Source organism: Muscardinus avellanarius (assembly GCF_963383645.1).
Source record: "Muscardinus avellanarius genome assembly, chromosome: 12".
In the NCBI taxonomy this organism is placed as follows: domain Eukaryota; kingdom Metazoa; phylum Chordata; class Mammalia; order Rodentia; family Gliridae; genus Muscardinus; species Muscardinus avellanarius.
Genome location: NC_137798.1, coordinates 10,274,578 through 10,418,756, shown reverse-complemented (window position 1 = coordinate 10,418,756; position 144,179 = coordinate 10,274,578).

Genomic DNA, 144,179 nt, shown 5'->3' with positions numbered 1-144,179 from the left:
ACACACACACACACACCATATTGAGGAAAAATATGGAAAATCTAATTCCCTAAGTGTCCATAAATAGGATGTAAAGAAAAAGAAGGTATTTTAAGCAAATGTTGAAGGAAAACATTTCTATATGCTGCCGTGGAGGAATGGCTTCATTTTGCATATTTATTTTAAAACTTTCTCCACATAATTTCCAAACACATTGACAATTGTAGAAAGATGGATGACAGTTCCTTTAAATAGCAGTTGCTGTCCCTAGTCCTCAGTTTGACTGAATGCTATCTTTCAAGAGTTCCAAGAGTAAACAGTTTCCACTGTGCCCTAAAGGTCTGCCAGAGAAAGTGGAATGAACTCCCCCAGGGTGAGATCTGAGGACCAGAGGGGATGAAGGTCACTGCCTATGGCTCACTTTTGTCAGATGCCAAGTGCTATTTGACACTATTGTAGAGACTCCAGCATGAGCAGATAGATGCCAGTGTTTCCACCTTAGAAATGTTCCGGTTACATTTTCAAAGAGGTGGAGGGATTGCATGGAGAGAATTCTTTCTATGGTCTATAATGCGGAAACATTTGAAGTTAAATAATTAATGTCGGGAAAGATGTAGGCACTTTGTTTCACATTTACTTATAATTTCCATCTCGTACCTTCAGATCAAAGCTACCTGAGATCTCTCTTTGAGCAAGCACCTCCCAGAGGTAATAGATGAAAAGGGATATAGATCAGAAGGTGCCAGAAACTCCCAGTAGAAGATAAATTGCAATTGAAAGCAGGCAGAAGGTCCCCCTTTATGAAAATCAGAATTCAATTTAGATAGACCTCAGCGTTCCATAGTTCTAGGTTTCCTCTGAATTGTAGACATCCTTTCCTCAGCAGTCCTGCTTAAAGCTTATCCTGCCTGTGTTTGCACTCATCTGTGCTCTGTGCGACAGATTCCTTATTGGAAAATCTATAGTCATGTAATTCCTACTCAGAGCTCTCATTTCTGTAACAATATACTCCCTTTTATATGACAGCCTTCACATAGTTTGAAGATATGTATGAACTTTCCCTCCAAATACTTACGTTTAGCTTTCCTCAAACATGTCAGACTTAGTCTTTTCTGGATAGATTACCATTTCCAGTTCCCTTTCTAAATTGTGTCTCAGGGATTCAAGATATAACCTGACTAGATTAGTATAGTAAAATTGCTGCTTGTTTTGCACTCTATTTTCTCTTCAAATTAATAACAATGACCATTACACAATGTGTTATAATGTTCAAATAATACAAATTAATTCAAAGAAAATAGCAACAACTTCACCTTTAAAATAGACCTCAATTGGTTTTCCTTATTTTTTTTCTCTGTTTTTTTTTTTAATTATAACTATTCTGACACGTATCTAGTTGTATCTTATTTTTGGTTTGGATTTGCATTTCTGGGATGGCAAAGGGCATTGAACCTCATTTCCTGTGCTGGTTTGCCATCTGTGTTTTGTTTTTAGTGAAGTGTCTGTTCATGTATTTTGTCCATTTTCTAATTAGATTTTCAAATAATTTACCCTTGGGTTTTGGTATCTCTTTGTATTTATTTTAGCTATTAGAACTTTATCATATGTATGGCTCCTAAATATATTCTCCCAATCTATACCTTGTCTTTTTATCCTCTTCACATGGATTTTTATAGGTAAGAAGTTTTAAATTTACTAATAAGATTTAATTTTCACCAATTTTTAGCAAATTATCCATAAGATGCCAAGTCTAAGAACTGTTTGCTAGCTTAATCTTGATAATTTCTGCCTGTGTTTATTTCTGAAAATTTTACATTCTACATTTAAATATATATTCTATTTTGAGATAGTTTTAGTATCGAGTTTGAGATTTTTGAAGTTCATTTTATTGCTTATGCGTGTCCAGTTGTTCCAACAACCATTTGTTCAAAATGTTTCTTTTCTTTTCTTGTACAGCATTTTTAAATTTTGCAAAATTTGGTTAAATAATTTTTTTATGATACTAGGGATGAAACTCAGGGGCTTCTACCTTCAAACTACACCCCAACCCTATTTCTTTATTTTGAAGCAGAGTCTCACTCAGTTGCAAAATACCTCACTAACTAGCTGAGGCTGTTTAAGAACTGTGATTATCCTGTCTCAGCCTCCCAAATGCTTGGTTTATAAGCATGCAGCACCACACCCGGCTGGTTAAAAAATTTTTGTATAGCTCTAATTCTGAGTTCTCTATTTTGTTTGATCTATATGTCTAGTCCTCCATGAATACCACAGTCTCTTGATTACTATAGTACATGATAATCCTTAACATCAGGTAAGTAATTCTTCCCACTTTATTCTTCTTTGCCAAGATTAGTTTATCCATCTTAAGGCTTCTATCCTACCATAAAGTTTTAAAGTAAACTGGTATCTTTCTATAATAATTTACTGAGATTTTTATTGAAATCACATTAAGCCTATAAATCAAATAGGAGAAATTAGGCACTCTTAAATATTCAGTCTTCAGTCTATGAACATGATATGTCTTCCAGTGTATTCATGTTACCTTTGATTTATCACAATGTTGGGCCATATCCCTACACCACAACTGGTCTCAGGCCTTTGGTGGACTCAAACTGAATTGCACCACCCAGCTTTCTTGGTTCTCCGGTTTACATACATCAGATGGTGGGACTTTCTGAGACTACACAATTATAAGAGCTAATTCCATGTGTGTGTGTGTGTGTGTGTGTGTGTGTGTGTGTGCACTTGTGTGCATGCACACATGTATTCTATCACCTCTGTTTCTCTGGGCAATTGTATCGTATCTATATATATAATTGGAGACATTTATTATGTATTTTATACTTATTTCTTCTCATTCTTCCTCTTTTCTTTTTTTTTTTTTTCAGTGATGAGTTTTGAACCATGAGGCATTCTACCTCTGACCTACATTCCCAGCCCTATCTTACTTCTGATTTTGAGACAGGTCTCACAAACTTGTGGAAGGCCTCACAAATTGCTGAGGCTGGCCAGGATTGGGATTATGAGAGTGCATCAGCATGTCTGCTCTTTCTTTTTCTTTTCTTGATAAGTTGTGGTTTCCCTAATATCCTTTTTTAAAAATTTCATCCTTATTTATTCAGCATTTTGGAGTATATATTTTGCCATAGGTTTTCTGGTGGTAGCTATCTGAGTATACATATGTAACTTATTTCACTCTATAGATATTGGCATGTTACCACTCTAAAGGAAGGACACAAACCTTGCTTTAATTTAGTCAATATACCTTTTCTACCTTTAAATATCCTTTTCTTGAGTGTCACATGGAGTTAACTTTCACAAAGGGATTTTTTTTAAATTTTGAAACAGGGTCTTCTCAATGAGACTTTAAAAAATGGCCTGTGGGTGTAGCTTGGAGGTAGAATGCCCTGGATTCCACCCCTAATATCACAATAAATAAATAAATAAATAAATAAATAAATAAATAATTTCCTTTTTATTTAAAGAATTTTTTTCCTAGCCTATCTTTAAAGATAAATCTACTCACAAATTTTTAAAAATTGTTAAAAACACCCGAGGTGTCTATTATCCTCTCATTTCTCAGGGATATTCTTTCCAGATATAAATATCCCTTTGTGAAAGTTCTTTCCTTTCTGCACTTGCAAATGTTCTTCTACCTCCTCCTGGTCTCTGTGGTTCCTGATGAGGAATCCAGCTGTCATTCAAATTGATTTTCTTCTATAGAAAATGTGTTGTTTCTCTCTAGATGCTTACAAAATTTATTTGTTGTCTTTAGTTTTTAGAAATTTAATGATCATATTTCTTTTTTTTAATTCATGTACTGTAGTCATACATCTTAATGGAGTACAAGATGGTAGAGGCATACATGCACACATCACTCATTCAGACCTTCCTCAATTCTTACTCCATTCCCTCCCCCATTTCTCCTTTTCATGTTTAGCTTAATGATTGACTTTGATATGTTTGTGAATGTACATCATGTGCATTAGGAAATTTCCTTATTATCACCTCTCATCCCCCTTTATAGGTGGCTTTAGAGTCTCACTAATTTGCTGAGACTGGTTTGTGATTCTCTGTGTGGTATTATTTAGTCCCTCTTGGTTTATCTGATGTATTTTCTCTTCCACTGATTCATACTGGTATTGTCTGAGTAGGCAGAAATTGTTACAAGGTATTCCAGTGTCTTCCAGTAGGGAAGAGAAGCCCCAGTTTCATAAAGTCAAATGGTCCTCTCAGACTGGGCACTTGATATGACTGACTGTATTGTCTAGTCATCTGTGCAAGATACAGAGACCCCACACCTTTGGGAGGCTGCTACTCAAAGCTGCGCGTTGCTTGTTCCAAGTAATTCCTCCTATTTGTGTTGACTGTCTATGCGAGTTAGCACTACTTAGAGTACAGTAGTGGAGTAGGGGATTTTAAACCTGGGAGAGGAAAAGAGAGTCCTTTCCCTGGCACTTGTTATCAGCAAAATTCCTGATTAATTTCTTTGGCTTATGGTCCTGGACTCATCTGGTGTTATAAGAGGGACTCCTGCTTGATCTATGGAAGGATGAGCCTTCTCATGGTGTGATGTCAGAAAATGCTGGGTTCATGTAAGTTCCTTCTATTAAAAGGGAAAATCTAAGGTGCCCTATTTCTTTAGTTCCTTCAATTCTGTTGTTCCAAACCAATTCTCTTTCACACCACTTTTTAGAGTTTTCCTTTAGTGATGTTTTGTAATATTTTTATGGTTTATAGTTATATATAGCAAAGAGGAACAGAGAGAAAAATAAACCTGTGCCAGGAGCCCACAATTCTGTTTTTAATCTTTTGCACTGCAACATAGAGGCACAGGCAGTAATTTTCTCAACAAGACCTTCAAAGCACAGGAAATTAAAGCAAGAATTAACAAGTGGGATGGCATCAAACTAAAAAGTTTCTTCTCATCAAAGGAAACCAATAAGAACCTAAAGAGAAAGCCTACAGAATGGGAGATCTTTACCAGCCACCATGCTGATAGGGGGCTAATATCCAGAAAATACAAAAAGCTCAAAAGACTCTACACTAGCAAATCAAATAACCCAATCAAGAAGTGGGCAACTGAATTGAATAGACATTTCACAAAAGAAGAGATACAAATGGCCAATAGATACATGAAAAGATGTTCTACATTATTAGCCATCAGGGAGATGCAAATCAAAACTATGCTGAGATACCATCTAACCCCAATCAGAGTGGCAAGCATAAGAACCCAGTAACAAATGCTGGTGAGGTTGTGGGGAAAGAAGAACTCTTTTACACTCTTGGTGGGGGTGCAAACTAGTTCAGCCACAATGGAGATCAGTGTGGAGATTCCATAGAAAACTAGGAGTGGATCTACCATATGATCCAGCTCTACCACTGCTGGCTATCTTTACAAAGGAGTTGAAATCAGAGAACTACAGTAACATACACATACCCATGTTCATAGCAGTGTAATTCGCAATAGCCAAAATATGGAACCAACCTAGGTCTCCATCAAAAGATGAATGGATTGCAAAATTATGGGAAATACATACAATGGAATTCTACTTAACTATAAAGAACAAAATCATGTCATTTGCAAGAAGAAGGAAAGACCTGGAGAACATTATGTTAAGTGAGATCAGCCAAGCACAGAAAGAGAAGGGGGATATGTTTTCTCTAACATGCCCAAACTAGGGAGTATTAGTAATACCAGAGGGACTCCAGATAATGGAGGGGAAACCTCAGCAAAGCAAGAAAGGAAGGGTAGGAAAGGAAGAAGGCTGAGGTTGATTAATGGAGGAGCTACATCTGAATATGTGTAAAAGTATGAATATAGCATGGTTAATCTGGACACCCATTGTTGGCAGGAGAGGGAGAGGAAGTGGGGGGGCAACAAGCACAGTCTGAATGTATACCATTCTCAATATGATCCACATAAAAATAAAAATAAATATTTTTGCATGACTTCTCTTACTGCCTATTTGGTCTCATTTGTTGATTCCTGCATTTGATTATTTTTTATCTAATGCTTCCTATTTTATTAAAAAACCTGTGTCAAAGGGAACAAGTCTGTATTCTTCATTGCTGAGTTGGTAGTCTCTATAACCCTACACGACAGAGAAGGAAAAAGTACTCAAAAAAATCCCTCCAAAGCTGCGTGTGGTGTAGGCTTGCAATCCCAGCATTGGAGAGGCTGAGACAGGAGGATCATGGTTTGAGGACAAACTCAGCTACGTAGTGAGGCCCTTTGCAACTCAGTGAGACCCTGTTTCAAAATAAAGAACAAAAAATTGGGTTGGGGTGTAGCTCAGAGGTAGAATGACCCTGGGTTCCATCCCCAGTACTGAAAAAAAAAAATTCCCTCTACTTGATTTTAATATAGTGAGAAGTCTTGTGAGAAGTTTTGTGTCATTTTCTTTTTTCTCTTCTTTTCTTCAGAAACCATACTTTATTATTTTGGATTCTTAAATATATTGGTCTCAGCTTCATTTTGTTTTTATTTTAACCACTTCAGATATACCGATTTAACGTGTAAAAGTCAGTAGTTATTGGTATACTAACAAATATATATAACCATCACTCCAGTCAATTTTAGGACTTCATCACTGCAAGAAAGAAATTCTAGAAACTTAAGCAATCATCTGTCCCCTAATCTCTCAGGGTCAGTCCTAAGAAGCTACTAAACTACTTTCTGTTTTTTTTTTATAGATTTATCTATTTTGGACATTTCATATAAGTAGAAACATATAATAGAATAGTGTTTTCTAACTGACTTCTTTTATTTACCCTAAAGTTTTTGTGGTTTATCTATATTGTACTATGCGTCAGTAGTTCATTTTTTATGGCAGAATAATATTTCTTTGTACCAGTAGACCACATGTTGTTTATTGTTAGCTCATTTGTCACTTGACATTTGAGATATTTTTTACCAGTTTACCATTGATAATAATGCGTCTATGAATATTCTTGTGCATACACATGCTTGTAATCATAACCACCTTAGTGGTTATAAATTAGTATCTTATTGCAATTTTGATTTGCATTTTCCTGATGACAAATGATGTTGAACATTATTTCATGAGCTTATTGCCCACATATGTGTATGTATGTAAATATATTTTGTTATGGTTCTTGAGAAATGTCTCCTCAAATCCTTTATCCTTTTTAAAATTGAGTGGTTGGTTTTTTATACATTTAGTTGCATGCATACAATTTAGAACATTTTCCCCCATTCTGTAGATTACCTTTCACTTTGTTGTCTTAATCCTTAAAGCATCGATGGTTTTAATTTTTGATAAGTCTAACTTATTTTGTTCTATGTTGTTTCTTCTTCTTTTTTTTTTTTTTTTTTTTTTTTGCCGTACTGGAGATGCCAGGGGCATTTTACCTCTGAGCTACACCCCCAGCCCCATTTTTTAAAACTCTTTATTTTGAAACAGGGTCTCACTGAGTTGCAAAGGGCCTCACTAAGTAGCTGAGGCTGGCCATGAACCCCAATCCTCCCGTCTCAGCCTTCCAAATGCTGGGATTACAAGCATGCACCACCACGACTGGCCAATACTATACTGGTCTTGATGACCATGACTTTATAGTAAGTTTTGAGATTCAGAAGCCTAAATCCATCCACTTTGTTCCAGCTTCTTTCAATGTATTTTGACTTTTCTATGCCCCTTGCAATTTTATTTGAATTTTAGAATCTCCTTGTCAATTTCTTAAAAAAAATATAGTTGAGGTCCTGTTAGTGATTTTGCTGAATTTGGAGGGAATAGTATCATCTTGACAAAATTTAGTAGTTCAATTCAGGGATGTAGGTGTTTTATTTTTTATTTATTTAGATCTCTAATTCCATTCAACAATAATTTGTATTTTCCAGAGCACATGTTTTGCATGTTTTTGTTAAATTTAAGTCTAGGCATTTTATTCCTTTTGAATAAAACTGGACTTATCAACTTAATCTTGTTTTCAGATTATCCATTGCAAGTGTATGGTGCATGATTGTAATCCCAGCATGTGGGAGGCTGAGCTGTTCTCCACAGCTAATGCTGGGCTGGTCTGACTTCTCCTCATTAACCATGATTCTGTGGTCTGTGGTGATCCTGGAGATTCTACTAGTTGGATCTAGTGCTAAGGCTAGGTTTCCCTCCACACTTTCTACTGATGCAGAACTTGAGTCTATCTGAGCCTCTGCTATCTCCAACAGCAGATTTGAACCCCACCTTCGTCAGGATGAACTGCAAAGTCTCAGACCCAGGGAGTTTATCGAGGGTGTGCAAATCCCTGGAAGTGCCATGATGGGCATTCTCCTGTGGGCACCGTGCCTCACTTAAGGTGTTGCTGAGCACTGCTCTGGATCTCTGAAGGGCGTGGTGAGCTCAGCTGCCACCACTACAAGTAGTAGCCGGTGTTTGCACTGGAGGAAGTGATGGCTTACAATTCTGATGATCTGCAGCTGCTTCCTTCAGGTCTTTGGTTGTTTACCTGTTAATACCTGGAGTTCGGTGCAGTGAGGCAAGATGGCACCACCGTGATGCCTGAGGCCGTGAGGCAGGCGTGTTTCTTTTCTAGTGCTGTTGAACGCTGCTCTGGATGTCTGCAGGGCCCGGTGAACTCGGCTACCAGTGCTGGAAGCTGTAGCCAGTGTTTGTGCAGGAGGAACTGATGGCTCACAACTCTGATGATCTGCAGCCATTTACTTCAGGTCCTTGGTTGTTTTCCTGTTCTTCTCTGGAGTCGCGTGCAGTGAGGTAAGATGGCACTGCTGTGGTATTTGCCTGTGGCCGCAAGGCAGAAGGGCTTGTTTTTTGCTCATTGATTGGTCTTCTAATTTTTTTTTCTGCCAACTTGTACTTACCATGTTATTTTTCTAGTTATGGTATTTTCTGGCTTTTGTAGAATGCTCTTTTTAACGTAATGGAGATCAGGTTTCAGCAAGACTGGTAGGTGCTGCCTCCCTTGGTTGCCATCTTCCTGGAAGTCTCGTTTGTTCTTATACCAGTTCAAATATACTGTGGAGCTCCTCTAATAAATTCGTCATTCAAGTTGTTGTACTTTAACAGCTCCAGAATGCTCATGTGATTTTTGAAAATAATTCTCATTCCTTTTTTTTTTTTTTACATTAGTCATGGTTTTCTCAAATATATTTATCATGGCCACTTTTAAGTTTTTCTTAAAATGGTTGACAATTACAGGAAGTTTCTGCTATTTTTTAATGTTTCCTTTTTCCTTTTGGTCTACGTACCCTACTTTTCTGTTTCTTTGCATCCCTCCTAATTCTTTATTGAAAAGTGGACATTTTAGATAATATGCTGTAGCCATGCTGGGTACTGATTACCCACTGTGGAGCATGTTATTTTAACTTTATGTTTATTTATTGAGTGGCTGGAATATTTTAGTGATGTCTGAATCCCACACACAGTGTTGAACCCCTACTGAGTCTTAGTCTGTGCAGATGGCTGGTAACCCCTCAACGGGGCTCACTGGACAATATAACTGCAGCCACTTTGGGGTGACCCTGATTTCAGCAACCTTATCTGTCACTATCTCCTTTCCTGAACATACCACCCAACCGTGAGGTTCTACTATTTGCTGGCTGATCCTTTTATTGTTTTCATCCATGGCCTAGGGCATAAATTCTCTACAAACTGAAATTTATTCTTCTTTAAGGGATAATTCCTGAAGTAAGTTTAGTTCTTTTTTTTTTTTTTTGTACTGAAGATTGAATTCAGAAATATTCTACCTCTGAGCTACACACCCACCCAACAATCCTTTGAAAAAACAAAACTAAAAAAAGTATAGGGTTTTCCTAAGTTACTGAGGGCCATGTTAAGTTTCTGTTCTGAGCCTGGCCTTGAACCTGAAATCCTCCTTTCTCAGCCTCCTCGGTACTGAGATTACAGGCACGCACCACTTCATAGTGAGTTTTTGAGATTGGATCTGACGTTAAAGGGGTCCATCCAAGCTGTCTTTCCAGTTTTCTCTAGAAAACAATCTGACCCCTATCTTTGTCTGTGTCTTTAATGAGTCTATTATTTTTCTCCCAATTACTTTTCATTTTGGTCCTGGGGATTGGTAACTAAGACCCTCGGCAACTTAGCAAGACCTCATTTCAAAAATAAATAAATAATAAAAAGGGTAGGGGGTAGGTAGCTTGGAGGTAAACTGATCTTGTGCATTTCTCTCCATGTGACAACATTGCCTTCAAAAGTTGATCATTTGTTGGGGTGGGGTGAGCAAAAGCTTTAAGTCTTTTAACTTTCATTGTCCATCATAGAATGACTGTTTCAAGAGCAGCTGGAATCTCAGGATTTTCAACAGCTGCATTCTTAAGATAGAGTTACCATTCTACAAGTTGAGGGTAGAGATAAGAAGGATGTTCTTACTTCTCATACACAGTTGTCCAGAACTCAGCCTCAGCAGCTGGTCCAGAATAAGAAATGTAGATGTCCTGCCTCTCCTACAAGCATATCTTTCCAACTAAGGCCCCCGAGGAAAGGGAGCCATGGTTTCTGGATTGAGTTTCTACCATGGTGAACTAGAAGGGCCAAGGGAAAGAGCAGGTTCTTTTTTAATGCCAGACTCTTCTTGTCCTTACCAAGTTTTAGTAAACTCTTGAAATAAATGTTTCATTTTTTTCTGTATGCACATAGGACAACTTCTGGAGACTTTCAATGTTTGTTTGTTTGTTTTTGCATACTGGGGATGAAACCTAGGGCATTCTACCTCTGAGCTACACCCCCAGCCCTATTTTTTTTTTTTTAATTTTGAAACAGGGTCTCACTGAGTTGCAAAGGGCCTCACTGAGTAGCTGAGGCTGGCCGTGAACCATGGTCCTCCTGTGTCAGCCTCCCAAATGCTGGGATTACAAGCGTGCGCCACCACACCTGGCTGAGACTTTCAATGTTTTAAGGTAATTGTCACCCATCTCACTAGGAAAAGGGTTCACAGGGCTTCTCTCTGTGTCCCGTCAGAAGCAGAAACAGCTCCGATAATGTTAACTTGGCTTCTGACGACTCCCTTGTGCTCTGTGCCTGGGTTGTCACTGAATCATGTTTTGCTTTCTTTTGTTTGTTTGTTTTTTCTTTTGAAGAGAAGTTTGAGAATGTTCTTAGTTCCTTCATGACCGGAAATATCTACCTTTTGTATTTGAACTTAAATAAGATTAGGCACTTAAAATATTCTTGGTTATACCTTTGTTTCCTCTAGAACTTTGCAGGCCTCATTCCATTGTCTTTGGCCATCAAAGGATGTGGAAACATCTGGGGCTTGTTTTCATTGTTTTGTTTGTTATTTTTTCTCTTTCTACTTGGAAGTAGTTTTTCCTTCTCTGTAGACTCATTTTCCCCTTCATTCTTGAAATTAAGTAATTTCAAGGATATATTTTAACTTTGACATCTGTGTCCTGATGTACGCTATATTGTCTCTTGATACATTAATTTTTATTTATTTTATAGTTTCCATATGTCTCAATATATCATTTATTTACTTTGTGGATTATTGGATCTGGAGAGATCAAGTTGAATTCTCTGTTTTCTTTATACCCATAGTTTTCTAACTATTGTTTTTAACTCTGATTATTTCAGACTTCCAATCTGTCTCTTACTTTTTCTAAATATTTAGGTAAATGATAGTGTTTTGATTCTCCACCTTTTCTCTTTATCTTGGTGATCTTCCTTTGCACCCTTTCATCTACTGTTTAATCATCTTTTTCTGAGCTAATGTTTTACTCCATTTAAAGTCTTTTAAGCCGGTGGCGCACGCTTGTAATCCCCACTTGGGAGGCGGAGACAGGAGGATCGCGCCGGTTTGAAGCCAGCCCCGCTGGTTTAAGAGACCCTGTTTCCAAATAAAAATATAAAAAGTAGGTCTGGGAGTGTAGCCCGGAGGTAGAAGGGCTTCCAGGACCCCAGTACCACCAAAAATAAATAAATAAATAAATAAATAAATAAATAAATAAAGTCTTATTAAACCTGGAGTGGTGGCACACGCTTGTAATCCCAGCATTTGGGAGGCTGAGACCAGAGGATCACGGTTCACAGACAGCCTCAGCTACTTAGTGAGGGCCTGTACAACTTAGACCCTGTTTCAAAATAAATAATTAAAAAAAATAGGGCAGGGGGTGGTGTAGCTCGTGGTTGAATGCTCCTGGGTTCCATCCCCTGTACTGCAAAAAAAAAAAAAAAAAAAAAAAAGTTTAATTAAATTCTGGAGCATAAACCCTTTTCTAGATTCTCCTTTGGTCTGTATTTTCTTTCCAGATGGATTATTTGGCTGCTTTAGACTTTATGACCCATATCTTCCTTTGTTTGCTTTTCTTTTTCAACAAATAGATTTGCATAATTTCCCTTGATTTTCTTCTTTGCTTTTTCTCAGTTCTACCTTATCAGTTCCGTCTAGGTGCCTTTCAGATCTCAGATTTTTAAGCTAAGAATGCTTAATATTGTAATATTTTTATTATTTGCTTTTTAATTTTTATTTGAAACGTTAGGTTAATCAAGCAACAGTGGCCCGTTTCTACATAAATATTACGTTTCAGTATAGGCCTTCTATTGCATATGTATAAGTAATCTGTCTTTCAAGTAGCATTACCTGGGCTATTCAAACAAAAAAACATTGGTATCACCTGAAAGTTTATTAGAACTATAGAATCCAACATCCTATGCAGGACCTACTGGAACAGAGACCTAAACTGTAGTTGAACAAGGTAGCCAGGTGACCCTTGTACACATTAAAGTTTGAGAGGCACTGCTCAAACTTCACTGAACACGGAAATAAGTTAGGGGAGATTAATGAATACTAATGCCCGGGATTCTGATTTAATTGGTATGGGATACGGCCCAGGTGCCAAAGCTATTCTAAAACGCAGCAGTTTGTGGGAACCACTGACCTAGACTTTCCATTTATTTCTGACATTACTGGATCACTTCATTTTGCTATTTTTCTCACTGAGTTTTATCATCTCTCCCTTCCACTCTCCCTCCTATCTCCAAAGCCAACAGAGTGGGGATTGCTTCCTGTCCACTGTGTAACCTGAGCGTGAGGGTTAGGAGCTTAGAACCGGTGGGGAAAAAAGGAGACATCGAGCTGTGGTCCTACTGGGTTCCGCTTCCTTTTCTGCAATTCTCTATACTCACCGCTCCATCCAGGGAAGCATCCCGTTCCTGGGAAAGCCATCTTTGAAAATGGAAAGTGCTTCAGGCCTCTGCATCAGAATGAGTTCTGGGAGCTTTCGCTCCTCAAGGTTGGTTTTTTGGTCATCCCAGATCACCTCTACAACTTCTGTGCCTACTTCTCTGTTGTACTCAGTAAACAATTCCTTTGATTCCTTGACTTACTTTCTTTTCTTAGTACTACTTGTGCGGGTTAACAATGAGTTTAGGAGTTACTTTAACATTCCATAACTGAATTTTCTGTTACATTTTTCCAACTACTATCTCAAAGTTGTGTACTCAATCTTCTGTTAGTGAATTTCTACTTTTTTTCTTTTCAGTACTGGGTATGAAAGCTAGGGGCATTCTACCTTTGAGCTACACCCCAGCCCTATTTTTTTTATTCTTTCTTTTGAAACAGAGTCTCACTGAGTTGCAAAGACCCTCACTAAGTAGCTAAGGCTGTCCTCAAACCACAATCCTCCTGTCTCAGCCTCCCAAATGCTGGGATTACAAATAAGTGTGCCCCACCATGGCCAGCTTGATTTTCACTTTTTTAACCTCCATTTAATTAGTGAAGAGGTTAGTGAGGATCTACTTAAATTTGCCATTAATCTACTTGCTACCTGACTATTTGCACAAACTAAAATTGCATTCGTGTTTTAGGTAAAAATCACTTGACATTTGAAGCATTCTTTGTGTTGTAAATAGTACGCTCCAATCAGAATTTCTTTAAATCTAGGTGAAGTTCAATATTATCAGTCTCATTTTTTGTTTAAAAAGAGTGCTATTTGTTCCTCGACAACTCAGAGATGATGATAAACATCCTGAGTGAGTCAAAGAGGGTCTAAGAAAAAGTGCCTCGCTGAGGCTGGCCACAAACCACCATCCTCCTTTCTCAGCCTCCTAAGTACTGGGATTACAAGCATGTACCACCATGCCTGGCTTTAAACTGTCTTTTGAGAGATGGTAGCAAAGCCGAGTGTTAGCATTCTAAGGCAAGGTATTTTAAAAGAGGAATTTCTGTGGTGAAAAAGATAAACTGTCAATGTGAAAGGTGCCATTCAAGTGGAGAATCAGGAGTGGGACTGCGAGGAGGCTTCCTACTCCAGCCGATTTCCAAAAGAGAACAACCTTTCTGCTCTGCAGCTGCTCCTGGTGTCTCTTGGGCCTCTAGAGCTGGGGTGTCGATGCTCTAGGTGAAGCTGTCCACGTTCTAATACAGGGGCATGTGTGGCCCAAGCCCTTCACTGGATTCTTTCTGGGAGGATTTGGCCAGTGCATGAACTTTTTTTCTTTTTTCCCCTGGGTCTGGGGATGGAACCCAGGGGCATTCTACCTTCAAGCTACATCCCCAGCCCTATATTTTATTCTTTATTTTGAAACAGGATCTCACTGAGTCCCAAAGGGCCTCACTAAGTAGTAGCTGAGGCTGTCTGAGAACTGTGGGTCTCCTGTCTCAGCCTCCCAAATGCTGGGATTACAAGTGTGCTCCACCAAACCCGGCTCATGAACTTCTGCCCTGGTGAGCCTTAAGGGGTGGGTGGAGTCACCAGGCAGCGGTTCAGAGGGCTTCTTCAGGTCTTAAGCAGAGCAGCCCAGAGCCAGTCAGGAATCTGGAAGGTTAGATTTTAGGTGATCATGATGCCCAATCAGACAAGAGAGAAAAATTGTAAAGTTAGTTTGAAGAACTGTAGCCCGATTTGGAAGACAACTGCAAGAATGAGAAAATTGGGAAGGATTATTCATTTGTGCAAGCAGTAGATTCTAAGCAATTTACAATGAAATATCAGAACTTGCTCCCCCCCCCACAGTATTGGAGCAAATCAATTAACTTCTTTACCAAACAAGACAGAGTTCACGTATCCATCCAGTACCTGTGATTTAAATTGCTACAGAAAGAGTTTGAGGACGTTGAACAGGGCGAGACTGATAAGCCAGACAAATAGCTCTAGATGAGTCATAGTTTTCCCCCTAAAACTCTAGAGTAACCCTCATTTTGATAAAAGAAAATCTTGAATAAAAATCATTTTTGATCACAAAATAAGACTCATTACACTAGATTTGGCCTAGTTATTTATATAGGCACAACAAGAATGGTGAATTACTGTGAGGGTCATCTTATATTTATTTTGCTAGAAATTTTCACAAGGAATCAGGTTGGACTTTTAAAAACCAGGATAGGAGGCCAAGCCTAGAACTCACCACCTGACTTCACTAATCCTACCTATAAATTTAGTAAGATTTCTCTCTTCTCAGTATTCTCACAGTATCCTAAGTTTTTTAACCCTGCCAGGACATAACTTTACTTATTTACTACTGTAGTTTGGATCTTAGATGTCACCTAAAGGCTTATCCATGGAAGATTTGGACTCAGCCTGTGGTGCTCTGGGAGGTGGTGAACTTTTAGAAAGTAGAGGGCCTAAAGGAGGGGCTTAGGTCATTGGCGGCATGCACTGGAAGGGGATATTAGGCCTTGGCCCTTATTCCTGTATCTCTTCACTTCCCAGCCAGCATGAGATGAGCAGCTTTGCCCTGGCCATAATAAATCACTGTGCTGCCATGGGCCCAAAAGGAATGTAGCCAACTGACCATAGATTAAAACTGTCACCAGTGTACCTGGACAGAAGGGTGGAGGCTTGGACTTCAGGGAACCACAGCAGGCTTGGCTACTCACCCCAAAAATCAAACGGAGGAAATAGGAAAGGAATTTATCCAGTATAGCTATATAAGGAAGCAGGGGGACTAGCATTCTCAGTCCTGTGTTTGGAGATACCCGCAAAGGATTCAGGTTTAAATAGTGAAGACAAAGTGGGGTTGGGAGGGGGGACAAGAATTAGGCATTATTAAGCAGTCTTGGTCCAGCTGTGGCCTGGTTGGTCCTTGTCTCAGGGCTGGTCCTGCAGGTCCTGCTGGCTCTGCCTGAAGTCATTACCACTTGAAGGGCAATTCAGGTCCTATGGTGAGATGATGATTGGTCCTGCTTCAGCCTCAATCCCTGTCATGGAGTTTTTTCTGCCCCCTTAGGGAGGGCAGGCTCATCATAGTGATCTGCCTGCCAGGCTCACTGTTCCTGGAATCTCATCTGACTGCAGGAGAGAATGACAGAGAAAAGAGTAAGTCAGAAAGGCAGGAGAGAATGAGTTGCTTCAGGCTAGGGCAATGACTGGAGACCTGTGGGTGCTACTTTGAGGATCTAGAACAGAACATTATGAAAGCTGGCATGATCATCTCTTGATGACCATATCCAGCGAATCTTGAAAGTACCTACATTCCTCTTATCTTGGTGCCCTCATCCTTGAAGGGGGAGGATTACCAATTACTTTTTTTTTTTTTTGAGGATCTGGGGATGGAACTCAGGGGCATTCGACCTCCGAGCTACACCCCCCAGCCCTATTTTTTATTCTTTATTTTGAAACAGGTTTCACTAAGTTGAGGAGGGCCTCACTAGGTAGCTGAGACTGTCCGCGAACCACAATCCTGTCTCAGCCTCCCAAATGCTGGGATTACAAGTGTGTACCACTACGCCCGGCTTGGCAAATACTTCTTAAACAATATGTCTATCTGCAGAGTTGAGTAGGAATCTGATCCTAAGTTTTAGGTACAAAGGAGATAGGCATAAAACGAAGGCCAAGATGCCAAGGTTTCATCCTGTTTTATTTTCTCATTGAGCATCCGTAGGTTTGAGTGAAGAGTCATTGCTCTTAGCAAAAGTAGTCTCTAAGTCCTTGTTACAAAATTTTTTGGTTCATGAGCCAACATATATCTTTTCTGCTTAAAAGCTGATTTATTTCTGGCCTTTGTTATAGTAATAGAAAGCTAACAAACACATTCACCTACAAGCTAGAAGACCTGCAGGTTTATTCTTATTTATACCATTATTTGCTCGCTGGTTTGTGGATGTGCCATTGATTTTGGATCTTCAAAGAAACTTTAAGGAAACATATTATTAGTTTCACCCTTGCATAGCCAATGTTCTCTTTTGTCCTGCATTAAAAATCAAGACTGCAGATATATTATACTCGTAGTTTCCAAGCCTATCATCCGGACAACATCTGTTCTTTTTCCCAACATTAATGCTAATAAATATGACCTGTTTAAGGTACTTATCACTTATGTTAAGAGGACCTGGAAAAGAATTTTAAAAAATCAATAGTCTGTGCTGCCCTGTTGAATGAAAACCTTTGAATGTGCTAAGAGTTGTACAGAAGGTAGAAATCCCTACTTAAATGAACAGCTAGTTTTGAGAATGAAGTTAAATCAACATACAACATTTCTATTTGTTCATTTTCTGCAGACTTGAGCCAGAATTAGGTCCTTAGCCAGCAAATATATTACTCTCCACATCAAAAAATAAGCCTGTTATACTTCCCAAGCACTTAGCCACCTTTTATATGTCATTCAGGTGTAAATTAATGAATGTTATTTTTTTTCTAATCACAGTTGCAATCAGAATGTATTAACTAGTAAAGCTAATTGAATAGCAAAAATCTTTAAGCAAAATAGCTCTTTCAGTCAGCTCTGGCTTAGCGCATCACGGCAGCATTTCATTAAACCCTCATAAAGTACAACTGTTATTTAAAATGTAATAATTGAATGTCAGAGGAAAGGAAATGCCATCTACATATGGGATGGGGGAGAAAGGGAAACTTCTATTGGTGTTATCCTACCTGCTGTTTTTCTCACACTCAGAGGATCTTTGGTATGGGAGGGAGACAGGCTGAAATGTACTGACCCCTTTGTAGAGCTGGGGGTAAGGACCTACAGGCTTTAGCGAAGCCCAGCGCATGCTGAGTAGCCCACAAAGCCCCCTTTATTGCTGTGTGGGCAGCTCCGCTTGAATCTCATTGAAAATGTTGTCTCGCACATCAACATAAGCAATTAAAAAATAAAAGAGGAAAAACATCCGCCTGCTTGTTTAAGATGGCCAGCAAAGGAAGGGAAGCTTGAGGTCTGAGAGAAAGGGGGAGCTCTGCAGTATCAAACTTTCATCCTCACCCCCCTAGTTGCTTGCTGCTAAAACTACTTTTTAAAGGCCTTTAAAAGCAGAGGAGGGGCGCCTCACTGAAAGGGGCTTTCATGTCTGCCAAAATGCAGGTTCATTAACCAGTGCATAAAGAAATGCAATTTGGGTTCACTTGCAGTAATATTAATTTCAAAATAAATTGAATACAATGTATTTAATTTCTCAGGAATGTTCCTCCAGGCCACCGGTTCTATTTATGAGCTCAATGAATCCATAATAGCAAGTCCGAGTTGATGGAGAAATGGAAAGATACAGCTATAAAACACTGGAAAGGCATCACAGAATTAGAAAGGGGAGAGAAGAGGAAACAGCTGAGAAATGAGGGGACCAGGCTGTGAGGAATGTTTCAGAAGCTGGATGGAAAGTTCTGGAGCAAGAATATGTACTGTAGATGCTACTTTCATTCTTTTTTACTTCTCTTTTCCTCCAGCTCTGAACAACCCAATCCCCGAGTGTTTCACCCCCACTGCCAGGGGTTTTACATCAGTCCCCCGGACCATTATGTCAACTGGAGAGTTGTTGGGTGCGCCCGTCTTCCAGCTGATACACTTGTCTGTGAAAATGAAGAGCCATTCATTAGTTGAACTTGTTCTAGCACAGAGAAGGCTCTGCACGTAGACCTGCGATGCAGGGTGGTGTTTGCAGAAAGTGAATGAGAATGAAGAAAGCTACATTTGGGGGAGGCAGTTGATTATAAGCAAAATAGGCAAAGGAGACATTAGTAGGATTAGTGGGGTCCATAGATCCGATCTTGGCAACTGTGGCAGGGGGCGAGAAGGAGCAACGTTAGCCAATCTCGGGGCGCAGAGTCAGGGTATCACATCTGGCTTCACAGTTGTATGCAGCCTCTCTAAACAAGAGGTGCACTGGCCCTGAGATCCATCAAAAACATGGACCAGATGTACACTGCCTCAGAAGGAATAAAACAGCATCAGTAACAGGCACTAGCAGTACTTAACCAGTTCCATTTCTTTAATTTATTTGTGCGTGTGGTACTAGGGATGGAACCCAGGACCATTCTACCTCCAAGTTACACCCCCAGCCCTATTTTTTATTCTTTATTTTGAAACGGGGTCTCATTAAGTTCTGAGGGCTTCACTAAGTAGTAGCTGAGGCTGTCCGCAAACCGCAATCTTCCCGTCTCAGCCTCCCATTTTTAAATTTTTAAGTATCATATTTTTCTTCCCATTTTATAAACAGTACAATTAAGGCACATGCGGGGTTGTACTAGTTACAGAACTAGTGAGCAGCCGAGTCATGGTCGAGTTCACCATTTTCTCCACACACCCTTCCCTTTCTCCATTATAACACATTATAACCACCTTCAGGAGAGAGCCGTTCTGTCCTTGTTACTAGACAGCATCTGATGACAATGTGCTTAGTTTAGTACCTTACTCTTTATTTTAAGTTTTTTATTGGTACATTGTAGTCATACATCTTAATGAGGTACAAGATGGTAGAGGCGTACATACACACATCACCCAATTAGCCCTTACCCAATTCTCACCCCATTCTCTCCCCCTCCCTCCTTCTCTTATCTGGCTTAGTGGTTCATTTCAATGTTTGTGAATGCACGTCATGTATATTAGGAAACTTCCCTCTTCCCCCCTCCAATCCTCTCAGGTCGCCTTATTTGCTCATCTATGATTTCTCCTTCTTCATCTAGAGTTCCTCCTATGACCCATTTTCTCCCTAGCTTCCAAATATTAGAAAAAGCATCTGATTTCTTTCTTTTTTTTTTTAAATGTGTCTTACTCTTTAAATACAAAGAGTTCATGCCTTCATATACATCTTGGAAGGGTGAGACAGAATAATCTTAGGTTCAAGGCCAGCCTCAGCAACTTAATGAGACCCTGTTTCAAAATGAAAAAAATAAAATAGGGCTAGAATGTAGCTCAGAAGCAGACTACCACTGTGGTCAATCCCAAGAAACACACACACACACACACACACACACACACACACACACACACACACCACACGCAGCATTAGCTAATTTTGGCATAACTTTTGTTCAGAATATTATGAACTCCTCTTTGGCACTGCCCCACCCCTGCCCATCCAGAATAACCACTATAAGGACTTGAGTCATACAGGTGGGTTTTTTTTTTTTACCTGTTTTTGAACTTTATAGGAATGAATTTACATACTCCTTGTGTTCAGCTTCATTTGTTCGACATTACCCTTGTGAGATTTATCCTATTTTCACATTAGCTTATTATGCAGCATAGATAAAGCTAGTCGCGATGTCCTATTACATCTTACTGAACTTTATCTGTTGTACTGTTGGTGAATATTTTGGTAATCTTTAGGTTCCAACTATCATTAGTGCTACCACTACAAACACTGTGTGCCTGTGTGTGTGTGCACCTGTGTGTGTGTTTGGTGTATGCCCGTGTATGTGTCTTTGCGTGTGTACTTGTGTATGCATGTGTTCGAGTGTGTGCATGCATATTTTCAGTCAAGCATATGTCCTGTCTGGAGTCACTAAACAATCTTGAAGGCTATGGCTCCATGGGTCTTTGTTGGTTGGTATTATGAATTGATTCATGGGTTGAATTGTTCTTTGACTTTCTATTGGAGGCTTTGGTGTTTCCTTATAGCTAACATCTGTCTCCTCTCCTCACTCAATTCCCGCCACTCTTCTTCCGTACTCTGGTTTCTTTCTTTGTCCCCAACTCTCTTACTTTGATGCCTTTTGTATCCTACCGGAAGTGGCCTGCGGAGATACTTGGATCCATTTGGCCCCAGGAAGAGAGCCAAGCCTCATCAGTAGTGGGTGGGCTGAAACTCCTGTCCTTGCCTCTGCTTTCTCACAATGCTAGGAGGAGTGCCCAGCTGGAGAGAATTTGGGGCCAGACCAGAAATACAGCAATTAAACCGGCATAACGCTCCCCGTATGTGCGAGCTCTCTCGCTCACTCCCGTATTTAATCATAGTCCCCACCTCCTCACCCTGTACAGCTGGCACTCGCAGACCATTCACCACCAACACCTGCTCCCCGCTGTCACCCCAGACAGGGTCCTCATTACATCTGCTACTGCTCTGGCACTTGTCTCCCTGAGCCAGGAAGTTCTGGATCCATAGCCCCTGTTTCTATCTGACCTCCTATTTTTAAGTCCCTTTTTTTTGAGTCACGTGGACTTTGGCATCCTTTTTCTATCACCATTTCCACCCATAGCTCTCACTTACATTGTCTTGTAGACTCTAGACCCCAAGAATCCCATAAGCTAAGAATTTCCGCCAAAGCTGTATCACCCATCGCCATAGCACTTCTAGTTCAGGAGTTTCACAAGAGTAGTCCTCTCTGAATAAAAAAGTGAATGGCATCCCGCATCCCAAACACAGCGTGTAGCATCACAGATGCCCAGGGGTTTGAGCGCTTTTCAAAGATGTATTGTTTCTACAGTGAAGTTTACATACTTTGTACTGCCACGATGTTACTTTCTAAAGGCAACTTTAAAAGCTTATGGGCGTAGTAGAGAGAGTGCTGGGTCACATTGCATCTATAATTTTGGTCTTATGTCTGCTACTGGGTCCCGTTTTCTTAGTCGTTCACCTAAGGTGATTATGATAGGTGATCTCCAAGGTCCTTTCTCAGTGTAGACGTCAGGTCAGCAGTAGAATGAGTCTATCAGCAAACAGAAGCCACATCGCTTCAACAAGAGTGATCTAGGTTCTATGGCAAATTCAAGATTCTGATATAAGATTTTCTGAATTGTCTTCTCGGGTGCTCTAGAATTAGAAAAGAAAACAATCAGTTTCTCAAGATAATTACAAGAACTGTGTCCTAGAGAATGTGCTACAGAGTTCTGAAAAGTTTGGAGGTGCTGCCTGCCATGACATCTATTGTCAGTGTTTGTATTATTTTCCATATCTTCTTTTTAACCCAATTTCTTGTATCTCCTAGCAGAAACAGGACGAGATTTCTCATTTCTTGTATTTTCTAGCAAAAATGGGACAAGGTTTCTTAAAAGCGTAGCAACAATGATTTCCTTTATCGCTCCGTGCTTTCGAACTTTGCTTCGGGTACTTTTAAATGAGCAGTCCTGAAATCTTGAAATTAAACTGCCAGTTATTAGAGATGATATTCCATGCCTCGCATGGGGCGCACCTCCTTTTCATATTGCATTTGTGATAGACAGTTCCCCGCATGAATAATAGAATGGGCCTGAATGAATTCACGGCGGCCCTGCCTTGGGGAGAAGCGCGAGGTGATCGAGGTGACTCTTGGTGTGATCCTTTGCCTGTTGACATTACTTTTAAACTTTTTTCTTTAGGCTGCAGCTAGGTGTATTAAATAAATGATAAACACCATTTCTCTCACAAGGCCGTCTCACTATTGGAGCTGCAAAGAATGCTTTGCAGGTAGTTGAGAGGTTAATATCACTGAATTATTTATTTATTCCATAGAGTTTAGACATTCATATATATATATATATATATATATATATATATATATATATATATATATAATTTTGCCATTCCACCACTGGTTTTTAAATCTGACTGACTCAGAGTAGAAGAAATATATAATCTCTAGGAAAAAAAAAACAGATTACAAAAATGGCCTCTGTCTGTGGTCCAAGAAAAAACAAAACAAAAACAAATAACAAATCTTGTACATTCGTTTATTGGAGAGGAGGTCACACATTTTTTTTCTTTCAACAAGAAAACATCTGAGAGGTTATAGATGTTTGCAAAATAAAAGGAAAAAGGAGGTAACAGGGTAGCAAACCATAATGGCACACCCCCAAACAGTGCAGACCTCCTGAAGCCTCTGTTATATATTATCTATATTCTCTCTTTCTACTGCATTTTTATGCAATTGTCATTCAGATGAAAGGCGGATGAACTGAACAAGGGCATTCTTGAAGGGCAAATAAAGGGAAAAGAAAATGCAAAATGCACTACTCCTTTTGAGGAATAAAATCGCTAGGTGACTGCTTGCTTAGGTATTGCCTTAACTCACCTTTAGGAATGCCTCGGGCATGCCTTAATTTGCAAATGAGAAAATCATTGCTCAGTTTCTTGTTTTTCCTTCCAGTCTCATTTTCTGCCTACGTTGTTATTCTCTTCCTGTTAACAGCCTCTTTCATTTCCACTAGTATCTTGTAGCATTTTGGATGGCCATTTCCATGAAAAAGCAAAGGCTTTATGATCAGTTTTAGAAATGATAGTAAATGAAGAACAACCAAACTCCATTTATTCACCAGCTAAATGGTTCCGTTCACACACAGACACGATGCCTCGCACCAAATGCAGGCCCTTAAGAGGACCTGCTTGACCTCTGGGTTGCACCAGTCTCACTGTCATGGTATGTCATCTCCTCCTCCTTAAATCCACCTCTCTGATCTGCAAAGCAGAAGAGGACAGTTGGACTCTTCTAGTCTACAGAGATTTTTGATCTCCACTACTTAGAATGAACTTGCCCAGTGTACAGAAACCCTTAGGACTCTATGACCCACATCAGAAAAGCATTCTCCCCCAATTTTTTTAAATCTCAGTACACTCTCATACTTTATAAACTAATTATATCATTAAAATAATTAGGCCGCGCGTGGTGGCACACGCTTGTAATTGCCATGCTTGAGAGGCAGAGACAGGAAGATCTCGCAGGTTCGAAGCCATCCACTCTGGCTTAAGAGACCCTGTTTCCAAATAAAAAAATACAAAATAGGTCTGAGAGTGTAGCCTGGAGGTAGAAGGGTTTCCAGGAACCCCAGTACCACCAAATAATAACAATAATAATAATAATAATAATAATAATAATAATATAGTAATAGTAATAATAAATAAATAAAAATAAAATAATTGCAAAAAAGAGATTTTTTTATCAATACTTAACTACATTAGACGCGAATGTTAAGGAAATAAAAATGTTTTTAGCTTATTGAAAAATAACAAGCCCCTTATGTAAACTTATTTTGTGCAAAATAACTATGTTTTTAAGATAAAAAAAATTGATAGAAGGAGTGGCATTGTTTTACCCTTATTTGGACATTTCTTCAATATCTGGCTTAGAATAATGTCTCTAACACTTGATTTAGTAGAAAATTGGTAGAGTCTTCTACCACTATAAGATGTTAGACGGAGAATATAAAATCCAATCTCCATTCTCCATTTGGAAAAGGGAAGATGTTGTAGATGACTTGAAATGGTCTTGGAGAGCCATAGAAACCCTGGGCCCAACCTTTGAAATCTAAAGTTCTCACAAAGAAAGGCCTCTGTCTTCTAAAAGCCTACCTGTCTTCTTGTTCCTTTCTTAAATAGTCTGTTTTAAATGCTAGGATGGCTGATGCCTTAGCTTCTGAATAAACCATTACAACCATAAAGAGGTTTAAGCCACATATACTAGAAATGAAAGGATTCAGCACATCAGGGTATCCGTGGGTACTTTGTGGCTGTCTCTGCTTACACTTGTGCAAACCCACGGAAGAGCGTAGTCCTCCGTGTAGTGGGCGGAACCCAGTGGGCTAGTTCTGATCAAGAGGCTCTGAGGAACTATTTCAGGCTTGCACAATTAAGGATTTAGCTGAAGTAGCTTTCTCTCCTGCTGTGGGAAGAATAAAAGATCACTGTTTTAGGTGAACCAGTTAAAAAATGTGGGAGTCTCTACAAGTTGGACCATGGAGTGCGTGTGTAGACCAGCGTTTCACAAACCGCACACCGGACAGGTAGTGAGAGCAAGAAATAAGCCTTTCTCAGAGTAAGGCATTTGTACATGATGGGTAATTTTTTAGTGCAGTAAATCTAGCCCATACTTAAAAATACATACATTCTTGGAAGAAAAAAAAAAATCTTTGAAAACAGTTTAAAAGGCCATTGTTAGCTGGGCATGGTGGCGCACGCTTGTAATCCCAGTACTTGGGAGGCTGAGACAGGAGGATTGCGCAGGCTTGAAACCAGCCTCAGCTACTTAGTGAGGCTCACAGCAACTTAGTGAGACCCTGGTTCCAAATAAAATATAAAATGAATCAGGGGTGTAGTATGGAAGTAGAAAGCCCCTGGGTTCCATTACCAGTACTACAAAAATAAATAACTAGCCAATGTTAAGTCCTAGAATAACAGCACTCTGACTCATACAGGCAGCCTAGGTCCTTGTAACCCAACTCACTATTCCTGTGTCTACACCTCTCCCTGCCGTCTCCATTGTTCTAACCAACTGGGGCTAGGAAAAGACACAAAGTCAAATGGAAGTCAAAGTGAAGACCTGCACTGTTATATACCAGGGCCAGCTCTGTTGACCTCGGTATGTAACAGTACCGTAAATAACAGGCCTTAAAACCATACTGTTCTGCACCCACAAATGGACTTCCTTTCCTTGATGGCTAATTCCTCATGAACATCTCCATTCTCCACATTACCAGGCTCAAAGCACCAGAGGCAGCTCGGATAGCTTCCACTGATTCATCCTTACCTTTCTGTTAATTTCTTTCATAAAACAAGTCTCACAAATGTCTCTTCCTCTCAGTTACTACCATCAAAATTCCATTCTTCTCTCACACACTTCATGCTTGAAATATAACTACAAAAATCCAAAACTAGGCAATGCAGAAGCTCCAGGTCCTTTCTACCACAGTGCCACCTGGTGGAAGGGGAAGAGGGTTAACTAAAGGATTAATGGAGCAGTCACTGTGGCAGACGTTTTCCAACTTTTCAAATGTTTCAAAAGTAGTTTTCCAACTTTTCAAATGTCGTTGAAAGCCATTTTCAAATGTCATCCTATGAGCTGGGCGTGGTGGCGCACACTTGTAATCCCAGTACTTGGGAGGCTGAGACAGGAGGATTCTGCATGTCTGAGGCCAATGGCTACTTAGTGAGACTCAGGAACTTAGTGAGACCCTGCTTCCAAACAAAATATAAAAATAGGTCTGGGAATGTAGTCCAGAGGTAGATGGCCCTGGGTTTCATCCCCAGTACCACAAAATAATAATAATAATGATAATAATAATAATAATAATAATAATAATAATATGGCATCATATGTTTTTAAGGTAGGGTCACTGATAACCTGATTCTGCCAATGTTGAAATTAAGACTTTGAAGCTGGACCTGGTGGTGCACGCTTGTAATCCTAGCATTTGGGAGGCAGAGACTGGAGGATTGAGGTTCGTGGCCAGCCCCAGCTACTTAGCAAGGCCCTTTGCAACTTATTGAGGCCTTATTTCAAAAATTAAAAAGATTAAAGAATAGGACTGGTAGTGTAGCTCGGAGGTAGAATGCACCTGAGTTCCATCCACAGTATCACACAAAAAAAAATTTTTTAAAGTGTCATCATGTATCTTGAAGGTAGATCCATTGATAACCTGATTTTGCCAATGTTGAAATTGAGAAGTTCAGTTCTGTATCACAGAGCTTGAAAGTAGTGGGGCTAAAATTGAAATCCAAGTCTGATTCGCCCCTGTGACTGTAGTCTTTCTATAAATGTCCAGTTGTCTTTCCATCAATACTTATTGAATGAATGAGAGTGTGAGCTTATGTGTGTGAATGGGCGCGTGTATACATGAGGGGGAAGGGTCGGTGGGCAGGAGGCTGCTGTCTCTGTGCCCTTTTGCAAGCACAGAGTGGTCACTGTTGGGGTGTGGCGGCTGTGGTCCCCACTGCTGTGCATCTACCGTTCTCAAGATGGCGACAGCTCTTCCACCTGTACACCCCACCATCCACACTCTCTCACTCAGGGCAGCAGAGAACAACTTAATCAGCTAGTATTGAGAGAATTCTGATTGGGGGCATACTCATGCTTCCTTCAATGAGTTTCCTCCAGAGTTAATCTCATTTATTTTTCCTGTTTGGGCGACCAGCTGTTTGAGGTTGCCCGGCAACCTGGAGTTGAAGGGAGAGAGGCTTAGAACATCCAACCAAGGTGAAGACAAAATGAGAATCAAATGTCAGAGGGGATTTACTTTAGGGCACCCCCAGATCACTCCAAAACGGTAAGCTCAGTTCAGTTCAGAACATGTGTTTTTTAGTGTTTATATTCTTAGCGTAATCTAATTTTTCTTCTGAAGTAATGTGACAACAAAGAGCTAAAGGGATTCGATTCTAAGTGAAAGGGAAAATATCTCCTCGGGGAAAGCAAAAGTGGCCGTGAAATGGCAGCTCTCCTCTGGGACGACTGTTGTTTCTACAGAAGACGATTAAACAAGAGAGTATGTTCAGTATTGCAGAGACTTCAGAAGCACAAATTAGAGGGAAGGATAGATCTTACAAGAAACACTAACATTATAGGTGGGGGAAAAAAAAAAAAAAAAACCTCAGGGGGGTAAAACTCAGGGAATTTTAGGCAGACACCAAAAAGGGAAAAATAGACTCTGAGAGTACTCGTGCCGTAGCCCCAGACTTCTAGCTACCCTCCCTCCCCTGTCAGTCACAGCAGTGATGGTGGAGGCCAGCTGGCTGAGGCTTAGAAGGGTACCACGGTGCTGTGGTCTCATCCTGGGAAGAATGAAGTCATTGCCTGGGAAACGCAGGCTCCTCTTGGATCCATTGGCTGAGATGCGCAATTCACTATTCTGAAAGTGAAGAAAAGGCCCCAGGTGATCTTGGGGGAAGAAAGGTCTTTCTCTTTAGAGCCTCTGCAATACTCTTGCAATGTACTGCCTATTTGACAGAGGAATTTCTCACGAAAGAAGAAACACGAGGGTGCATTCACATCTCTAGCAAAGCCCTATGCATAACAGAAATGGCAGGAATGGCTGCAGAGATTTCAACTAAAGGGGAAATTCCAGAGCCCACGGGCTTCGTTGTATCACCTATGACATGTCAAGTACTAGCCTAGATTTGGGAACACTTTAACGTTCTTCGTCCTGGGAATAAATGAGAACGTTTTATTAAACTTTTGGTCCCACATTCCCCAAGGCAATTACTTCCACCAGTTCCATGGGAACTAGAAAAAAAACTTGAAAGGAATGAAAGAGAAAGAGAGAATGAGAAACTGGGAGATTGAGGTTTATCGTATTGAACTTGTCACTGAGAGTCATGTTATTAAAAACAACACGAGGCCGGGCGTGGTAGCTCACGCTCATAATCCCAGTACTTGGGAGGCTGAGAAAGGAGGATCAGAGATTTGTGGCCAGCCTCAACTACTCAGTGAGGTCCTCTGCAACTTAGTGAGACCCTATTTTAAAATGAAGAATAGAAAATAAGGCTAGGGTGTACCTCAGAGTTAGAAGTCCCCTGGGTTCAAGCTCTACTACCACAAAAAGAAAAATATAGAAAGAAAGGAGAAAGAAGGAAAGAAAGAAAGAAAGAAAGAAAGAAAGAAAGAAAGAAAAAGAAAGAAGAAAGAAAAGAAAAAAACATGATTGAACTGTAAACAAAATATTTTAAGTAATAATGGAAACATTTTAAAATATATATTTTAAATAAGGATAACCCATATATACATATATATCATTGGATATAATTTTTATTTAGTTGATATAAATACATTTTACATCAGGCATGGTGGCACATGCTTGTAATTCCGGCATTTGGGAGGCTGAGACAGGAGGATCATGGTTCACAAATAATGTCAGCTACTTAGTGAGGTCCTTGCAACTCAGTGAGAACTTGTTTCAAAGTAAAGAATAAAAAATAGGGCAGGGGGTAAGAATAAAAAATAGGGCAGGGGGTATTAATTGAAGGTAGAATGCCTCTGGATTCCATCCCTGTATATATATATTTTTTTTTCTAAAACTTAACATCTATCTATCTATCTATCTATCTATGTATATATGTGTGTGTATATATAAAATATATATATACATAATATATAATTTAATATACATATAATATATATAATATATACAATAACATGTGTGTATATATGTATGTGTATGTATGTATATATACATACACACACACACACACACACACATACACACACACACACACATTCAAATTTAGAGTGAAAACCCTTTTTACCAGGCTAATGTCCTATCACTCGTTTGAAATGTACCTGAGACATCAAGATAAGGCAATAAAAATGACCATGCTTCATAAATTAACACTTACCATCGTACCTCTTCCTGTCCAGCACATTCAGTGAATAGTTGGGACCAGATAGAACAGCATTATTCACGATAGCCCGATTATGTTACCAACCTAGGTGTTCTCCAACAGATGAATGGGTTACAAAATTATGGGTTACCCACACAATGGAATTCTACTCAGCAGTCAATAGGAACAAATTTATGTCACTTGCAGGAAAATGGATGAACCTGGTAAAGATTATGTTGCGTGAGATTAGCCAGTCATAGAAAGTGAAGGGTCATATTTTTTCCCCATATATGAAAGCTAGAGAATAATCAGGATATTCAGGGGGACTTCAGATAATGGAGAAACTCCAGTGGAGGGAGGGAGGGAGGGAGGTGGTCTAGGAACGAGTGTCGGAGAGGGTAGAATTAATGAAGGAAACACTTTCTTTGACATTGTATACCTATGTGAGAATGACAATGCCAATCTCAATATCCTACATGAAGAAGGGGGAGTTAGGAGGGAGATGGGAGTGTGTGTGGGGAAATCCTACCAAGTGCTGTATGCATGTATGTTCCTATCACTGTGAACTACACTATGAGATGAGATTATAATGTACCAATAAAGCAAAAACAAAAAAAAAAGAAAGAAAAAGAAAAAAACCTCACAAAGTAAAACAGTTGTCCATCCTGTGATTTATTTTAAGGGTATTGTAGCCAGATAAACAGAGTCCTATCCAGGATCTTTTGTAAAGGTGTGGTAGTAGCTCTCTGATGAATTCACTTTTGTGATGCCAAGTCTTACAGTGAATTTATTTATTTATTTATTTATTTATTTATTTATTTAATTTTTTGGTGGTACTGGGGTTCCTGGAAACCCTTCTACCTCCGGGCTACACTCCCAGACCTATTTTATATTTTTATTTGGAAACAGGGTCTCTTAAGCCAGCGCGGCTGGCTTCCAACCTGCGTGATCCTCCTGTCTCCGCCTCCCAAGCGCATCCGGCCATACGATGAATTTCTCTTTTTGGGTAAATGAGATATTTCAGTGACGTACACCCAGGCTGTCCCAGGTGCCCTGCTATGGCTCAGGTCCTTACACAGAGCATTAGAAGGAAGGACCACTGTATAATAGTCTTCCTCTCCAACTTAGATACTTAATAGCTGGCAAATTAATAAGGGAAACTGCCTCCATTCTAAGATGGAAATTGAAGGGCGATGTTGGAGTTCCCGAGTCCCACCAGGACCAAAGGCTCTCCTTTTTATGATGACAGGTCCTCTATTGTCTTTGTGTGCATATGTGACAACCAGAGAGGAAACCTGAGCCGATGCGTAAGGTCGCAGGTCTGTTATCTGTACCCTCATTATTTTCCTGCCTCTTCAAATGACCCCCAAAACCATCTCAGTAAAACGGCAGCCTGAAAAAGCAGGCATATGACTCTAGCACTGAACTCTCACTCATAGGTAGCATCTCAGATAGAACTGGAAATCTATGATTGAAGCCTGTAAGAAGGTTTTGTCAAGCTGGACATGGTAGCGCATGCTTATAATCCTAGTACTTGGGAGGCTGAGGCAGGAGGATTGCAGGTTCAAGGTCAGCCTTAATAACTTGGCAAAACCCTTATTCAAAATTAAATATATATATACTGATATATTGATATATTGTTATATATTAAGAAATGAAGAAGAAGACTAACCGAGGATATAGCTTGGAGGGAGAATGTCCCTGGGATTGACCCCCAGTTCCAATGAAACCTAGCCACTATCATTTACTTTTTACTCCTCTCCCCTCCAAACCAAATGCCTTTATTTAAAGTATTTGTCCCAGTTTATCTCCTCTGAGTGTTTTAGAGGATAAAGACCACTTTCTTTTAAACCAGTAGCACTTGTATTCCCATATATTTCTCTAGCCTGCACTACCTCTATAATCTATGACAGGTTAATTGTGTGTCTCCCCCTCTATCCAGTACTCATATATTTGATATCATTACAGAGTTATTTTTATTATTTTTATAATATCTTAACACTCAGACCTCTTGCTGTGTTTGATTATATTGTTGTTCTAAGCTAGAACTGGCTATCGCTTTTTTCTGTCTCTGCCGATCTTTCTTTCTCAAGTCAAAATGAAATGTACAACAAAGTTTTGGCCTCTGGTCTCCTGTGAAGTCAACTTAGCGTGTTCCACCTACCTTCATGTTTGGAAAGGAAACCTTGTGGATTTTCATACATCATGCAGAATCTCGGCTTCTCGGGACATCTTTTTTCTCCAGTATGAGGACACGTTAAAATGGAGAAATGATTCGTGTCATTTTTAGAAAAGAGAAAACAAATGTACATGCTAATTGTTTTACTTTTTGAAATATGGATTAAGCATTGAACACTGATTGAAAGGCCACTGAGAACTGTGATAGAAACTTAAGGAGAATTTTTTTTAATGTGGTACTTTTGTTATGAAACGTTTACATGCGATGCAGGGCAGAATAAAAGCAACCCGTAACTGTGAATGGCAGTGTATTCGGTAAGTACCTGCTGGCTATATAAAATTGCTTTTGGACATGTTTCATGATTCCTCATAAAACAAAGACTTAATAAGTTTCCTTGGCAGCTGATGGGCAAAGTTCTTTAAAAAAATAAAATGAGTTTTCTTTTTTTTTGTTTTCCTTTAAGCAGTTCCTGGCAATGCTTCCCTTTTTATTTTAAGCAGATGAGTTTTTAAAACAATGATTGCATTTAGAATCTTCAAGAAAGCTTGTTACCCATGAGTTTGATGAGCTGGGTCCTGAGATCTGAGCAGAGAACTGACCTGGTGCACCACGGCGGGGCCTTTGAGACCTGGTATTTCCATACAGGGAAAACCAGACCAACAAGCATAAGGGCAAAGATGAGCCTTGCACCGTCTGAGTAGCAATGCACAGGGCATATTGTGCAGCTCCGCGAAGCCTGGCACATTTAGCCTTGGATCTGGCACCTATGAACAGGGTGAGCAATGACTGAGATGATGAAAATATTTATCATTAGTTTTGATAGCTGTTTCACTGAAACCCTGTTTCCTGAGTGAATGGGTACACTGTTCAAATATTTGGTATTCATTTCATGTTGCTCAGCACTCTTTGTTTCCTTTACACTCAGACTCATCCGTCTGGCCATGCAGTCTGTCTCCCAAGAGTGCTCTTGATGAGATTTTTTTCTCTTTATCAGGAAATTGATTTTCTTGCGTCACTTTCTGAGATTACTAGGTCCAATCTTTTCATAGAGTGACTCAATACTTGGGAAAATATCTCATTTGGGAGTGTGAGAGTTGATTATTTTTCCCCCCGGTTACAGGATCAAAGCTAAGTGCAAGCAGATTGGTAGCAGAGCCAGAGTGGATGCTGTGGCCCACCTGGTCCTCTCCTACCCCCCCCCCATGAAGCATCAGCCCTGCCCAGCAGTGGCCTCCTCACCTCAGCACATCTCCTGTCCAGCCTCGGGGTCATCCATGCTTTTCATTCCATTTTCTTAGCTCTGTATTTTGACTGAGCTTTCTTGTTCTTATTCCCAAAACATCCTGGCAGCTCCTTACTGGGTTATCTGCATTTTTGCATTTGAGATCAAATTGGCTTCTGTTCCCACTCTTCCCTGGTGAGGAGAGGTGACTTAGTGGCATAAGCTTTGGTTAAGAACAGCTGGGCTGATTGTCTTACCTTCAAAGCACTCCACTATGTCACTCTCTCTGACGCAGTGCTTTAATTTCTGTCCCTTCTTTCTACTTTTGTAATAATAAAAATTGCTTAAGCTCTCAAAAAAAAAAAAAAAAAAAAAACAGCTGGGCTACTAGGTCCATGTCTGGTACAGCTCACAGCACTCTGTTTTCATAATAGGTTCACCAAGTAGTTTTAGTATGTGGACGGACTTTTGAGAGAGCACTGTGTGTGTTTATTTATATTTCACTTTAATGTTTTATTAATCACCAATATTTATTTAGTCTATTATGGCAATATTGGAGAAGGATATCAGTCTGCGTGTCCTTTGTCTAGCTTGCTTGGGTCCTAAACACAAAACTAGTTTAACGCAGCACATGAATACAGTTACTAGTTGTGGAAAGATTGTCCCATTTTCGGTCATTAAAATGCCCAGTGTGGTTCAATTCTTTGGATTTTGCCCTCTGACTATTGTGTGGTTTCCGTCCGCGTGAAGAAATATATTCAATTAAATCTTGCATAACTTGCAATTTGTCAGGCCAAAAACATTTTTTTTAATTTTATTTTCCAAGTTGTCCGTGGTGTCACTAGGATTTAATCTGCAACGTCAGCAGTGTTTCCGGGCCAAGCGCAGAGTAGAGACTGTGGCTGAAACCACTTTTATTTATTTTTTTTTTGTTCACATTCTAACGTTCTTAAGAACTGCCTGAAAAGAAATGTCGGAACTGTGTTCTGAAAGTACTTTTCAGAGCCCTGTATTACTGGAGAAGTTAAGAGCCTTATAGTTCTGAAGAGAGAGGAAAAAAGACTGTGGGAATCTCTCTCTCCCTCCTCCTATTCGTGATAATACTTGTCCTTTTTAAATCTCTCTCAAAACTGAGAAGTACAATTAAAAATGTTAGAGTCTCCCCAGTGTTCCACATCTTCTGGCTTTCTCTGTAGGTAGAAAAAGGACTACTCATAAATAATGAGATGATTCTCACTTACTTAGAAAAATAAATAAATAAGAAACCTCAATGTTCTCTTGGCAAGGCGCCCCTGGGTCTTTTCCTGCAGGATTCCCCCCTCTGCACTTTGCAAAGACCTTCATTCTCCCTACCTCTAGCTGGAAGGCTGCATGGGAGATGGGATGTGTATATTACATACATTTTTATTCTTTTCTTCTCAGTTTTTTCCAGCCATTGACAGAGACAGGGATAGGAAGCAGCTATCTCAATATTTGAGAATGATGATGGCTCTTATTCTCTGCCCAGTGAGGAACAAAAGCCGTAGCATTTCATTCTCTTGTGCAATATTTCCTTTGTCTCTGTTGCCTCTAAAAGGAATCATTAAGACGCTTTCAGCCTTAGCTTAGCCCTGGGCTGCTGGGGGTGGGGAGCCAAGAGGAGCTACAAGCCAGCGGGCTGAAAGCAGGAGTCCTTGGCCTTGAAGTCCTGGCCATTCCCTCACCAGCCCAAGGGCCGGTATTCTCTGTAGCAGTGTTCTCAGCTATAAACTGAATGTAAACATGTGTATCCCTTTATCTTACAGAGAAGATGGTTTTATGTTCTTTTTATATTTTTGCATGTTTAGAATGAGCTTATGTATGCCAAATTGTTTGGTTTTGTTTTGCTGTGCTAGGGATCAAACTCTGGGCATTGTGCACACCATTAAGCTACACCTCCAGGCCAAGAAATTAGTTTTGAACACTGTTCTTTGTGTGTGTGTGTGTGTGTGTGTGTGTGTGTGTGTAGTACTGGAGTTCCTGGAAGCCCTTCTACCTCTGGGTTACACTCCCAGACCTATTTTTTTTTTTAAATTTTATTTGGAAACAGGGTCTCGTAAGCCAGCAAGGTTGGCTAGGGACCTGTGCGATCCTCCTGTCTCTGCCTCCCAAGTGCGGGGATTACAAGCGTGCGCCACCACGCCTGGCACGGGGGTTCATTTCTAGCATCACTGGGATCCAAGAATCCACAGTTAGTGGAGCAAGAAGGCCTCCCTTCCTTGGCTCTCCTCTTCCCTTCTCTCACTTGGCAGTGGGTCGAGACAGGCACTTTAGTCCTTTTCAAGGCTCAGCTTCACTAAATTACAGCACCAAGCTTCTGAAAGAACTACAGGTAGCTCTTCAGGAGAGTAAACAAGACCTACACAGAGGAATGCCAAAGGTAGGAAGGGCCCCTTTGGCAGAAAGATAGAGATGGCTAACGCAGTGTCTTGGTAATTACATTAAAATCAGATCCTGAATGCCTGTCAGGGGCCATGCAATCACGAGAAAAGTGCACTGTTAAAATTAAGCACCAAGCTAAAAATGAGGTGCAAATCTAATCACAGTTAAAATTAAAATTTTCAATGATGTATACTTGGCCCCACAGTTAAAGCCATTTAGTTGGTGACCAAGGAGAATGCCAGCAGATCTGATTTCTCCTGAATTCAACTAAGAGATTTTCTCGGGTCTTCAGACACCTGTCACCAATCCTTTCCATTTTTAGCTCTACCTCTGAAAGATTTTCCAGTCGAGGTGCACAGTCCTGCCTACGTGGCTGGCCCATTGCATTTCTGCTGCCCCCGCCCCAGAACTAGAATTTAGTGGTGCTTTCTCTTGGGTAGGTTTATTGAACTTCCCAGATGTCAATTTTCTGATTTAATCAAGTATTTGTGCTAATGTGTTAGAATCGGAAGTCATATATCAAGTTTCTAGTTTAATTAAGAACTTGCATTTCAAGTTCAACCCCTTCCCTGCACCTTTCTAACCAGCTCTGTCTTTCTTACCTGGTTGTTTCTGTGTGGGAAGATGTGTAATCCAATGCAGGAGGTCACTTTAGGTACAGACTAGAATAATATAATGACAGGTTTTGGAGAGATAAATGTAAGAACAGCAGCCATGTACCTACAACAATAAGGCCTACTTCACCAAGGTATAGCTCTTTAGAAGTAGCAGTCGCTAACGTATTTCCCCCTTCTCGATAGATATTTGCTTTATGACATTTTGAAAAATAGATACAACTTTAGCCTAGCGCACTGAAAATTAAAGTCACAAAAAACCTGTGGCCACGTATGGAACCGAGTCTGCCCAGAGAACCAGCTGACATTTATATATTTTCTTATTCATTGAAGCCTGTGTCGGCGAAATAGAAATAAACCATGAGGGAATGTTAACTGAAAAACAATTTATGTGTCTGAACATATTTTATAACAATGTAAAAGTAAAGAACCAGATATACTGTTTTAACAGGGGGATTCCTTTGGAAAAGTGGAATGTATTGGAGTGAGTGTTTTTATCAAATAGGAGTCTTATAATGGAAAAATACTCATTCCTTTAATGGATGAGCAAACTGTGCTGTTAATATTCACGCAATTGGTCACAAAATGTAATTTAGGACTGTGTTTGAGGAGCATTTTCCATATGAATATACTTCCAACACCTGCATCCCTTCAAAGCTCACTGTTCACGAAGGGGACTCGGTGGGCACGTGTCTGGGTGCGAAAAGGAGAGAGGCAGATGGAATTCCAAAAATCATCTTTACATTTTTGTCTGTAAAAAAGAAAAGATTCAAAAATCATCTGTACATTTCTGTCTGTAAAAAGAAAAGAAAATGGCTGCAATTATAACAGATTCCTTCCCTCCACCCCAACACACTTCCCAAGCCCATTTTAAGAATTTCTTTCTGGTTTCAAAATGAATCATCAGAGAGGGGGGATTTTGTTTTGTTCAAGGACACGCAGAACTCAGCCCAAGTTCCCGTTACAAACCATTTTGGCAAATAGATTGTCATTAGTGACCTACAGTATAATGTCAAAGTAGGTTCTTTGAAAATAAATAAATAACATATTTTAAAATAAATGTTTGCACTGGTCATATTTAGGTCCTAAAGGTTGGAGATATTTTGGTCACTTTTCAATTGATTTTTTCCTTTTTCTTTTCATCTAAAAATATCTGTTGCTGCTCTTTTTTTTTTTTTTTCTGGTACCTGGGATGGAACCCAGAGGCATTTTACCTCCAAGCTATACCCCCAGTACTATTTTTTATTCTTTATTTTGAAACCAGGTCTCACTGAGTTCCAAAAGGCCTCACTAAGTCGCTGAGGCTGTCCGTGAACCACGGTCCTCCTATCTCAGCCTCCGGAATGCGGGGATTATGAGTGTACACCACCACGCCCGGCTTTGTGCTCACTTTTGTGGCCTGGACATGGGTCCTGAAACCCTTTAAGCCACCCTCATCAGGTGATAATAGCTCTAGTCAATGATCCACTGGCCTTTTTATTCAATCCATTACCTTTGTTCCTCCCAGTGTTTCTGGTCCCAGTTCCTTTGCTCTCTGTGGTCCCATTTCTAGTCTCCGAAACATGTTTATAAATGGATTATAAGTACAATGATAAACTGTCACGGTGTTCTGCATAGAATGGAAAAGTCTTAAAAGAAGCATTCATTTATTCGCTCATTATACACTCCATCCAAGCCTGCCCTTACTCTATCCTGGGAACTGTGAATACCCTGGTGATTTATAGGTTCCTCCCCACAAACGACGGCAGTTATGGCTGAACAAGTCAACAAATAAATTCACAGGTTAAGTACTCATGGTCGTCGGTTTTCCAAAGATAACGCAAACGCCACTGCGGTCGAGAGTGACGGGGGATGTTTGGTAAGGGCGCTTTTATATAGTGATTATGGGTACAAAGATCCAGGGGAGACACCAAAGGGAAGACAGTTCCATGCAGGAAGGAAAGCCAGCACAACAGAGGAGGGAAGGAGGCTGTCATAACAGAAGGTAAACCATTGGCAGGTCTAGAAGGAGGATTCAAGGAGTCCAGGAAGAGTTTGGGAATGGAAAAGAAAGGTCAGGGTGTATGTGTCCCTGTAGTCTGTGACAGTAATTGGAGCTTTTATTCTCAAGTGTAATGGTTCTGCAATGTAAGGGAAGTGACATGACGTGAGTTATATTCTAATGTGATTGCTTTCAACACAAGCAGTTAATGAGTAAAAAAGTATGGGAGGAACAGGAAAGAGATGGTAAGAAGGCCTCATGGAGGAAACACACGTGGGAAAGAAGCCTGCCTTGACTGTTCTCTTGTCCCTTTGTGGAACCCTCAGGTGTGGCCATCAGTGACGGACTTGTAACATTCAAAGCTTAGCTTAATATAGGCAAACTTTTTTTTTATTATTTTTGGATGCTGTTGCTTTTTTTTCTCACTGGGCATACCTACCTTGATTCTAAAGAACAATAAAAAGAGAAGTTAAAAATACCAGAAGCATGTAGGACAGCTTTCAGCAGGAGTCCACCACCAGGAAGGAACTGTTTGATATGAAATCAGATAGGCCACGGAGTTCCCAGCGGCGTGACTAAAGAAACCAATGTCTCTGCAGGAGGAAACACCAGCCTAACGCTTTTCCTGGGAGTGACGGTGCTCTCATTTGCCCAGTGGAAAAAGGGCCCGTTGTGTGAGGCTAACGTTGTATCAACTCCTAAGCGCTGGTGCCTGAGGCTCGTAGTAATGTTTGAGTCTCAAGCTCATGTCCCTCTCCTTCCACAAGGGTTCCTTCAGTTTCTTCTTCTGTAGCACTTCTCCTGACCCAGCTCTGTGCCCCGATGCTTCACCATCTTGCCACTGCTTTGGCCAACTCATGAAGAGAATGATGATAAGAAGAATGTTCATAATCTTGACACAGATTGAGTGCTTTCTGGGTTTTAGACACTGTGATGCTTGGCCTACATCATCTCATTTGCCCCTTAGCCTATCTCCAAAGGCGTCATAAATTGTAAAAAAAAATTTCATTTTCAACATTGAAACTAGCAGTAAGATGGAAGCCATGTGGATTAGTAGAAGCGGCAAGGAAGGGAGGAAGTCCAGGGGTGTGTTGGAAGGTACAGAAAGAAGGCCGAGGCAGCAGGTGTTAAGGCTGCTCCTGTGTGGGAGGTGGGTATCAGGTGGACAGAAGCATTGCTTTATCCATGGGGACACTTGGCTCAGAAGTGAATCACGTGGTCCTTCTAGAATAAAACCAGCAGACACGCCACTGCTCTCCATCAAATCATTTCATTTTTCTGGAAAGGTTGTCTCAAAATAACTACTTTGAGGAAAAGAACCAGTCGGCTTCAGATAACTTTTGTTGTTTAGGAGCCTTCAGCCTACTTAATAAGTAAAATTTTTTCTCATAGCACATGACCTTTAAAGACTGTTTTTACCCAAATTAAAGCCTTAATGGTGCTCATCCAAATTTTCGTTCAGTATAATTTGGGATTCCTTTTAGGTATTTACCTTTGGCAGGGAAAGTGAAGTCAACCAACATGGCCAGTACACAGTAGTTGTGGTGATACTCCAGGAGGGCTTTGAGTTAAATAAAGATGAAATTTTATTTTCTCTTTTCTTTTTTCTTAATTCAGTATATCTGGAGCTTCTCCAAAATAGGGGATGGTAAGGAAATAATTAATGAGCCCAACATAAATCAAAATATTTTTTGATGACAAACTATCCTCCATGGAATTTGTTAAGTACACTTGAGTAACCTACATCCATCAAAAAGCTCTTTCTCCCTTAGAAGCGACTGTCTACCAGAAGCATCTTGCAAAATAATAAGACGCTGCAGATAATTGATGAAAAATTGCAGGCGCATACATGAGCACCAGAAACCATACAGGGTTAGCATGGAGGATTATTAAAGACATTTTCCCTACTTCTGTATTTCAGAAACCCTCAGCAATTGTGCAGAGGAGCCAAGCTGCTCAGCTAATGACTGTGGGGCGTACACATTTAGCAGATTAGCATAAATTTATCCTTGATGTTGCCATCAGTTGGGTGTTAGGGAGCCTCTGAAGATTGGGAGACTCTGATTAATCTGAACAAACACGGAGACTCATGGGCTCGTGGGATCAGTGAGAGCAGATGTGTCCCGTCTAGCTGGTGGCTTCTGAGGCTCCCAGGCAGCGCTTGCCTGCTCCGCATGCAGAGGTCTTTGTGCAGCCAGTGTTTCTAACATTTGCTTTTGCAGCCTTCAGGGTATTTCCTTCTTGGCCGATTGCTCTTGTATTGTCTGCAGTGCCAAGTGAACCTGGGCCACTGGCAAAAATCATGTAAAAAAAAGGAAATGGAGAGTGTTGCCTATTTTTCGGTTGGTGTGAAAAAATGTAGTCAAGTTAGAACACGTGTCTGGTGACGGTGGTATGTTCAGCGCAGTGTGGAGACCTGGAGATTGTATGTGAGGAGACTGTGAAGACAAGGAAACGAGTAAGGGCATGAAAGATAAAATGGTGCCTGCCACCAAAACGTGCCTAAGCTTGGGCTCACAGTCTTGCTTTGTCTGCTTCTGTAGCTAGGTGCTGCTTCATTAGAACAGCCAGAGAGGACATTTTCGATTTCCTATGAGGCTCCCCTTCTGGCACCTGTAGGGTTCACTTTAGTAGCAGTGATAGGCAGATGTTTGGGAACATAGACATTGTGGATCCATTCTTAGAGGGGTTCCTGGAACGCATTTCCTTGCCTTCCCCCTGTTTCCTCATAAACGTTTTCTTCTGCAATCCTTCAGCCTTCTGTGTGGTCATCAGACACCAACCTTAGGCCACCATGGCTGTGCATGCACTGCCGGAGCCAGCCGGCAAAAGTACGGGTTCCAAAGAGAGGCGTGAGGATGAAGAATTCAACTCTTAAGAATTTGATTCCAAGAATTTTTTTATTCTAATGTGTGTGTGGGGGTGCCAGCCTGCTATCTCTACTGGCCAACCCCTGCTCCTGGGTCAATATTTCCTACTGGCCAACAATGGGTTTATTTCTCTTGAGGTATTTATACAGTTAGAGGTCAATCAATATCCTTGTGCTATCACCACCAGAATACAACAAAAGACCAATCCAAAGCACGTACATTACAGGTAGGTCAATCAGTACCCTCGGGCCATCGCTACCTGATCTTCTCTCAGACCTTTTACTTTGAACTTTCCATAATCCTAAACCTGTTGACTCTGGGCGAAGGATAGTCAGCTGAGTCAGAAATATTCTTTTAGGGGAAAACCTTAATGGCTTCCCACAATGCACCATGGCCACAAGCTCAATCCATGCTGGTGCATCGTAAACCACCCTGCGCTAGAGTCAATTCAAGATGGATCAAAGCCTTGGAAATCAGACCAGGGACCTTGCAGTTCCTTGAAGAGGGCATAGGCCCAACACTGCAACACATAGGCCTAGGTAAAAACTTTCTCAACAAAACTCCAAAGGCACAAAAAATTAAAAGGAGGATCAATATGTGGGATTGCATTAAACTGAAGAGCCTCTGTGCACAAAGGAAACTAATTAAGAACCTCACATAGAACTGACAGAATGGAAAAAAAAAATTTGCCAACTATACCTCCAATAGAGGACTGATATCTAGAATATGCAGAGAATTCAAGAAACTCACCACTAAGAAAACAAATAACCCAATCAACAAATGGGCAAGTGAACTAAATAGACACTTCACAAAAGAAGAGATTCAAATGGCCGATAAATGTATGTAAAAAATGCTAAATGTCATTAGCAATCAGAGATGCAAATCAAAACTACACTGATTTCACCTAATTCCAATTAGAATGGCAATAATTCAAAACACAAACAACCACAAATGCTGGCAAGGATGTAGAGAAGTGGGAACCCTAAAACATTGTCGGTGGGATTGCGAATTAGTGCAACCACTTTGAATGACAGTATGGAGGATCCTCAGAAGAACTGGAATAAATCTACCATATGACCCAACAACACCACTTCTGGATATCTACCCAAATGAATGGAACCCAAACTACGAAACTAATGCATGCGTATCTATGTTCATAGCTGCACAATTCCCCATAGCCAAACTATGGAACCAGCCAAGATGTCCATCAACAGATGAATGGATTACAAAACTCTGATATATGTACACAATGGAATTTTACTCAATCATAAAGAAGAACACAATTATGTCATTTGCAGGAAAATGTATGGAACTGGAGGACATTATGCTAAGTGAGATTAGTCAGTCACAAAAAGTAAAAAAAAAACGTATGTTTTTCTTAACATATGGAAGCTAGGAAGAAAATGGGTCCTAGGAAGAACTCTAGACGAAGAAGGAAGAACCATAGATGAGCAAATAAGGAGACCTAATTGAGGGGATGGGAGGAGGGAAGAGGGACATTCCCTAATGTACATGATGTACATGCACAAACACATCAAAGTCAACCACTGAGCAAACATGAGAAGGAGGGAGGGGGAGGGAAGGGGAGGGAGGGGGAAAGGCTAAATGAACGATGTATGCATGTGTGCCTCCACCATCTTGTACCCCATTAAGATGTATGATGACAATGGACCAATAAAATTAAAAAATTAAAAAAAAATAGAAGCCACAATAGGTAGCGGGCTGCTCTCCTCTCCACCCCAACTTTCTATGAAGAGGCAGGCGGCCATGAAAGGCACCAGGCAGATGGCCAGCTACATCCCGGTCTCCAATGCTGCTGCTCAGCAGACCTGAGCTTGGAGCTGCCTTCACAGGAGGCAGGAACCAGGCCTGCTGGGCTGCAGTGTCTCTTCACGCACAGCTGCCGTGGCCACTCTCTGCCAGGTGACTATTGGTCTCTCAGCAACAGCTGGGAGAGAGAGGGTGAAAAAAAAGGGCAGTTGACCACAGGGCAGACCTCTTAAAAATAGCTCCAGGACTTGTACCACAGCATACTGATTTGTTTTTAGAGTGGACTTAATTTGCATAGTGATTTCCAGAGTCCCCGAGCTCTAAAGGAGAAAAAAAAAAAAAAAGCACCAATATTAGAAGCTAGCATGTAAAGGAAATAATTTAAAATTCATTTTTTTTCCATCGAGATGAGGGAAAATAGTCAAATAAAAGAAACACACATGCACACAAAAAAGTTGCTGACAATATCATAAGAACAGAAATAACAAGCCTGGTGTGGTGACACACGCTTGTAATCTAGTACTTAGGAGGCTGAGATAGGAGCATCCGAGTTCGCGGCCAGCCTCAGCTACTTAGTGAGGCCCTCCAAAACTTAGTGAGACCCTGTTTCAAAATAAAGAATATAAAAAAAAAAATCAAAGCTGCACACGATTGTAATCCCAGCATTTGGGAGGCTGAGACAGGAGGATCGCGATTCGCGCACAGCCTCAGCTCCTTAGTGAGGCCCTTTGCAACTTGGGGAGACCCTGTTTCAAAATAAAGAATGAAAAAAGGGCTAAGGGTGTGGCTAGGAGGTAGAATGCCCCTGGGTACTATCCCCAGTACTGCAAAAAGGAAAGAATGACAGAAAGACAGACAGAAAGACGACAGCAAGCAAGCAAGCAAGGAAGGAAGGAAGGAAGGAAAGAAGGAAAGAAAAGTCAGGCCAGGGGTATAGATCGGAGGTGGAATGTCCCTGGGTTCAATCCCCACACCACACACACACACACACACACACACAAAAAATAATAACAAAGTAAAGACAAAGTGCCCAGTGAGTCTGCTATCCTTCTTGTAACAACCTGGAAATCTGCTTTAAAGAAACTAAGGCTTGCTGGGCATGGTTGTATACTTTCGTAATCCCAGTACTTGGGAGGCTCAGACAGGATTGCCAGTTTAAGACCAGCCTCTGCAACTTAGTGAGACCATCTGCAATTTTGTGAGGCCTTGTTTCAAAATAAAAAAAAATACAGTAAGGTTGGTAGGTGTGGCTTAGAGGTAGTATACCCCTGGGTTCAATCCCCAGTACCAAAATAATAATAATAATAATAATAATAATAATAATAATGATGATGAAAAAGAGGAAGAGGAGGAAGAGAAGAAACTGAGGCTCAGAGTGAGCAATGAACCTGCTCTTACTTACACATTATGAGAATATGGTAAAGAAGCTATGGGTGGTTTGACTTCATTCTTTCTGTTTCTTTTGTGATCCACAGTCATATGTTGCCCTTTTCGGGTGATATTATTCCAGGAAGTAGTTTTTGTTCCATTATTGCCCAAATGTTAGAGACCTTTTCTGTCTCTTGCCAGTTTCTGTGACGGATGCAAACTTTTCTTATAAAATTTTGATCAGATCCTGAAAAATGAATATATATATATATATATATATATATATATAGAGAGAGAGAGAGAGAGAGAGAGAGAGAGAGAGAAGCATACTAACCATGTTAGACAGAATGACAGCCCCAACCATGTCTATATCTCAATTCCCAGAACCTATAAATCTATTTTCTTCATGGCCAAGGGGACTTTGCAGATGCGATTAAATTGGGACTTAGAGGCTATGGCTGGATTATTGATAAGGTCCAGAGTAATCAGAAAGGTCCTTAAGAGTGGGAAAGGGAGACAGAGGCGAGAGTTGGAAGTCAGAGAAGGCGATGCAACCACAGAAGCAAGGACAGGATGACAGTTGTTGAGGACTCATCTTTGCTAGCTCTGAGCATGGAGGTCAAGGGCTTTGAGGCAAATAGTGTTGTCTGGATTCTAGCATGAGAAAATCAAAGAAAGACATCCCTCCCAGAGCCTCCAGAAGGAATGCAGCCCTGGTGACAGCTTGAGTTGAACTTAGAGGGACCCAGGAACACATTGTGTTCCTTTAAGTTCCAAACAAAGCAGAGGATATGGAAGTAATGCCGTTTTAAGCCCCTGAGTACCTGCTAATTTATCGTAGCCATAAAAAACCATCACAGTAGGCAGGAATAGCAGTGTACACTTACCTGAAGTATCATGACACCCACCCTGAAAATGGAGCTGGTCCTGTGCTTATTCTGATTTTAGGGCTGACTAAAGATCCTGGTTTCATTTATCTCATTTCTTCAAATACCTAGGAGAGATTGCCCTTTCTTTCAGAAAAAGCAAATCCGTCTGAGAAGTTGTCCAAAGACACACACACAAAGAAGAGTTGACCACAGCCTTGATCGTCAGAAGTCTATAGCAGCTGGTGAGATCGTGGAATTATTGAAAGCGTAGTTCTCAACAAGACCGTCTAATTTGATGCAGAGATTTGATCTTCAAGATAGATGGAAGTGGCCTATGTGACCCTTGATTTGGGTGTCTACTGCCTTTAGTCTGAGGGTTTCCATGTGTCTTTGTTCCTGCTGTCCCCATTTTAAGAAGGCTCTATCAATTTTCATATTGTTTACTTTCTTGGTTCTTCAAGATTGTTTTCCTAAATGTAATCTTAGTGAGGGTCTTCCTGGCTGGGCATGGTGGGACATGCCTATAATCCCAGTACGTGCGAGGTTGAGATAGGAAGATTGCAGGTTTGATGCTAGCTTGCATTCAGGAGGCTGAGACGGGAGGACTGCGGTTCACAGACAGCTTCAGCTACTTAGTAAGGCCCTTTACAACTCAGTGAGACCCTGTTTCAAAATAATGAATAAAAAATAGGGCTGGGTGTGTAGCTTGGAGATAGAATGCCCCTGGGTTCTATCCCCAGTATTGAAATAATAATAATAATTATGACTGTGAGTGCAGCTCAGACATAGAATGCCCCTGAGTTCAACCTTAATACCAAAAAAAAAACAACTGAATAAATAAAATGAGCTTCTTCCTGACCAGTTTGTTTGAAATCATCTCCATCTGCTGTACTCACCTCTTTGTATTTTTTCCCCAATATCTCTTATTTCCACTGAATATATTATGTAGCTGACATTTCTTCTCTTGACTTTCTCGGTCTTTTCATTAAAAAATGTACATTGTAGGGGCAGGATTTTTATCTGTGGTTTACTTGCATATTGGTACCGGGTGGATATTCATTTAGTATTTGAATGAATAAACACTCTTTAGACTTTTAGGGAATGTTGGCTTAGTTTAAGCCTCCCTCGACCTGAATGGTGTGATTCAGTGCAGACATGTAGACCCAGCATTGATGAGTCTACTGTTTCTTCAGTTCCATGAAAGACCAATCAAAGGACAGCTCCCTGAACCGCTGGCACCTGAGAGCTCAGATGAGCTGAGGTCCACAATCACTCTCGGCCTGGTCAGAGCACAGAGACAGATACACGTAGGATTCAGGGTCGATTGAGTGTGGAGACTATTACGCTTAAATGCTCCGCCTGAGGGATTCAGCTAGCTCCAGTGTTTTAGCTCCAGTTTTATACCATTGCACATAAATCACATTCTTTCTCCAGAAAGAGGTTGTCATGTTATCTTAATCATACTCTAAGTTGCACCTCTGGGAATTTTGTGTATGAAAGTTTCAGTTAGAGTCTCTGGGGTGGCATCGTATTTATTCTCATTCTGATTTGACGTGAGTATAGCACATAGATTCTTCTGCTCAATGTAAAGCACATATTTCTCGGCGAAAAGAGGCCCAATACCAGACATAAATAAGCAAAGAAACAAAAAATGGCCAATAATACATTAATTTTGGCATAAACACCGTGGGTCTTGTTTACATTATTTCCTTTCTTGATGTAATCCCAGATGCCCTAGATCCCTAAATTTCATCTTAACCTACTGCTATACAACTTAATATATCTTATTTACCCGTGTGTGTGTGTGTGTGTGTGTGTGTGTGTGTGTGTGTGTGTACCTGAACCTGAAACTGCTAGGCATTCTCTTGTTCTGAGTATGGATGCATATTTTATATTTTCCTTCCTCGGCTGTGCTGAAGACAGGAGTGTGAACAGGACTTATCTCAATGATCTCCTGCCGTTCATCGCCCTTGAGTCAATGTGCATGCTTTTGTAGTGTCAGTGACTAGGGTTGGCTTGATGATGTGAAATATGGGAGGAAATTTGCCTACAAGACCTGCCAAGTTTGCAATCACTCAAAGATATTCAGCAACAATATTCTGTCTTGCTGAATTATTAATGAAGCACAACTGAAAGACTGACTCTGGCCACATCTATTCATACTCACATTTTATTAGGGGGACAAAAATACGTGCTGAATGTTACTACAGGGGCACTCTTCTTTTTCATGTATGTCTATCATAAAGACAAGAATCACCTGGATTTCTTATAACCGATGTCAATTCATGGGCCTCTCCCTAGACCAAATGAATCCAATTGTCCAAAAGAAGGGCACAGAGAATCTGTCCTTTAAAACAAGTTATTCTAAGTGTTTTTTAAATTTGGACAGCTGGCTTAGAATGTAGCATGGGCCTTGCACTCTGACCTCTCTCATTGGATTGGCAGCCAGGGAGTAGAGGAAATGGTGTGGAACTGTGAATTAACTTCCATGGATGGAACAACCTGAAAACCATAAAGGCATTAAAGTATCGATGGCACAGTGTGGCAAGGTGGCTTAGCGACAGCTCCTCCTGCTGTTCTAGTGCCATCTTGTGAAAGATGCCATGATGCTCCTCCACTGGACTTTGTTCCAAAAGTAGCATCATTTGGTAAAAGTGAGAAAGAAGAGCATTCTTTCCCCTGATTACCAGATTCCGTTAACTAAGAATCAAGCTGCTTTGTGCTTGAGAGGGGTATAATTCAGGGCTGCTTATTGTGTTCTATCTGCGTGTTTGCAATTTTATACTATAGCATAAAGTAAGTAAAATTAATTTAAGGTACCATTCTTTTCTTTATGGCAAATATGTTCATGAAGAGTCTTCCTATCTTTCCAATTTTTTTTGTCCTCATCAAAAAAAAAATGATTCTTATACTTTGAAAAAGCACTGCTTCCTCTGACTTTCTCTGACCACATGGCTGCTTCAGATTTGGGGTCAGAGGGAACAGATACTCTTCAAGAGCTGAATTGCCACCAAAGCAGCTACGAGGAGTTTCTCACCAGGAAGGGATCCTTCTCATAGTGACAGCTTGATCCTGTCCACACCGTGACACTTTTTTTCAGAATTTCTTTGCACTAGCAGGTGTTATTCACCTTCCACTCTTGTCTCTCCTTTCTGTGAAATAAATTAAAATGTGAGTTTTGATGAATTAAATGCTTAGATGTTATCTGTAAACCTTCTGAAAACTCTAATGAAGTTTTCAGAAGATTTACAGATGAAACTTCACAAATGGAGTAGGTAGGTAGAATTTCCAATTTGAGGAAAGTCAAGGTTTGGCAGTAGCTCATCTTCTAGCTGGCTCTGCTTTAAGGGGTTCTGCCAGGAATTTTTCCTCCTCCTCCTCCTCCTCCTCCTCCTCCTCCTCCTTCTCCTCCGCTTTAATTATATGAATGACACATACTCATTTTGAAAAGACAAAAAATATAGCTAAAATAACATGTAGATAAAATAAGAATATAAATTAATCATCTTATGTAGATACAATCAGTAACATTTTCTTTTCTGACAAATTACGGGCATATCCTTCTCTGCTATAATTTGTGGAACATATGTAACTCTTTGGCTGAATATAGATAGATATATGTGCAATTTCACAAATAGGTGTAAGTTTTACAAAATAATTTATACGCAACCATAGTCCACTTTGCTGGTGGCAATATAGGATAGTGTTTAATATATTGTAGACTTATGTTTGAATTCTGGTTTAACCTAAGGTATTAACTCAAATTCCCTATGCTTCCTTTTCCTTTTTCTTATCTGTTTAATGGAAATAATCATAGCACTTATCTTGTTGGAGCTGTTTTGAGGATTAATGCAATGGTTAGTTTTGAGTTAAGCACTTACAAAAATACCCTACCCATAAAGAATTGTCAGTAACTATTTTACTATTAACTAATTCTGTTTTCAGACATTTAAGATTAAAGGAATTTGTTAACCACAACTATATGATATTGTTTAGGCAAATCAAAAAATTTATAATTAGTCTCATGTTATTTTGTTTGTTTGTTGTTATTTTGTTTTGTCTTACTGGGAGTTAAAGACCACCAGGTGACAGGGAATCTAAAATAAATACACTTGAGAGATGGATGGTAATACAATTAGTGGAAACTTTGCCTGACAAGTCCTTCTGAGTCTGAAACCTACAGAAAAAATATTATGGAATTTCTCACTGTAATTACTAAAAGCTGTTTTGCTGCTTTCTGTAGGAAATACAAATGTACAAATATAAGAGAATAAGTGGCCAAACTTTAGAGTATGAAGCAAAAAAGGTATTGAGTACCTCTGTGAGTAACGTGTTCATTCAAAGCCAGCTATTTCATGTAAACTGAATATAGGTAAAGGGGTGGTAATGGAAAACAATGCTAGTTGTGTTTATCAGAATCTTCTTTTCATCTCCAAACTGTCTTCATTTTCTTCCAAGGAAAACACAGTGACTGACTGCTACTTGCAAAAGAGCAGTTGTGCTAATAATGCTTAGCCACTTAAAACATCTTCTCCGAGATCATTCACGAGATTTACACAGAAAAGATTTGCATGCAATAATATAATTGCTTGAACGAAGCATACTTTGTTCACCAATTTAATCAGAAATCTTATGGTGAGCAGAACAGTTCTGTTGATTTTTTTCTGTTTTCTTTTAACTATAATAATGTATCTGAATTTGACTTGGCTAGGTTTTAAGACAATTGAGAAGTTGGTCAATTGACTCTTAAGCGTGAACATTTCTGGACAGATTTATGAAAAACTAAGAAACCCAAACCAGGTGTTGTGGCACACACCTGTAATCCCCTGTCTCAGAAGGCAGAGGCAGGAGGATCATAGTTTGAGGACAGCCTCAGCTACTTAGTGAGGTCCTTTGCAACTCAGTGAGACCCTGTTTCAAAATAAAGAATAAAAAATTGGATTGGGTGTATAGCTCGGAGGTAGAAGTCCCTGGGTTCCATCTCCGGTACCACAAAAAGAAAACAAACCCCAAAACTGTCTTGAAATACAAATACAACATTATTAATATTAATAAGTCATATTAACTACTTACTGTAACCATGTTTTTCCCTGATGCATGTTTTTTACATAGATGAAAAAGCCCTGATCAAGATCAAGCTCTGCTATAGAGTCATGATAGGCTTTTGGAAAAGTTATTCTTCCCTGACCTCTGCTTAATTACTGGTCAGTTGGGAATATGCCATCGCCAGGTTTAAATACGAATAATGTTTAAGCTGGGCATGGTGGCGCACACTTGAAATCTCAGTTCTTGGGAAGCTGAGACAGAAAGATCATGCGGGTTTGAAGCCAGCCTCAGCTACTTAGTGAGGCGCTCAGCAACTTAGTGAGACCCTGTTTCCAAATAAAATATAAAATGGGTCTGTAAATGTAGCGTGGAGGTAGAAGGCCCGTGGTTTCCATCCCCAGTAACACACACACACACACACACACATACACACACACACACACAAATAAATAATGATAATTTTATTGCATCTGGGATTCTATTACCTACAATCTGTAAAATGAATGAAGACTTGAATAAGATCCTCTTTTTAAGCAATCTAAGAGAATCCCCTTAAAGTGTTTAGACTCAGCCTCCTGAGACACCAAGGTCCAAGGCTCATTAGCAGAGTAGTTCCATGATCATCTTTTAGAAAAATCTTTGGACCAATAGTTCAGGGCTGTTACATACCAAGACTGTCAAAGGCATGGAAATACTGCTTTGGGCTCTTCACGAATCTCTGTGAAATACGATAATGGTCACCAATAGAAAGCTGAAGTTGTTATTTGCTCTTTTACCCTTCCAATGGCAGAAAGAATATTCATTGAAGAAGTCATATGGATAACTCCTCTGTCTTAGATGGTATTGCTTGTAGAGAAGTTGAAATCAAACAACTGAATTTACTAAAATTACTTAAAAGTTTTACAACTCACACATTTGAACATTTTTATTTTCCTTTCTCTTATGTATTGGTCTAACAGCATATGGCTAAAAACCACAGCTGCTGAATCCATCAACATCTCTGAAGCATAACACTCAAATTTCCCCTCCAGCATTAACACAGGATTAACATGTATTTCATAAATGAACCTATAAAATTATAAAGTGCATCATTTTTGAATGAATAACAGGATTACGATTCTCAGAAGTACCCCTAACTGTCTCTGCAGTAAAAGGAAATGTAATTTGTCTTTATTCTTATTTTCAGTGCCCTCCACCCAAATCCTAAATTTCTGGTACATGTGATGTGAGACAGATCCTTGTGAACACATCTTTTCAGTTCTGCGTCAAGGAGAAAAGAGATGAAATACACCCTTTCCCCATTACATTTATTTTACTCAATCACAATAAAACCATATACTTGATACTGTCTTCGCTATGGAAGGGCTGCAGGCCCAGCTTGTTTAGAAACCACTCACCCCAGTGTAGTTAAGAACTATGTAGGAGAGAGAGAGGCAGTGGGTGGCAGTGGGGTGTAGGATGAGCCAGGAGATAAGAGGCTGATTTGGCAAAAATGTTGATTCCTGGTTTGAATTTTATTAAGTTGTTGTCTGTGTTTGAGAGAGTAGGTGTGACTTATTTCAACATAATCATTACTTATTTGATAAAGACCAACTGATCTTTTCATAATTCTTTCTGTGGTCTACTCAACTTGTAGTCTATATTAAAGAAGTTTGTGAAGTCATGAAGAAATTGTCTGGGAACAAAAGTAATGCTCTAAATACATGTAAATATAGTTTATGATTTTTTTTTCAAACCTAAGCATAAGATCTACTGTACACTAGAATTTTTTTCTCACTCCTCCTAATAGTTTTTTTTGGTTAAAAAGAAGCTTTTTTTCAAAAATTATCTCTGGAGAAACTAAAGCCTACCTACAGCTCTTTACAAACATCATAGTTTATGGGATGACTTGGGACAAAACAGAAAGGTAGATATATTTGAGTATAATCAGTAGAAGTTAAAAATAGACATAATGGCTTCTAGTTCCTTTGTTGTCCCTTTTCTTAAAAAAAAGTATTATTATCATAAATTTATGTCCATAGTTGAGCACAGATCTCTTGTTGATTAATATTCATTATATCACATACCACCTAATTTCTTGATGAAAATTCTGAACAGTTACAACACAATATAATCACAATATAATGTGATTTGGAATTTCAACCAATGCCCGGTAATTATAGACCTAATTGTTTTCTACTACTGCCTGAAAAGTTCTTCTTAAAAGCAGAACGTGGAAGGAACTGACTCCAAAAGCTAGACTCTGTTGCATTTTCGTAACACTTTACCTATCTTCCAGTGAATGCTCTCTTGATTTGGGGGGTTAGAAGAATGCAGAATGTGCTCTTTTCCGTTCAAAGAGTTGATATAGGTAAAGTGGATTTCATTGCTTTTGCACTCAATCTGACACCCTTTGTGAGAGCTAACATCATTTTTTAAGTATTCGAAGTTACTAATGTAATTGCTATCTCAGAGACACAGCAGTCATTTTAATGCCTGTATTCATCAAGTGTTTTCACCTCTTGGTTCTTGAATATAATCTACTTTGGAGCCAACAGGGGATCGTGGGAGGACATTGAATGTAAATCTGGAAGAAGGCGTTGAGTGGATTTTTTTTTTTTTGGCATACATTTTAATGTATTCAGTACTAGAATCAGGTCATTTTGCAGATCAGCAGAGTGATATTTACCCTGAAGTAAAATATGTATTTCCATTTCTTTTACAAATTAAAAGTTATTTTTTGGATTTGAAATTTTGGATCTTTCTACTTTGACTTTGGGTCTCATTAAAATTATATAACCAGGAATGAAAAAAAATTATATATAATTTATAATTTCTCTTTCACACAGCAGTTAGCAACAAAAGTCAAGAAGTACTCTAAGCTGTTCACATTTCTCCCTTGCCTTTGGGAAATCTCTTTCGGAGGGGTCTATCCTGTGTTTACATGAGGGATGCTAATGTCTGTAGCAGCTAAAAGGCATGGGAGACAGTTCCTGTTGAGATTTAATTATGGAGCTTATCTCCAGTGATTTGTCATTTCTTAGAGCTTTCAATGAGGAGACATCCTAGTTTGCCATCTAGATCAGCTTTTAGCCAACAGAGCACCTTACTAGTGTTTGCTTAAACAGGAGACAAGATACAGCCTCCATTCTCTTCTCTCGTATCTCAGCTATGAGTATGATGTCAGCCTGACCATCCATTGATGGGCTAAGGTTTACACCACAGTTACAGTGGAGAGCATGCACTCTTACTTAGGCATCCTTCTGGGGCTGTTCTTTTCTTCTTCCCAATACCCTCACCCTCCTAAAACCACATCATTTCAGAGCTAGATGAGAGCCACAGTTCTCTGTACCTTCTTGAAAATACCTTCTTCCCCTCTCTACTTCTTTTTATGAAACAACCACTTATGTTTCTTCCTAAAACCCTATTCTCACACTGACAAACTCCTTTCCTATAGCTCTCTATTTTCCACTGCCTAAACGATGGCAGCTCTCTGGGACAATCCCTGAGAAGCCTCTGGCTCAAAGATGTGTCTGTACTGCCCTTGATTCTCCTTTACATCCTACTTAAATACTGCCCCAATGTTAGGTTTGGAACATTTAGCCAGTATTATCTGGCAAAAATATGGGTAAGCTACATGTGAAATTACCTATGTGACTGAAACTTTTCTGATAACTATATTAAAATGTAAATAAAAACATAAGATGATTTAATAATATCTTATTTAAACCGGGTGTGGTGGGACATGCTTGTAATCCCAGTATTTGGGAGGCTGGGACAGGAGGATTGCAGATTCACGGCCAGCCTCAGCTACTTAGTGAGGCACTCTGCAACTCAGTGAGACCTGGTTTTAAAATAAAGAACAAAAAGAATACAGATAATGGAGGGGAAACCCCAGCAAAGCTAGAATGGAAGGATAGGAGAGAAGAAGGCTGAGGTTATTTAATGGAGGAGCTACATCTGAATATGTGTAAAAGTATGAATGTAGCATGGTTAACCTGGACATGCATTGTTGGGAGGGAGGGAAGGGGGAAGTGTGGGGGGAGAGGGCACCAAACATAGTCTGAATGTATGCCATTTTTAATAAGTTTCACATAAAAATAAAAATAAATTAAAAATAAATAAAGAAAAAAACCAGGGCTGGGATTGTAGCTCAGAGGTAGAATGCCCATGGGTTCAATCCCCAGTACCACACAAAAAAAGATTTAACTTAGTGTGTTCAGATGTTATTATTTTATCCCATAGTTAACATAAAATTATTAATGTTATACTTTACTTTTGTCATAATGGAGTCCTTGGGATCAGGTGTGTTTTTACACAACACATCTTAGTCTGGGCTAGTCAGCTTTCAGGGGCTCAGGTGCTGCAGGAGATTGGTGGCTGTCTCCTTTTAAGACTTTATTTTTTTATAGCAGTTTTGGTTTCAAGCAAAATTCTGAGCAAGGTGCAGAGATTTCTTCCCACCTCCCTGCCCTCACATATGTATAGCTTCCTCCATTCTTACAGAATGGTACATTTATTACCATGAATGAACCTACGCTGATGTATTGTAATCACTCAGAATGCAGAGTTTCCGTTAGACGTCACTATTGGAGTTCTGTGGTCACGTGTTTGAATGAATATATAATGAAGTACATACATCATTATAGTATTGTACAGAGCACGTTCACTGCCCCCAAACTCCTCAGCACTCTACCTGTTCATCGTTTTCTTTATCCCGACACCTGACAACCACCAATCATTCTATCATCTTTGCAATTTTGCCTTTTCCAGCATAACACTTTGTTGGAATTATACATAGCCTTTTCAGATTGTCTTTCATTGAATAAAATGCATTTAAATTTCTCCATATTTTTTCATGACTTGACAGCTCAGTTCTTTTCTAGCCTGAATAGTATTCCACTGGCTGGATGTACCACAGTTGATTTAGCCCTTCACGTGCCAAAGTACATCTCAGTTACTTCCAGGTTTGGATAATTATGGCTAGAACTGCTGCATACGTTCACGTGCAAGCCTGTGTGTGGACGGAAGTTTCCAACACCTTTGGGTAAACACCAAAGAGCACAATGGATGGATTTATGGTAGGAGCTTAGTTTTGTAAGAACTGTCAGACTGTTTTCAAAAGTGGCTGTACCACTTTGCATTCCCACCAGAGTGAATGGTTCCCATTGTATTCCCACCAGTAATGAATGACTGTTCCCGCTGCGTCACACCCTTGCCGGTGTTTGGTGTTGTTAGTCACTCAAATAGGTAGCTCACATTTCATTATTTAAATTTCCATTTCCCTGATGATAGATGAAGTGAAATTTTATTTATTTATTTTTTTTGTGATACTGGGGATGGAAAACAGGGGCTTTCTACTTTCGGGCTATCCTCCCAGACCTATTTTATATTTTATTTGGAAACAGGGTCTTGCTAAGTTGCTGAGAGCCTCACTAGGTAACTAAGGCTGGCTTTGAATCTGTGTGATACTTCTGTCTCAGCCTCCCAAGCGCTGGGATTACAAGCGTGCGCCACCACGCCCGGCTTTGATGTGTATTTTAAATAGATTTATTTGCCATGTATATACCTTCTTTAGTGCAGTGTCAGCTAGGATTATTGGGTCACCCTAAAACTGGATTGTTTGATTTATACTGAGTTTGAGCAGCTCTTAGTTTATTTTGTATAATAGCCCTTTATCACATATGTCTTTTGCAAATATATTTTTTTTTTTTAGTCTGTGGCTTTTCTTCAGTTTGTTGACATTGAGGAGCAGAAGTTTTTGGTTTTAATGAAGTCCAGATTATCAGTTATTTCTTTCATAGATTGTAACTTTGGTGTCCTATTTAAAAAGTCATTGCAGCCTGGCGTGGTGGCGCATGCTTGTAATCTCTGTGCTTGGGAGGTGGAGACAGGAGGATCGCACAGGTTCGAAGCCAGCCTTGCTGGCTTAAGAGCCCCTGTTTCCAAAAAATATATATAAAAAAATAGGTGTCTGGGAGTGTAGCCTGGAGGTAGAAGGGTTTCCAGGAACCCCAGTACCACCAAAAAAAAAAAAAGAAAGGAATTGCATTACTCAAAATCAGCTGTTTTTTCTTACGTTATTTTCTAGGTGTTTCATGATTTAATTTTTACATGTAGTTCTGTGGTCCCTTTTAAGTCAATTGTTGTACAAACTGTAAAGGTCTGTGTCTGGACTCCTTCACTCTGCTCATGAACGTCCAGCTGGTGAAGTGTCATTTGCTGTAAAGACAGATCTTTCTCGTTTATTTGTTGTTTTTTCCTTATTATATTTCTTTCATTCTTTCAAGATTGGTTGGTTCTTTTCAAGATTGGTTGGCTAGTTTTATGCAAGTTCTGAGCTTTTCTGTCTGTTCCATTGGTCTACTAGTCGATTATTTGACTGGCACCACATTACCTTCATTATTAAAGATGTATAGTAAATCTTAAACTTGGATAGTATAAATCCTCCAATTGTGTTCTTCTTTTCATATTGTGTTGGTTTATTCTAGATCTCTGTTCTGATATAAACTTTATAATCACTTTGTCAATATCCACAAAATAACTTGCTAGTATTTAGTTATTGTGATAGGAATTGTGTTCAATTTATGGATTAACTTGGTAAGAAATGACCTTCTGAAAATACTGAGTCTTCCTATCCATGGACATGAAATATCTTTCCATTTACTTAGTTCTTTTATTTCATTCATTGTAGCTTCATAGTTTTCCTTATGTAGGTCTTTAAATATTATTTTTACTAAGTATTTCATTTTAGGGTGGTACTAATGTAAGTGGTATTATGTTTTTGAGTTTTAATTTCCATTTATGTATTGCACATATATAGGACAGTGGTCTGCTATCATTGTTTATTAGTTTTAGGATTTGTGGAGGGTTTGTTAATCTTTCAGGTTTTTTACACAAGTGATCGTGTCATCAGTAAACAGTGATAGTTTTATTTTTTCCTTAACAATCGCTGAATCTATTATTTCCTTTTCTTTTCTTATTCTAGTAGTAAGTACATCCAGTACAAAATTTAAAGCAGGGGTGAGAGGGAATATCTTTGTCTTTTTCTGATCTTGGTGGAAAATCTTCAAGTTTCTCACTGTAAAGTGTAAAGCTATCTATAGATTTATGGTAGACATTTTTTATCAAGTTGAAAACGTTCTTCTCTATTCTCAGTTTACTGAGGATTTTCACCCTAAGTTGGTGTTGTACTTTGTTAAATGCATTTTCTGCATCTATTAATATAGTCCCGAGGTTTTCTTTTTTAACCTTTTGATAAGTAGGTTATATGAATTAATTTTTAAGTGTTAAGCTAGCCTTATATACTTAGGATATATTCTGCTTGGTTGTGTGTAATTATCGTGCATTGTTGGAGTTTATTTGCTAATATTTTGTTGACTTTTTCATTTATGATCCTGAGGGATATTGGTCTTTTTTGTTTCTCCATGGTGATGTCTTTTTCAGTTTTTGGTACTAGGATTATGCCAAATAAGGTTTTAGGAAATATGGCACGATTTGGCAGTGAACTCATCAGCGTCTGGTATTTTCTGTTTTAGAAGATTGTGATTTGTTGATTTAATTTCTGTTATAGTTATAGGCCTGTTCAGATTGTTTATTTCTTTCTGTACAGTTTTGGCAAATTGTATACCCCAAGATATTGATCAGTTTCATGTAGTTTATCAAATTTGTGAGTACAAGTTTGTTCACAGTATTATTTTATTATCCTTTTAATATCCATGAATCCATAGTGATGTTCCCTGCTGTTTTTATATTAGTAATTTATGTCTTTTCACTTTTTCTCGTAATTTGTCTGGCTAGCATCTTATCAATTTTATGGATCTTTTTAAAGAACTAAATTTTACTTTTGTTCTCTGTTCTATTAAGAGTAAGAACACTAAAAGTTTTTTATCTTGCTTTTATTTATTCTTCTTTTGATGGTCTTTCTTTCCTTATGTAAATCTGAGGGTTTTTTTTTTACTTTTATCATGTTGTCTCTCTAAAAAATTTATAATTTTTCTTTCAGGAAGGAGTACTGGCAACAAATTCACCCAATTAAATTATTCTGTCGGAAAAAGTTTTATTTCTCTTTACTCTTTTTTTTTTCAGTACTAGGGATTGAACTCAGGGCCATTCTACCTCCAAACTACACTGCCTGCCATATTTTATTCTTTGTTTTGAAACAGAGTCTCACTAAGTAGCTGAGTCTGGCCTCAAACCTGGGACCTTCCTGTCTCAGCCTTCCAAGTGCTGGGATTACAAGTGTGTATCACCATGCCCAGTTTAATTCTCTTTACTCTTGAAGGGTAATTTTTCATGGTGCAAAATTCTGAGTTTTTTTTCCCCTCAACATTTCAAATATTTTACTCTACTCTCTTCTTGCTTAAACAGCTTCTATGGGAAATTAGTCATAGTTCTCTATTATATATGTAAAGTGTTTTTCTCCTCTGGCTTCTTTCAAAAGTATTTTTTTTAATCTTTGATATTTTATATTTTAAAATTGATACACCCAAGTGTAGATTTTTGGCTTTCACCCTGCATGGCATTTTCTGAGTTTCTAGGATGTGTGAATTGTTGTTAACTAGTAATTTAGAAAAATTTATCAGTCATTATTTTTCAATATTACTTCTATTCCTTTTCCCTTTTCTTCTACTTCTAGCACCCCTATTTATTTATTTATTTATTTATTTATTTATTTATCTACTTACTTATTTTGTGGTACTGGGAATGGAACCTAGGGACATTCTACCTCTGAGCTCCACCCCCAGCCCTATTTTTTTTAATCTTTATTTTGAAACAGGGTCTCACTGAGTTGCAAAGGGCCTCACCAAATAGTAGCTGAGGCTGGCTGTGAACCACGATCCTCCCATCTCAGTCTCTGAATGCTGGGATCACAAGCGTGCCCACCACACCCAGCTAGTATTCCCATTTTATACACATGCTGTATCTTATGTTCTCCCAAAGTCCTTGAATATTCTGAGGTGTTTTTTTGTTTTTTTTTTTTTCCCCCAGTCTCTGTTCTTCTGGCTGTTCTGTTTGTGGAGTTTTCATTGACACAGACATAGCTTTCCTCAGCTCTGTCCAGGTTCACCTGGAGGGATCCAGCTTGACACACTGACAGCCATCTTGGTTCTAGCTGCTGAGGTGCCTGTGAGGTGACCCTAGCACACATTCCAAGCCCTATAGACAGACAAAGTCATTAAGGTAGTCAGCTGAGCATGTCCTGCAGCTTCTGAGGGTTCTCTTTTTTTTTTCTTTTTTTTTTTTTTCTGTCTTCGGATTTGGTAATGCCTTTTGAGAAAGGCTAGCTGCATTCCAGTTGGCCACAGCTCACCTTTGTCTCTTTGGCATATTAACTCCTTCTTCCTGCCTTAGGGTACAGAGATCCATGGGTCTTTCTGCTCCCCAAGCTTCTGTGTGAGTCTCCAGGAAATGTGCAATATTGTGTCTGTCTGCTTCTTTGTTTAGATTCTTGGCTCCTTCTAAGACTTTGATGGCTAGTTCTTACACACAGCGACTGAGTTGTTGATTTTTTTTAAATACCATCAAAGACATTTATTTGGTGTTATTCTTTAGAATTTTCATCTCTTTACTTGCATTGCCCAGAAACTCTTGCGTGCATCTTTTCATGCTATTCATGAAGCTCTTAGCATATCAGTTATAGTCGTGTTAAATTCTAACATCTTTGCTATAATTCATTCCAATGTTTACTCTATCTTTTCATATTGTAATAGCTGGACATTTATACTGGGTAAATGAAACCATTGTAAATAACCCACCAGTGATGTGGTGGTGACATATGAAGGGAAGAGAAGAATTCTGTATTCCAGTGATCAGGTCTCAGTCTTTTACTGAACCTAGGTCTCTGGACTGTGTCCTTCACAGGTATCTTCAGTTTCTTTTCCTTGCCTTAGATAAGACAGGTTGACTAGAGTGGGTCAGAGTTGGGCATTCCCCTTCTCCCACGTGGAATGCTGACTGGAGTTAAATATTTCCCTTCCTCTAATTCACTTAGGGTCTGATAATATACTAGCGATTTGGTTCTGGCTAACTAGTTTCTCCAGAGAGCATACATTAAGTTCTGATGTTTTTCAGAATGGTTTTATCTTTTCCTCTCTTTCTGTTGAAAGCATGAGAGGATTTTTCTTCAGTCTTCACTATGGGAAGCAGATTGAGCCCCTGGAGTTATATTGCGGAAGCCCCTTCCTTTGACTGGCTCCTGGAGTTTGGAACTTACAGAGTTGTACACACCCAGCTTTCAGCAATTCATCAATTATAGTTCAGTTTTCCTCTCGTCACAGGTTCCCAGTGGCTGCCTCCACTTCTGAGCCTACTTCAGTAAGTCAGGACTCCTAGATTCTCCTTTCTCTGTCTGTCTCCTGTCTTGAGAGCAGTGGTTTGCTCTGTGCTCTGCCTCTCCTCTCTAAGGACCCAAGAAGTCTCTTCAATTTTATTTTATTTTATTTTTTGGCTGTTGTTAAACTGAAGTTGCATCTCCCAAACTCTTTGCTTGTGTCAGAGACCCAATTCCTCTACCCAATTCCTCCTTCTGTCTTTGTGTTGCCTCTTGGTCCCTGGCTGCCCACTGGGCATCTCTGCAGGGTTGCTCTTCTGACTCCTCCACTTTATCACACCCAAGGAGACCTCAATGGCATCCCTCTGAATTCCTCACCCCAGGACCATCTATTCAGAACCTTACAGTTAGTGAACTCTTTCTTCATCCTCTAAAGTCTGTTGTTAATAACTATTTGCAATGTTCTCAGCTCTTTTTTTATTTGTTGTTGTTGTTGTTGTTGCCCTTTTTAATTTTATCTTTGCAGAAATAAAAATCATATCACCTAAATCCACTTAATATGCAAAGATTTCTCACTATTTAACTAACAACATTGGACCGCTCTCCTTCATGGGTTATAAGGTCCTCTTGCCCTGGGCCTATCTGCCTTCCCACTCATAGATTTTCCCCTTCTTCCTATGCGCCATATACTGTAGTTATCCGTACATTTAATAACTCTTTTGATACTCCACTGCTTTCATGCTTTTCTAACTTTATATCTGCTGTTCATGCCAACAGTGCCCTTTTCCTGACTGGGTTCTTTCCTAAAAGATTTCCTTTCATCCATGAAGTCTTAGTTCAAACTCTTCCTCCCTTCCAGCCCTCCTATTCCATGTAGAAAGCATTCATGTGCCTCCTTTTCCATTCTAACTCTTTACCACCTGTATTGCTCCCCACCCCGGGTTCCCACTTAGACTCATGAATTCCTTGACAATGAATCAAGTGTGCATTCATCTTTATAGGCCTAGCACCGAGCTCTGCCTGTTACACGCACACCAGTGATGTAGGACATGGATCTTCATTGTGTTGCCGAGCAGCGTATTCAACTCACTACGTGGCTCGACACTAACATCCTGATTCCCTCAGAAATATTCTTTCTGTTCTCTGTGGTGAATTGCAAGGTGCTCGACAATAGGGTTCTATCTTTTATTCTTCACACAGCATTAGCTGGATAAAAGTTAATTTGAAAAATCTATATAAACTGCTCATGTTTCACCAAGTTGCTTTAAACCAGGAATCACTTCTGCTTGGCAAGGAGTCTCTGTGCGCTCTGAGGGAGTCCCATTTGTGTGGATTCTGTCTCTCCTGAGTCAAAGGAGAAAGGACTGAGTGTTATCTAAATTGCGGACTTTGCATTTGCCCCAGGAAGAAACACAAAGTCTAATGTTAAGGTTTAGCATTAAATAATTGCTATAGTTTGGATATGGAATGTCCCCGTATGCCTAGAGGTTAGGTGGTTGGGTACCAGCCTGTTGGGAAATTGTGGAGTCTTTGAAAGTTAGGATCTAATAGAAGAAAGGCTACTGGGGAGAGGGCATGCCCTTGAAGGGGATATTGGAACCCCATCCCTCTGTCCCTCCATCCCTCCATCCTTCATTCCTCTTCCCTCCATTCCTCCATCCTTCATCCCTCCATCCTTCCATCCCTCCATCCTTCATCCCTCCTCCCTCCTCCCTCCATCCCCCCATCCTTCCATCCCTCCATCCCTCCATCCTTCATCCCTCCTCCCTCCTCCCTCCATCCTTCCTCCCTCCATCCCTCCATCCTTCCATCCCTCCATCCCTCCATCCCTCTACCCCTCCTTTCCCCCTTTCTCTCTTTCTCTCCATGTTGCACTGTGCCTCCTAAAGCCCAGCCCAGAGTGATGGAGCCCCATGGACATGGACTAAAACCTCTGAAACTATGAGAAAAAGTAGATTTTTCTTGTAAGTTGATTATTTTAGGTATTTTTGTTACAGCAATGGAAAACTAGCACAATAATGGGGTGCATTTATTTCATCAGTCATCTTGTAATAAGAGTTTTTTAATACCTACTGGGTAAAGAAGTATAGTCATTAACCATAATCTCAGAGTGAAAAATAAGAGGCTTGTGCCTTTTATAATTTATAATCCCTTTACAAAGAAACTTTTCCATAAGTTATATGTTTTTACCATCATTTTGTTTAGAAGAATGTATATATTCCTCATAGAAGATGATCCCATAGTACAAAGAATATACATTGGAAAAGTGTTAGCTCTTTATGAGAAAAATTATTTTTATAATTCAGTGTAAGAAGGCAGAGAACATAGTTCTTTCATGTTTCTTATAAGTTAACACATATTTATGTGTCTAAAATATTATTAAAGATTGGTAATTTATATTGTGATTAGTAGTTATAGAAGATGACTTAGATAAACCCTTTCAAACTTATTGTCCGGGACTATTTCTTTTCTTTTTTTGTGGTATTGGCGATTGAACCCAGGTTCATTCTACCTCTGAGATACATTCCCAGACCTGTTTTATTGTTTTATTTTGAAACAAGATCCCGCTACATTACTGAGACTCTTGCTAATTTGCTGAGACTAGTCATGAACCTGTGATCCTCCTGGCTCAGCTTTCCAAGTAAGGGGATTTCAGGCATGCACCACCACTCCTGGCTGGGACTGTTTCTTAAGTGCTTAATAAAATAATCTCCCTCTCCACCTTCTATTCCCCAAAGAGTAGAAAATCCCCTTCCTGATTGGATGACTTCACTAAAACAAAGGGAGATGCTATTGATTTATCAATAGAGCATTATTGATTGTGAAAAGTCCCTTTTGCCATATTGTTAAGGCTCGTGGTAAGCCTATGATTACATAAAGTAGAAAAGTGCATGTTCAGACTTAAAAGTTCCTTTGGCATTGATGGAATGAGAATAAAGCCAGAAAATAGACAAATGGCAATTTCTCCCCATTTTCAAAGCCTTTTTAAAATTTTTTAAACAATATTATACTTAACTGAAAAGCTGAAAAATAGTACAGAGTATTCACTAAGCACATTCTTCACCCATCTTCTCCTAATACCAGAAAACTAATGTTGGTAAAATACTACTAAGTGAACTACACATTTTATGAGAATTCACTGGTTTCTGTCTTTCCCTAATGTGATCTGTTCTGTGATCTAATCCGGGATTTCAGATGGTGTTTGGTCTTTATGTCTGCTTAGTTTGTTACCATCTGTGATGGTTCTTTATTCATTAATAATTTATTGCTTATCCTTTATAACCTTGGCATCCTTCAATGAGTTCTTGCCAGTAATTTTGTAAAATCCATTTCCATTTAAGTATTTCAGGTGTTTTCTCATGATTACGTTGATGAATATATACTTTGGGGGAGAATACCACAGAAATAACATGACCTTTTTCAGTGCAGCATATCAGGGGATATGTGATGTTTATCTGTATTATCACTGGAGATATTATCCCTTGACTCCTTTGTCAAGATAATGCTGCTAGGTTTAGTCTAAAGGGCCTATTACTCTTGGTAATTGATATATCTTGAGAGAGCTATTTTGACTTAATCTAACATCCCATTTCTCCTCAAACATTTGCACATTGATTTTAGTGTCCAAAGGTGAGGGTTGCCTGCAATTCAAGTGTTTGCCTAGTGGTGGTTTTGTATTTCCATTAGATGGAAAAATTTTCATGAGATGTTTTCCTTTGGAAAACACATTGCTACATATGTTTAGAAGACAAAGGAAAAGCCTAATTCAAAAGCTGACATATTTGCAGACTAAGCTAGTACACTGAATTTTCTGATCTGCTCATATTAATCTGTTTCAGTTTTATCCACATTTTATCTGAATAAAGTTATGATAATAGAATATCAAATTATTTAACCATATATTATTTACAAGGTCAAATAAGGCTGAAGGGGTGTCATATATTTATGCTTAAAGGCCAATTGAAATCTTGAGTGTCAATATAAAAAAACAAGAAAAGGAACCAATATATTCTCCTTTTTTCCTCCTAAAATCAATACTCCTTTATTTTATTTTCTGAAGAGTCTTTGACTTTTCACACTGAACTGTGCTTACCTAATTTAGAGCTAGATATGTATGAAGAAGCCACGATGAAAAAGTATATTGGTTTCAAATATAAACACCAAATAAAAGACTCAGAACTAGATCTTTAAAGATGTGGACTTCAAAACCTCATGATCAACTGTTTTTATCTGGAAAATGTTACCATCAAGCTCTGAGATGAGTAGGATCAAAGATTTATTTATTTAACAATGGTTAATGACCTAAGCAAACACAAAAGAGCTAGCCAGTATCTGATATATATACACACACACATTTATATAAAAGTTGTATTATATATGAATTGTGCTATTCATAATATATGCTTTATATATATGCATATGTGTGTACATCTATGTATTTATAATAGTAGGTATAGGATGTATATGTATGTGTGTATCTATAGAGAGAGATATAATAAGTATAGGATATATGCTTTTGAAATCTGAGCTTTTCACCTGGAAATGTGTTGTGAGCATCTGTTAATTTTAGTGTATATGGTTCAACCTCATTGTATTTGTGTGAGGAGGTGAGATTTACTGGAGGTTGAACCCAGGGGCTTTCTACCTACAAGCTACAAACCCCTCTTTTTATTTCTGAAACATGATCTCATTTGGGTCTCTGAGACTTGCTTTGTTTCTGAGGATGGTCTTGAACGCGAGATCTTCCTGTCTCACCCTTTCAAGTGCGGGAATTACAGCAGAGTGAACTATCATGCCCAGCTCTCAGCGTCATTTTTAAAGGTTGATCTTGTACCATTATAATGAGGTTCATTTACTTATTTAAAACCCAATATATATTGGCATTTGTTTTTGACTCTTGGATTTGTTATTGCAGTCTTTGTGTATCTTTCTGGATGGATCTTTGTGGAACTGTTGGGTCAAAGGATATTTCTATTTTAGTACAAATTTCTACAATCATGGCAGACAGTTGGTGCTAGCTTACTCTCCCTTCAGTAACACATGCTAGTTGTGTTATACCTTCTTTAAATACTAGTTATCATTGCTCTTTTTAATCTTTTTGCAAGGAAAAGAGAGTATCTCATTCTCTCATTCTGTCTCTCCTAGTGAGTTTGAATATTTTTCCTGTTTCTTAGCCATTTGTGTGTATACTTTCCTGAATATCTTTGCTCAATCAACATAATTAAAGTGCTTACTCTTTAATCCTCTGTTTTTATTTACTGTCATTCACTGTCCTTAATTAGTACATGCTCTTTTCAAAATAAAAGTGTAAAAGGAGAGATTTGGGATCCAGGATCTGTCAGTATTATTTCCTTTCACGTATTCTAATGAACTGTGACAGAATGCCTGCCCTTTAAAATACATCACCTACCCAGGCCTTTTCCCCAGTGGATAAAACATCCTTAAACCTTCTTTCCAATTTAAATCACCTTTATTCTGCTCCCCTGGCCACCAATCCATTTCTTATTGTCTCTGTCCCATTCCTTGGGGGTTGGGGCTAAGTGTTCAGCATCTCTATTCACCCTGTGCTCTTTCCCTCCCTGTATCTCATCTGTGCCTGGGGTTGCTAAGTCATTAGTGAAAGGATTGATTTACATATTGATATTTCATTTGCATTTATTATTGTTTCTTTAGGGATTCTTCCCCCAAAAAATCTAAATCTAAAAATTGCTCATAAGAGACGTGAATTTGCTGCCTCAAGCAGTTGCCCAAGTACTAAAAAAAAAAAAAAAAAAAAAAAAAAAAAGAAAAAAGAAAAATTCTCATGTAACTGGTTATTAGAGCCTGCACAGGTAATTGGATTTAGATTTGCAGGAAATTCAGAAGGTTTTCCAGAAAAGTGGCTGCTATTAAATTACTTTGAACATTAGGGGTCCAAACCAAAGCTTCTGTCCACTCTTCCCCAAGAAAATCTCTCTAAGCTGTACTGCATTGGAAGAGAACTGCATGAAAAACCATTACAGAAACAGATTCTCTAATGCAATTTTCACTAATTTTTTTGGCTGCTGGGCATGAAATAACAGGAACTAAATTCTCTTGCAATCATGCCTAAAATCTCAAATCATAGCAATTGCAAGGGAGTTTGAGAAATGTTATAATAAATGTTATTTCATTTTACTTATGTCGGTAATGGCTGAGCTTTTAACCAGTACCTTAGTCATGGTATTCACAGGAAGAAAGAGAGATCATTTCATTTCATCTGCCCTGCTAAAAGCATTTGCTATGCATGTTCTTGTTCAAAAGGTATTGCTTTCCTAACGCATTCTCTTGGTATGCCACGATCAAAATTGAAAACAGGTCAAATGGGAAGTACATTTTTCTCTTCCCCCATTCTCAAATTTTTCTGACTGTCTTTGGTGAGATTTCAGCCTGGTTTCCATTTACATTTTCGTTACTAAGGGCTGAGTTGTTTACAGGCAGTGTTGCCATGTGAACCTTGAAAATAGATCTGACAGGGAATTTTGAAAGTGCCAGGCTGAAGCTCAGGATACGGTAATCAGGTTTGCAACGTGGCGGTTGTTCCGTAGCAGTTGTGGAAGGTAAATGGGTGACTTCCTTAGGTAGGTGTGTGTGTTTCGGTAATTGGAGTTTGTCGTTTGTTAGGGAAAAATATTTTCCCCTACGTCAAGTTAATTGTCCCTGCTCCCCTCCCCATGAAGTCACAGGAGACTAGTTACGCACATGGCTACATGAGTAGGCTACCAAGCTACTTAGGATTGTCCAGATTCCAGGCCTATGACCCACATGCCCTGCAGTTTCACTCCCAAGAGTTTCCACCAGCCAGAGTTCTATGCCCACTCATTCCTTGACAGTGGAAGTTAACCTCCAGTTGGGAGACCCTACCTCCGGTTTGCTGAGATGTTGGTTCCAGCAGTAGGGTCTTTGGTATCACTGTGTGAATACTGTGTACATACCCTGGTGTCCATTGGAAGTGCATAAAGGCACTTCCCCCCACTTACTGGGTAGGCAGCCTTGGATGAGTTACTTGGCTTCTTTTTCTAAAATCTCCTTACCTACCAAATGCTGATAATCACATCTAACTTACAGGGTTGTTGCAGAAATTAGATAATATACGTAAATCACCATGTGGGATTAAAGGCATCAGTCACCACACCCAGCCTTTGTATTATTTTTTAAGGTATATGAGTAGAAAGCTTGTCTTTATATTTACATATTATGCCCATTGTTGTTGTTTTATTGGGGATTGAACCAAAGGGGGCATTTTACCTCTAGGCTACACCCCCAGCCCTGTTTTTTTATTCTATATTTTGAAGCAGGGTCTCACTGAGTTGCCAAGGGCCTCACTAAGTAGCTGAGGCTGTCCTCGAACCACAATCCTCCTGTCTCAGCCTTTCCTATGCTGGAATTACAAGCGTGTGCCACCACGCCTGGCTCACATATGGCTTTTAAACAGTCCTTTTTGCCTACCAACTTTTCCCTTTGAGGCAGAACATGCAAATGCAAGGTAAATATGAGATGGTGCGTAGCAACAGCAAAGAACAGTGTTTACTTGGCCACGAAATTCTTTCCTTACTAAGGAGAAGGAGAACATGATGTGTTGGAGTGGGAAATATTGGTATGAGCAGAGCTTCTATGAACCAATAGCTGCAAAATTCTCCAAGCTTGGGAGCGTTGCTGGTCAGCTAAGGACATTTCTAGGAGATGGTATGGGTAAGGGAAGTAATGTGTATTAAATACCAGTACCATGATACTTTTAACCTTTTCCTCATTTACTTGTCTCAGGATTATGCCTACTGTGCTTATTATCAGTACATTCCAGTTATGGATTGGGAAAAAGAATCAAAATTTATTGTCCATGGTAGTATTGCCAGTAAATATCAGAGCCACGATTTGTGTTCAGGTGTGCCAGCTTTCAAGTGTATTCTACTTCAGGGTCTAGGTCTTGGTTCACAAACACGGGAAAAGCTACAGAACACAATGTTAAAATCTGGTAATTCAAACACAAAAAGAAAAGCCACCTTTGACTCCTGATTCTGAATACCATAGATGAACCCAAAGATTGCAAGAAACCTGATTTTTCTCAGGTAACCATGCGGCCATCACAAACATGTAAGCTCTTCTCAGCTGCCCAGTTGACACGATTTCTCATCTTCCAACCAAGAGAATATATCAAAATATCAAGGAAGCTTTCCCAAAACACTTAAGCCTGGGCTGTGTCCTTGAAAATATGGATTTTTTTTCCCAGCCAGAAGTCACAGTAACTGACCAGAAGTCAGGGCGACCCACTATGGCGCTGCTGGGCAGCCTCTGTCTCTTGCTGCTGTGAGTTCTGATGCGAACCCCACCTGACTCCCCACGCACGCACACTTGGAGGTCTCTCAGCCTCTTACCAGCTCTTGTCTGTGATGACTCAGATAAAGTAGTATGGGGAGAAGTGGCCCGCTCAGGAGAAGCCATGGCGAATTGATTCCATATCAGGGAAACATTCCCGAGTCCACTTTATCACTTTAATTCTTGGTATCTTATTTAATTATCCTCCCTTCAGTCAAATCATTGGAGCTGACTTTCATCAATCAAGCTACAGCTCATTACTATAAACACCGAGCTCTTATTTCATCATTCTCCTATTAACCAAATTACCTTGGAGTAGATCTACATTAATGAGAATAGATTATTCATTCTTTCAGTGCAAATTTGAGAGCCTGGAATGTGCCCGGCACCATTATTGGTGCCAGCAATCCACAGCTGAACAAGATGAGGCTATTCTCATGCAGCTTTTCCAAGGATGTAAAGGGCATAGTAAATATTAAAACACTAAGAAGAAGAGCTGCAGGATACCTGTGTCAGATAGAACATGCTGAGACCCAGGGGAATCTCTGTGGAAGGCAAGTTTAAGATTAATGGGAGAACCACCCTCTTCCCATTTTTTAACCTCTCCACCAATAAGCTGTACATCTAATAGCGTGATCTTGAAGACATCATGGGTCTTGTGGTGATCAATTATGATCAACAGAAAAATGAAGAAGGAGAAAGTATAGAAGAGCAAAGAAGGCGACCTAACTGAGGGGAATGGGAGGGGAAACAGGGAAATTCCCTAATGTGCATGATGTACATTCACAAATATATAAAAGTCAATCACTAAGCCAAACCTGAGAAGGAGGGAGGGGGAGGGGATTGGAGAAGGGCTAACTGGGTGATGTGTGCATGTGTGCCTCCGCCATCTTGTACTCCATTAAGCTGTATGACTACAATGCACCAATAAAAAAATTTTAAAAAGAAATCTTGGCAGAAGAATTTTAAAGAAAAATGTAGACAGTTACATGAGAAAATAAACAGGCTTATAAAGTTCTGATTTCATTTCCTCGAGCCAACCAATTATATCAATGACAGAGTACCCCAGTATATCAATGGAAGGAAGAAAACCATTGTGATTTAGTCTACTGATTGTGATGTACCAAAATGTGCATTATTTGGGTAACTTTAGGTAGTTCAGTTCACTACCTTGCTTTTGTGTCTTTTTCTCTTTAGAGCAGCATTTCCTTTAAGAATGGTCATCAGAGCTACCTCAGAATCTACAGGGTATTTGCTAAAAAATGTAGTATTTTGGCTTCTGCCAGGAACTTACAGAAATAAAATGTATTTAAGTGTTGGGACCACCCACATTTTGAACATGTTATCTAAGGACATCTCTCCCGCATACAAAGTTAGAGAAATGGTACTTGGTAGGCATGTATCTCTTACTGCTATCTCATTTAACATAGTTATTATTGATTTGATCAGCAGATAGAGGTGCTAGGTAAGAGCCAAACACTGCCTTTGTGATCAGCCTCCTGCCTGCAGGTTGCATACTAGTAATGTTAAAATGGCACCCAGTAGCCGGGCGTGGTGGCGCCTGCTTGTAATCCCCGCGCTTGGGAGGCGGAGCCAGGAGGATCGCACAGGTTCAAAGTCAGCCTTGCTGGCTTAGAGACCCAGTTTCCAAATAAAAATATAACTCTAGATAATGGAGGGGAAATACCAGCAAAGTTTGAATGGAAAGATAGGAGAGGAGGAAGGCTGATCTTGATTAATGAGGGTCTACATCTGAACATGTGTAAAATTATGAATAAGACATGGTCAACCTGGACAATCATTGGTGGGAAGGGGGAAGGGAAAACGGGGGTGGGGGGAGAGGGCACCAAATATAGTTTAAATGTATACTATTTATGTTCAATAAAAAATTGTTTAAAAATTAGGTGTCTGGGAGTGTAGCTAAGAGGTAGAAGGGTTTCCAGGAACCCCAGTACCATCAAAAAAAAATTATATATATATAATTTCCCAGTAGCTCCCTCCCGTTACATCTGATTATACTGGTGGTTGTACCCCTTTCTCCCACCCCAGGGTCACTTCTCACACACAAAACCCTCATGATCTCTTGTTATTCTTCTATATTCTGCATTTTCCATTGGACTCTTTTTCTCTCTTGGTCTTGCTTTGGGCTGTGTGTTTATAGGCTTGCGTGTAAACACAGACAACAGTAATTTCTCTATGTATGTAGACTGTTGGTAACCACTGGCTACTAAGCCTGGGAAAAGGCCATTCATTGACAGGTGGGTCAGACATTTTATGAGGTTGATGGTGACCAGAGTCACTGCTGAGTGGGCCAGGCTGACGTGATTGAGGAGTCAGACACTGAAATGGCAATCTCTGCTGCTGTCCTGGCCATGTTTTAAAGCATCCTGAGGTGGAGGAACGTCTCAGGATATGTAGGTGTGAGCAAACCATAGTTCATGGTATTAGTACTAGTCCTAATCACCATTCATTGATTCTGCCAATACTGAGTGAGCCCCGGGAGGTACCAGAATCTGGGAACTTATGAAGATAAAACAGAAACTGTGTCTAGGAGTATTTTTAGAGAGTAACCTGAGCCCGTTAACAGATAATTTCTCAACCCAAGAGTTGTGGATCTCAGTGGTAACCCTAATTTTGTGAAAGTTTCAGGGAAGGCTTATCAGAAGAAAATAATTTCAAGCTCAGCTTCCATGAGTATATTGCAAAATTTCAGGTTGATGAGAAATGGAGTTTCAAACGATAGGACATGGGGTTTATTTATTTATTTATTTATTTATTTGTAGTGGGGGATGGAACCCAGGGGCATTCTACCTCTGAGCTACACCCCCAGCCCTATTTCTTATACTTTATTTTGAAACAGGGCCTCACTGAGTTTCAAAGGGCCTCACTAAGTAGCTGAGGCAGTCCACAAACCATGATCCTCCTGTCTCAGTCTCTCAAAAGACATTGGATATAGATACATTCAGAGGTAATGTGTATGGAGAAGGCATACTTAATTAAGAACTCTACACCCTGATTAATTTTTTTTTCAAAACTCTCCATTTTACACAGTCTTGTTCATACAGTCCTTGATTTGCCTTTATCTGTGGCAAGAACATCAGAATCAAAATAGGCCAGGTCAAGAATTTAATTCCTTATCCTACCCCAAACCTCACTGGAAAATTCTGCTTGCCTCTGATTTCAGAATACACCCTACCACATCCCTAGCCACAGCAAGAAAGAGTCAGACTTGGAAAATCTGAATGCCTCTGGTAATGACCAAGCGTGAGTGGTCCACATTATTTTTTTCTTGGTATTTTGAGCTTCACCTATAAGCATTGGGCCCTGTTTCAAAATAAAGAATAAAAACTAAGGCTAGGGGTGTAGCTTGAAGGTAGAATGCCTCTGGCTTCCATCCACAGTACTGCAAAAAAAAATAATGGCATATATACATGTATATCATAAATATATATACACACACACATATATATATAGTATGTGTAAGTGATGTATGTGCTATAAGGCACCAGCTATAAAGAAGTAACTCATGTAATCAAAAATATACAAAGAAGGATGCTCAATGCAGTATTATTTAGAAATGAAGCCGAGCGTGGAGGCACACGCTTGTAATCCCAGCATTTGGGAGGCTGAGACAGTAAGATCGCAGTTTGCGGACAGCTTCAGCTACTTAATGAAGCCCTTTGCAATTCAGTGAGACCCTGTTTCAAAACAAAGAATAAAAATAGGGCTGGGGGTGTACCTACCTCAGAGGTAGAATGCCCTAGGTTCCAACCCTAATACCGTAAAAAAAAAAAGGAAAGTAATAGATTTTAAGCAATTTACTTAAGTAAAAATTGTAGGTTCATATGATAGAACAAGTTGCAACAATTAAATAATATTTTCTACGTTAATTATACAGAAAAACAACTGTATACCATGAGAAAAGCAGAGTACAAAACTCTCATATGAAGTCATGTTATACCTATTTTATTTGGAACAACTCAATGCATGGGCATATACAGAAACACGCGATCCTGGAGACAGAATTCTATAAGGAAGTACAGCAAAGCAAAACAACAGTGGAATCTTGTCATAATAGTAGAATGGTGTCATAAGAGATGATTTTTATTATCTTCTTTGTATTTGTCTACATTGTCAACATTTCTGTAATAAAAAAGTAGCTTAATAAAAGACTGAAGGGTAAAGAAAAGCAGAAGCCAAAAATAGATCCATGGTAAATGTTTCTGTCCCTAGCCATTATGAGAAAGGGCAACAAAGAAAAACATACGCACAGTAATAACGGATGTTTGCAGCCACTTAGTGCAATTATGGTATTCATACTTCACTAGTAGCAGCCCGGGGTGGTGAAGACTGAATCAGTTACATGGCCTCGGAATAAAGAGTTCGATTCTGCCTCTGGCCTAAAACTATGCACAACTTTGGCTTGAAACCCACCCCTCTTTGCCCCTTTATTGCCATCCTTCCTGGGTGGTCTTACATGAGAAGTTCTGAGTCTGTTTCTAATTAGCCAACTTATCCAAAGAATGAGTGTAAATGTGATCAGAGCACCTGACAAGACATTCTTGGTAATTCTACTTTTCCTTTGGTAAGAGCGCTGCAGCATGCTGTGGTGTCAACAAAGAGCGCCTCCTCCTTTCCATAATCACTGCGCTTTAATTGGTTGGTGCATATTTATGTGACCTTGAGTGGGGCTGAACAATGCTCATAGGATTAAAGAAATAACCAGGTATTCACCCAGTCCTTGGCTGCATCAGGTGGCCTGTGGAAAGGCTGAGTCTACTGAGTAGTGAGTTTAAGACGGAAGTGAGTCCTGTCCCTGACAGCTTATCTTTAAGCTCAAATTCTTCATCGAATTGTCTGTTGTTGATGTTGCTGCTCTGGTTAAATATAACTAGAAGGATCTTGGGAACGTGTCCCTGGGTAGCATAAGAAGAGGGAAATGGCATCTTGTCTCTTACTCTTCAAACCCTGTTTTCCCCTTCGCATGACTGTAACTCAAGATGATTTTCTTAAGTCCATGTGAGCTGTAAATCAAGAACAGCACTCTCCCTCCAGAGTCTAGTCGTAGCTGTGGGATCATTCATTCTTAAGGAGAGATATGAATGAGGGAGATGCCAGAGATGCCTAGCCACAATTGTAAAAGCCTCCAATTGTCAGGTTAGGTTGTAGGTTCGCCCACAAGATAATCATGATCGAATAAAGAATTGTGACAGTAGAGGAAGGCTCTAACTGAGGTGGTTCCTAAGTCACAGAACAGACCTGCCTATCTGCACAGTACAGTACCCGACCAGAGGCACCATTCAGGTATACGTGCAGGTACACAGGCACTACACGGTGGTGCCCCTCCAGCAACTATTTCTAATCTATTTATCTGTGTTCATAAAGGAACCAGTGAAAGTCACAATCGACAAGTGCAAATAAACATCTTATTAAGATAATTAGATCTAGTAAGATAAGAACTTGATACATGGAAACTGTCACTTTCGTAGTTTTGTGTCTTATTTTCATCGGAAGGAATGGGTTTGGTGACCTTTTATCTTTTCTACGACTCTAAACATTCATGAGTTTATAACAAGCTCTGTTCAAATCTATGAGGATTACTCTAGCTAGATAAGCCACGATTCACAGAGTAAGATTTAATAAGTAAATAGTTGTTGTTTTCAGTAGCTCACATTATTGTGAAGTGCCTATCGTAATTGAAAACAGCACAGTCAGTCAAAACCTAGTGAAAAATGGGTGAAACACTTTTTCAGACGTCTTCTTAAGCCTTAAGTAAAAATTGAGGCATGCCAATGTAGTTATCTTTCAGAGAACACAGGCCATGCCTGCTAGTTCAGATCAAAAGGCCACAGGCAAGAGCCCATTGTTCACTTTCTGACAGCTTCCCCGGGGATGTAGACATGGCAGTCGTCTCAGTCGTCTTGTCTTGGATCTGGATGCAGCACCTAAAATTTGGAGGCAAGTGTCATAATATCACGGAAATTTGGGAAGTTAGGTTGATGGCACATGTCAGTCACTCAGTCAGCAATGATTTCTAGAGAACCCTCGGCTGCCAGGAACAATTCTAATTGTTCAAGATCATCAGGACAGGGAACACCCAAACCTCTGTCACTGTGGAAGTTACGTGCTAATGGGAGGAGGAGTAGACAATAAGCAAGTGAACATGAAAATATAGCAGATGCCAAATGTTACAGCTGCTCTAAAGAAAAATAAAGCTGAACAAGGAGCATAGAGTGTCGGGAGTGGAGAAGTCACTGTTTTATGCAGGGTCCTTTTTAATCAGGTAACATTTGGGTAAAGACCTGAAGCGAGTGAAATACTGAGTAAGCCACGCGGCTCTCTGGTGAATGGCGTGCTAAGCAGACAGGCAGTACGTACAGAGGCCCTGGGGTGAAAGCACAGGTGGTGATTCCAGACAAGAGCCCGGATATATGGATGTAAGCGTGGGCAGAGAAAATACTAGCAGGAAGTATGCTCACAGAGCTGGGTAGGGGAGCAAGTCGCTAAGCCAGGCTGTGGTTAGAGAAGGAATTATCTGGAAATTGGAGAGAATGGGGGAGTTTTGGAGAGGATGACTACAAGCTGGGTAAATTGTGAGTCAGGTAAAATAGCATAAACACGTGCTGATTTATTCATTTATTTATTTGTTTGTTTATTATCTTTTGATGGTACTGAAAATCGAAGCCAGGGGCATCCTGCCTCCGCGCTACACCTCCATCTCTATATTTTTTGCTTCTTTATTTTGAAACAGGGTCTCACTGAGTTGCAAAGGGCCTCACTAAGTAGCTGAGGCTGTTTGCAAACCGTGATCTTCCCTGTCTCACGCCTCACAATGCTGGGATTACAGGCTCAGGAGATTGCACAGTTGGAATAATAATTCTTCTACCACCCTTTCTAGGGAGAAGAGTACCCTGTCATTCCTTCTAGTTAGCCATGGATTGTTATCTACTCTCTGTTTCTGCTTTTAGGAAAGTGGTAAACTCTTGCTGTCAGGAAGAAATAATAGGTACCTATGATCTTCCATTTCTCGCAAAAAAAAAAAAAAAATCATCATTCCTAGAAAATATTTACTTTCTTCAGGAATTGGATGTGGGCGCCATCAGCTGATTCCTGGAGTTGGTTTCAGTTGAATGATAAAAACCGTGGTCCTGGTGGGAGTCTGGGGAGTTAAATAGCATTATTAGGGCCATAGCCCCAGGCTCGAAATAAACTGTCCTAAGCAAAAAAGGATCGAGGCAGTCAGAAAGCACTGATTTGAGTAGAAATTGAAAAACCACTCTGTTTTCTCCTGGGCTCCTGGTGTTTACTGATATAATTCCCAGCATTCTGTTATGCTATTGGCTGGGGGGAACTATGGGGAGTGTCAGACCTCAGAGATTCATAATTCCAGCTTAAGTGATCTGTCTAAAACTCTGTAGAGCAGGTAGGATGTTTTAACCAGTTTTGAATCTTAAAGCCTTGAGCCTTTCACCCATAAAAAAAAAGTGCGTATATGAAATAATTTTAGTAGATTAAAAGACTTCTTGTGTCTCCACATTGGTATCTGTCACATTTTTAATTCTACCAGAAAATAAAAAATGAATTCAAGAATGAGACCCCCAACATATTTTTGTGTCCTAGAAATAGCACTTGCCTGGGAAAGAGAAGTCTGTTTTCATTACCAAGTTTTGTGACTTAGTAGCTATGCGGACAGTTTTCATTCCCCCAAGACTTCTCATCTATAACATGGGAATACTCTGAGCTACCCCCCTCTATCTCAATTTTTCTGAGTATTAAAGTCGAAGTAAGATGTGTTCAATTATTGTTTTAACTGTAAAATTATCAATGAACTATAAACTTATAGTACAGAATTATAATATTAAAATTAAAAGTTCAGTTTCCTTATTAAACAACTCCACAGGATTGGAAGAATCCCTCTCCAGTGATTCTTATCCACAGCTTGAATGTGACATATGCTATTCCAGAAAAAGCTGCACACAATACAGCCTTTACCTACGAGACTTCAAAAGGCACTGCCTTTAGGCTCTTGATATTTCTTGTGACATCTGGAAGGCTAAGGTGTCCCTAATGGTGAGCTCATGTTTGCTCCCCTTCCATCTGCAGACCTTAAATATTGTCACGCACTGGGCTACTCCAGCAGTGGGCCTGGAAGTCCAGTGAAACTCTTCCATGTCTTCTGGAGCATACTATATCATTTCACCCTGTTTAAAACAACAACAACCACAAAAACAACAGCAAAAATTCTAGAGGGAGGCCATTAGACTGAGACAGCTCCGGTGTTTTGGGTTCCTCTGTAAGCAGATTGAAGTCCATTGCGAATAGTGAATTCGTGATTTCCCGATCACAAACCCAACCTGAGGGCCTTTCGAGTCTAATCCAATCAATCAGATTCATTTCTCTGTGTTCTTTCTGCATTAAAATGTGCTACCCACACTGCTATAGCCGAGAGTTTGAATCTCTTCTGATTCTGACTCATGAATTGTTCTTTGCTCAAATAAGTACTATTAAATTTATCTTGTCAAGTTTTTCTTTGACCGTGCCTTCATCACATCAGAAAAAAGTGAACAATAACAACTGGTTCTCCCATAGTTTTTGAGAAACATGATTAAGATGTTGTCAGGGAATAAGTTCTGAAAATCTCAAAGTATTATCTCCTTAATCAAGAGATTTTAACAAGTGTTCATTGTTAACAGGTTTTAAATGTTTATTGTTCCTAAAACGCATTGTGATTGCTCATTTTAGCATGGCATTCTGCACAGGTTAAATTTAAAAAAAAGTCTAAAATAATCATTACAAGCAACAGTTGTCTTGGTCTTCATTGTCCCTAAGCTTATAGACTGATAATTTTCAAGAGATACGTATGTTTTGCTTTATCGCTTAGAGTCTTTTCTATTGATTTAGTTTGAGCCTTCTTACCTCTACTTTCCATTTATTCCCCATTATAATTTTCCCTCAACCTAGAGTTTTTAGCACTACTTTCAACTTTTCTTTGCCACATCAATTTAATGTGTATTATTATACTTATAAGCACATGTAAGGATATTTTAAGACTATGATTTTTCAGGTAATATTATTTGAAAAAGAAAATATAGCCACGACCCTGTTACTGATACAGATGTCATTTATATTTTAGTGCACATTAAAATAAATACATAAGGACTTCCACTTTCAACCAAGATGCAATAAATAGAAATAGACTTTTACTCCTGCCACAAACAACCAAAAAGGAGGAAAAATATAGTTAATAGTAGTTTTCAGGAAATTGTATATCAAATAGTGAAGGATGGTGATTCTCGAGAAATAAGGAAAATACAAGTAGGGCCTGTGATTTTCTTTCAGTTTGCGCTCTTTGGGGGAGTTACCCGGGCACAGCGCAAGTAGGAGAACTTCAGAGGACCACAGTGTACTCCTGTGTCAGGAATACAGAGCTGAGTCCGAGGAAACCAAGGTGCTTAGACTTCTTATTCTGAGAAGAGAAGACTGCAGGGAGGAGAACTCCAGAGCTCCGCAGAGAATCTTTGATTCAGTTGAGTAGTACTGAGTGCAATGTGGTATGGGAAATTCCAGTTAGCAAAGTATAGCAAGGGGGAAAAAACTCATCTAGGCAAAAAAAAAAAAAAAAAGAAAAAGATGGAAAACTCTACTTATTTTTAATTTTCAAACAACACAAAACTCTGCATAGAAAATCTAATGGAACTTATCCCCAAACTTCTTAAACTAAGAAGTGAGTTGAGCAAAGTTATGGGATATAAGTTTAACGTACAAAACTCAATTGTATTTTTATATACTAGCAATGAATATTTGGAAATTGAAATAAAAGTCCAAGTCGTTCATAACAGCATCCAAACCCAGGTACCTAGGGATAAGTCTGGAAAAAAGATATGCACAATTTACATACTGCAAACTATAAGATATTGCTAAAGGAAATTAAAGGAGACATAAATAAATGGAAAAACATACTGTTTATGAGTTGGATGATTTGATATTAAGATGCCAACTCTCCCCATATTAACTATGCTTTAAGTACAACTCCACATCAGATTGTAGAAAGCTTTTCTGTAGAAACGAACAGACATTCTATAATTTATACGGAAATGCAAATGACCTAAAATAGCAATATGAGCTGGGCGTGGTGGCGTATGCTTCTAATTTCAGTATTTTGGAGGCTGAGACAGGAGGATTGAAGATTTTTGGCCAGCCTCAGCTACTTAGTGAGGCCCTATGAAAATTAAGTTCTTCAAAATAAAGAATAAAAAATAGGGCTGGGCATGTAGCTTGGAAGGAAAATACTCTTGGATTCAAACCTCAAAACTGCAATAAATAAATAAATAAATAAATAAATAAATAAATAACCAAAATGATTTAAAAAATAAACTTGAAGGTCTAATCTAATACTACCAAATTGTTAAGACTACTGAAAAGTGACAATAATCAAGACCATGTCATATTGGAATAAAAAAAAAGAGATCAGCAATATAAAATATAGGGTATAGAATTATATCCATTCATATATGGGATATTGATTCCCAGTGTAGAAGCCTATGCTATCCCACGGAGGAAGTATAGTCTTTTAAAAAGTGGTGTTATGGTTTGGGTATGTGGCTTAATGGTAGAATGGTTATAAAAATTAAATAAATAACAAAAGTAACAAAATGGTATTGGAATAAATGAATACCTATATGTAAATATAAAAAAAAAGTTTTTAGCTGGACAGGGTGGCATATACCTGTAATTCCGGTACTTAGGAGGCTGAGACAGGAGGATCATAGTTTCAAGACCAGCCTCAGCCATTTAGAGAGACCTTGTTTCAAAATAAAGAAAGAAAAGGGATAAGGGTATAGCTCAGAGGTAGAATGCCTCTGGGTTCAATCCTCAATATAAATAGAATAAATGAATAAGTACATAAATAAATAAATAAAATTTAACTGCTTAAGCAATTAAGATACTTTGACTCATATTTTGTGTCATAGATAAAATTAACCTAATATTGAATCACAGACCTAAAAGTAAACCTCAAAACTATAAAACCTCAAGAATAATATATAAGAGCAAAACTTTGTTTCTTCAAGGGAAGACGTCTTAAATATGACACCCAAAGCATGATTTATTAAAGAAGTAATTGAAAAAATGGATTTGATCAACATTAAAAATGTGTGCTCTTCAATATAAACTGTTAAGAAAATGAAAAGCCAAGACAGAGATGAAGCATGCACGTGAGGAAGAAGACAGAGCTAGAATCTATAAAGAAGTCTCAAAATAGCAAGGAAATAATCTAGTTAAAAACTGGGAAAAAACTTTGAGCAGACACTACACCCAAGAAGATCTAGGAGTTGACAAAAAAGGACATTACAAACGCTCAATATCATTATATCATTAGTCAGTAGAGAAACAAGCGAAAATTATGGTGAGATGTTACTCTATACCTTTACAATGGCCAAAATTTACTTTTTTTTTTTTGGTGGTATTGAGGGTGGAACCCAGAGGCTTTCTACCTCCGGGCTATACTCCCAGACCATTTTTATATTTTATTTGGAAACAGGGTCTCACTAAGTTGCCGAGAGTCTCACTAAGTAGCTGAGGCTGGCTTCGAACCCGTGCGATCCTCCTGTCTCAGCCTCCCAAGCACGGGATTACAAGCGTGCACCACCACGCCCGGCTCAATAGCCAAAATTTAGAAAGACTGATTATGACAGTGTTAACCGAACTTGGAGAACTGAAACTTTCATCCTGTCCTGGTAAGGATGTAAAATAACATAAAAACTTGGGAAATAAATTTGTCATTAAAAAAAACATTAAATGCATAAACATTTTATTTCTTAGCTTGTTACCCTAGAGAATAGGAAGAATATGTTCAGACAAGGAATTTTGTATGAATGTTCATAGCAGCTGTACCTGTTAGAGTCCCAAACTAGAAACAACTCCAATGTCCCTCAACACATGAATGAAGCCCAGCGTGGTGGCACACGTTTGTGAGCCCAGCATTCGGGAGGCTGACACCGGAGGATCGTGGTTCGAGGCCAGCCTCAGCTACTTAGTGAGGCCCTTTGCAACTCAGTGAGACCCTGTTTCAAAAATAAAGAATATAAAAGTAGGGCTAGGAGTATAGCTTGGAGGTAGAATGGCCCTGGGTTCCATCCCTAGTACCTAAAAAAAAAAAAAGAAGGTTAACAATCGAATGGATTAGCGAACTGTAGCATATCTATAGAACGCAATACTATTCCACAACTTGGAAGAATGAGCCATTGATACAAATAATAACAGGAAGCCGGGCGTGGTGGCGCACGCTTGTAATCCCCGCACTTGGGAGGCAGAGACAGGAGGATCACGCAGGTTCGAAGCCAGCCGCGCTGGCTTAGGAGACCCTGTTTCCAAAATAAAAATGTAAAAATAGGTCTGGGAGTGTAGCCCGGAGGTAGAAGGGCTTCCAGGAACCCCAGTACCACCAAAAAAAAAAAAAAAACCAAACAAATAATAACAGGATAAAGCTCAAAATATTGAAACTGAATTAAGGAAGCCATAGTGTATGGTTCTGTTTCTCAAAAGTTCTAAGGAAGTACAAACTAGTGTCTCATGACAGAAAGCAGGCCATTAGCTACCTGCAGACAGGGCGAACACAGAAGCATCCTAAGGGAACTTTGGGGAATGACGCATACATGTTTTCTCCCCTTGACTTGCGGGATGATTTTGCAGGTATATGCACATATGCTGAGCCTATCTGAGCATTTTAAGTTAGTTTTACCATAATATAGCTATTTAATAGCAAGCAAAATGTTGGCTCACCTCATATGTTACTATTTAGAGACTCCATTTCTACCTATGTCCAAATTCAAGGTTTTCAACACAAGGATAAGACAGACTTTGATAACTACAGATTTGCCAACTATATTGCAGCAGTGAGTTTGGGCTGGCACATATGTGCATCTCTACCAGGAATTTTAAGGATTCTCAGCTACTCAGTTTTTATTTTGTTCGAGGCTTTTCCTTCCAATGGACAAATGGGCTTTGGATGGCAGTGGAATGGCCTCAGGAGACCAAGTTTTGGGGCTGCACTGTCCTGGGTTTTTGCCTTTATTTGTTCTGTGTGTCTAAGAAAGTAACAGAACATTGTTTCTCGGCTACCCCCTAGAAGTAAGGAGCTTAAATTTAATCCCTAAAACATTCTCCACGACTGTCATTCTGTCCACGTTGTAGCTGTGTGGGAGAAGGCAGAGGTGACCGGAAGTTCAACCACCGGGTGTTAGCACAAGGTATTAAGAGAAGACCTATATAACTTTAAATAAAAATCAAATAAGGCCAATTCAGATTCACAAACAGAATAATCATGGTGCAATTCTATGGTGGCGTAGTAAGAACTGAATAAAAGGATTTATAAAAATAAAAATAAAAAGATTCGCTAATCTCTCTCTCTATTTATTTTTATAAAAAGGGTACTAAAAGCATATCATCTCACCTAGGAAGAATGCCAGGATTCTGTCTTCTGTGTGTGTGTGTGTGTGTGTGTGATTCTTACAACATTAAAAAAGAGGTTAATACCATCAGAGCCCTCTCTGAGTAGAACAGTGCTGGTATATAATTGATGACAACCTGCAGTCTCTCCATAACTTTTGTGATTTCATTGAACTCTGCTTCTCACTGTCAAGCCAATTTACTTTGGAATGTGCGGAACAGCTTTAGAGTAGCTGGTAAAAATTAAAACTTAAATTAAAACCCAAGCCCAACATACTTAGTACTTCTTCCAACAATTGCGGACCGATTTGCAGCCAGTGTTGAAAAATTCACTTGAAGCGGCCTCTTCTTAAAGGAAGCAGCAATGTCCCTCTAAACAACAACTGAGAATATTGATCCAGAATTTCCGGGCTTTTAAGGCTCCAGCACTGGTTTCGATGACCTGCTGAGCGCCTGTAATCATCATGTAGGCAGTAGATGGCCAGAGCTAACTAGAGATGCTTAAAAATCCCTGAGCGTTAAGTGTCCAAAGTATCAGTGCTTTGCTCTGTGTTTTCTTCTAAAACCTGATAAGAATCTGTTCTTTCTTCCGAAAGGGCAAATGTGTTCTGAATCTTATAAGCTTGATAGAAAATGGAGAGTCTTGTGTATGGCCTGTCCTTTCCTTCGTAATACCTTGGCCTTTTTACCAAATCAAACCTTGAAAACCAGTAGTTGCACAGTTCTCAGATTTCTCCCAAAGAAACTGGATCAACTGCAACTAGCAAATTTCTAATATTTAAAAGGGAATTAACTTGGTGTGTTATTCCCAGAAATTCAGCTCTGTTTCTGTGGTAGAAATAAAAGAATTGATGGCTATGGGGAAGGTGCCTTGGGGAAAGAGAGTTTATATAAAAGAGATATTTTCAAAAAGAAAAGTTTCTCACAGTATAGTGGAGGGCCTAAGTTGCTGAGGCTGGCCTCAAACCTGTGGCCCTCCTGTCTCAGCCTCTCATGCTCTTGGGTTTCCAAGCATGTACCATCACTCTCGGTTTGCAGATCTGCCTTTCAAGGATACGGGTTGAGAGGGCAGTGGAAAGGACCAGGGCATCTCAGGGTAGAATCCACCCAGCTCCCTGAGCAGCACGCCCTGCATTTCCCTCTGTTTTCCCATCCACGGTAAAAATGCAGAGTAGCTCAGCCGCTGCCATTTATTTAAGCCTGCTTCTCCCACACAGAAGGGAATCATGTTAGGAGCAGTAGTGCCAGGCATATTGATAACACTTTCTTCTGAAAAGCTGAAGGCACTTCTGTGGATTTGATTTGATTTCATCAACAGAGGATGCTGTTTGAGATTTTGCAGGTGCAGGCTTACATGGCTGTGAGGCAGAGGTGCTTTTGTTTATGTGTTTCCCCTTCACGACTCTATGGGGCATGTTGATGCATCTGGTTAAGCCCAGAGAAGAGAAAGTCATAGAACTGGGCCCCACTACTGTATCAGGTGCCAAGATATTTTGAATATAAAGACAGGGAAATATTATCCAGGGGTTCTGCTGCTCAAAAGCCTTTTGTCTGATTGTTTTAAAATGTGAATGCTTTTTTCCTTGACATCATTGTGTGAGGCTATAGTATAAATAAGGTGCTACCGTGAATTTTAACTGCGTTTAAACAGGCATTGCTGCTACCAAAAGAAGCAGGAAAGAAAGTGGAATTGAGATCATTATAAAAATATATGGATCTGGAGATAGGGCCTAATATAAAAACAGATTTTTGTAACTGCTCCAAGTAAATTGGAATTTGGTCTTCATGCTAATGTTGTTGAATAGATTCGAGAATAAAATACTGGCTTAATCTTGATTATTGCTACATAGAGACAAAGTCCTCATCCATGGAAGGTGCGATCGCCTTTGAAGGTGACATGCACTTACTGTGCGGTGTTCACCAATAACACCAGCAACAAATTAACTAAAAAGGTCTATTGCTGGAGAATGAATTTATGTCAGCCTCAGAGCAGTTTACTGATTTCAGAAATCGATGTAACAAAAGAACAGTTTATTTTTCTGACATCCCTAGGAAAATGTGTGTTTATTTTCACATGTATATGCACGTGTGTGGTCACGAATGTTTTCCTCATAACCCAGTCATCTTCCTCAATCACAAATCCAGTTTCTAATTTAACATGTGTTGATATTTAAGAAACAGAATTTCATAGGTTAAGTATCAGAAACAATAGCCAGAGAATAGCAGGCTTTTAATAAAATAGCGCTTTATTGTACAACCTGCTCTGGACACTGAAATCCCTGGCAGTCACTCCAGCAGAAACTAAGTAATAGCACATGTAACTTTCCATGTAACTTTCATTAAAAACTCTATAAGAAACAAGGTCGTACATTCTGTTGGCTAGATGTTAGATGTTAGCAGCACACCCTGACTACTCTTCACATACCCAGCCCAACTGTCAAGCTGGGCAGACTCTTATCTCCCTCTTACTTAATTCTGAGTTCAGGCCCTCGATATCTCACTGACCCTTTAAAGAAAGTATTCCTTTCTTTTTCTTTTTTTTTTTTCTTTGTGGGTCTGGGGCTGGAACCCAGGGGCCTTCTACCTCCGAGCTACACCCCCATCCCTATTTTTGTTTCTTTATTTTGAAGCAGGGTCTCACTGAGTTGCACAGGGCCTCACTAAGTAGCTGAGTCTGTCCACGAACCACGATCCTCCTGATCAACCCTCCCAAATGATGGGATTACACCCAGCTAGAAAATATTCTTCCTATCCATTTCCATGTGATATTATCTTATCTGTCTTTAAAGTTTCAACTCAAACATCAACATTTTTAAAGAATTTTCTGATTACTAAGCATGACATGAATATTTTCTTCATAACCCAGTCATTTTTTAATTTTTTCTCTATAGACAGATATTACTATTACTTATTTACTATTTATTTTTCTTATTTTTCTTTCTACATAGATATTGCGATTACTTTTATTACTGATTCTATACTCTCAAACCATAAGGTTAATCTAGTATTATGATAAGCACTTTAGCACACTATCATTTTCTTTTTTTTTTTTTGTAGGTCTGGGGATGGAACCCAGGGGCATTCGACCTCCAAGTTACACCCTCCTGCCCTATTTTTATTCTTTATTTTGAAACAGGGTCTCACTGAGTTGCAAAGGGCCTCACTAAGTAGTAGCTGAGGCTGGCCGCGAACTGAGATCCTCCTGTCTCAGCCTCCCGAATGCTGGGATTACAAGCGTACGTCACCACAACCGGCTTGCACACTATCATTTTCTGATGCTTTTTTTTCTATCCTACCAATAATAATAATAGATAGTAAGTATGTGTTCTACAATAGAAAGTTCTTTGAGTTCATTATCTCATTTACTATACTAAACAACCCATAAGGTAGGTGCTATTAATGGTTCTAATTCATTTTAGAAATAATCCTCAGAGAGTATATAATAGTTATCTAAGGTCAGGCAGCTGGCTTAAGACCTTGTCCTGCAAAGCTATTCCTATTTTTCCAAGTCACTTAACCACTTTCTGCTTTGTTGTATAATTACCTATGACCTGAATTACTATACTTGTTCCTTGAGGACTAAATTTATGTTCGTTTCGCTCTGGCATTCTAAACAGGACTCAAGTCAGTGCCTCACTCAAAAGAAGGGTGTTCCAGAACTATTTGGTGAAGGGCTGAAAAATTTAGAACCTTTCATGTATTCTTTTATAGCTCTGACATGGAATATTTCTTGAGAGAGGAAAAGCACTATGTTTAACTGTCATCCAAATAAAATGAAAAATACAGCTTTGACCAAAAGAAATGATGTGTTCTAAGAGAATAAAATTAAAATAGAATTTTAAAATCTGTTATCCAGTAGAACTGGAAATAAATAAGAACAGTTTCCTGATTGAAGGGACAAGTGCCCGTGGATTTTCAGTCCTTGTAGGATAAACACAAGTGTGAAAGCTGCAAATCTACTTCCTGCTAAAAGCAAGGAAAAGTAGCTTCTTGGCTAAAAAAACTTAATATTAACAAAACGATGACCAAAATTAATGATATTTCAAGAACTAGTACAAAGCAACTATCATTCCCTTTTAATTTATAGTTGATATATTTACATTTATTATACGCCAATCAAATGGAAAATTGACTGATTTCCATCCAGATGTTTATCATTAAGTTGACAGAGCCTCGATATTGAAGTGGAAGAAGGTGTTGAAGATAAGATGTCTTATCTGGAGATTAATAACCTTTTATCTGTAACAAGCTGTCTTATCATTACTATCCTGCCTTAGAAACTTCAGAGAGTAGCAGCCTGTAAAACACTGTGCTTCCATCTTTCTCTCCTAAGATTCAGTCGTAGATGAAACACCCCATCAGAAAGATGGGATGTAAACCAGGCGTGGCGGCACATGTCTGTAATCCCACTATTTGGGAGGCTGAGACAAGAGGACGACAGACTCAAGGCCAGCCTCAGTAACTTACTGAGGCCTTCAGCAATTTATGGAGACCCCATTTCAAAATTAAAAAAAAAAGGAAAGAAATCCCTGGGGATAGCTCAAAATCAAATGCCCTGGCTTCAAGTCCAAGTACTACAAGAAAAATAAAAAAAGATAGATGTGGTTCAGGCTTGTGAGGATATGAAGTAGATCTGCGCAAAGCTTACCATGCAAAGAGAAAGAACCTTTTATTCTGGGTCATTTATCTCAATAATCCTAATTGTATTCCCAATGGCATATTAAATGCTAAAGAGAGGGAAACTTTTCTCAGCCAACTTCTCCTTGTGAGATGAAATAACATAGGATGAAGGCTCAATTGACAGCTTTCCCTCTATTCTCGAGGGTCTAATTGAATGGGGTGCCCTGCAGAGCTTTCTGGGAATCATCTGTATGCTCAGTCCTGGTTCTATTGTGCTAAAAAGACCCAGTCACCTAACAGGGCTCATTCTGCTTGCTTCCTGCCCATACATAATTAGCATCATATAGACACAACTAGTCTGATAGGATTTCACGAAATGGCTGTCGGATGTGTATTATTTGGATATCTCTAATTAGTAAACCTCTATTCAGATGCCTATTCAACTCTAAACAGATGCTATGAGACTTACTATTAGGGTCTTAAATTGATGCTTTTATTTACAACCAGCAATTGTGTGTGTGTATGTGTGTGTGTGTGTGTGTGTGTGTGTGTGTACTTCTTGTATACTACTGCTTTTATTCTGATTCTGTTTATAATAAAATCTTTATGATTAACCTTTTCAGGGTACCCCCAAAGACCTCACAGAAAATACTGAGCTTTAAGCCAGGCGTGGTGGCGCACGCTTGTAATCCCTGCGCTTGGGAGGCGGAGACAGGAGGATCGCGCAGGTTCGAAGCCAGCCGCGCTGGCTTAAGAGACCCTGTTGCCAAAAAAAAAAAAAAAAAAATAGGTCTGGGAGTGTAGCCCCAGAGGTAGAAGGGCTTCCAGGAACCCCAGTACCACCAAAAAAAAAAAAAAAAAAAAAAAAAGAAAGAAAATACTGAGCTTTATGAGGGTAAATTACCACTGACACTTGTTAAAGAGTCATGCATTCTATCTTGTAATGGAGGCCTTGGCTTTTCTGTAGACCTGCATGCTATTTAGGAGTCTCCTAACCTCAATCAGCAAGTTCAGGTATTTTCTAGAGCCAAACAAAGGAACATCATATTCTTGATCCTGGCATCCATGGTAAATTATATTTTCTTCCCACTTCTTCCCGCACCTTATATTTCTAACGAGGAGGTATGCATCAGTGCTTTCTATCTTGAAACCTTTCCACGTAGTATTCTCTCCGGGAATTTGTCACACTGAACTCATATGATGGCTTCTCCCAGAAGAGTTCTCTTTTTTTTTTTTAATTTTAAGAATGTACTTTATACGAAATAACCAGTTCATATGGAAATAAATCTACAGACCTCAGAGGATCAAAAAGCTTTTTAAAAAGTTCTTTGAAAAAATTATCCAACTCACAATATTGAACTAGTCGCTCTCAGTGAAACAGGGAATCAGCAGACCACGACAAAATATACACACTATAAAAATAAATAGCATTCCCCTTTCCAGTACTGGTCAGGAAAGTTCACACGGCTTTCGCAGCAGGAGCAAAGGCTGCCCGGTGCTATGCCTCGGGCTGGTGGAACCTGGCTGGGGCTCCTGGGCAGGCGATCGAGGGGCCCCAAGCCTCGCTGTCTCCCAGAAGAGTTCACTAACATGGTTCAACAGATTGATCTCTCCATCTTTCAAATTTCAACAACTTGTTAGCTCTGTCCTTCGGCCCTTATCACATTATTTTAATTTTATTACACATCTGATCAGCCCAGCTTGAGGCCAAACTAGTTGAGACTGGAGAACATATTAACCTACATTGTAGCCTTGTTCTAGACATGGGACACCTATGCAGACTTAAATATTGCATTCCATAAATAACATATAATAAAATTACATAATAATAAAATCATATGATGATTTAATTGTAATACCATAATTCATATTATGTATAGGCTCTAGAGTATGATTTCCAACCTATTTTAACATACCTTTGCCAATTTCACCGAGATATTTTTGGGATTGAAAACTCAGAACTTAATCTCTAAAAATAGTAGAAAACCAAAAGTCATTGGTAAAGAATAAATGAATTGTCCTTTTCCTAAAGACAGCAGTGAAGCCAAGTTTGTATCATCTGTATAAAAATGTTAGGTAACATTGTCAAGACTGTTACATGAAGAATTTTTTTCTTTTTCTGAGGGAATTTAAAGCCAAGTGATATATATAGGCAATTATGAATCATATCTCTTAAGATAATTGCTTAGAAAGAGTTTTATGATTTTGAAAAGTGTATTTCACAGGGAAACAGGCTTGAAAATGCCATTTGGTTCTTTCTTTAATGGAATTCTTAAGTGATCTCCACTGAAAAGCATGCTCTCTGGCCTCTCACCCGCCCACCCCACCTCCTCCTTCAGTCTTCAGGCTCTTAGGTAACTTCTGCTATCTTGGCATCATTTCATGGCTCTTGATATGCTAGTTTTGTTTTTTTTTTCAATGACTCTTTTAAGGCTATATCTTTGGATGACTTAAGAATAGGAGGGTTGATAAACAGGAATCCCCTCCCCATCGAACGTCATCTTGGGTTTCAGTAGAGGGATAGATTGATCATGACTGCAGCAATTCCAATTTTTACTTTCCCCAGGGTAGATTATAGAGCTTCGATACGATTTCTGTGAATTTAGTCATACCAGCCCATTTTTCTACTCTTACAAGAATAACATTCAATGAAACATTTTCCAGTAATCTAATGCAGGTATGGATGGTGGGTGTTGGCACAAAAAAGTGACATGAATGTGTGAGTTCAGGGATACAAGCAAATCAATAATTGAAATTTTACGGAGGTGGCAGAGCATTTGCTAATATCCAATCTTGTGCCTTTACACTCTCAGGGGAAAAAAAAAAATTACTACTGTGCCTCTCTGAACTCTTATCTTGCTTCTCACAAGAGCCTCAGAGAGCCTGAATCTTGTTCATGGGTCTCTATTTTACTGTGAAGAACACAGTGGAGAATACATCATCAATAAAGCCAGTCAGCTCTGATCCTAGTTAGATAGAACCTATTTTCCCCTCCCTGTTACTTACAACCTCGCCTGCCCAAATTTAGAGTACTATTGGCGGGAAATAGACAGTGACCCAAATCCTCAAACCCCCGCGGCTAGGAGAGGGATTTTCAATGCAAAACGTAAGTGCAATATTTATGGCTTTCCTCATGGAGAGAACAAATTTGAGAAATGCATATTCAATTAGTATGCCTGAGTTGTGTCTACACTACCTTCTCATCAATTCATGAATAACTCCTAGAAAAAGTATAAAGAAATAATAGGATATTATGAAAACTGGCAGGATTATAAGGATAAGCACAACCTCGTCTCTCGTTTCGAAGATGAGAAAACTGAAGTCCAAATGGGTTGATTGATTTTCTAAATGTCATATCGTCATTAAGTGGCAAAGCAAGGACTCTCTACTTTTAATCCAGTTCTTCCTCAATTATCCCATTAGGTCCATATAGGAAAGAGGGAAATCCAGTAATGAATCCCCAGATACTCATCTGCTCATGCTTGAACAAACTGAGAGGCTTTAAACACTACTCTCTCTTCCACGATGACAGTCCATTCCATCACTAGATAATTCTAGCTATGATATGGGTTCTAGTAATAATAGTGTGTGTGTGTGTGTGTGTGTGTGTGTGTGTGTGTGTGTGTGTTGCTAGAGGTTGAATCCAGGGGCAGATTATCTCCAACTATACCCTCAACTCTCAGGATCTCACTAGGTTGATGAGAGTCTCACGACTTGCTGAGACTGGGCTCGAACCTCCAACCTCCTGCCCCAGCCTCCCAAGTAGTAGAATTTCAAGTGTGCAGTACCGTGCCTAATATTCTTAACACTCTTAAAGTCTAGCCCACACACGTTGGTCTGGGCTCTTCCCTTGGTGTCTCATAGGTCACAAGCGTCACAAGTGCTTCTTTCCCATTGTAGTATACCAACCATTCCAAGACAACTGAGATTCCTTGCCCTCATCCCTTACACTGTCTTGTAATTTTTTACCCAGAATAAACCTTCTCAGTTCCTTTAATCCTTCTCAAGAAGAAAATAACAACGACTGGGGTGAGGGGTAGGTGTTCCTTTGCTTGCTTTGCCATTAGTAGCTTGACTCATCTATATTTTTCCTTGTCTTTAATTTTACATTTTGTTCTTAATTTTTAAAAAACCGCGACCAACGATCCCCCTGAGTCAGTAGATCCCTTCTCTCTCATCCCTCTCTGACTGTTTTGAGGCTGAAATTTAAGACTAGAGAAGCTGCCTGTTATTTGAGAGAGGGACGGCAATTGAGAATCGACTGCTGAAGGAGAATATGTCCTTTTCCTTGAAAGTTTCCCATCAGGGCCCCTCCCCTTCGAGGAAAGGAATCAGGGCGCATCTGCTGAATGGCGCCCACAGTGACGGGCGCATGTGGTTTTGGTGAGAAGTGGCTGCTTGCCACGCTGCATAGAGGAGCCTTGTGCGGTCCACAAAAGGCCTCCCAGTCCACACTGTGTCTCTGTGGCTGGCAGCATCAGTGCAGAAGAAAAAAAAAGTGTTAAAGTGAGTTTATTTAACAGCCGTAAGCTGCCTAAAATGTGTGTGTTCAGCCCCAGGGGACAGATCATTCAAAGGATTTGTTCCAGTGACTTTATCAGCATGTGTGCGTGTGTGTGTGTGCGCGTGTGTGCACGTGTGTGTGCGTGTGCGCATGTGTGTGTGTGCGTGTGTGTGTGTGTGTGTGACTAAGCGTTGATCCCAGGGACATTCCATGTTTGAGTTACACCACCATCTCTATTTTATTTTGGAATGGGGGCTCTCTAAGTTGTCAAAGCTGTCCTGGAACCTGCAATCCTCTTGTCTTAGCCTCCCAAGGACTATGAGCAAAGGCGTGGCCCCAGCTGAATTCATCATGTATTTTGCATATTATTTTAAACCAACTTCTTGAGAGATTTCAGAGTCCAGAAAGGAATAGCTGTGGATGCAGTCAAGGATGGTGAAGCTCTAGTTTTCCAACGTCAGGAACCACACTAACTTGGCATATCCAAGCTCCTGGTTCTCAGGATGTTTTATCTTCTGAGGCATAACTTCATGCCTACGTTGTGTGGAGGAAGAATGAGAGCCTGAGAAGACGGGTGATAAAAGAGAGACTCAAAAGAGACTCTAAAAATCCCATTCACACAGAGAAGAGGACTATGATCCTCAAGTGTTGCAATCAAAATTAAACTAAAAAGAAAACAGTAGATGCCAATGATAACTGTACTTCTCAATTTTCTATTGTGGCTGTTGTTGTTTTTTCCTTCTGTTTATAGATAAAAAAAAAAAGCTTATTTTGTTTGCAACCAGTATTGCCTAAAAAAAAAAAAAGAAGAAGACTTTCAAGAACTAAAGTTTAAAGGTGGTGGAAATAATCCAGAAAGGAAAATTGGCAGAATAGAGGTTATATATGTGCATATGTGTTTATGTTTAAGACAGACTTTCAGAAATATGTTTAGCAATGCTGTCTTTTTAGAGACAGATGCCGGCTCTAACTCCTGTTTTACTCTTTCTTGCAATCCTTTTTTTCATTTGCTTTTGCTGTTCATACTATCTTACCTGCTGAGGTAGCTTTTAAGCCACCTCTGGGGGGAAAGAAAAAAAAAAAAAAAACAACAAGACCCCAATCCATCTGGCTGCCCAGTTTCAGGACAGCTCTCCAGCATAGCAAGCTTTCTTCCTTCTCATTTACATTGCAGATCTGAGTGTATCAGACCTTCACACTGGGAGGGCATGTAAATTAGAAGGCCATGTTTTCCCAATGCAAAGATTATAATTACAAAAACAATTTCAGGGGCAACTCTTTGCTGTTTTAAAGTGTTCTCCCAAGTCTCTGTTTACACTGTTTCTAAGCATTATATTTTATACTGAACACCATGTCCAGAAAAAAGAAAACCTTAGAAATTTGGAGTCCCAAATGGAGATCTTCCTTAGGGAAAATCCTGAGAAATGGAGATTGGCCTGTTGCCTCCTAAAACTGTGGTTATTGGGTTATTAATAGTACCAAGTCTTCCTTCTTTTGGTTCTTTTCTTTCTTTATTTTTTCATGTACTAGGAATTGAATTCATGGGCATTCTGCCTCTGAGCTACACATCCAGCTCTTTTTATTTATTCTGGAACAAGATCTCACTAAGTTGCCAAGGCTGGCCTCAAGCCTGAAATCCTCCTGTCTCAGCCTCCCAAGTACTGGGATTACAAGTATATGCCACCACACTTAGCTTCTTTTTCTGAGCCAGCAGTCTGGCTATATCCTTGAAGATGACTCTTGGCTAGAAGCCTAGATATGAGAGAAGAATAAATCTTTCTTTCAGGCCTTCTCAAATGAACAAACCAGGGCCTCTCCAGCAGTTAAGACCACAAAATAAGACAGTGATGTCCAGCAGGATGGTGCCACCCGGTCCCAGATGGAGGCTAATATAGGAACCCTAACTCAGGGAGCAGAAATGGAACCTAGCCGGAGCCCCCATTTTTGTGCCCCTGCCTGTTACTGAGCCAATGAAAACTCAAATCACTGTGGCTATAAAATCTGTAGTATGACACCGCTCAGGCCCAGACCCAGAGCTTTGCTCACTAAACCACACTGGTGACTAAAGAGACCTGCTATCCTACTTTGGCCTCTTTCTTGTTTTCTGTGGACCAAGCCTCCTGCAACATTTCTTTTTTTTCCTCTTCCCATCAGCTTTCTTAAATGTTCATTTGAGAAGGACAGGCAGAGAAAGGAACAAGAAGGCAAGAGAGAGAGAAAAAAAAAAAAAAAAACTTCAATCTTTTGGGGAGAATCATCCTTTAATAAGAAGGAAATACAGATTTCGGTAACTGCCTGCTTAGCTTTCAATTCCAGGTACGTAAAGCAAGGCCTCTTCTCCCCTAAGAACACAGAATTCTCAACAGTCAAAACACTATATCAATCATCCCATGGACATTTTAAAATATGACAAGGGTCTCACAAGACAAACAGGAGAACAATCTGTGCTAGAAAAATTAGGAGATCCTGGCCTAGATTTGCAGGATGAGCTCACCAGAGTACATGCTATGCTATGATGAAGAGGAAGAAAGAGAAAAAGAAATAAAAAACACACCTATATAGAAAGAAGGGGAAAGGGATCCCCCCCTTTTTTTTACAAGGCATGTATCACAGGATGTAAGAATTGGACCTTCATCTTATTTCAGAAACAACTAAACAGCCTCCTATTAAAATTCAAATGCAGCTGTACAGGCAAAGCATTCATTTTTTACATTTTTTTTTTCTGTGAGATCAATCCACACGTCCACCCTCCCTCCACATCCGTCTACCTCTCTATCCTTCTATACCCTCATCCACCCCTTCCAAAGACCCTAGACTTTGTTACTGGAGTCAACTCTCTGAACTCCAAGACCAATGCTTATTTTTAAACTATCCCAAAGCGTTTTATTGAATTGTATGCATGAATGAAAACGGGGTCCAAAGCCAATTGTTCATAGCCTTGGAGGGGAAGAGCAATATTGACTAAACAGAATGAGCAGACCGTCTTCAAATCCTTGCTAGTAGGATGGCGAGCAGGATTAATGCATGACATTTCAGTAGAACACTCCAGAACAAAGCAACACCACCACAAAACAAAATAGAACAACAACAACAAATACAAGAGACCGCCGGCCCCTTTCCTTCATAAATTGCCTTTATCTTTACAGCAACTTTGGTGCCTCACCCCAAGTTTATTTATGGAGAAATCCTAAATTAATTAAAGGACAAAGTGTAGGTCTAGCCATTTACTATAATTGCTTCCTGATGACCTTCCTTTCTAAGCTTGGGGGCCTCACACGGTCTGTTGGGAGGAGGTAAAGAAAATGAACTGGAATGATAGGAAATGGGACTCCTACCCTTTAATACTGCGCACATTTCCGGAGTTATCTGGCTAAAGCATCATCTCTATGACTCTAGTCTCCAGGCTTCTGGACTACGGAGGAGACCACCTGGCTGTAATTTGTTTCAGGGGGCTGGAGTGGTGATGTGCTAATAAGGCTCTTTCAGCACCCACGTCTGTGGAGATCTGGGCTTCATCAGTCTCAGAGGAAGGCTCTGGGTACCCCATGAGGCAGGGCTCTGATGTGGGCATCATGGCTGCAGCTGTCTCCGGCATAAGCACATTGGACTGCTTGATGAGGTGACTTTCATTTTGAAACATAAATTAGGATATTCCTCTCTGGGAAGGAGAGCCATTATCCTTTGATGACTGCCTTCATTGTGAACTAGAGAGAGTCAAGAAACAGAAAAGAAAATAAGGCACTATATAGCATCAGTTTTAATTCTTCCTAATGATAGCAGACCTGCTGTAATATCTTTTGATGGAATTTATCATGTTATCCCTTTATATCATAGATATCCGTATGCAAATCATCTTTCCTTCCGGGAGTAGGAATATCTTGGGAGAATTACTTGCATATCTAGCGCCTGAATGCTATTTACTGAATAACCCAGCTCCTCATTCTCTCCGCACTGGAGTTTCCTCATCTGCAATAATGATTTCATAAAGGTCGTCAGGAGGATGAAATGATTTTGACACAGGCAAAACTCTTAGAGTAATACCTGGCACGTGGTTGGGCACCTGATATCTGCCCCGAGTGCAGAAATATGGAGAGACAGAGAAGGGATTCTTGTTTTCTCTACCCTCTAAGACAAAGCAAAATGATCTCAAAAACTCAATGTTCTGAGACAAAGCCAATGAAGCAAGGGGAAGACATGTTTACGACCCATCTTAAGCACTGAACGTTATTTTTAAATTCAAGTACTTAGTTGATAGTGGCTCAACAAAATCTCCCCAGAATCAGTACCTATTCATTTTCTTGCAGGAAAGAAAACTTTTTAAAAAGGGAAAGAAAGAGAAAAAAAAAAAAAATGGTTATCGCGTTTTAACCAGGTTAGCATGGCTTTTCACTTAGAGATTCTTTTAGCATTAGCCTTATGTTCAGGTTACTGGGAATACTCTGAGACTTAAAGTAGTTTGAGGGAATTGAATACAGCTGGGAGGAGAACGTTTAAAAGCTTTCTGGAAGATTCTAATATGGAGGGACAAAGAGACAATAGCGTGACAGTAGGTTGCGTTCACCTTCTCAGACGATGCTTAGAATCGTTTTTGCCCAAAAGAGGTTTCAGACATGCTTTGTGTTTGGGTTGATCCTTCAGTCAGAGTCTTTTTCTTTTTTTCCCCCTTTCTTCCTTTCCTTCTAAACAAGGGCATAAATGTCTAAAATGCTCATTCTGCCTGTGAAATAATGTGACACAGCGAGCCATATCAGGCAAGAACATCCTGCTCGTGAGCGAAGGGATCCTAAGACTTAATGAATCCTCAAGTCCACTAATGATGTCTGGTTGCTCCTGAAGCTATTATCCCAGATTGCTGCTGACATTTGCGTCTTCATATCCGAGGGCCAGCATTCTTCAATTTCTCCCACTATACTGAGCTTGTGCTGCAGATACCTTCAGGTTAGCCTGAAACCTACAGCCACAGAGCCTTTCAGAGCTGGGCTTTCTCAGGTGTTAGCTACCAGCCTCAGGGCGGCTATTTACACTTCACTCCAAGAAGGGCACCATTTCAGATTGCATTTCTCAGCCACACTAGCCACGTTTCAAGTGTGCTCCATAGCACTTGATTGGTAGCTACTGTGTTGAGCAACATAGATTTGAAAGGTGTCATTACTGAAGAAGGGGAGTGCTGCATGATACTATAGGTGTTTTGGTGAGAAAAATGGATCGGGTGCTGAGACAGCAAATGTACCCTGTTTGAAGAAAACCTAACCTATTAAAATGCAGGGTTGCAAATGGACATTTCGGAGTTATTTACCATTATACGGAGATTCCGAAAAGATTTCTATTTAACTACTTCCACTGACTATTTTTTCTTTTTTTTTTTATGGAACTGGGAATTTAACCCAGGGGTATTCTACCTCCGAGCTACCAGCCCCTTTGAATTTTTATTTTGTAATAGGTCCCACTAAGTTGCTGAGTGTCTGGCCTCAAACCTGCAACCTTCTTATCTCAGCCTCCCAAGTACTGGGATTATAGGTGTGCGTCAGCATCCTGGGCCCTTTACTGACTTTAAGTGTTTACGGACGCTTTATGATATTTAGAGAACAGTCAGAAAACAAAATCCATGTAAAAGAAAGTGAAATAAAACATGTTTGTATTAAAGAAGTAAATCACAGGAAACTTGGCAAGTGGCAAATGTTATTGGTAGGCATAATGGATATTTGAAAAAATATAGATATATATTTCAAATGTTATTTGTGGGTATAATGGATATTTAAATATCCATTATGTATGTATGTATGTGTATATACATACATATATACATATGTCTCTCTATATATGTATATATATATATATGAATGTATTTAAAATCAGCTAAGCTGGATTTGGGTGCAATTCTGTCTTTCATTTAACAATGGCCCCCTTGAGCAAAAGTGGGCAAAATTCACCCCCACGGGATTGTCATTGGGATTCATGGTGGAAACTTAGGTGCAAAATCACACTTAGTAGGTGGTTAGCAACTGTGAGAGTCTTCCATAATTTCTCTTTTTCATTCACCTTCTCCTCTGGGTCTTCTTGACCTCTTCCTCTCTTGCATGCCAGGAGCCTAGAGCCTGCCAGTTTCCCTGTCTTCATTCTGATTTAGAATTCAGTTGTGAGGGAAAATACACACCTCTCTCTCCCTCTCTCTCTCTCTCTTTCTGTGACAGCACCCTGCCAAGTCACCACTTCTGAGTCAACCATGCTTTTCTTCAGTCAGAAGGCCAATGTCCCCTTGGTAAGGGGCACCGGCAGTAGACAGCCCACGCTCCATGACAGGTCATTGACAGAGATATTTTAGGTAGCTTTTTATTATTCCTCCAGTTTCATCAAAATAGGAAAAAGAGCATTAAAGAAGAAAGCAGGAGCCAGGCATGGTGGCACATGCCTCTAATCCCAGTACTTGGAAGGCTGAGACAGGAAGATCGCAGGTTCAAGGCCAGCCTCAGAAACTTAGTGAGAGTCTCAGTAATGCCAAAAGAGGGAAAAAAAAAAAAAAAAAGGAGGAGGAAGAATAATCAGGGGATCTGAATATAAGCCTCGGGGTTGACACAAATTTCCCCAAATCCAATTCCTCATGGGCCCAAATCCATCTATAAAATGGAACGGTTGGGCTGGCAAGTCTCTTCCCTGAAAGGCACCGCAGCTCTGACTTACTCTGCCATTTTGAAAGCTGGGGCTGGAACACAAATCGTACTGTGTAATCATGCTTGCCACACACTCCTCGAAGACTTCCAGTTTAATCGAATTGCCGAGATTTAAAAACATTCAAACAAAAATGAGCTTGTTAGACTAAATTAGGCTTCATAAATGTGTTCCCCTTTTATTAGGAAACATTGATTTCTGCGGTCACCTTTGCTAAACTCTTAAAAGCGGAGTGGACTGCCTTAATTGGCAAGGAGAAATGTCATCAGCCAGCTGCTCTGGAGTCTGGGGGGAGGGGGCACTTGGGAAGGAAAAGAGGACAGAGCTGGGCTGGCTGCAGGCAGGTGGTGATCGTCATGGGAGACACGCGTGTGTCTGCATCTGTGCAGTTCTGTTAGAACGCCAGGTCTAGGCTAGGCGGGAAGTGCAAATGTCCTCGGCTAAGGGGTACAGCATATATACAGAACCTCGTGGTGCCACTGCAAGGATATTTCCTTGTTTTGTTTATTTATAGACTCTAACTGGTACGTTGTAATTGCACATCATAGTGAGGTTGGAAGAAAGTGCTAGAAACATCCGTGCTTGTACAAAGTACTTGGCGTTTTCCTTTCGGATCTCACCCTGCTCCTCTGCCCACACTCGCCTACATGTTAATGAGATTAGTAGTGATAACTCCATATGTGGACATAGCATTATTTAAACTGTTGCCTTCTCAAGCGCCCTATTCCCTTTCCCCGTCTCCCTCCCCAGGCCCCTTCCACTGCCCCATTGGTCTCTCTCCTCATTTATCTGAAATATTTTTGTTTCCTGTTTTCTTTCTAGCTTTGACCTGTGAGAGAAGGCTGATCTCAGCATACTGTTTTCTTGTTGCATCCATTTTCCTGCAAGTGATATCATTTTGCTCTTCCGTATGGATGAGTAAAATTCCACTGGGTGTATACACCACATTCTCTTTATCCGTTCATCTGTGAACGGATGCCTGGCTGGGTTCCATGATTTAGGTACTTTGAATTGTGCGGCTATAAACCTGTGTCACTATGGTATTGTGTGACTTTAATTCTTTTGGAAGCACAGCTGGGACTTTTGAGGATCCTCCCTACTGGTCCCCATAGCAGTTGTGCTAATCTACATTCCCACCAACATTATACAAGAGTTCCTATCAGGGGAATCTTTGTTAATGGTACCCGAGCTTGCTTGCCCCTTAGCCTGGTGACCTCACGCTCTGGGCTCTCAATGTCTCCTTTGCACAATTCTGGATGCCTGCTGATTCCGCTTTCCCAGAGCTTCTATTAGCCTAAAAGAAATCTGCTGTAGGCTCTTAGCTTCTTGGAAATCATAGTAATCAGTGGGAGAAAGCCGAGTGCCCTCTCTGGAGCCTCCTAACCACCAGTTTGGAGAGCAGAGCGGTGACTGTGGCCAACTGCAATGAAGCTCCCACAGTCGCTAGGAGAGAGAGGCGGAGGAGGAGGCAGCTGCAGGCCTCTGTGCTTCCTGGCCAATTCTTGATTATTTTCTTGTTACTGGGGGACTAGCTGATTGAGAGGCTGAGTTCCTTGAATTGGGGCCAGTAGAAGCTTCCAGGGGTAACAACCTCACCCTGCTCATTTGCTCTTGGGGAAAAGCGTGGGCTCTCCCAGGCTTGTGACCAAATCCCAATGCCTGCTGAACCAGTCCAACGCTTTGGCAGACCTCCTGACCTTCTGACTTCTTCAGCAAAGCTTCTGAATAGTGCTGCCCTTCTGTACCCAAAACAGGTTTAATTAGAAAGAAAAGATCTCCAAATAATAGCAGAAGGTACCAAGAAAAAAAAAAAATCTAGGAATCAACCAAAGAGGTGAAACATTTCTGCAATAAAATGATAAAACATTGATGAAAAACTTGAATAGAGCCTAAAACATGAAAAGACATTCCGTGCTCATGGATTGGAAGAATTAATATGGTTTAAATGCTCATACTAGCCTGTAATTCCAATACTTGGGAGGCTGAGACCAAAGGATTGCAGATTCCAGGCCAGCCTCAGAAACCTCACATCTGAGATGATGTAAGAAAAAAAAAGAATTAAAAAAGTGTTGGTGATATAGCTAAGAGGTAGAATGCCTCTGGGTTCAATTCCCAGCACCAAAACCCAAAGCCAAAAGATGTATACATTACCCATAGCAATCTATAGATACAGTGCAATCCCTGCCGATAACATTCCTCACAAAACTAGAAAACAAACTCTAAAATTTATACACACACACACACACACACACACACACACACACACACACACACAAACAGCAATTCTGAGCAAAATAAAGTAGGGAGTGTTTTACTACCTTACTTCAAAATATACTGCAAAGCTGTAAAATTCAAAAGAGCATGATATTGGCATAAATCCAGATATGTCGAACAATGAAACAGAATGAAGAGCCTAGAAGTAAGTCCACACATCTACAGCCAGCTGATTTTTTACATAAGTGTTAGGAATTTGCATTGGAAAAATGACAATGGTTTTAGTAAATGGTGCTGGGAAAACTGTATCTCTACATACAAATAATTCAAAAAAACCCATGTGTCATACTATAAAAAAAACAAACTCATGGTGGGGGTGGTAATAGACAAAAAATAAAAATCCAACTCATAATGGATTAATATAGGGATACTTCAGGACATTGGAATATACAAGGATTTTTGGTCAACTCCTCAAAAGTGGAGGAAACAAAATAAAAATAGACACATGGGACTATCCAGAAAAGGAGATAGCAGAGTGAAAAGACAACCTATGGCCGGGCGTGGTGGCGCACGCTTGTAATCCCCGCGCTTTGGAGGCAGAGACAGGAGGATCGCGCAGGTTCGAAGCCAGCCGCGTGCGCTGGCTTAGGAGACCCTGTTTCCAAATATAAAATGTAAAAATAGGTCTGGGAGTGTAGCCTGGAGGTAGAAGGGCTTCCAGGAACCCCAGTACCGCCAAAAAAAAAAAAAGAAAAAAAAAAAGAAAAGACAACCTATGGAATGGGAGAAAATATTTTCAAGCTATACATCTGGCAAGGGATTGATAACCAGGGTATATATAATTGCCAGATTAAAAAATAGACAATAAACCTAAAGGACATTTCTTAAAAGAATGCACACATGTAGCCAACAGGTACATGAAAAAATTCTCAGCATCACTGTCACTAATCATCATGGAAGTTCAAATCAAAATTGTGGCGAGACATTACCTTTCCCCAGGAGGAATCGGTTTTATTAAAAAAGATAAAAGATAACACATGCTGGCAAGACTGTCTAGAAAAGGGAACCCCACACACTGCTCATTGAAATGTAAGTTAGTGCAGCTATTAGGGAAAAAATTATGGAGGTTCCTCAAAATAACTAAAAACAGAACTATCATCTAATCTAGTAATCTCATTACTGGGTATTTTTTCCAGAGGAAATGAGAAAAGTATGTTGGTGAGACATCTGTATAACACCCAAGTTCACTGAAGCACTATGATGACAGCCAGGCAATGAAAACAACCCACGTGTCCATCAGCTGACGGCTGAATAAGGACTGTGGTACAAATACCTGGTAGGATAATATTCAGCCATTAAAAAAATGAAATCCTGTCACTTATAGCACGTGACCAGAGATCATTATGTTGAGTGAAATAAGCCAGGCACAGAATGACAAGTAGCATATGTTCTCACTCATAGGTAAATTTTGTTTTAAATTAGCTCCCAGAGTTTGAGAATAAAATGAGTTATCAGAAACCCGAGAAAGGGGAGTGAGGAGAGATGCTCTTAGTCTCACGTTGCTTAGTAACAGTGGATACTAGGCCACGATTTGATAGGGACCAGAAGTTTTGGAGCGCTATTGCAATAGAATGATCAGAGGTAGTGATGACGTACTGGACATTTCAGAGAACTGGAAGGAAGAGTTTTGAAAGTTCTCACATAAATAATAAATGAGTCTGGACATAGATATGTTTAACCGGATTTTAAAATTATACAATATTTACATTTCGGGCATGGTGGCGCACGCTTGTAATCCCCGCGCTTGGGAGGCAGAGACGGGAGGATCGTGTAGGTTCGAAGCCAGCCGCGCGCGCTGGCTTAGGAGACCCTGTTTCCAAATAAAAAATGTAAAAATAGGTCTGGGAGCGTAGCCCAGAGGTAGAAGGGCTTTCAGGAACCCCAGTACCACCAAAAAAAATAAAAAAAAAACCATTACGAGGGACCCTATTAATACATACAACTAGAGAATAAATTAAAGATTGACAAATAAATTACAAATGACAAAATAGCTGATAATTCACATTATTTATTTACTACGTACCTGGTGATTTGGCTTTAGAATCGGGACTCTACGTCACTGTATTAAGAATGTTCTTCTAAAACTGGACATTTACCATAAATACTTACTACGCACCCAGTACCACCTAAGCCTTATGATAGGGGTTCTATGATTTTGAGTGTAACTCCTGAAATACCCCCATTTAGGACTAGGAAAGTATAATGTGGGATTTTAAAAATCACAAATAATTTTCAGATGATGTTAAGAAGCCACAGAGCATTCAACCAAGGGCAAGTCCCACCTGGACCTAGGTACCCATGGCCATGAACAGAGCCCTGCGCCACCACCCAGAAAAAAAAGCAAGACCTAGAGAGAAAGGCCGGAGAGCGTTTATAAAAAGGAGTAAGATGAATGACCAGGAGAGGGGAGATTGTGTTATTGTGCAAAGGACAAGGGCACAGAAAGTGTGTGAGAAAGACCCACGGCCAGAGAAGCCAAGGACTGTCCAGCATAGCAAGAAATCTGGCCAAATTAAGACCCGCATTTTCTGGTCAGGAGACAGGTTCTGCAGGGCTGGGCTCTTTAGATAGTGCATGTTCATTATGCTGATCCAAATATCCCTCACTTATACTCCGTCCGGAAACAAAACATTCTCCAGAAGTGCTGGTCCGTGGTGGGTGGGTGTGGAACTGTTTTTATACCTCTGAGGCTGCAGGTCAGAACCAGCTGTGACTGAATCTGTCAGCAGCTGGAGCCCCCACGGTCATATATTATAATATATTATCGTGGCTTCAAAATGACCAGGGCCTACATGACTGTTTGTCTCCTCATCAGTTACTAGAAAGATGCCCGAGTCCAGAGAAGAAAAAGGTCTAAAGGGGATATTTTCATGCAAATGGACTAGCTCCAGGGGCCTGCTTGGGGTCAACATGCTAAGGAAGAAGCAGGGAAGTTACCACTATTTACAGTGCTGCCCTGCAAGTGTGGGATTTTATACAGTAGCTGTAATTTGTTTCTCATGTATCCCACACAGGATGTATTCCAGTCCCTCTGAAATACGCTGCTTAACACCATGCATAGGGCAGCCAGCCAGCCACCTCTTTTTACAGCGCCTCCCTCCAGGGCCCCTTGGCCAATGTCTTCTCTACCTACTTCCTGTCTCCCTCCCTCTGAACTCCATTACCCTCCCCTGTTCTTTTTCTTAGGTTCCAGACACAAAAGATTCTGGCCATTGCAGAACGGTCTCCCCTTGGTCTGTGTGCTCTGGGCTGCATCTCAATAGGATCCGGGCACATCTGGCTGCACAGTAGGAGTACCACACTCCAAAGTTCAAAAATAAAACCACAAAAGATCAAAAGAAAAGCGTCCTGGGCAAGAAATTACCCTTATCTTTATCTCCCCAGAATCCATCAAGTACAAGCATCTAAGAGATGGCAGGCAGCGAGATAACAAAAGAGAAGCTGGGGAGGAAATTAAAAGCAGCCTCCATTCATTTGCCCTTCAACTGGCCTGGTAGGGCCTAAAAGGCTCCACAAGGGTGTCCCACAGATGGAAACTTCATTAGGAAGGGACCTGAGCAAAATAGATAACCCGCTGATCATCATCAATCCTGAAGATGACAGCCTTGCTAGCCACGGTTAAAACGGGGAAGCTTATTTTCTTAATACTTTGCACCCAGGTTGGACTGGTTTCGCCAGCATCTGCACGCTGGCCTCTTCCTGGGGCTCGAAGTTTGGCTTAGTGAAGTGTGGATAATCCTGATCTGTGTGCCCTATTGCTGTGCCCATAGATTGAGGCAGGTGGGTAACTCCCCGAAGTTTCCTGGGGATATAGCAGCTACAAATATCTCTCCTCTGGTAGCAATCTGTTTCTAAATCGGCACCTAGGCTCTTAGACTGTGTCATATTTTTATCCCATACATTTATGATGAAACCGGTCCATTGATGTTGAGCAATATCCAACATGGAAATAAAATTCACCAAGTGAGCCGGGCGTGGTGGCGCACGCTTGTAATCCTCGCGCTTGGGAGGCGGAGACAGGAGGATCGCGCAGGTTCGAAGCCAGCTGCACGCGCTGGCTTAAGAGACCCTGTTTCCAAATAAAATTTTTAAAAAGTATAAAAAAATAGGTCTGGGAGTGTAGCATGGTAGTAGAAGGGTTTTCAGGAACCCCAGTACCACCAAAAACAAAAACAAAAAAATTCACCAAATGTTGTTGTTTTTTCTCGAGCACTTTGAGGCGATATTAGCTCAGGATCTGGGTCAGTTGTAAGGTGACGTCCCTCTTGATAGCATCAGTGTTTTATTCAAAATGGTATAAAACGGGTCACAAATGATTAAGAAGCTTTGGGCTGAAGATAAAAAATCGTGTCACTCTGATCTTTAAGTTATATAAATGGCATGTGCCACAGTTGGCCTATTTGTGCCTTATGCATTTACATTTTTTAATACCTTACTCTTGATAACAGGCTGTTGGGGTGGGTCATTAGGGAATGTGCTGCCTGACTTCAGGGAAGCCGACCACATCGTTTTTCAGGATCACACTCTCTGGAGCTGTGCAGTCTAAACCTGCATGGCGTGTGTGACAGCTCAGGGTAGGTCTCCGACAGGAACAAGAGCAGTAATCTATTCAAAGACACCTATGCAAAAACCGAGAGGATGGTTCAGTTCCTGCCTATCAAAGGCACAGAAGACAGGAAGTCACATGGAATGCCCTGAAATGATATTTGAGGTGGGAAAAGAGCCGTGTTTGGAAACAGAGAAGAGGAAGGTTAATGCCACTGAAGGAATCCGTGAAGGAGATGACATTTGGCCTTGATTTCAAGTATGAGTAGATGCCTCACAGAGTGAATAAGAAATATCAGAAAGAATAGTCATAAGCTAGTGAAGAGTGGGGTTTGTGGAAGCAAGAAATTCCTTAGTTCTGGAAAGCCATGGGTCAGAGCAACTGAAAGGATTAAGGAAAGATGGGCCTGGGGAGATGGAGTAGGTCCGGATCATAAAGGACCCTTCATCAAAGTGTTTGGAGGGCTAAGATAAAATTTCATCATGGAATGGATTTAGTACTTCTTAGTGGATTCAGCCACAGTCTGAGAACTGGTAGCCAGTTGGGCTCTCTTGCAGGTAGAGGCGTCAAAGTAATGTTCAGGAGCCAGACTCTGGAATGGTGGGACTGAGGGCCATTCCTTAGAATTATTTAACCTCTCTGCACTTCAGTTTCATCAACTCATTTAAAAAAGTTTTTTATTGGTGCATTGTAGATATACATCCTAATGAGGTACAGGATGGTGGTGACATACATGCACACATCATCCAATTAGCCCTTATGCAATTAAATAAAAGCACTTCCCCATAGAACCAGTGTTTTGATACGAAGCCATCTGTGCTGCGATTCCCTTGCCCACATGTCTGATACTTAGTAATTGCACAGTAACTGTAGGTGGATCTTCTTACACTTGGGCTCCTTCTCTTCCTCCTCTTTTCCCCTTCCCTTTCTTCTTTTAAAAAATATATATATATTATTAAGTAAGGTGTGGTGGCGCACGCTTGTCATCCCAGCATTTGGGAGGCTGAGACAGGAGGATCATGGTTCATGGACAGCCTCGGCTACTTAGTGAGGCCTTTTGCAACTCAGTGAGACTCTGTTTCAAAATAAAGCAATAAAATATAGGGCTGGGGGTGTAGCTCAGAGGTAGAATCCCTGGGTTCCATCCCCAGTATATATACACATATTATTATTACTGAAAATTTCACAGAGTACACACAATCCATATTGTCTTCTTAGTCCTGGTCTGATTCAGTTATAAACAACTTGTCTAGTTTGAATGGACAACCAATCCCAAGTAAACATGAAAACCAAGTAAATTGTAATTATTTTCTCTTCTCACATCAAATAACCACTAAAAAAAAAAAAAAAAAAAAAAAAAAAACAGGCTTCACTGCCTTGTGACATACTCAGGTATGGGACATGTGAACTGGTTCCTGGTCACTGATTTATCATAATGTCTTCTAAAGTACCATAAAAACTCAGTTTAAGCAATTAAAAAAAAAAAGAAAGAAATGTCTTGCTGGTTTTGCCAAAAAGAAAACCATTAAACTGGGATTTTGCCATTGTGACTACTGTCTGCTTCCCTTCGCACATGCCCCCCCCACCCCCGCACACACACACAGAATTGGCTTCTTCATTAAATAATACTATAATCCCTGTATTTACGTTGACAACACTTTAACATTTTAATTAAATAATTCTGGAGCAAGCCTTTCTGCTTTTCTGATGACAAGCCTTGGCTCACAGTCAAAAGTTCCAGTTTAGCTTTGACAAGAAAAGGACACTTCTGAGAGACCAAGGGCCCCCTGTCGCTTAATGCTCCTTTCTCTTCTCACAAGAACATTTGGTGCAAGACTTGAAAATAATGTTTGGGTCCAAGATAAAATAGGAGAAGGACAAGGCTTTTACCATCGGCCTTTCTGATCTCTTTCCAAAGGTGCGCTTGGCATTTCATCTTTTTTTCTAGACACCTGTGTTTATAACCCTAAAGCCATTACCTCTTGAAAAAGGTGCCTGCAGCATTGTGCTGGGCTCCCAGCTTCAGCCCTGTCACAGGGAAGAAAAAAAGAGAAGGAGATGAAGGCAGCTTCATCAGCTGACGATCAGGAAGCCTCCTACCTCATCGCCACAAAGGCATCCCATAAATCTCTCTCCCCCACACCTTGTTAGGCAAGAGTTAGGTTTTCCCTGGCTCCTTTTTCTTTGCTGTTCACATACCTATTCCGCCCACGTGAACTATCCTTCTGGGTATCTTTTGTCTTTTAAGAAAGGGCAGGGAGAACAGCTGCATTCCTGGCACATCTGAGGACAAAACTCAATGAACCTTGGCCTAATCTGTGCCTGAATTCCCAGACCTTCCCGTTTTCATTTTCACAGGCACATAATAGGAAGATATATCTGTGATGGCACCAGAATAACAGAGCGAGAATTTGAGATCAGGCCAGCCCTGATGGTATCCACCTTTAACTTGGGAAGCTGAGATAGGAGGATCACGAGTTTGAGACAGCCTCAGCAACATAGCCAGACTCCTCGGCCACCTTATAAAGAAATGTAAAAAATAAGTAACAAAATAAATAAATAGTGAAAGAGTTTTGATTATGTCCAATAAAAAGATATTCTTTAAAAAAACTAAAAAAAGGGCTGGGGGGTATAGCTCAGAGGTAGCATATCTCTGGGTATAATCCCTAGTTATACACAACACACACACACACACACACACACACACACACACACACTAAAGAATTAGAGATCAGATTTATGTGATCAAACATCTCTTACTTTGAGCATCTTACATCTTAGCATTTAACGTGTCTTCAAGTTGTGCCTGGAGGGAGGTACAGTCTCTCCCACAGATGCATGAGTCCCATTGACCCTTAGGGAACACACCGAATGTTCTATATAATCTTTGGGTACTTGGCTGGAGAGCTGCGTTGTGGCTTTAATCCATAAGTCATTTAAAGGCTACGTGATATGGGCAAATATCATAAAGAGAACACAGCAAAAGAAACAAGGTTCTCAGGTTCCATTGACAAAAGGTAAGACTCCAAAGCAGTAGATGATGTCAGAAATCAAGGTCATGGTTATTTTCAGAAGGTAGAAAATAAAAGTGGGTCTAGAGGGATTCTTGGGTCCTACACTTGATTTGCAACTGGTGATAGAGGAGTGTTCCATCTGTGAAAATGAATTAAAAGATAGGCCTCTGATCTGTGCCTTTTTTGTATGTGTGTTATAATTCAGTGAAAACATTTTGGAAGTTGCATCGGGCTTAGAGCTCACAGGGTTTTGAAGCAAATCCTTTGAATTGTCTGACACCTTTATAGTGCATTAAAATTTTCAGGGAGAAAAAAGATAATAGTTTATTTTTCTAAAAAAACTTTAGAAAATTGCCCTCCCATATCTTTCCATTATTGCTGATGTTTTATCTATGTTGCGCTTAGTGTGAAAATTTGAATCCCAATCTGTTATCAAGGTTTTAAATCCTCCCATTGAAATTCAAAAGTAACAATTCTCCTTTTTTTCTGTATTATAAGATACTGATTATGAGGAAACGTGGTTCATTTTTTGAACTTTACTGATCATTATAGTAATCACTGTTGTATTTTACCATATACATAAAAGGTTGGTGCATTAGAATTGTGTTGAGTTACCAGCCTCTGCCAAAATATATGTTACTGCTATTAGAATAAAAGAATTTACTATCCATGAAGACAGTCTTCAAATAGCGAGGCATTAATTCTCACTAATGTACATATAACATATACTATAAATTACCATACTTTTATGAAGCACCTGCTACAAAATAGTATGAAAATAGTCTGCATTAATCGAGTGCTTTTTATACACAAGACTATTTTAAGCACGTTGCATTGTATTTATTCAGCTCTATGAGAGAGAGGCTCATAGTATCCCCATTTTACAGATAGGGAAACTAAGGAACACATATATTAAGCAGCCTGATTTAGATTATAGAACCAAGAAGAGGTAGGATGAGGGCACACACCTACCCCGTTTGAAATCTTGTCTTCTGGCAGAGGGAAGGCTGGTTATTCTCATGATTTTACTCCTCTATTCTCCAGTACTTAAATACATTCTGTTGGGATTTCGGGAGTCCCTTCAATGGAAGAATGGTGAGGACTTGGTAAGTTTGAGATAAGTGTTTCCCTCTAATGAGGGGGAAAATCTTATAAATTAAAAGAGAGTTATAATTACAAGAAGAGACCATTAGGTTCTTTTGATGGATATGAAAAAATGGGGGGTCAGGGCTGGAGGAAGAAAAAGGAATGAAGTAACGTAGGGTAGGGCTGCTTTGCGGTGCAACCTGCTGTGAGTCAGTGCCCGGCAGCGGGCAGGATATGTTCAGCGAGCCCAGGGCCAAAAAGGACAGTGGATGGTCATGTTTCGTAGATGGCCCAGGGTTTCCCCAGTCGATACAGGCTTCTGTTTACATTTCCTTTAGGGCCACAGCTCATGAAAAGCCAATAGCCCAGTGTGTTCTTAAACAAAATTCTTAGCCAGGATGGCATTATGGAAACTATTTTCTCTCTATTTTACTGCTCATTCAATGCAAACTTGTCCTCCAAGTCCAGCTTTCTTCCAGTTTATGACACACCTATCTCCAGGTTTCCTACACAGGCAGAAGAGACTGTTGAATAAAATCAACGAGCTATTTAGTGATGGCCGAGTCAAGCCAATGGACCTGCTAACCACCATGGGAGAAATCTTACATGTGCTAGCCACTGTCTTCTCCCACCTGGGATGCCATCCCCAAGACATACCTTCTTAATAAAATTCTTCTAAAGTGATGCAAATGCCAGAAACTTCAGAAAATGTAGAACACATACTGTTCATGTAGGGGCCTGAGAACCCTCAGTGGCCCTGCAGGAGGCTGTTTCTCTCTGCACACCTGGGGAAAAGAGTTGCTCACTGACCTGGTGCCATGGTTTTTAGAATACACATCTCACCATACAACCTGTGAGTCATTAAAGGAAAGGCAGGGACATTGTAAGCACTAGGCCCTCCCACTTCAAGCTTATTTTACTTCTTCTTGCTCTATTTTGCTCGTGTGTGTGTGTGTGTGTGTGTGTGTGTGTGTGTGTGTTACTGTGGATGGAACTCAGGGGCATTCTACCTCCAAGCTATACCCCAGCCTGATTTTTTATTCTTTATTTTTTGAAACAGGGCCTCCCTGCCTTGCAATGGGTCGCATTAAGTTGCTGAGGCTGCCATGAACTATGATCCTCCTATCTCAGCCTCCCGAATGCTGGGATTACAAGTTACAAGTGTACGCCACCACGCCTGGATGCTTCTTCTTTTCCTTCTTTTTTTAATCATACCTTTTCCCCTAAATCATACTATTGTCTGGTAACCCAATACAATTCTCGTCCTTTTAAATCATCTGTTTTATCATACTTAATATTTCCATCATATCAATTGTGCAAACGAATGGGTTTTATGGTAATATTCCCATACAGGCATATATCTTGCTTTGCTTGTATCTTGCTTTATTCTGTCTGATAATGATCATAGGTAATGTCTACTCAGTACTTAACTGTTTTTCCAACACTGCATTTTTTATGCTTTTATTGATGCACTATACTCTCAAATCATAATGTGGTTCCTAGCGATAGTGACATACAAGCCCACGGTACTTGATGGGCCTTTTCCCGGCTCCCTCCCCATACAAGGTATTGAGATATCCATGATATTCTCGGGTATTTACACAATTTCAGTAGAAGTGATTCCTTCATTGATCCTCTCTGACCCCCTTCCCCCAGCCCACCTCCCTGGCTCCACTACATTTTCTCCTCCGTTATCTGGAGTCCCTCTGGTATCCTGATTACCTCCCTAGCTTCCACATATGAGAGAAAACACAGGACTCTTCAGTCTCTGTGCCGGGCTCATTTCATTTAACATAATGTTCTCCAGGTCCTTCCATTTTCCTGCAAATGGCATTGTTTTGTTCTTGATTGCTGAGTAGGATTCCATTGTGTGTATAGCCTATAATTTTGCAATCCATTCGTCTGTTGATGGATACCTAGGTTGATTCCATTATTTGGCTATTGTGACTTTTGCTGCTATGAACATGGATATGAATGTTTTATACACATTTTCTTAAGGATGAGGGCAGCGTGATGAGGTAGCAGTTATACTTTCCTCCATTAATAGGTGAGAAAATGGAAGTTTAGTGAGGTCCAGTGATGTGTTTAAGAACACATAACTTGTTAACTGTTAAAATCAGTATTGAAGCCCACAGTGTTGCTAGGCGTGGTGGCGCACGCTCGTAATCCCAGCATTTTAGAGACTGAGACAGGAGGATCCCGGTTCAAGGACAGCATCAGCTACTACTTAGTGAGGCCCTTTGCAACTCAGTGAGAACCTGTTTCAAAATAAAGAATAAAAAATAGGGCTGGAAGTATCACTTGGAGGTAGAATGCCCCTGAGTTCCATCCCCAGTACAGAAAAATAAAACTCCCACAGTGTGTCAATCCCTAGGCAAGCTAGCACTGCCAACCACTGGAGTCAGTGTGTCAGTCTGTGTCATCCCTCCAAAATGCTCTCCTTGCTTGGTCCTGGTTAAATCTTGGGCTATCGTGATTTTGACCTTAGAATTCTTGTTTGGTCAGCACTGGCTTTGTGTTCATGGCTGTTTTCAGTAACCATACAGCCTGACCAAAATCAGGCCAGGGACCACGCCACTAAGCCTTCCATGGTCCTCAGGCAAGGAAGAGGTCAGCCATGCTTGGCCTGGAATGCTTTTAATAGGAAATACAAAAATTTTACATGCTTGAGATGATGGATGGGCTTCCATGGAAATTACTTCTTTCTTCTTATTTACTAAAGTAGAGCAGGACCTAAGGAAACAGGCGCAAAGCCAAAGCCAGCCCTGTGTTTAGTTAGCTTCAAAACAAACATGACCCCAGAGCTCCCTATGTAGCTTCTGCTGCAAATGTTTGCTGACGCTCTAGCTTACAAAGCACAATTCTGCAGGGGCCCCCGAGCCCCTTTGGTATACTCTTTCCCATGATTAGGTAAATGTCAGTGGAAAATCACAAGGTATTTAGTGTTTTAATAAAACCACAGCATTGTTTGTTTTGTGGCCTTGGGTTCCCAAAGGGAGAGAAACAGCCACATTAAACTTTGCGCCTAACACTCCGGCAGCTCCCTCGAGGACCCTTATAAACGTTATATTCCTGCCACCCAAGCTGAGTGTTTCCACCAGAACGTCCTCCTCTGCTAATTCTAGTCGATAATCACAGGACTAGCCAGGGTCATTTTCAGGCTTGAGGAAAGAAATAGAATCCAGATTGTGTGTCACAAGAAACATAACTTTAATTCCTAACTTCCAGCTCCTTGATGACAAGGTCACCAAATGCCAAACTTAGATCACAGTAATTCTCCCCAGAACACACGGGCCTGAAATCCATCTCAGCTTTTATTTCCCTGCCTCGCCCTCAGCGGGCTTCATCGCCACCTCCAGCGTGGTTGTGAAACGCCCGGTTGGTGCAGCAGCACACTGTCTGAGTGAGGACCAGCTTTAAGAGGAGAATGGATCAGCTGCGTGTGACTTCACAGCAGGTGGCCCTAAGGCGCCATCTCAGGTGCCACTAACACACCACTGACTCGTATCTGTAGTAGGTGGGATTTTAGCAGGTCATTAGGGCTCCTTTCTCACTCTTCACCCGTTTTCTAATCCTTAATGTACTTACAACAAAGCACGAGTAGAAGTATTATAGATACCTGAAAATTGCAGTATGCCCCATATTTGAAACAACACAGCTAACATACATTAGCTCTCCTGCATAGCTATGATTAGCATCTTTTTTTTTTAATGGGGGAGAGACAGGGCAATGGCATTGGGTGCTGGAAAATAAAGGTCCCTCACAGAGGATGGGAAAGGAAGGAAAGGCTAAAACACTGTGTTCTGCCTCAGTCCTCTGGCAAAGTTTCACATAGAAATAGAACTTAGCTTAATAGAACTTTGTGTGTGGGGGGCTTCACGTATGATGAGCAAGTTGGTATGTCTCAATCTTATGAATGGATATTCCTATTTTATTTATCATATAATTACTGAGCTACCATTATTTGTGATGCTTTTTTACTCTTTCAGCCTGTGTTTCATATATATATACAAACATATATATGTAAATTTTTACCAATACCTATGTTTTGTCTACTGCCAATGTTTCCCAAACTTTTGAAAAAAAACAGTTCAATCTGAAGTGCTGACCTCTTAGTTAGATAAAGGCAAATAACTGGCTTCTCCCATTTCACCGAGATTCTAGGCATGACCACGCTCAGGTGTCATGGCAGAAATCTATTTAGCAACAAAGTGCTTGTTGTCCACATAATAGCCAAACACTGTAACAGCAGAAGACCAGATAAGCTGACAGACACCAACCTTATTTTGGACACATCCTTGGGCAAAGAATACTGAGTGCTAGAAAAGAAAGAAAAGCCTGCACTGTAGCTCCAAAGTTACTTGCTGACAGTATCAAGGACATACAGCTATTTTTATTATCCAGAATAAATAGGAAGAATAGTTACCTAAGGAATTGGAACATTCACTTGGAAGGAAAATAGGATCAGAAGCAGGGAATAGGCTCATGGAATAAATTCCATTGAGGCAGAGGTGATGGTAACAAGGAGTCCTCTCGTCTCTGGTTACCATTCATCAGAGATGTGAAAGGGTAAAGAACCGGGCAGAACATTGTAAGTAGAGCCCACTCTTGGGGCGAAGACTGTATATTCTCTTTTATTTTGGAAGAGCCTTTTAGTCAGGAAGAATGGCAGTGGGTAAGGGTGAACCAAATAGGAGCCGGTTCACACCCCTTTCTTCCCCCTCCTTGGATTCCCTACAAAGGCTGCTTGTCCCTAGATGTGAACTCTTGATTTGACTGCTGCTATTACATAAGAGGCACACTATGTTAAATATGAGGGCTCCTTAAATGATTGGCGAGACCTTTCTACATCTGTCCTCGTTGTGCAGAAACAAGAAGGAGGAATAACAAGGGCAGAATATAAATGTCTCCATCTTTGGGCTAGATCTTCCTTGATGCTGCCTTTTAGACTCTTCAGGAGATGAGATGGGGGACCGCTGCCTTCACCTGGATGCTCTCAGTGCGAAAGGTCAGACACCTCTGAATGTCTCCCTTCCTCCCAATCAGATTACAGGCAGCTTCTCCAGTTCCCTGTAGACCCGTTGTAGAGGCATACATGGACAGGGGGCCACAGCTATTTTATGCTCTTGGGTACCACAAAGTAATTCATAAACTTTCATCTCTGAGCTTACATAATATTTGCTGTCTGTACCAATCGATCTTCCTCCCTCCCTCCCTCCCTTCCTTTCATCTTTCTTTTCATCCATTCATTCATACATACAAACATACAAACATACATCTTTCTTTCTTGGACTGAATCCAGGGACATTCTACTTCTGAGCTACATCTGTAGCCCTTTTTTATTTTGAAATAGGTTCTCATTAAGTTGCTGAGGCCTTTCTTACTAAGTTGATGAGGCTGTCCTTAAACCTGATATCCTCCTCTCTCAGCCTCCCCAAGTACTGAGATTACAGGTGTGTCACCGTATCTGATTTTCTTACTTTTTAACTGTATTTTTCTATATCACTCCTTGTGAGATAAAAAGTTGACTAATCATACTGGTGATATAAAATGCTGTGAAAGAATAAACATCTGGCTCCCCAAATGCGGGTGAAGTAAGGCAGCTTGAATATGAATCAGAGGGTCCAGAAAACTCGGGAATGGTGTGGGAGTAGGGGTAGAATGACTCTCAGATCAGGGTGGAAAGTTTTCAGCTGCATATATGCCAACCATGAGCCTCATGCTAACTTGCCCTCTTCCTTTTCTTTGCTCCTCTGTCTCCCTGAACTTTCTTCTTTCACCTCTATCTGCCCCATCTCCATCTCCTCCTACTGAATCTATTTTTATTTTCCTTAACAGAAATTTACTTGTTTTATTTTCTTTCTCCCACACACTCGCTGAATTATAATGCCAGTGCATATCTTATATATCTTAGTTACTTTATCTTGTGGGCAAGCCCACAGAATGACTTTATACCAGGCTGGAGAAGATTAAAAAGTCAAATTCGGTTTTCTAACATTCCAGCAAAGAATTGGTCTATTGACCTAGTTACGATTCTAATTTTTATTAAACAAAGAGAAGAATGTGGATTTACTTCCAGAAGTCTGTTGAAAATTAAATGACCATGGATACATAGCAAATATAATTTTATTGCACTAATAAATTGTGTGGATTAGAATTTATAATGCACTAAAATAACTTGAAAGACAATGGACATTATATATTTATTGCCTATTTTGTTAATAGGTAGAAAATGTAGATGGTGATGGTGGTAGTGGTGTTTTGTGTGTGTAAGAGAAATGGAATCCACTCCTAGAACAAGTTTGAATCTACTTATATTGCCTGTTCCCAGTTCTGCATTGTTTATATTAATAACTGCATGATCTAAGCCATGGAAAGAAGGTAAATTATTTAAGATGGAGCTAGCACTGTATCTTCAAAGAGCACATACCATTAAAATGAACTTGAAAGTTTTTCAACCTTTTTAGAAGCAAACACTTCTTAATACCCGATGAGTTATTTGAGGAGACAAGACTTTCTAGTAGACTATGTAAAGGATAAAGACCGCATCCTTGGCAGATTTGCACCCTCTTTGCTGCTGTTTTCTCATTTGGACCTCCTGCGCCCTTGTTTTGACTAAACAGTCTCTCTGGATACTCCTCTTAATTTATTTTCTTCCTCACACCCCACCTTTGGATATTACTGATTCAGCCAGCTGCGTGATGCTGAACACAGCAAGAAATCCACATCAGCACCCGCCTTGTACAAACTGCCCTCTACTTTTACAAAACCAAATGCCAGGCTGGTTTCACAATGGAGATGTTGAACATAAAAGTTGGCTCCATCATAATGTCCACCCGGTGGTTATGGGAATGGTTGTTTATAACTTGTGTTCAGCTTTCTAGCCAAGCACTAGTGTCGCCTAAAATTGCTACTGTGAGAAAACCAAACTGCTATTCTGTAAGCCCAGACTGTTCATCTAAGTTTTGGAAAACTGCTCTTCTTTCTGCCGAGCTTGCTAAAGAAAGATAAACAACAAGACCCAGACAATGGGAAGCTGGGGAGCAGTGGCTCTTTATTAGGTTACAGATTACTGTGGGGACAGGCAAAACTTTGTGCTTAGACAGTGGTTGCCTTCTTGTGGGGTAAAAGATGTTAAATACCAGCGATCTCTCTGGATTCCTGAGTTCACCCTTGTGGCTTTGTTCCTGAAGAAATTGATCAGCCTAATTTTTCCCTTGATCACATCAGAAGCATACTTTGGAAATTAAGTCATCTGTTGTTTCTCTGTTGTAATGATACTTTAGACAAACAATTTGGCTTAAACTAATCAATAATTGGCGCTTGACTATTGATCACTGACCCTATTTACCACTCTAATTCCTTGCCAGGCAGCATCTCAACTTCTAAAATAGCTACATATGATGAGCAGTTGAAGGCAGAAGATATGTAGGATTTGTGTCTTAGGGCCAAATACAACCATAAATAATTTATTTGACCCACCTAGAGTTATTAAATTTCAAATGAACAAATTTATAATAAATTCCTTGCAGCATTAATAGTAAAAGTCTGATTTTCCTTTTAGCCTGAATTCTGAATCAAATATATAATTTATTTGGTGATAATAAGTTTGTATCCTCATAACATGAAATGATTTCAGGGACTGGCCATCATCTTTGGAACTATCAGGAAATAGTCCCAGCTGGCCTCGTGGGGAAATCAAGTCATTCTCAGCAATGCGATGAGATTGAAATAGTAACGGATGCCTGTCCTGGCTGCCGAATGTCTCTTAGGCAACAGGTTTGAGAAATACAGAGCAGTGGTGGCTAGTAAGAATTTTCCAGAAAGCCGGGCGGGGTGGCGCACACTTGTAATCCCCGCGCTTGGGAGGCAGAGACAGGAGGATCACGCTGGTTCGGAGCCAGACTTGCCGGCTTAAGAGACCCTGTTTCCAAATAAAAAACATTAAAAAATAGGTCTGGGAGTGTAGCTCAGAAGTAGAAGGGCTTCCAGGAACCCCAGTACCACCAAAAAAAAAAAAAAAAAAAGAATTTTCCAGAAGAATTAAGGATCGAAATCCATGTATCCTTGAAGGGAAGTAGCAAAGGGTATGTGGAACATAAGCCTTTCAGATGAAGAAGCATTGCTCTGTAGTGGGAGCATTGGTCTGGAGTGATTGGTAGATGTTCTGTCATGGATGTAGTAGGCTGTCAATCGCAAAGTTAGGGAGGAAGTGGTAGAGTCTGGAGTGGCAAAATGCCTAGGAACAGAAATGGAAAAGTTGTCTTCTGAAATCCAGGGAGTAAGTGTTGTCCTGTAGGTGGCTGTCAGATACTTGCTAAGGGGAAAATGAGGAGGGAATTCAGGTTTTTATGGCCAATTAGAAGAGTAAAAGCAAATCACAAAACCTTCTCCTCCTCCTCCTCCTCCTCCTTCTTTTTCTTCTCCTCCTCCCCCTCCCCTCCCCTCCCCCTCTCCTCCCCTCCCCCTCCCCTCTCCTCCTCCTTCCTCCTCCTCCTCCCCTCCTCCTCCTCCTCCTCCTCCCCTCCTCCTCCTCCTCCTCCTCCTCCTCCTCCTCCTCCTCCTCCTCCTTCTTCTTCTTCTTCTTCTTCTTCTTCTTCTTCTTCTTCTCCTTCTTCCTTCTTTCTTCTTTCTTCTTCTTTCGTGAGAAGGCAGTGTCCTGCCAGACTGAACTTTGGGAAACCTACCTATTTGCATGTTCATAATATAGCATTTTGGTGAAAGTGTGCATCGCCTGGTCACCTTTAATTGATTCTGTCAACTTAAAATGGCTTTCATGGGAAAGGAGCTTTCAAGCACATACTTTGACCCCGAAAACAGTTTTGAATTATCTTGATAGAATAACAATAGAAACATAATTCTTGAATTCTTGCCTTTACAGAAGTAGAATATCCCCAGCAAGAGTGGTTGCCAAAAGAACCATTTAAAGTGGAGAATCTTTCCCCTAAACCTCCCATTTAAAATCAGACCCATGTTCTCAATATTAAATAGCTAAGAAAGATCTTTCTGAGCAAATATTTCACCCATTGTTTTGTGTATTATCATTAGGAAGTATCATCTTTTTTTTTTTTTTTTTTTGCACTATGGAGGGTGGAACCCCGGGGCATTCTACCTCTGAACTGTACCCCTCTGCTCTATTTTTTATTCTTTATTTGGAAACAGGGTCTCACTGAGTTGCAAAGGGCCTCAGTAAGTAGCTGAGGCTGTCTGCGAACCATGATCCTCCTGTCTCAGCCTCCCGAATGCTGGGATTACAAGTTTGTGCCGCCATGCCTGTGGAAGTATCCTCTTTTGAGGCTTAAATAAACTCAATCTCTTCCTAATCTAAGACTTGTCATGATAATATAAAAATCTCCTGAATAATCTTTGTACTTCAAACTTGGTAGCTACTTCCAAGACAGATTTCCTACTTTCTTGCTTATGTCAATTAAGATAGCATATTGCTTAAAGTCAGAGTAAACATTTTTCACCAGGTGCGAAGAATTTACCCTTTTGTGTACTATGGCTTGGAAAAATAAGATTTGGCTAAATGAATCCAGACTGGACCTCATTACTTGGAAATCTGTAAAATGGGATTTCTTGAAATGGCAGGCAGCTCTATTAGAATTAATGTCTATTATGATTATCACAAAATCTAGTGATCTAACTGGGAATGGTGGTGCCCTGTAATCCCAGTACTTGGGAGACAGCAACAAGAGGATCCCAGGTTCAAAGCCGGCCTCCATAATTAGCAAGGTTCTCAGTAACCTAGCAAGACTCTGTTTCCAAATAAAAAGTAAATCGGACTTGGGGATAGCTTGTAGGTAGAATGCCCCTGGGTTTAATCCCCATCGCTACTTTTTTTTAAAAAAAGAGAAAAATTAATAAGTTATTCCTTGGGCCAGTCCATTATTAACCTGGATGGTCAAGATGTGCAGTTTATAGTCAATCCTGTGGTCAGTTGGCCAGGGAGATCAGAAGGCACACACTTTATTTTCTTATGTCATCCTTTTTCTCCTCCTCCAGCAAGGAACTTGGTTTTAAACAAAGACAAAAAGCGTGGATTTATATTGTAAATGTTTTTTTCTATAATCGATGTAGCCTGGAATAAAATTTCATAAAATTTCTAACTCACCTATGAACCTCTGAACTTATAAAGCTTTCACTGACACAGTTAAATGTGATTAAGGACTTTTTCATATTATAACTAACATTAGAATTTCAATAGGTTAATTCTAATCTTTTACTTTCCTCTCACCAAATTTTTGTAGCGTTTAGGGTAAAAATAACATGCCCAAGAAAATGACTCTTATAATTTGCAAAGGAGGAAAGTATCTCTACATACTAATATGTTTATTTGATTCATTCAAGTCAATATCAACAATGATAAGCCAATTAAGATACACGAAGCAACTGTACTATATAGAATACTGCCATAGGTGCCAAAGACACTTCAACACAGAAACCAAGAAGTCTCTGCCTAGGAAAAATTTGTAGCCTACCGAGTGAGACAAGCCTAACATTTTAAAAAAGCTTGTACTAGGCAATGTAAAAAGAAGGGCAATCAAGATAAAGCGAGCCAGGGCATTGTGGGCACGCTTGTAATCCCATCATTCGGGAGGCTGAGACTGGAGGATTGTGGTTCACCGACAGCCTCAGCTACTTAGTGAGGTCCTTTGCAACTCCATGAGACTCTGTTTCAAAATAAAGAATAAAAATAGGTCTGGGGGTGTAGCACAGAGGTAGAATGTCTCTGGGTTCCATCCCCAGTACCACACACACACACAAAAAGAGGAGCCCTTATGTGCTAATGGGATATAAAGTAGAGGCAATTAAAACAATTAATCAAAGAAGCCTCCCAAAAGAGGTGAATTTTGAATAGAATGTTTAAGAAAGATTAATGGAGAGAAATTTTAATGAGATTAGTAGCTTTTACAACTGGAGACATGAAATGGAAAGTTCTACACAGAGAATAAGAGTTCCTTAGCTTGAGTAAATACCACATTTAGGAAAATACTATAAGCCCTTTCAAGTGCCGTATGCTGTTTGATTAACGAAAAATAAACATTAAAGAAGAGAATAATGAAATAAAAAGCACACAAAGCATTGTATTTTAGCTGAAAACCTGTAAATGTATACTCAAGCACTCATTTTCAACATAATAACCGAGTGTTTTCATTGAGTTGTATTATCTTTTTTTTTTTTTTTTTTTTTTTGCGGTACTGGGGATGGAACCCAGGAGCATTTTATCTCTGAGCTACACCCCTGCCCTATTTTTTATCCTTTATTTTGAAGCAGGGTCTCACTGAGTTGCAAAGGGTCTCACTAAGTAGCAGAGGCTGGCCATGAACTACGACCCTCCTGTTTCAGCCTCCCAAATGCTGGTATTACAAGCCTGCGCCACCACGCCCGGCTTGTTCTTTTCCTTTTTCTTTCTTTTTTTTTTTAAATGAATCCTATGTTATTCTTAATATCCAGAACATTTTTTGGAAATAAGATCAGAATTCTGAGACACTTGCTATATGATATGAACAGCCTTCTCCTCCGACGCTCATTTCCCCCCCTAAAATATTTGGAGTTATGTTTTCTATGCAAATAGACAGCAGATTCTTTAGGGAGATGCCTTCAGAACAATTTTTCCACATCAACATAATTTTCCAAACAACCAAATCTTTCCGTAATTTTCAAATACGTATGATTTGCTTAATTCAATTTTACAAGTTCTGTGATAGGAGCTAACTACATAAGTAGACTTAGAAACACTCACGAGTAACTATTGGAAAGCAGACGACTCTTATTTCTGGAGTAGAAATGCTTGGTCTTGCTGGGAAGAACCTGTCGGAGGAGAGAATTCAGTTTGTGGAGAGTCTGGTTATATATATTTAGAGATGAAAGATGTGTGGGCATCAAGTAAGGATCAGGAAATATTCAGTATCCTATTAAAATCACTATTGTAAGAAAATTCTGAAGGTGGGCTCACAGGCGAGCTTAGACTTAGGAGTCAGTTGAAAGCGACTTGAGAACTCCCCATCAAAAGAGCTGGAGGTGACTGTACGTCACCCATGGCTTTAATTCTTAGCGATGACAAATCAAATGCTAAAAAGAGAAAATTAAAATGACTGCAATCAAAGAGAACAAGGAAAAAAACCCAGAAACATCACAGAAATGCAAAATTGTGAATTGAGCCGGGCCGAAGCTACCAGGCTGCTGGGCGCCGCACCAAGCATTCTTTAGTTAGATTCACACTTCAAGCGTCTGGTTCAACATTGCTACAGCAGAGAACACGGACTATGTCTACACGGTGAACATTACACTGGATTATGGTAAATTCATCGTCTGCAAAGTACACCGTGTCAGGGCAGGTCCACAGGTCCATCAGAAACTTGGACAATACAGTTAGAGGCAGCATATTAAGGGCTTTGTCTCATTAGTGAAACCGGCCAGGTAGAATATACAGGCATGACTAGGATGTGGTTTCTGTACCTACAAGACCCATAGTCTACTATCTGGGACAAGAGAAAAGAAGAAATCATATCATAGGGATGCCTTCTGATTTACTTTTATTTGTTGATCTTACAGTACCCTTTAGTGACCACAAGTTTCTTGTGAATAGTCCTCATTTTTACTTCTCAAATGGATCCAGAAAATTCCCCTGTGTCTATCCTAAAGAAGACAAAGAATTTTCTCTCAGCTCCCTGGCATTGGCATCCCTGATGCAACTTGTCTTCCTAACCCGATCCCCTATATCGAAATACATGGAGTATCACACTTCCCTACAGTCAAAGAGGCAAGGTCTTAGCCAGTTCATTTATTTACACTTGCTCGTCTGGGAGGCGTTTGTAGGCAAAGGCTTCTAGCAGGGTTTCAGATTCATCTTGATGATTCTTTAACTCAGATAATGCATATGGAAAATATGGCAGAAAATGAGCTATCAGGGCAGAAGAGAATCAGGCATATGTCCTCGATTGGTCTCTAATTCTACTGTCTCCAGGCTACGAGTAGATTTTTAAAGCCACCTGCACTGGTGTTCCTCGGGGGAGCATACTCTTGCTTTTGAGATGGGGCTTCCAATCTTTACATGTGGCACTTGGCAGATGCTTGGAACTCACAACACAATAACGATAATGATGCTGGTGATAATAATAATCATCATAACAATTTACCGAGTGCTTCCTAGAAGTCAATGAGCTAAGTGCGTTACCAACGTCACTTCTCACAGGCCCTACAAGTTAAATATTATTATCTCCATCTCAGGCTGACGTGGTAGCACAGGCCTGTCGTCCCCGGGGCCTCAGCAACTTGTCAAGACTCTCAGAGACTTTGGGAGACCCTGCTTCGGAAAGAATAAAATAGGGTTGGGGATGTAGCTCAGAGGTTGAATGTCCTGGATCCAGTCCCCAATATGTATATGTGTATACATATTTCAGATAATGAAAATTAAAGAGTAGTGTAGTGAGGTTAATTAATAGCTCAAGTTTACATATCTAAGAATGTAAACTCTCTTCTTTCTGACTTCAAACACAGAGCTCCTGATCACCAAGCTGAGTACTGGATCTCTAGCAATCTAAGATGGCTTAGCACACACCCAACTTCTGATACCATATTACCTTTGTTCTCAGAAGCATCTCTGTGTATCTCAAGATCCAGATTAAGGTTTTTGCTTCCACAAAGCATGCATGCATGGGCTTGCACACACACACACACACACACACACACACACACACACACACCAGCTCACACACAAAAAGTATATTTTCACTGCTTCATTTTACAGAAGGCTCGGTGATTGCTCACAGCCAATTTCATTTCTGGCTGGGCCTCTAGATACCTTTTTATTTTGGTGGTACTGGGGTTCCTGGAAACCTTTTTTACCTCTGGGCTACACTCCCAGACCTATTTTTATACTTTTATATTTGGAAACAGGGTCTCCTAAGCCAGCACACTGGCTTCTAACCTGCACGATCCTCCTGTCTCCGCCTCCCAAGCACGGGGATTACAAGCGTGCTCCCCCACGTCCAGCTCTCTAGATACTTTTAATTTTTTAAATTTTTTTTATTTATTTATTATTTATTTATTTATTTATTTATTATTATTATTATTATTTTTTTGGTGGTGCTGGGGTTCCTGGAAGCCCTTCTACCTCAGGGCTACACTCCCAGACCTATTTTATTTTTTGGAAACAGGGTCTCCTAAGCCAGTGAAACTGGCTTCGAACCTGCGCGATCCTCCTGTCTCCGCCTCCCAAGCGAGGCGTGCGCCACCACGCCCGGCGCTCTAGATACTTTTTAAATGTTAAAAATTCCAAGCATCTTCACAAAGACCAAAGTAACAGGATTTCTGTTTTCCCACAAATCAGAAGAGGCAACAGCCAGCTTTCACGGGGTGTCCCTCTGATGACAGCAGGTATCTTCAAAGGAATAGAAAAGCCCCATCTGTGTGTGCCGCTTTAACAGGGCATAAGAGGTGCTCCCCACACATGGGCGGGTGGTAAATGTGCAGCATTTGTTGAGTTCCTAGTGGGCATCCGCTCAGTTGCCTGTTGTATCTTGAGCCTGGAAGCTTGGTTCTCTTCCGGCTCCCTTTTCCCTTCCTCCTCGTTCCCCCATATCTTTATCAGCTTCCCAGTCTTCCATCTGCTGGAAGTCCCGATTTTTCTCTAAAAGGCTTTCTCAGCAAGCTGACCCCAGTGGGTTTCCTCAGCCCCACTTGCTCGCACATGAGCATGCGGTGACTCGTTTTCACTCATTTGTGCAATGAACAGGGAGCAGAAGCCAGCAGAGACCCTGCTGCCTGCGAAGGGCTAATCAGCTCCTGACTGTGGCTTCCAGGATGTCCGTGTGGAGGCTCCGGAAGCTTCCTCGCTGGTTCCCAGAGCCCCTCTCTCTGCCTCTCCCTCCCTCAGTTTTTGCTCTTGAGTGAGCTCCCAGAAAGCAGACATTTCCAGCCCCCAGTCAGGTTCACACCACCAAAAGCATACACAGGAGGGTGCAGCTATTTTCCCATTCATCTTTTTCAAAATTAACATTTGATTACTAAAGGTTGTCATTTTTTTTTCCCTTTTGAAGCAAAGAAGAAGAAATATGTTTCCTCTCGTCCTGGCAGATCATTTGTTGTTTACGTTCACCCCTCCTGCTTCTCTCGGGTGTATTTGCAAAATGAACAAAGGCTGATTTCTAGCAAGAGGATATTTCCTGGCTTAGCTTCTCATCAAGATGATAAATCAGACTGGGTGCCTGAATAATTACATTCATGGAACTGGACTGTAATTTTTTTTAGCACAGAATTCACCAGGCAGTGTTCCGACTCATTATATGCAACAGTTTTCATAACTCATGCAAATATTACATGCAACTTTTGGATAGATGGAGAGGTATTTTGGGGAATTTTCATCAATACTTAATAATGCAATTTGCACTACAAACAGAACACTGCAATGACGAATTCAAGAGCAAATAAGTGCCATTAAGTCGAGTAAGGGGCTTTACAGACCTGGTTTCCATTTACAACCCCTTCTCTCAAGATCCACAAGTATGCATTTTAGTGTAGTCTGGGTAGAAATTGCACTGCTCCCGAAGGCCCACAACCTCCACTCTGAGCGAGATGGGAGTACTGAATTCCATTCTAATTTTCATAACCAAATTACTGTGTTGAATCTGTAGAAATTCACTTCTCTTTATTTTAGCAGAGAAAAGCACCGCCTGGCTTCTGCTTTCCCCGGAATCGTTTTTTGTTTTTTTTTTTTTTTTTTTTTTTTTTTTTTAGAGCCAAACCTGCTTTGACTTTGACAGAGAAATGCGTCTTCGCATTCTCATGCACCTGAACTCAAAGCCTTCAGATCCAGAGGGTCTTGCTTTTTTATGCCTGCTTGCTCCAAAGAAAAAGACTCATGTGCATTCGAACTATAGCAATGGAGATTAAAATGAAAAAAATAAATAAATAAACTATACAATGAAGGTTGGGAGAGGGCATGATAACTGTAACTGATGAACCCCAAGCAACCAGTGATCTGCTCCAGTAGGGCATAAAATTCTGCCTCTGCTTGCTGGGAGTCAAGATAAGAAGCAGGATGAGCTCCCTAGCACTTATTATATCAGCAAGGGGGTTTCCACAGACGAGATAGTAATTTGAACATAGGGTTTAGTCTCAAAACCTAAATTCTGTTGAACTAAGCCCACCACTAACTAGTTGTGCGGCACTATGCAAATCATTCAGTTTCCTTGGGCTTCAATTTTCTCCTCTGTAAAATGGATGTGATAATGTCTACCTCACAGAGTGTTTATGAGGATTAAATAGATGTGTGACATATGTAAATCCTGTAATACAAAGCGTGGCATAGGGTGATACAACGTCTCAGGAAGTTTTGATACCATTGAGTTCAAGGGGCTCAACATCTGGTAGAGGAGATAAAATATCTGCACAGATAACTGTAATTTAAGGTGAAATGGCTTATGTATTCCCAAAAGAGCTAGAAATAAGAGGTAACAGAAAAAGCTTCCAACTGAGGATTGGGCTTGGGGGAATCAATGATTGCTCCCTTGGAAAAGTCTGAAGGGTAGAATTAAGAGAAAGCTAGGCAGAAGGAAACATGATAAATGAGTTAGTCTGGTTTCTTCAAGAAGCGGGCATCGATATGGGATTACATGCACGAGCCTCTTATTAGGAAAAATGCTTATCAAGGAAAATGAGGAGATGGAAAGAGAGGTTTGAAAAAAATGCAGGAGACTGGTAGAAAGGAGGTCTTCCATGGAAAGCCTTGGGACCTTATGGACATTCAGAAAGGCTGCAGGGAGTCCTGGAGCTACAGATGGCTGTTAAACAAGTCCCTATCTCCCAGGCATGGACCTGTCTTAGTATTTCTGCCTGCTCAGTCATTGGCCAGCAGGGATCTGAGGAAGTATGGCCTTTGGGGAGAACTGGTGCTGTGTTTCAGAGGTCAGCAGCTGGAGTTTGGTCAGGTACCATCCTACTAGATAGACATCCATTAGGCATGATCAGCCTACTGATTGCCTCAAAGGCACCTACACAGAGGCTAGATATCATGTGTTCTAGTGTTCTTTAGACTGATTGGGCTTGGGTACAAACGCAAGAACATCTGTCTGTGTTTTTGCTTCTTCACAAATACAAATAGATCTAGAATGTATTAGGGATGAGGGATGATGGCGCTCAAGGAAGCAGTGGTCACGGCCCTGCCAACGTTGTCATCGTGAGCATCTGTGACTCTGAAGCTACCCATTCCTGCGCACACTCACCAGCCCCGCTGGCTCCCTGTGTGGCTCCGTCTTCTCCTAGCTGCTTCCCTTTATCAGAATAATTCAGGGCAAGCGGGGCATGGTGGTGCATGCCTGGAATCCCAGTACTTGCAAAGCCCTGTGCAACTTAGTGAGACCTTGTTTGGAAATAAAAATAGATACCTCTGAGCTACTGGGGGTGTAGTTCAGAGGTAGAATGCCCTTGGATTCGATCCCCAATACAAGAAAGAAAAGAATGATTCAGGGTCAGCTTAGAGATGTGGTCCCATCCTTCAAGGGTAGCCCTCTTCTAGGACACCGCAAATCCTTCCTTAATAGTAGCCCAGAGCCGAGCGTGGTGGCACACACTTGTAATCTCAGCATTTGAGAGGCTGAGAAAGGAGGATCGTAATTCATGGCCAGCCTCAGCTACTTAGTGAGGCCCTTGCAACTCAGTGAGTCCCTGTTTCGAAAAAATAAGCAATAAAAAATAGAGCTGGGAGTGTAGCTCAGAGGTAGATTGTCCCTGAATTTCATCCCCAGTACTGAAAATGTATATATAGTAGCCCATAAGTGATTTGGGAAATAACTTTCAAAAAATTATTCTGTCTCATTGTTACATGTGACCATCTAAAATGGTACTAAAACTTTTTTCTACTAGTAGAGTATAAGCATGGCTTTGGAAAAATTACATTAATGCACTCCAACCTTATCATCAGTAAAGCAGAATAACAACACTTGCCTGAATTTCCTTAAAAATATAAAAGAAAATAAAACGTTAATTTGGAGGGACTCAAATTCTGTCCTTACTTTGCCCCTTAATAGGTTTATTTTATTTTTTTTATTTTTCTTAACCTTGGACGAGTAGCCTAAACCTTCTGTGTACCAATATGTTCAAGTTAAAATCTTGTAATCCCAGCATCCGGGAGGCTGAGACAGGAGGATCATGGTTTGAAAACAGCCTCAGCTACTTAGTGAGGCCCTTTGCAATTCACTGAGACCCTGTTTCAAAATAAAGATTAAAAAATAGGGCCGAGGGCGTAGCTCAGAGGTAGACTGCCCCTGAGTTCTATCCCCAGTACCACACACACAAAAATAAAAACATGAACAATAATATTCACTTCAATAAATCGTTGCGAGGGGATTAAATGGATAATACTAATGGCCTTCGTCCCACACCTAGCAAAGAGGAGAAATTCAATAAGTACTCATTTTCTTCCCTCTAATGAAGGATGGATTGATTGATGTATATAACGTTTATCAACACTGTACAGATAGTGTTGAAAAGAAAAATAAGAAATAATTTTAGAGAAAATCGAGGGCCCATTATCTTAAAGAATTAAAAAATCACTGTGTAGATAGTCACACAGGTTGAGTGCTATGATTAACCCTCTGTTCAATGCCCAGATCGTCTGCCACTAACGAGCCTGGTAGAGTTGTTTTTGAGGTATTAAATAAGGGGATTTGCTATAAAGTGCTTAGAACAGCACCTAAGTTCCACTGTTAAGAACTATAGTATAGGATGGCTTATAACTATAATAAACACTCAGTAAGTGTCATTATTATTTTAATTTGTTTTAATGTTTTAGGAATTATTATCATTATTTGGTTGTTGCTGTTGGGGTTCCTAGGAACAAGGTAGAAAAGGTTTGGGGAAGGAAGAACTCTTTCAGGTACTATTTCCTGAGCAAGTCTATGGAATATATATGAAAATAAAAATTGGAAGTGGGGGAGAGAATACCGTTAAAGCAAGCAAACAAATCAACAAAAATATGTATTAAGAAGCTGTGTCCTGTGGAAGTCACATACTTTGAGCTGTTTTTATGTTCATACTCTTCTTTTAAGGTTTGCCTAAGTCTTTTTACTTATTTGTACCTCAAAAAGGATTTGGGAAAGCTTTCAAGGATATATAAAATCTGCTGTTGTATAAAATTAAAATTAAACTTAAAATATAAGAGAAAGTAAAGGATAACAGAAATCTAGGGATGAGAGCGGTCATGAATAGTGCAAAGATTTCAATACTTGCCACAAATGAGCAAGATATTTGGCTCCAGGTTTTCTGGTGGGTAGAACCTGATGGGTTACAAAGACTAATAAAAATCTGTCATTTGCTTGGGAGAAGCACAGTGGTGATTTTGTACCAAAGTCATGAGATAAAAAAATAAAAACAAAACAAACAAAACATTTCCTTAGAGATTATCTGGTGTCAGAGTGTTCGGAATTATCTGGTGTCAGAGTGAGAAGTGGTTTCGTATCTAAGTCCAAGTCAGGTACCTGTGATGAACCAACAGATGCCCCAGCGGCATCCTGCAATGGATACAATGGCATCCACACAGCCATTTCTGATATACTCGGAGGCAAGTAATTTTGCATCTCATTGTCAGATTTCTTATCTGTGAAATGTGAATAATAACAGTCACTACTTCATGGAAAATTTTATGAGGATTAGATTAGTGGATATGTATGTACAGTGTTTGGCTCCTATCACAGATAGGATAAAGGTTTGCCAGTGGGAGCATCTGGAGCTGGAGAAGGCTGTGACATTTCAGCAGAGTGGCGTGCACTAGTCTTTGTGAAAGTCCTTCTGCATCCCACTTCCTGCCCATGGGTGTAATGCATTCTCTGGAAAAGCAAGAAAAAGACGTCATTAAAATGCTTTGACCCGTTTATCTTATTTCTAGGAGTCCACACTCCCTCAAGAAATCTAAACTGTATAAAAATTAAATGCACTGAGAGGTTAACTGCTAAGTTTTTGGTAAAAGAGATAAAAAGCTGAAGACAACCTGTATCCCATGTAATGATTAAGTAGCTTAGTTCACACTAAGTGATTATAATTTTAATTACTATTATTGTGGGAAATAATAACATGGGATACCAAAAATATTCTACTTTGCTGGAAAACTAAGTCATTTTTTTCCTCCTCTCCTCTCCTCTCCTCTCCTCTCCTCTCCTCTCCTCTCCTCTCCTCTCCTCTCCTCTCTTCTCTCTCTCTCTCTCTGTAATTTACTACCAAGTATTGTGATCCTGCTTTCAAGATTTAGTTCAAATACATTCACTTTTTGTTACACACAACCATTCTCTCCAAATGGAGCATTACAAATGCTGTTAATCTTCAATAAGTACAACTTATAAAGCTAAGTGTGGTGGTGCACACCTTTGTAATCCCAGTACTTGGGACGCTGAGACAGGAGGTTCCAGGTGGTAGCCAGCCTTGGGTACTTAGTGAGGCCCTCCGCAACTTAGTGAAACCCTGTTTCAAAATAAAAAATAAAAATAGGGTTGGGGGTGTAGCTCAGAGGTAAAATGCCTCTGAGTTCAATTCCCAGTACTTAAAAAAAAAAAAAAAAAAAAAAGCCCGGGTGTGGTGGAGCATGCTTGTAATCCCAGCATTCAGAGGCTGAGACAGGTGAATTGAGGTTTGTGGCCAGTCTCACCTACTTAGTGAAGCCATTTGCAACTCCATGAGAACCCTGTTTCAAAAGAAAAAAGAAAAAATAAGGCTTAGGGTGTAGCTCGAAGGTAGAATGTCCCTGAGTTCCATCCCCAGTGCCACACACAAAATAAACAACAACAACAAAACCTCATCAGTTATTGTGGTACAAGCTCTGCTATTTGATTCTTGACTATTCCATCTCTTAGCCCTTACTATAATAGGTTTGAGTAACAAGCTAGCCCAAAACTTAGTGGCTTAGAGCAATGGTTACGTCTTACTCGTGCATCTGCGAGTCAACTAGATGTAGGCCGATCTTGGTTGGCCTTACCTGAGTTTGACTCCAAGCTCTATGAGTCCTTGTCTGCCAACCCTTTTATTCTCCTGTTACCAATGGACCATTGACCAAGGTACCAGAAAAGCAATAGAGTGAGCCATCTTAAAGTTCTCTTTGCATCCTGTCTGCTGAAGTCTCCTTGACCACAGAAGTGACAGGGCTGAGCACAGAGTTGAGGGTTAGCAAAGCACTCTCAGCCGCTATGAAGCCGAAGCAAGTTAGGTTAACCACGGCAAAACGGACACGTGTACTCATTCCACGAAAGTGGGTGTGAAGGAGGAATGAGTATTTGCCTAAAAGCAATCCACCCCTCTGCCTCTCTGACTTCATCTCAGACACACTCATTCTCCACCAGCCTCATTGGATTTTTGGTTTCAGTTCTTCAAACAGGACAAGACATTTCCTGCCCCAAGACCTTTGCAAATGTAATTTCCTCCAGCTCCAAGCTGTCACGAGGCTGCTCTTCCTTATTTTAGTTTAAATATCAGTTCCTCAGAAAGGTCTTTCCTGGATTCATTAGTAGGAGGTAACCTCCTCTATTATTTCAGTATCTTGTTCCCTGCATAGCGTTTATATCAATTTGTCATCTTCGTTATCTCTTTGCTGGCTTTGGAATCTATTTCCTTTACCATTTTGACCCACCGATTACGGTATTACCTGCAATGCTGGCTTCCCTTTATAACTGACAATTACAAACTATGTGTGTCGCGATGGGGGGAGACAGTACAGAAGCAGCCTCAGACTCTGAGCGTGCACCTGCCGCCCAGCTCCTACTGTAGCCCAACTGTCTTTCTTCTCAGTGGATTCTTAACTCTGGTAGAAGCTTTTCTTCCTCAATTCAGCCCTTGTTTCCTTCATTGGTCACAGGTTCACATGTTAGCCCCGCTTTCATCTTTTGGAGGTGTGTCCTCATAGGTCGTGAGATTCCCTTCTGGAAGTTCTCCCCCCAGGCAGCAGTTCCTGTCTTTCCACAGTAAAAGCCTCCCCAGAAGAGCCCTCAGTGACCCTGCCTAGCCCGCCCGCTCTCCTCTGCTCTCTGAACTACTCTTCAGTCTACGCATCGGGTGCTCGGAGAGCCAGGACCAAAGCCAGGCCTCCTGTCTGCCACGACAGAAGTCTTCCTTGTGATGGAAACATCCCAGATGCTAGATCAGGTAGGTAGTCTAAAGTTTCCACCAAAGGCTTCACTCAGCTCTGAATAAGTACTGACAGCCAGAGTCTTCTAGCCTTCCCGCGGAACATTATGTGATGGCCCTCAGGATCAGGCCTTCAGACAGTGGTTCCTATTATTGGTTCAAAAACAATGTCAAGCCGACTGGGGAGAGGTGACTCTGTCTACTTGGAAAGCTGAGGTTTCCAATTGGCTGGAAATTAATTCTGAATTGCGATAAACTCGCTCTGACTGGAATGACCTATCAACACTGAATTGAACTGCACATTTTCACAAAGAGGCCCAAGATGAAATTTGGGGAGAGAAACCACTATTGATTTTTTTAAAAATATATAAAAGAGGGGTGAAACTAGCTATTGTATGGTTTCTACAAAAATGCATCTTGTTGTCAATGTTTCTTGTGGGAGTATGCACGGAAGTATGTGAGAGTCATTAGATGATAAAGGATAGATTTTTTTTAAAAGAGAGAGACTTTGATAGCTGGTATATTTTTAGAAAAAAATGAAATTTAAGGGGACTGGCTATTTTTATCCATACTCTCTTTCTCTCACCCCTGTTGCCTCAATATTCCTCATTTCAAACTCCAAAATCTAAAAATTATCACTCTGTTTACTTCCCAAAAGACATCTTAGAATGATTACCAGATGCTTCTCTGAGCTTACACTTAATTCTCAATTCTCCATTGCCTGCTTCTCTCTTCAACAAAAAGACTATTTTCCTTAAAGGGCGGCAACTTTTCTCATTGGTGATTTTTCTAACCATTCTTTCACGACTGAAGTTCCTCGTCAAATTTCAGTGGGCAGAAAATGACTTGAGCGATAATCTCCTAAATTCTTCTCAAGATTATGCCCTACAGGTATCATTCTGCTTCATAAGAGGGAAGTTAATTTTTACTGAACATTTTGCCAGAGTATCGTCTCCCACAGAATGTCCCTTTTCTGATCTCTGAAACCTGTGAGTCTGTGGTAAGAGGGACTTTGCAGATGTGATGATTTTAAGGAGGTTGAGATGGGATGATTGTCCTAGATTACCTGGGTGGAGCTCAGCCTAATCAGAAGGGTCCATAAAGGCAAAGAAAAGGGCAGGTGGATCAAAGTTGGAGACAGATGTACACACGCGCATTCTGAAGATGGAAGGTAAAAGAGCCACAAGCCACAGATGCAAAAGGCCTCTGAAAACTGCAAAAGGCAAGAAAGTGAATCCTCTCCCCAATACTTCCACAAACCGTAATCCCTAATGGGACGTGGGTTTCCATCCTGTGAAACTCCTGGGCTAATTGTACTCATTGGACTTTCGACTGCCACGAATGCACCTATGTAGTAATACACCTGTGTTACTTTCAGCCACTAATTTTGGTTATTTTTAATGAAAACATTAGGTAATTAATACAGGTGGTTTAGAGCATTAGAGCTTAATTGTCTCTCAAAACTCCAGGGAAAAAGTTGCCACCAGGCAAAGTCTTCCAGTGACAAGGAAGAATTTCCCTGGTTGATGATGGCACTCTGACATACACATAATGTCTCCGTTGAAGGACTTGGCTCCTGCAGAGATGTGGTTAAGTTCTGTTTGGCCACCAGCATATGGCGCAGTGAGAAGACTGCAGTAATGAGCTGATGCTTACCAAGAAGTCTTCAAGCCGGGCGTGGTAGCGCAAAACTTGGAATCACAGCATTTGGGAGTCTGAGACAGGAAGATCGCGGTTCGCAGACAGCCTCAGCTACTTAGTGAGGCCCTTTGCAACTCAGTGAGACCCTGTTTCAAAATAAAGAATAAAAAATAGGGCAGGGGGTGTAGCTTGGAGGTCAAATGCCCCTGGGTTCCATCCCCAGTACCATGAAAAAAAAAAAAAAAAGAAGTCTTCAGCCTCCATAAATGGCCTCATCACTCCCTAAGAATAGTCACTAGAAGAAACTACTTGGAAATGAGAAAACATACTGGCCCTGGAGAATTCTGGTATTTTCTGGTATTTTTTTCAAGATTTGCAGTGGGACCCAGAACCTCTATTACTCCAGAGCCATCATGTTCTTGACCTTCATACCTATGCTTTGCTGGTTAGGATGCAATAGCTACAGGTAGTTTTGGGGGCTCAGCTAAACATATAGATTCACAAGGTTACAGTAGAAGATACTCGATAGTAAATTCACTCAAAAGGGTCTGGATGGAAGGCTAGGATTCCAACAGGATGGCCCTGGGTGTTTCTCTTCTCTGGAGTCTTTGCAGAATTCTTCGCAGCCTAGACCAGCTGCAGTGAGATGAGATTTGTGCTGATCAGGTGTGTAAAGTCTTCATATGCGCCAATATCTGATATCCCATCAGAGTCATAATTGCCAGGGTCTTCATAACGAACCATAAGTTACAAGCCAGGCGTGGTGGCGCATGCTTGTAATCCCTGCGTTTGGGAGGCTGAGACTGGAGGATCACGGTTCGCGGACAGCCTCAGCTACTTAAGTGAGGCCCTTCACAATTCAGTGAGACCCTGTTTTAAAATAAAGAATAAAAAATTGGGCAGGGGGTGTAGCTTGGAGGTCAAATGTCTCTGGGTTCCATCCCCAGACCCGCAAAAAAAAAAAAACCCATAAATTATGAATTCAACATAATCAGAGAAGCTCCAGGCTGATATTCGTAGTTCGAGTGCAGGCTTCCCAATCTAAATGGCAGTTTGTCAATGTTGGGTCACGTGACATTGGTCAGTAACAGAGCCAACACACTACACTAACAGGTTAATCCAGCTTGAAAGTTAAACACAGGTTAAATTCTCACGCAGAAGGCGAAAGGTTATCTTGACTTTTTTAACCCATAAAGGAGGGTTGTCCATTTCTCTGCAAACACTGAAAAACCATCACTATTATTATTATTAGCTGCAGCTGCTGTTTCGGAAGATGAGCGTTGGCGTAAAGTTTTGTGCTTTGTATGCATTTGACTTGTAAGGCATGACGCGAGGAAGTTATGACTGATTCTGGTTTTTTCCTTTGGAAAGTTATGACATAGTTTTTTCATAGGGACACTGAGAGTCATAGAAGTTGCGCAAATTTCTTAGGCTTGTAGCACGTGAGAGGCAGGGAAGGTATCTGGATTCGGCTCTGACTGGGTCTTAAACCTACTCTCTTCTTTGTTGCCCAAGCCAAGATCTCCTTTGCTGCTGTTGCCAGAGGCACCGTGGCTACATTCGAGGGGCCCGTGCTCTGTCAGGACTTGTGCACCTTTCTTGATCTACCAAAATCCACGTGACCGATTTTATTAGCTGAAGAGGGCATTCACTCCCTAAGAAATGTGCCACAAAACGCAGAATGAATTTGCACATGCTCGGTTCCTCTAGCTGAAATGAACTATCTTTAAATGGTTTAAAGACTGAAAGGAAAGAAAGGAAAGAACCGGGGACACATGAACACTTCAGTGGTTTACAATAGTCTTTTCTCGGTTACATTCAACTCTTGCTCCAAATATGCAGCTAGTGCTGGCTGATGCCGAAGAATGCTGGATTCGGATCAAAAGAGAGTAGTGAATTAGTTGGGGAGAGCAGCTTTGACTTCATGTGCAAGGGAAGGCTTGAATGTGGGGTAGCGAGGGTCAACGACATTCACTAATCACTCCCTCCAAAGAGAGGCTGTCTGCAGTTGTTGCTGACATCAATAGGAATACTAACTCCTTCCCTCGGGTCTCGGCTGATTCCTTTCTCAGCAGGATCGCCACTGTTTCACCTCACTTTTGCAATCCTGCCGTCTTTACTAGCCATTCGGTGGAGTTATAAATGATTGTCTGAATCAACAAGTGGTAAACTCCCTTAGTTATAATTTGATTTAAATTAGCTTACCTTGGGAAGTAGACCTCCACACGTGCAAATTACCATAAACAGCAGCCTTCTTGGACAATTTACATAATTAAATGAGAGAATATTAAGACATCACTGTGAAGTGGCCACCTATGCTGTCTATTTTTTTTTTTTAATGGAAGAACAAGATAGTCCTGCCCTTCTTCCCCATTGTCATTTTATACCAAAGCAAACCTCATTTATGATCTCCATGGTCTGAGATCTTACAGATAGTGTTTTTTAGAGAGACCATACTCCAAGCCGGGTGTGGTGGCGCACGCTTGTAATCCCCGCGCTTGGGAGGCGGAGACAGGAGGATCTCGCAGATCCCAAGCCAAACTAGCTGGCTTAAGAGTACCTTTCCAAATAAAAATATAAAACAGGTCTGGGAGTGTAGCCCGGAGGTAGAAGGGTTTCCAGGAACCCCAGTAGCACCAAAAAAATAAAATAAAAAAAAAATAGAGAGGCCATACTCCGAAATGTTTATGGAATTCCTTGATATATTTTGAAAACTGAGAGATGATAAAATCCACAAGTCCAAAAAAGTAAGGTATTAACAGTATATCTGATTTACAAAAATTGTGTATCTAACAGGTATTTTGAAATGTAAGAAACTAATAAGAAAAACTGCTTTCAGGAGTTGCACTTTGGAAAATATACCACATTGTTCCACTAAGCATTGTGAGGGGGAACACTTTCTTCAAAGAGTACTCTGGGGATTTCAAACCCACGTCTGCTTTTAGGCAGTGAAATTTTAAAATGTCATCGGAAAGTTGTGAAATTTAACATGCAAAAATCTTCAGAATCTTTTTCAATGGAGAAATCAAATCAATCCATCAAATCCTGTGGAGCAGAGCAAGGCCTAATTTTCAAACAAGAAGACTGTGAGAAAAAAATTTGCTCTGCATCACACAAAAAAAATCTCTCCTTGGATCGTCAAAAAGATGGTTTGTTAATTATCATGTGGTATTAAGACATCCCATTCTTTTGAAAGAACAAGAAACCCTTGGGTGCATCATTACCTGCTTTTCTGAAGAACGAGCAGGGACCCGTCCAGTTTGCAGCTGTTGCTGTATACACAGGAGGAATGGTAGCCTCCAAGTCTAGGCAAGCTATGCAGATGTTGTGAACAGAGAGACCAAGCACTTATGCTCACATCAGCTTGAAACACATGGCAGGAAATGGGGGCGGCCAGCACACCTAGGATAGGTGCCAGCGTGGTAAGGACCACTCTGCCTGAGCCTATTTGTACAAGATTCACGTGCAGGATGAACCGCTGAACCCATGGGGCTGTTGTGGACTGCGTGCTGCGTCCCCCAGAATTAGCATATTGACTTCATCTCCAACATGGTGGTAAGCAGAGGCTAGATGAGGCTCTGAGGGCAAGGCCTTATGATGGAATTCATGCCCTTAGAAGAAGAAGAAGAGCCATCAATGCTACAGCATTCTTTGTCCCTCATGTTAGGATATGGCAAGAAAGCAGCCTTCTGCAAACCAGGAGGAAAGTCCTCACCAAAACCCAACCATAAAGCTGGGTGTGGTGGCTCACGCTTGTAATCCCAGCATTTGGGGGGCTGAGACAGGAGGATCACGGTTCATGAGCAGCCTCACCTACTTAGTGAGACCCTCTGCAACTCAATGAGACCCCTGTCTCAAAATGAAGGATATAAAAATAGGGTTGGGGATGTAGCTCGGAGGTAGAATGCCCCTGGGTTCCAACCTCAGTACCGCAAATAATAATAATAATAATAATAATAATAATAATAGCAACATGACAGACTTCAGCAAGAAAGAAATATAGTTTTGTTGTTTAAGCTACTTAATTGTGGCATTTTGTTACAGTAGCCTGGCAGACTAAGATAGGTTGAAATATTACTAAGATATTATTTAAATTAAGTCCCCTAAAAGAGCTTATTTTGATTATGTGTGTGTGTGTGTGTGTGTGTGTGTGTGTGTGTGTGTTTGTGGTATTGGGGATACAACCCAGGGACCTTCTACCTCCGAACTGCACTTCCAGACCTTTTTAAAAATATTTTATCTGGAAAGAGGGTCTCATTAAGTTGCTGAGAGCCTCACTAAATAGCTGAGGCTGGCTTCAAACCTGTATAATCCTCCTGTCTTAGCCTCCCAAGCGCTGGGATTGCAAGCGTGCGCCACCACACCCGGCTTTATGTTGATATTGAATTTCTTTTGTGATGGGAGATGGAATCTTTAAGCAGGGTAGTCATTGCAGGAGTGATTTTGTTTTGTTATAAAAGCTCTCTCTCTCTCTCTCTCTCTCTCTCTCTCTCTCTCTCTCTGTCACACACACACGCATTCTCTTGCCGTTCCATCATGGAAAGATATAATACGAGGTCTCTTGCTGGAACCAGCGCTGATCTCTTAAACTGCACAGCCTCCAGAACTGTGGACAATGATTCTTTGCTTTATCAACTACCCAGTCAGTGAGGGCCATTCTGTCATAGTATATGAAAACAGACTAAGACAGGACCTCTTGTTCAAAAAGCGGGGGGAAATGACACTAAAAATACTAAAACCTCCAGGTATTCTTTTCATCTGTGTACCATTTCTTGTATACATGCTCTGTTGTCCCATCATACTTCACACAGGGCACAGTTTCAAACAGACAGGGATTTACAGATTGTGACAGTGGAACGTTAAGCCAAGTGTGAGCCCCTCTGGGCCTGTTCATAGATCTCTGCCACTTCTCTGTTTTTTCCTTTTCATCTTTCTTTTCTTTTCTTTTCTTTTCTTTTCTTTTCTTTTCTCCTTTTTTGCCGATGGCCTTGAATAATAATAGAGATTGGCTGAGTATGGTGGCGCACGCTTATAATCCCAGCATTCAGGAGGCTGAGACAGGATGATCACGGTTTGCGGCCAGCCTCAGCTACTTAGTGAGGCCCTCTGCAACTCAGTGAGACCCTGTTTCAAAATAAAGAGTAAAAAATAGGGCTGGGGGTGTAGCTTGAAGGTAGAATCCCCTGGGTTCCATCCTGAGTACCACAAAATAAATAAATAAATAAATAAATAAATAAATAAATAAATAAAATAGTGGATAAAGATGAGGGAGGCATAAGGGGAAATGGCCTGCTCTGGCTGGACGTGCTTGTTTGGAAAGACTTCTTAGACATCTCCGTAGACAACCAATAGACCTATTTAGACCTAGTTGGACCTATATGTAAAGATTGTTCAAAGCTATCAACCAAACCAGACATGGTGGCTCACACCTGTGATTCTAGTCCTTGGGAGGCTGAGACAAGAGGGTTGCAGGTTTGAGGCCAGCCTCAGCAACTTAATAAGACCCTCAGCGATTTAGTGAGACTCTATTTAAAAATAAAAAGTAAAATAGGACTGGAGGCATAACTCAGAGGTAGAACCTCCCTGGGTTCAAATCCTAGTACCACACCCACACACAAACTATCCACCAGATGGAATTGTGCACAGAAAGATTGAGAAGAGCGTATATGTGAAAAACATGTTTGGTATGGTCTAAATAGAAGCCTCCTGGGGGCATATTGTGTGTTTTGACAGACTTTATAGTCTTATCAATAATCAGAGTCTAATACATAAAGGTACTATTAAATAGTGGAAGAATAAAGGTATTAAAAAAGTATTCTTATTTTGTTGTGGTACTAGAGTGCGGATCTCAGGGACATTCTACCTCCCAGCTACAACCTCAGCCCTATTTTTCATTCTTTATTTTGAAACAGGGTCTCACTGAGCTGCAAAGAACCTCACTCACTAAGTAGCTGAGGCTGTCCGCGAACCGTGATCCTCCTGTCTCAGCTTCCCCGGTTCTGGGATTACAAGTGTGCACCACCACGCCTGGCTAGGTATCCTTATTTTTGTCTTAGAATTTTCCTTAATTTCCTCCAGTTTGGAGAGGATTTGCTCTTCCAGCAAAAAAAATTACAAGTTCAAATACTGTATGTATGATTGTTAGAGGTGATTTTATTTTTTTATTTCTGTAAGTAGCTCATTTTTTCATGCCTTCTGTGCTACTAATTAAGAATATTTAGTATGTAATAATTCATTCGGATGAAACTTCAGCATTTCCCAACTCTTCTCTACTTGTCATTGAAGCTGTTATAATGTAACTATGATATCATATATCCATTATCTCTAGCAGCTTCATAAGCAATCTCCAGTAGCTGTTTGCTGAGATTTTTGTTCCACTGGAAAAAAAAATTTCATTGCTGTTTTTCATTTCCTTTGAAAGGGGAAAAAAAGCAAAAATAGAACAATGGTATCTTTCAAAATGTGCTTTACAAACAAATCTGCCCATAAAACCTGGGTTCTCAAATTGTTCTAAAAATCGAAAGGATGTCAGTGTTAAGTCCCTCCCCCCACCTGCAGTGCTTCTAGTAGTGGTTTCTTCCTTATAAAAGATCTGTTAATCCCAGCCATGGCTAATGGCCTTGGCTAATTATGAAGTTCAATTAAAAAATGATTATGAATTTTCCCTTCTTAGCCAGAACTCAGGAAATGTTCCCTTTGTTCTCACCTATTTAATCACCTTTGCAGTCATTTCCAATCTAGCTTTTCTCCTTTTGACATATCCCAAAATAGCCTTTTTAATTCTGGCCGGAGATGTTCTTTCTTCTTATCTGATCTGGCACAGCCTCCTGCTTTATTGGCTGCTATCAAATGAGATACCCTTTCAAACCATCTAAAGTCATGGAGGCCCCACCTCTGATGCTGTAAATCTCTGGACTTCTGCTAGTTTTTCATGAATCGTCCAAGCAGAGCCCCAGGTCCTAGGGTCTTTGTGCCAATAAAGTGAACAAGGTTTTTTTATTTTATTTATTTGTTGTTGTTTATATTTCTTGTGATTTCTTTCTTTCCCAACATCTTGAAATGCTGATGAGAAACATAACCTATTTCGATTCCTTGTATTCCAAGGATTCAGCTGAGAATGGAGTCATAGGGCTTAGCAGAAGAAAAGGGAGATATAAATTTAAATGCAGGAAAAAGGCAGGTGTGAAGATTCAGAAGTAAGAGCCGGAACGTGGTATCAGAAGGCGCCTTAGTCACTCGTTTGGTGCCGGGAGTCAGGAGATGTCTCTGAATAACTGTCATCAACAACCTCTGAAGAACCTACCTGGTACCATTGCCTTAAAGCAGAGAAAAGCCACCATGATTGTAAAGGACCTCACCCAGGAGGAGGGGTATAGAATGAGAGAACTCTGGTTCAGAATCCAGATTTCTTGGGTGAAATTCTCAGTAGTGTAACCTCACTTAGCGTTCCAAACCTCTATGTCTCTTAAAAAATGTTTATTAGAATATATCACTGAAATATTGGTGTGAAGCCGATATTCTTGAACCACCCCCTTGCCAGGCATTTTCATATAAAGTCTTTTCATGAAAATACTTTATGAATTTAAAGGCACTTAAAAATATAAAGTGTAATACATTTTCCCAGAGGAAACCTCTTTGGAGTTTTTTATTATTTTCAATTATCATCTACATTTTAGTGATAAAAAAAGCCAATAGGGAATAAAAGAGGTTAAGTGATTCACTGAAGGTCATAGAGCTGGTAATTCTAGGCCTCAAACCCACAGCGAGGTTTTTAGTCCAGTGAAATTCCCATGACAACTCAGCTCCCAACAATCTGCTTTTAATCAAGTGCCAAGGACTTCCGGATTCTCCTTTTATTCTGCTGAATTTCCCTAAGAATTTTCCACTACTCAGGGCTTGAGAACTGTACATCAGCAACTAGAGTTCTTTTCTTCCTGAATCCTGACTTCCTAGACTTCATCTCTGGCTCCCTGGCTAATGTCCTGGATCTGCTTTCTAATCCTACCAAATTGAAAAAAAAGGATTTGATTTTGGTGGCCTAAGAATATGTCCTTCTTTGGTCACTACTTGCCATCATACTCAAATACGAGTATAAGTACTAAAATTGCCAGTGCCAACTCAGGCTAGTCTTTTATTCTGGGGATACCTGGTCATCGTAGACAAAGCCCTGAGGGGAGAGACAGGGCTATCAAGGACTGAAACAGACTTGGAGGATAATTATCTTTTTCACTCATTAAAGTGGAATTGTGTGAGGATGAATGTCAAACTAAAAGACAGGTTGTCAGGAGCAGAGACCTGTGGAAGAAGTTCCCTGAGAGGTGAGTCTGTAAGGGAGGCCAGTCAATAAAAACATCAATGAATTGGGCTCATCTGGGCCCAGATTTGGGTAAACACAGGGGATACTGGAAAGCAGTGTTGGACGTTGAATCAGAGATTTTAAATAAGGAGAGTTAAATAAGGAGAGTTGAGATGTGTTTAGGTCAGAGACTGGGTTGTGTTTGTTTTAAAGAAGTTCATATCTGTGATACCCTTCTCTCCATCCTTGAAATTTTTCTTTTTTTTTTTTTGGTGGTACTGGGGTTCCTGGAAGCCCTTCTACCTCTGGGCTACACTCCCAGACCTATTTTATATTTTTATTTGGAAACAGGGTCTCTTAAGCCAGAGCGGCTGACTTTGAACCTGCTCAATCCTCCTGTCTCTGCCTCCCAAGCATGCGCCACCAAGCCGGGCTCCATCCTCGAAATTTTGAAGAGGTCCAAGTAAGTTCTTCTACAAAAGGTTTTCTAGGATTCAAAAGACTTCATACTGGAAGATAGTGCTTTAAGTAAAAGAACAAAAATTGTAGCAGCAAAAGCTACTTCTCAATAACTTCCACATGTCATACGAAGTAAAAGATCCTTTTTAGACTTTTTAAAATTTCTTGATAAGTCCATGAGATGGGCACTGTGCCCATCTTATGGGCACATAGAAGTTGATTTTTCTAGAGACATGGCACAAAGTAAAAGGTTTCTATAGCTCCTATGTTGTTGACGATACTCTGGAATTGTAGTTGTGTCTTGATTATCCAAAGATGTTTTTGTACCTATCTTTCTAATGACGCACAGCTTATCTATCTTTTGGGCATTTCCAGCCAGATGACCTCTAGGTGCTATTTCTACACATATACTAGCTTACTGGCTTTCAAGTCAGGAAATTCTGTTTCAAAGGTTTGTACTTAAAGTGATTTTGAAGCCATGCTGTGGAGTGAAATAATTTGACTTAATATAGAGAGATTTTTTTTTTTTATCAAAGAGTTTCTAACAGAGGCATGATAGCCTGAGAACTGAAGGCAAACATAGATTCAAGAGCCAGATCTTTAGGTTCAAATTCCAATCCGGCCATTTATTAGTTGTTTGACAAGGTATTTAATTTCTTTATGTCTTCATTTCTTCTTCTGTAAAAGGGAAACAGTAACGGCAGGCTACTATATTTATGGGGCTGTTGAGTAGATTAAGTGAAACTTATTTAAAGCACTTGAAATAGTGCCCAATGTATAAGTAAATAGTAAATATTAGCTACTATTATTATAACTCTTTATTGGCATTGTAGTTGTGTCTTATTTCTGTATATAATATAGTCATTTTTGGTTGCTGCTCAAATCCTTTAATGACTCTCCATTTTTTTTTTTTTTTTTTGCGGGTCTGGGGATGGAACCCCCAGGGGCATTCTACCTCTGAGCTACACCCCCAGTCCTATTTGTTTATTCTTCATTTTGAAACAGGGTCTCACTGAGTTGCTGAAGGCCTCACTAAGTAGCTGAGGCTGTCCGTGAGCCGTGATCCTCTGGTCTCAGCCTCCCGAATGCTGGGAGTAAAAGCGTGTGCCACCACGCCGGCTGACCTCCCATTCTTTACATAGCAAAGATCGTAACTGTCGTGGTTTGGATCTTTGACATGTGCCATGTACTGTGGCTAAGCTCACGGTCTCATATCGTTCCTGTCGCAATCACAAAAGATTGGCCACGTTATCAACACCCTTGTACAAATGGGAAATGAGCTTCGAGGAGGTTTAAACCTTTGCCAAAGACAATAAGCTAGCAGTGGAACGTTTGGGGCATGAACCCGATTTTGTAAGACTTTAATGCTCCCAGTCCTGAGTTCAGATGTGTGACGCGCCCACACTTCCTCCCACCACCTGTTCACCCAGTAAGTACCTTCTAGCACACGGTATCACCATTCCCACCCAACTTTCCAAAAGCTTACAGGGACACTAACGCCTGTAGGCTTTGTTCCTTTATCAGTAAAAGAGAGATTGTAATGGCAGGCTCTACTATACTTATTGGGCTCTTGAGCAGATTAAATGAAACTTATTTAAAGCACTTAGAATCACACCCATCGTATAATAGCAAATATTTGCTATCATTATCGTTATTATTGTAATGGAAAACTATTATTATTATTATTACTATTATTATTATTACTATTATCATGATTACTATTATTATTATTATTTTATTATTATTATTATTATTATTATTATTATTATTATTATGCCTACACCCTTCCATGACCAGTGACTCTGCATACACTCTTCCAACCATGTCCAACCTTCTCCCTTTCCACTCTGTAAATCCAAAATATCATTACTCACCCTATAAGAAGCACACCAAGTCCTCTCTTTTTTGAGATCTCTTAATTCTTAAGGTGAAATTGACTGCCTCGCCCCTGCATACAAAGACCACCTATAGCTCAATATTATTTTATTTTTCCTTTCGATTGTGAGCCCTTCATAAAATATATCTTTTACTCTTTATCAGTGCACCCAAACCCAAATTTGTGGGTTTTTTTTTTTTTTTTTTTTACAAAATGAACAAATCATAAAGTCGATAATCTGATTTGGAGCAGGATTTCACTGAGCTCCTGAGGGGTCCCACCCAGTGTCTCCTCTGGGTGATATGCCATATGTTCTCGGACGCCTAGGTCAGGACTCCATGATGCTGAGATGAGAGACAGACTTTTTCTTCAGGAAGAAGGCTTCCAAAAGACAAGTGCAGACTTAGCCAGCCCCGACTAACGCCAATGCTGATTTTGTGATACGCAATTTTCTCAAAAAGCCATTCCAGTTTTGCCTGGGCTCCTTGGAGCCCAAGGGAGTTGCCTGTGGTCTGTGGTGCTTTCAGATTCTCCACAGAGCCAACGAGTGGGAAACAATCATGAGCTTCTCTTTATCTGGGCTCACTGGGCCCCTCCAGTATTGTGTGCATGCATCTATTTTCATTTTTCTTATTTTATTGTCATTGTTCATGTTCTGTCTTCTCCGCACCCTGGATGCCTTCCTGGGGAGTCAAATTCTTTTCTCTTATGTATCTTTACTGCCCTTGGACTTACAAGCACACTTGACATAAGAAAAAAGGCCAATGAATGTTTGATGAACGAATAAATAAACATTAAATTAGGGAACAAGCCAGCAGCTCCTCATCCTCTAATGGGTAATTGTTTCATCACCAAGAAATGATGGACCAGAGCAATGCCAGCCTGCCTCTTGTCACCCACCAAGGAGGGAGACATGTAGAAAGATAATCATGTTCGTTTAATAGGATGGTCACAAAGAAAAGCAATTCTGTGTTATGGGCTAGCCTGGGCAGTTAGATTTGGCAGAGTTTCAGTGAAGTGGGCAGTACCTTCTTATAGTCCACTTGAAGAAGTTTGGATTTAATAAAACAGCAGTGTGTTTTAACAAAAGGCCTTTCTTCTACAACCCCAGCATTGAGTGGAGGGCCAGCTCAGATTTCTTGTGTTCTTAAAGGAATTTGACCTGCATATATATAAATTGTTTTTTATGGTACTGAGGATTAAAGTCAGGACCTCATGCATGCTAGGCAAGCACTCTACCACAAAGCTCCACCCGCATCCTCAGTCTGTGCGTGCAAATCTTTTTGTTTTGTTTTGTTTTGTTTTGTACAGTCTTTTTTTTTTTTTTAAAAAGGGGCCCTGGAGAAAAAAATGTAAAAGCAATGAGAAAATCCCATTAATGCACACCACCCACGCATGCACTATATTTTGTAGAAAGGAAGCAACAGGAAGAAGGTAAGTATTGACATAGTACATGAACACAATCCATCTCCATTCACTTTAATCTAGTTCAATAAAAATTTAGTGACCATCTACTTTATGAGGAGAAACATGAATAATTAATATTGTTAAAGAATTAACAATCAACTACAGCAGTAAGGCTCTTAAACTAATAACATAGCAAAGTGTAATGAAATTC